General features: G+C 39.9%; 2 protein-coding genes across 4 annotated transcripts; one reads left to right on the forward strand and one right to left on the reverse strand.

Moving 5' to 3' along the window:
• Positions 1-19881: 19881 nt before the first annotated feature.
• Positions 19882-23619, reverse strand: LOC124610629 (nucleoside diphosphate kinase A). Its single transcript, XM_047140174.1, has 4 exons — positions 23369-23619; positions 23190-23291; positions 20187-20299; positions 19882-20083 (listed from the first exon to the last, which is right to left on the reverse strand). Exons 1-4 carry the CDS (start codon positions 23543-23545, stop codon positions 19963-19965), a joined length of 513 nt encoding a protein of 170 aa, XP_046996130.1. The 5' UTR covers positions 23546-23619; the 3' UTR covers positions 19882-19962.
• A 93-nt stretch (positions 23620-23712) lies between these two features.
• Positions 23713-119610, forward strand: LOC124610593 (U3 small nucleolar RNA-associated protein 18 homolog). 3 transcript variants are annotated; one of them, XM_047140171.1, is made up of 11 exons: positions 23713-23743; positions 23830-23908; positions 57756-57917; positions 81212-81436; positions 81792-81975; positions 82186-82371; positions 85295-85492; positions 104617-104785; positions 112176-112474; positions 119191-119330; positions 119418-119610. In XM_047140171.1, the coding sequence occupies exons 1-11, from the start codon at positions 23728-23730 to the stop codon at positions 119440-119442; spliced, it is 1683 nt and encodes a 560-aa protein (XP_046996127.1). In that variant the 5' UTR covers positions 23713-23727; the 3' UTR covers positions 119443-119610. The 3 variants fall into 3 exon arrangements, with proteins under 3 accessions (XP_046996127.1, XP_046996129.1, XP_046996128.1); XM_047140173.1 differs by lacking the exons at positions 23713-23743; positions 23830-23908 and adding an exon at positions 24125-24147; XM_047140172.1 differs by lacking the exons at positions 23713-23743; positions 23830-23908 and adding an exon at positions 25618-25685.
• Positions 119611-144179: the final 24569 nt, after the last annotated feature.

Genomic DNA, 144179 nt, shown 5'->3' on the forward strand with positions numbered 1-144179 from the left:
GCCCATGATGTGCCAATTGTTGACCAATAAATGAAGGTAAAAAAACCACATCAAAGCTGTATTTTGGTATATTAATACTGAGATTTTGCAGCTAATGGAAATAGCTACATTATATTTTACATGATGTGTGAACTAATATTAGAACAGAAAGTGATAAAATGAAAAATTCTGTTGAAGCAGATACTGAAAAAGAAGTTTTGTCTGGTGGCGGCAGTGATAATTATAACCCAGAGTTGTTGAAGCAGAAGTATAGCAGCAATATGAGTGGTGGTGATGAAAAAATCTACTGCTGCAACACTAAAAGTGTCCAAAATTTAAAAAATCTAATAAATTAATGTTCATTTTATATTTAGAATCATGATAATATTTCAAAATGTCAGTAAATTAACAATAATTAAATCAGTTATTTATCATGTCAGGTCAGCAATATAATAAGTAAAGAAAACAGTCCATAAAAATGCAAAAAAGGAAGGAGGCACTCAGAACAGTATATAAATAAAGAAAAATGTTTGATCGGCACAATTACTCGGACATGGGAAAAGATGCATTTGAAACAGAGACCTATAGTACCCTGGAATAAAAGAATAATGAAAGCACTATGTACATGCAAACTCGCTGCTCTAAATAAGAATGATTTCAGAACAGCAGATAATTTCTGGATGGAAATGTCATGGAGCGACAGAAAAATGTTCATCAGGTGTCACATTGACTTGTCTTGTTAAACACCAAAGAAATCAGACAATTCACATCACTCACATACATTGTGTTACAATTTTGTAATTGTAAGAAAACTACTATCTGTCTATAAGGCAATATTTCTGAATACATTATGCCTAGGAGAATGGAGTATCAGGAACTTGGTTATGAAGGAAACAAATACAAAGATGTTGAAAGAAGATGACTCCTCATTGGAGGTTACAGTGGGAAGGAATTCAATGTCTCAGTTTCTAATGCGGTTACTGAGACTTGATTTGCATGATTGTCACAGTTTTTCTCAAAAAATTATATCTGGAACATATTTGGCAAAGCAAAGCAGAATTATAAGGAATATAAAAATTTTTGCAATTACAAAGGGCTTACTGATGCTCTTATAAACAGTTTTGTTTCATAAGAGGCAGGCAGTCTTCCCTAGAATGAATATTCTTTGCATATGGGCAATAAAAATGAGGTAAGAGAAGCCAAGTGCCTTAGTAAAACAGAGTCAGTCTGGGTGATTAGTATGGACCTCCAGATTACAAGCACCTGTGTTATACTAAAAAAGTAAATTAAAGGTCCACTACTTTACTGCCTAAGACTTTTTTTTTTTAAAGTGTATTTTATTGAACCAATATCCAAGATAATTAAGAAACTGTATTCCAGTTCTATAGCAATGGATGCATGTATGAGAATTGCAACTCAGTCATGAGTAATCCACTAGGCTGGCCGATGGTGGCCGAGCGGTTCTAGGCGCTTCAGTCTGGAACCACGCGACTGCTACGGTCGCAGGTTCAAATCCTGCCTCGGGCATGGATGTGTGTGATGTCCTTAGGTTAGTTAGGTTTAAGTAATCCTAAGTTCTAGGGGACTGATGACCTAAGATGTTAAGTCCCATAGTGCTCAGAGCCATTTGAACCATTTAATCCACTAGTTCATTTAGCAAAACAGGAGGACATAATTATAACTCAGAAGGTTTAAGAGAAAGGACACACTCAAACAGAATGTGACTCCACATATGCCATAATAAAGAAGCAATTGTTAAAGAGACAAATATACAGTCCTCCCGGATACGTTGAAGACGTTTGTGCTACTGCCTTTTGTGTGTGTGTGTGTGTGTGTGTGTGTGTATACACTTGTTTGTTCCGTATCTCCTCCTAAACCACTGGACTAGTTTCACCAAACTTGGTGCACATATACCTTATTGGCAGGTGACAATTGCTGTGGGGTAAGGACCATCTACCTATCAAAGGGGTGGCAATTGGGGTGAAAAAGAAGCGTTGCCCAAGATATGTGAATTCCCAGACTTTATATTCATCCAGGTATTTTAGAATGAGAGCATTTAGCGACTTGCAACAAACTTGACACATAATTTAAACCTTTATGAAATTTTTCTTCATTGACAACTCCTGCAAAATGATGAAAGGAGACTTTTTCTCTGTTCATGCAATAAAAGCTCCGCACAGGGCATGGCATTATAATTTATTACTTCTTTACCACTAACTATAAAGTGACACATTTTACAGATACGCAAATATACCACTGAATGCAAGTGCAGAATTATATCATTGTATCACGATAACCCATAGTTCAGGATATATGATGTCATAAACAGTGAAATGCCTGAAAAACTACCACATCATGCATGACATTTAACTTTATTATTTCGTTGCTACTAACATCATTCACAACACATTATGCAGACAGTATCCACATATGTTGCTGAATGTTCCTATAAAATTGCATGATCATACAACAACTAATTCAGGAGCTATGAAATCATAAACATTAAGTGCAAGGCCAAACACTGTGTGATGTGGTCATGGACACACAGCTATAAATAAATACCTGAGCAGTACTGAACTTCCACTAGGAATTCTAATAAAGGAGATGATACCTGCAGTTTATTGTATACTGTGCAAACCATTTTGTATGGCAGAGGGTATTTTCCATCTTCTTCTTGTCCAAGAAATTCCTTACCTCTAGCTTGGACTCGCCATCCTTCTCCAGGACCCTTCACAAGATCATAAACCTTTCAACAGAAAAGAGAACATCCATCCGCAAGTTTAAGATGGAACTCTGATTTAATCATCCTCATCGCAGACAAGGGCTGTTGTGATGAATGAGTGACCACCTGACAGATGGGATCCACTAACTGTCTGAGTCCTCTTCCTACAAGCTCTGCCACGTTGATTCCTTCCCAGGAGTCCAGCAATTCTCCAATCTCTACTCAAATTCTTTGCCCCATCCCAGAATCAATCCATTTCCTTCCTCACTCCCCCCGTCACCCGCTCACCCACCTTCTAACATGCTATCCAAAATCCATAAACTCACCAGTCTTGGATGCCCCTTTATAGCTGGTTATTGTGCTCATATTGCAAGAATCTTCCCTCTTGTTGACCAACACTTCCAACTAACTGCACTTCACCATCTCTCGACCATCCCCATCCCGTACCACCTAGATCCCTACTCATCACTGTTGATTCCACTTCCCTGTACACCAATGCCCCCAATACCCATGGCCTTGCTAGTATCAAGTACTACTTCTCCCAACATCCTTCTGACTCCAAGACCACTACCTCGTTTTTTATACAAATAACCAGGTACATTCTCACACATAAGTACTTTTCCTGTGATACATAAACGAATTCGTAGAATGGCCATGGGCACTTAGGTGGCACCCTCTTATGCCAGTCTGTTTATGGGCTATCTAGATGAAATCTTCCTAGCCTCCCAAAACCCTAAACCCATTGTATAGTTCAGCTGATATCTCAACCCAGGGCCAGGACACTTTATTTATCCTCGTTTCTCCACTGCCTCAATACCCAGTTTCCAATTCACTTCACCTGGTCCTCCTCAGCCCAGCATTGCACCTTTCTGATGGCTCCATCTGCATCTACATCCTCTACAAGCCACCATATCATGCATGGTGGAGGGTACCTTGTACCATTAGTAGTCATTTCCTTTCCTGTTCCACCTGCAAATACAGTGAGGGAAAACTGACTATCTATATGCCTCCATACAATCTCTAATTTCTTTCATCTTACCTTGATTTTCCTTACAAAAATGTCTGCTGCAGTCAAATTCAAATGCCAGTTCCGTAAATTTTATCAATAGTGTTTCAAGGATAGAATGTTTTCTTCCTTCCAGGAATTTCGATTTGAGTTCATGAAACATATCTGTAATACATGTTGATCAGACCTGCTGGTAACAAATCTGGTAGTCCACCTCTGAACTGCTTCAATTTCTTCCTTTAATACAATCTGATGGGGTTCCAAACACTTAAGCAGTAGTCAAGAATGGGTTGCACTAGTGTTCTGCACATGATCTCCTATGAACCACTCTTTCCTAAAATTCTCCCAATAACAAAGTTGACCATCCACCTTTCCTGCCACATTTTTTGTGTGTTTGTTCCATTTCATATCATTGTGCAATGTTATACCTGACTATTTAATTGACGTGACTGTGTCAGGAAGTACACTACTAATGCTGTATTTGAACATTTTAGAGATTGCTTTTCCCTACTCATCTGTGTTAACTTACAATTTTCCACTTTTAGAGCAAGCAGCCATTTATCACATCGACTAGAAATTTTGTCTAAGTCATCCTGTACCCTCCTACTGTAATTCAACAACATCAGCTTCCTATATACCACAGTGCCATCAGCAAACAGCTACACAATGCTGCTTACCCTGTCCATCAGATAATTTATGTATGTAGAGAATAAGAGTGGTCCTATGACACTTTCCTGGGCACTCCTCATGATACCCCATCTCTGATGACCACTTGCCATCAAGGACAACATATTGGGTTCTACTACTTAAAAAGTCTTTGAGCCAGTCACATATCTGGGAACCTATTATGTTTGATTATACCTTTGTTAACAGTCTGCAGTGGATCCCATGTAAACTTTTTCCAGAAATCTGGGAGTTGATGCTAAAGCATGTCTTGCTTTCGTGATGACTCAAGGATTTCCAGCTGTCCACACATCATTATTGTTGCAATTTACTATTCCATTCTGTGTGCATCCTACCTCAGATATAGATAAAGTACAAGCTGTGAATTGTAGATCATCAGCATCCATTGGCAGAACTGTAATGTGGTATGTTGATTTTGTGGTCTCCATCATCTCCGATTCTTCATACACTTGTCCCATAATCATCTTGTATTCATCAGAACATTCATTTCTGCAAATCTGGGGTGCAAACTGTGCAAGGTTTACTGCAATTCCTTACCCTTGCTACAAATGTTCTCATGTCTGCAAGTCACTCGAACAACCTGCTGAACATGTTTTCAGGTGAAATGTGGCATTTAGGATGTTGTCCGACATACATTACAAATGCTTGTTGATTAACAATGTTGGCTGAAGCATAGGAGAACATCTTGTCAGTCCTCTCCCGCATGGGATGATTAGGACTCCATTTCACTGGTTAGACTGCCCATACTTCATAGAATCACTATCCTGTTTTGATGCCAGCACAGCCTCAAAATGATGTAAACTGAATGGGTGATGTGGGAGGCAGTAGACAGTTATAAGAGCTATATCTGACAATAGCATCACAGTCAGAGGACTAACTACAGAGACAAATGCAACCCATAAGAAATGAGCAATGAACATAAACTGGAAGGTAATCTACACCACTGGCTATTATCAACCTAAGTAAAATGGCCCATATACCAACAAATATTTGTTTACAGACATACATTTATAGGGTTTTTCCCAGTTTTGACTGGTGGCATCTCCTATGGAACGTGAGTTACTTTTTTAAAACGTCCTTATGATGATAAATACCACTCCAGAGAAATGATGTGTATACCTGTGTTTCATACTAGTGATACGACAAAAGTTGTTTACATAGTTAGAAAACAAGTACATGAAATAATATGTCTTGTATAAATGTGGAGGTATTGTGTGTCCATTTATGCCTCTGTCCATATGAAGACTACTAACCATCAGCTGTACCCTTATTTTGGTTGCCTGTGTCCCTCCCACACAAACGAAAACCACTTCCATATAGCCTGGCCATGAGTGGGTGGCATATCTACAGCAATGAGAATTCCCTTGATCAGCATGCAGAATGTCTCACAAAGGCCTTCACATACAGGCACTGTTCCCCAAACCCATGGCTCAACACTTCTACTATTGATAACTGACTGATGAATCATTGTTTATGTACTTCATTTTCTTTCCAATGTTGTAGTGGAGGAATGTTGCGGTTTCCACCCTCTGATCTGTAGATGATATGTCACATGTGTTATATTGTACTGTAGGGATGAAAGTCTTGAATACTTTTGAAATTTAAAGAAAGGAAGGGAAAGGGCAAAGTATAGGCCAACTGCTGGAATGTAATTGCAGAATTAATGGAACAGCGTATACCCAAAATTGAACTTTCATCCCACAAATAATTACCACTATTGTCTTATGGTCTGATTTCATCTCCTGGTTCTGAATCAGGTAGAAAGCTTGAACCAGAGACTTTGAAGGTTCTGTGACAAGCTAGGCTGCAACTTCCAGGACTTAAGCCATAGGACTGAGAACTGTATGGTCCCCCTACATGGGTGAGGTGTGCACTACATATCAGGTAGCTGACCCTTCAAAACCTGATAATGATAGCTGTGGGAGGTTACAAAGTATTGGTGTAAGACCCAAAGAAATGTCTCTGACAAGTGGGAGTACTGCAATCCTAGCAGTATACTGCTGAAGCAACAGAGTTTCAGAGTTTGAAGCAGTGGTTCTCACATGATGCTAGGTAAAGAAAGCTGATTAAAACCTGCAATTGATTGCAGTGAGATTTTTGGGGAAAGGGCAAGCTAATGGGGAATGGAGGCTGTGCTGTTGTCACAGCAGACAAGAAATTCAGATTCACTAAGATTGAAATTGAAGCAGCATGCTAGAATGTTTGTGCAAGACAAAGTATCCAGCCACACACACCCCTAGATGTAACCTAAAACTTTAGAGAAAAAACCTCAGTTCACAGTACATATGTTCCCCAATCACAGTGTCATCATCAAAGGAGACTTTAATCATCCAAAAATCAATTGGGATACTTACAGTTTTGTAAGTGGTGGGCAAGACAAGACAAAACATTCCTCGACGCAATACTAAATCTTTTCTCTGAAAATCACTAGAACAGATAATTTGGAATCCCATTCATGATGGAAATGTATTGGGTGTAATAGCTCACAACTAGACCTAACTTATATGAGGATGTGCTTGTTGAAATTGGTATTTGTGACCATGAGGTAGTAATAGCAGCATTGGTTACTAAAGTACAAAGATTAGCTAAAACAAGTGGAAAGATTTACATGTTCAGCAAATTAGAAAAAGGGCAGTAATGTTGTACCTCAGCGAAGAACTTGAAACATTTAGCTCTGGACTGGGACACATGGAACTGTGGCTCAAGTTCAAATGGATAGATGCCTATGCACTGGATAGACATGTTCCTTGAAGAACAGTTCATGGTTATAGGGACCCTTCATGGTATACGGCAATTGTACAGAAAAAAAGCTACTGCATAAAAGGTGTAAAACACAGCATAAGGCTGTAGATAGACAGATGCTTAATGAAACATATTTGGTTGTCAAGAAAACTATGCATGGAGTCTTCAGCGAGTACTGTGGCAGAATATTATAAAAAAAATCTCTCACAAAAAGCCAAACAAATTATGCTCATATGTGAAAAGGCTGTTTGTGGTACCAAAGCTAGTGTCAAGACACTTGCAGCTGAAACAGGAATGACAGTTGAGAGCATAAAAGTAAAAACAGAAATTTTAAACCCAGTGTTCAAGTGTTTCTTTACAAATAAAAATGCAGCAGTGTAATTCTCATGTCGGGGGGGGGGGGGTGTTTATGGGCGCTCAAGTAATTCTCATGTCACTGTAAAGTTGAGTGGTATTAGTGTCAGTGGCATTGAGAAACAGCTGACAATACTGAAATTTAATAAAGTGAGTATGAGGTTCTGTACAGAATTTGTGACTGAGTTAGCCCCTCTTTTAACCATAATATATCAAAGAGCCCTCAAACAAAAATACTGTGCCCAGTAATAAGAAAAAAGAAGTCACAAATGTCAGCAATAAGGGTAGCAGAAGTGATCCACTAACCTACTGTCCAATATCCTTGACATCCACTTGTTGTAGAACCTTAGAACATCAAACACAATGAGGTACCTCGAACAGAATGACCTCCTCCAAAAATTTCAGTCTTGCGAAATTGAGCTCACAGTTTTCTCACATGACATCCTGCAAGTCATGGATGAAGGCAGTCATGTAGATGCAACTGACTTCTGAAAAGTATTTTACTCAGTACCATACCTATAATTATTATTGAATGTATGATCATATGGGATATCAAGGGAAATTTGTGACTGGTTTGAAGGTTTCTTGGTAGGGAGGATACAGCATGCTATCTAGGATGGAGAGTCATCGACAGAAGGAAAAGTAAATTAGGCATGTCCCACAGAAGTGTGTTTGGATCCTTACTGTTCAGGTTGTAATTAATGACCTTGCAGACAATATTAATAGTAGCCTCTCACATTCTGAAAGTATGCAGTTATCAATAACGAATATTCGGTCAGATCATGATAAGATTTCAAAGCAGTGCAAAGATTGACAACTTGCTTTAAATGTTCAGAAATATAAAATTGTGTACTTCCAACAAACCAGTAGTGTCCTATGACTACAATATCAGTGATCCACAACTGGAAATGTCGTGTGGCTAGGGCCTCCCGTCGGGTAGACCGTTCGCCTGGTGCAGGTCTTTCGATTTGACGCCACTTCGGCGACCTGCGCGTCGATGGGGATGAAATGATGATGATTAGGACAACACAACACCCAGTCCCTGAGCGGAGAAAATTTCCGACCCAGCCGGGAATCGAACCCGGGCCCTTAGGATTGACAGTCTGTCACGCTGACCACTCAGCTACCGGGGCGGACAATCCACAACTGGAATCAGTCAACTCATATGAATACCATTGTGTACCCATTTACAGGGATATGTAAAAGAATGATCACATAGGCTCAGTTGTATTAAAGCAAGTGGTAGATTTTGGTTCGTTGGTGGAATACTATGAAAATGCAGTCAATCTAAAATGAAGTTTGCTTACAAAACTTCCATGTGACCCATCCTAGAATACTGGGAGCTGTACCAAATAGGACTAACAGGGGTTATAGACTGTATACAAAGAGACCAATGTGAGAGTGTCACAGAGATGCTGAAAAATCTGAACTGACAGACAGTTTTAGATACATGATAATTTTCCCATGAAAACCTACTTACAACCTTTTGGCAACCAGCTTGAGTGAAGACTCTATGAACATACAACAACCCCTTACTTCGCACTCCCATAGGGATTATGAAGAAAAGTTTACACTGATTACAGCCTGGACATTTCCATTTACACAATCATTCTTCGCATGCTCCATATTTGAAAGGAAGAAGGCCTAGTAAATAGTACAAAGGGAAATACTCTTCTCTCATACACTTCACAGTGGGAGTAAAGATGTATATGTACAGGGATTACGGCATAATAGATGTAAAACAAAACGTAGGGTGATAGAAAGAAGCTGAATGAAATGCATTTGGCTGTCAAGAGAGCAATATATGACGCCTTCAATGACTACCATAGCAGAATACTGTCAAATGATGTTTCACAAAACCCAAAGAAATTCTGGCGATATCTAAAAGCTGTTTGTGGCACCAAAGCTAATGTCCAGCCCCTAGCGAATGAGACAGGAAATGGAATTCAGGTTAGCAAAGTAAAAGCTAAAATGCTAAGCTCAGTTTTCAAATGCTCCTTTACAAAGGAAAATCCAGGAGACTTGTCCCAATTTAATACTCATAGCACTGAAAAGAAGAATGAAATAAGTATTCGTGTCAGTGGTGTTGATAAACAGTCAGCGCTTGCTTGTCTCGTTAAAACTCAACAAAGCTCCAGGGCCCGATTGAATCCCTTTCAGATTCTATATTGAATTTTCAGCTGAGTGAGCCCCTCTTCTAACAGTAATCTATCGTAGATCCCTCAGACAAAAAACTGTGCCCAGTTATTGAAAAAAAAAAGCACGGGTCACACCCTTCTATAAAAAGGATAGTAGAAATGATCTGCAAAACTGCCATCCAATATCTTTGACATCAATTTGTTATAGAATATTAGACCACATTCTCAGTTCAAACATAACGAGCTAGATTGCCACAGGTTCTAGAAATCAGGGAATTTCAAACATATCAGGGAAATAGCAGGGAAACTAGAAGAAAACACTGGAAAAATTGTGTTTTTGTCTCAGTAGATGAAATGGTTTGTTTATTGAGGTGTCATACATCATTGCTGGCCGGGTGCAGCTGAGCACATGTGCCGCTTCCCTTCTCCCTCATTACTACTACTTCTCCCCTTCCTACCACTCCCCTCAGCTTGCAGTCAGTGCTGCTGCCACGTCTTGCTGCTAGCCTAGCAGCTGATGACGAGAGGCAGGGAGACACGAGGAGTGGTTTGTTTGGATCTGTTTCTCATAGACTGTAGATGCAGTGACCGGAGACAGCAGCCATGTGTGCATGAGTTGTCTCTGAGTGACTGTGTGAGTGCTTTCATTTTCTAACAAAGCCTATAGCAGAAAATTTAGTTGTGAGAGTGTGATTGTCTTTACTGTGTGCCTGTCTGTGGCTCAGTGATCATCTTTATGGTGAGTTACTACCTATCCTCATTATTATTGATTCTCAGAGTATTCACACAAGTTATCTGTTGCATGGATTGATCATCGTGGCCTTCTTTCATCAATGCTGTCTGTGACTCGTGAATAGCTGGCCACACAAGTGGATTTCCGCAATGAGCCAAAACTGCAAGCTGTTTCTGCGGTTATCACTAATGTATCAGCCCTGCCAATTTGAAGCCCTTTGGTTCCCACTAATGTGCAGGCCCTGCCCGTCAGATCTAGTCTCACCGATGTGCCCGCAGGCCGGGTCTGTTTGTTTGTGGCGTAATGCAGTGGATTTTCATGGTTTATCCATGGACCCAGGACTGGTGCTCCTCAGCAGGACAGAGGCCATGAGCAATGGATTTCAGGAATTCTGACTGTCTCACCACAAGTACATTGACCAGTGTGGTGTTTTATAAACATTTTATTTGCTCTAGTACATTTTGGCACTTCAAAGTAATTTATATATTGGAAAGCATGGACAATAAGAAGAAGTCGGTGGCAGCTTGTGCGCTGTGCACTCATATATTTCTCGAAAGAAAAATCACACAATAACTGTATAATAATAGATATAACACAGTGGGTAACAACAAAAAATAAAGATCATAGCAGAACAAGGATTTTATTGGTAGTCACCTACATTGCTGGTTTACGCAATTCTTCCCCGCCTTATACACTTCTTTCAAGAGGTCTACTTTTTTCTGAGGTTATTTCTGAAACCGGTGAAGGTATTTTAAATCTGTCTTGTGTCTCCATGGAAATGCGTATTTTTGTCACCAAATGCGTTTCATTTTATTCAAATAAAATAATATCAGTGGTCTTAATGAAACACAATACCATTTGACTTGCTTTCTCCATCAAAAAACAGTTCATTACAAAAGATGTGATGTTAGTACTTAAGATTTTTGGTCACATCAGAAAACACCATCTGCATGCAAGTTTTCTTTAGATATTTCCTTGTTTACTCTATTGTTTCTTGTACTCTAGCTGCAAATACAGATTTTCAACTTACTTCTTAACTTACCCTTCAGATCTCAATTTGTCAGGGAAAAATGGTAAAACTTGTCTGGAAATCAAGGAACCTCATATGGGGAAACTTGTGGCAACCCTGATGAGGTGTCTGGAACAGTGAGACCTCCTCAATGCCAACCAACGTGGACTGTGAAAACATCGATGATGTGAAACCGAACTCGTACTTTTCTCACATGATGTACTGAAAGCTTCGGTTCAAGGCAGTCAGGTAGGTGCAGTATTTCTTGATTTATGAAAAGCATTTGAGTCAGTACCACACCTACACTTATTGTGAAAAGTATGATCGTATGGAGTATAAAGTGAAATTTGTAACAGGATTGAGGACTTTTTAGTAGGGAGGATGCAGCATGTTATGTTAGATGGAGGGTCATCATCAGATGTAGAAGTAATTTCAAGTGACCCCAGAGAATTGTGTTGAGACCCTTGCTGCTCATGCTGTACATCAACGACCTTGCAGACAATATCAACAGTAAGCTGCATAAATATTCGGTCAGACCTTGATAAGATTTCAAAGAGGTCCAAAGATTAGCAACTTGCTTTAAATGTCCAGAAATGTAAAATAGTGTGCTTCACAAAATGAAAAAAATGTTGTATCCTATGGCTACAATAACAGTGACTCACTGTTTGAATTGGCCAACTTGTACAAATACTTGGGTGTAACACTTTGTAGGAAAATGAAATGGAATGATCATATAGGCTCAGTTTTGGGTAAACCAGGTAACAGACTTTGTTTTATTGGTAGCATACTGGGGAAGTGCAATCCATTGACAAAGATATTGCTCTTACAAAGCACTTGTGCAATTTGTTCCAGAATATTGCTGAAGTGTGTAGAACCCATACCATATAGGTCTAACAGGGGATACTGAACATATACAGAGAAGGGCAGCACGAATGGCCACAGGTTTTTTTATTCGCGGGAGGGTGTCAGAAAGATACTGAAAGAACTGAATTGGAAGACTCGTGAAGGTAGATGTAAACTGTCCCCAGAAAGTCTATTAACAAAGTTTCAAGAACTGGCTTTAAATGATTACTCTAGGAAAGTACTGTAACTCCCAGCGTATCACTCACATAGTGATGTGAGGATAAGATTAGAATAATTACTGCATGCACAGAGGCATTCAATCAATTATTCTTCCCGCACTCCATATGGGGATGGAATGGGAAGAAACCTTAATAAATGGTACAATGGGAAGTACCCTCTGCCGTGCACCTCATGGCGGTTCTCAGGGTATAGATGTAGATGAATTCTGGGATGGGTGCTGTTCACACACCACATTGTGATCTTCAGATAACTCATATGACCCATACTGGACTATGTGTCAATAGTATTTGGCTGCTTACTCTTATGTAGGAAGGATACAGAAAATCCAGAACTGGACCCTAGATTGGCCTTACACTTCCATCTCAGCGTACTGGCTGATGCCCTCTATGAGTCTACAGTACCAAGAAGCAGTGTGCTTGTTTTATCAATGAAAAGTGCTCTCCAGTAGTGAAAACATCAAGGATCGGGGCCATGAGCAGTCCTGATGGATAGAACTCTGTTTGTCAGACTAAAGGCAAGAGTAATAACACAGCAGTAAAGCTGAGGGAAAAAAAACTTTTACTTTGGCAGCAGAAAAGAAGCAGTAGAAAGAAACAAAAGCTTCAGCCACACAACAGCCACACAGAGGGTGCTTCAGAAGATGGAAGTGTAGACTGAAGGAACACCACAACAGGAAATTTCACCTTAACCTGGATTTGCCACAATGGCAGTAAAGAAGCTCATAGTGTGCATTTAACCAGTTTAAATCTAGATTAAGTACAAGCAATTCACATAAATGGTCAACATACATCAAAATATTCATTGAGAAACTATTTATTGTGAATCGGTTCAAATGTTTCAGTCTGTGAGAAATTGCGAACATGTTCCATGAGACATGAAAAGAAGCAACTACATGGCAATTATTTTTGTTAGCATTTAACTTTTACTATATCTTCTGTTGTCCTCTGACAACAGTACCTTGTCAATTGCAATTCAAGTTAGTGCATGTCACTTGCACTAGAGAAAACTTAACTGTGAGTATACAAGCACACATGACCTATCATTGTTTACACGAGAGGACAAATATATTTGGGACAACAGTTTTCAAAATAGATCAGAGTTATAAATTCATTTGCTACTAAGAAGTGGATGGTATATTGCAAATCTTACTTTCCCAGCCATCTTTATTTTACCCTTGAGTACATAACTACACAGAAACAATTATTAAGGCTCAAATTTGACAAACAAGTTTAATTGTTTTTCACATTTTCTTTCTCCTCCTGTTCCCAAGGTAGATCATTAGTATTGTGGGTGTCATAGTTCTTAAGTTGATCTCTCCCTTTCCACCACCATATGAGATTATTTCTTCTTCAACTAAGACATTAATGCTTATCACGGCCATAACAATTTTGTTGTAAAAGAACATTTTGATTATGATAAATACAGTAGAAACTGAAGCAGTTCAGCAGGTTTCTCTATAAAGTGGGATGTCAACCCATATGCAGGAAAGTGTTTCAAAACTGAACTTCCAATATCATTGCACTGCCTGGTACAGAAATTACAAATGTGTGAGGATAACTACACACAAAGATTTTCATTGAGAACTAATTTAAATTATTTTTTCTTTCATGGTTTTTGGCATATTTATTTCGTGAGTGAATACTGCTTTTCACATAAATGAATTAAACCTTTGTACTTAGCCATTTGTGTGAAAGACAGTGTAAGAAGAGAGAGAGTGGGCTATTGCTTGCAGGTTGTACATCCTCCTGTCACAAATTCATGATGAGGAACAGAGTATGTACAGTTTAATGGAGATCCAGTGTGGCATTTTTAAGTGTAGCATACTATGGTAACAATAAATGTTCTGTTAACAGTTTTGTTACATATATTGTTTCTCTCACTTGTAATCATATGGCAGCCTGAAAGTTATGTTGTTCAAAGTAATCTTAAATTCCACTAGGTTAAAGGTCAGTTTAATAGCAGTTGGTGATCTGTAAGATCTTCTGAAGTTAGATTGATTCATATCTTACAGTCCAAAACTGCAGCTGATAGTTAATTAGCTACCTTTTCTTTATTAATGTCATGAAACTGATCTACTACATTTCATTTTGACAGTATTCTATGAAAAATGTGATTGCTATATGCTCTGCATTTGATTTGCTTTAGATTTTATGTTGGTGGTACACTAATGTATAATTTTTTTTTCCAAGCTGGAAGAAAAGCCTTTTATTACTCTAGCCTGGAATGAATATACTAGGTGTATTCTGAGAGTCACCAGGCACATTTTCTCTGGTATTTCGGCAGATGTTTGAAATTCTGTTTTTGCACTGCGTAGCTGCAGTCAGCCCAAACAATTAATGCTTGTCACATTTTTCATGCAATGCCCAGTGTGAACAGAATGTGTCTGTTTCCCTTATAAAAAAATTTGAATTTTACATGCCTTTTTGGGGTGCTTCCACATTAGTCTAAACTGATATTTGTTTTTTAGTTTCTATTAACAGGGACAGTAAAATACTATGTCAGTAGTGCGTGCTTGGCATTAGCGGTCAGTGCGGCCAGCAGCACTGCTGGAGTACTGGTTATTATTCAGGTTTTGCAGTTCCTGTTAAATACATGTTGAGGAGACGAACATCGAACTAGACTAATCTGAAACCACTCTTGAAGAGGCATGCAAATTACCACATTAAAAATAATTTTATTTGTAACAGGAAACAAACTGTCATTTTCTGTTGGCACTGATCGTTGCATGAAATATGTGACTAACACTATTTGTTTCGGCTGACTTCAAGTACACAATGCGAAAATGAAAGCAAGAATCTGCTGAAACACAGATAAAATGCACTTTATGACTCTTGGGAGAGAGACTCTGTATATCAGAGCAGTACATTGCATGGCAAATTCATTGATATTTTTCATTTCTATTTCACACAAGATTAATCAAATCAGTCACTGAACTCTACATTGGACTGTTAGTCTTTTCAGTTTGTTTAGTAGTAGTGTGATACTTGCCGATTCAGATGCTTGTTTATCTATTGCACAAGTTACCCAATTCTTAATATTCTTAGCATTTTGTATTCAGTTTGAGACATCAAAATAAGGTAGTTAACAACACTGTAGGAAGAGATAAATTGCTGCTTACCATAAAGATGACATTAAGTTGCAGACAGGCACAATTAAAAGACACTTACACAAAGCTGTGGGCCACAACCTTTGTCAGAAAAAGAGAAACACACATCATTCAGTCAGAGAAGCACACGTCACAAACACAAACGTCAACTGTGGAACTCGGACCAGAATGTTACGCAAAGTAGGTCTTCAGGCTTTCCCAGTGAGGTGTTATCTTGGAAAATTAGTTTTTCTGCTGGTAATCAGCGTTGTACTTAAAAAGTAAATTTGAGCCATTAGTAGAGTAATTCTGCTGCATTCTGAATCTTCTTAATAATGTTCTTCACAATATTTCTTGTATGGGGGTAAACACTCATCTTATGGGTGTTACTCACCACTAAGTGTGTAGTTACAATACTGAGGCACACGTTGCAGTGACTACTAGGCATAAAAAATTTATCTTGATGGATAGTCTCAAGAAAATGAGGCTAATTCTCAAGAAGCTCAATAAGTGTTGTGCCACCTTGCAAATCAACATAGCATTAAGAACTTAACTACAGGAACAATGCAATTACGTTAAGTTGCATATTAACTTGCCACATTTGTCGTGGTTGCTAAATACACAAAACAAAGTTGCATAGCAGTTGGGCAGCCTTAAACAGCTGAGTGCTACACCCTTCAGCACAGTTCAGTTGCACCAGGGTACATAATGAGGGGTGTTAGTATCAGTTATTCATCTGTCATTGTCGTTGGCGTCAGGAGGCATGTCTGTTTAGAGTCTGCAGGCAGTCATTTTGCAGAGTTTAGAGATGAACACTAATAATCTTGTTAAACAGCATCAGCCATTTGGGTCACATTGTGAACCTTGAATGGTCTGGATGGATATACTGCCGAATTGCTGCATGTGTTGGGCACAATGTATCAGTGGTGTGTTGTTGCTTTTAGCAGTTATCTTTGGAACATTCCCATGCCTGTAGATCAGGTTCTGAATGTCCACTTACTACAGAAGTCTCATCAAGATTGACACATTGTGCAGGCAGTGGCAGCCAACTGATCATCTTCCTGGGACAAAATCCTAGCACTTGTCGCATCTGCTCTGTCATCAGGGACCATTGGGAATTGACTGCTTGCAGCAGGATTAAGATCATGTGTGCCTCTGGCCAGGTTCCCAGTGGCACAACAACACCACAAAACATGGCTTTTCTATCGTGAGAGTTGACTGCAGAGTGGAATGGTACAGTTTTCAGTGATGGAAGTAAGTTCTGTCTATATGCAAATGATAGACGTACTATGGTGTAGACTTTGTGAGCAGCTTACTCCAGAGTGCATTTCTCCTCAACAAAAAGGTCACCCAATTTCTTAGGCAGGAAGGCAATTTGTTTTTCAGCAAGATAATGCACACCCACATACAGCTGCTGCAATGCAACATGCTCTTGAGGGGGGTGTACAATTGTCCCGGCCAGCGAGAGCATCATATCTCTTGCCAGTTGAACATTTAAGGAACACGAATAAGTGGGAACGGAACAGCTCACCAGTGCCTCCAAGAACCATGCTGAACTGTAACAAAAGACAAGATGCTCGGGACAGTCTATTGCAGAATGCTATTCGGCACCATTATGATCATTTGCATGCTAGAATACATCCCTGCCTTGCCGCTAGAGTGGGGTACACTGGGCACCCTTTACCATAGCGTATATAATTTGGTCATTGTCACCATACACTCTTACAGTGATGAAGTACCCGTCACCTCTCTCGTCAGTGAAATGACCTTGTCCTTTAGGTTACTGCATTTTTTTATTTTTTTTTTCGTGGCATGTACGAATGCTTAGTTGAGGATGGGGCTTACAAAAATGAACCAAACAGTTTTTGCTGTATGGTCATTGACAGCAAATAAAACAATCAATCTTAAGGAAAACAGCTTTTGCCTGTATCAAATCTACTTTGCTCATTTATTTCCCTTATACTTTCACTTTGCATCTAGCACCTACATCAGCAGTCATCAAACTGCAGCATGCATTCATGTGGTCCCCACTAATTAATAGAAACAGTGAACAGTCCAAGGAGAAGAAGCACCACAAACAGCAAAAGCATCATGGGTAAGTGGTCATGGTGTTGGACTGCCAAGCCGAGTTCAACATGCTTTAATACTATTATTCCCCCTCCCGCTATAATATTATGAACTGTCCATCCAGTCCTTGAAATGTGTATTCTCTTCCTATAGTCTTGGCAGTTATGTTATACACTGGTTACAGAATGAGCCATGTGGTAAGAATACACTACAGTCATAAGTAAATGTGATGAATAGACAGCAAACAAGGTACCACAGGCTTCTCACATAAATGAAAACAACACATGTGAACTATGTTACAAGAGTTCAAGAGTTAATACTTTCAAAACAACTTAAAAAGTTAGAAACACATTTTGACAGAGCACAGAAACTGTGTGATTGTGAAACTGTGGCATTAATTTGTTGCAGCTTATGTGACAAACATTAGGTTTTCATCATTTCCTTCGGAGTGATCACATTCACATGAACACTTATACTGGGCGAGGAGGCATATCCCACCCACTCACCAGTTTAGGTGTGTCAATAAGAGGTTACTATCTCATTGACACACGTGCTGTCGATGTCATGTATGACACCAGACATGTTTTCCAGTGGAGGATTCGGGGCATGTGTCGCCTTTGCATCAAACATTTGCATTTCCCATACAAAAGCCATTTCCTTTCGGCTCCTAATCGAGTAGTTGTGCAGAGTCAACTTTCATTATAGGTCTGCCTTACACCTCATTGTTGAAGCATGTTACAACACAACAGACACAAATTTGAATAAGGCGAAAAGAAAATTTGAACGATAGAGATTTGAACCCTGCACACCCGTGTGCTAACCCAACACTAACCACTTACCCACATCACCATTTCTGTTCCCAGCTGCTCTATATCTCACTTTGTTCTTTTGACTTCACTGTTTCTATTCTGCCTTTTTTTTCACAGTCCAGTAAATAATCTTCCTGTATTAATGCTTCACCTGTGTTCGGTTTTTGATGAGCTGTCTACTGGGCCCTCACCACTAAATCTGGGAATGGAGGAGTGTGTGTGTGGGGGGGGGGGGGGGGGGGGGGGGGAGAGGGTGCAATGGGGAGTTTCCCATGACAACATGTTTGGCTATTCCACACAAATGAGCCCAGAGCACATTATCAGACACTCAGTCCTTTGAATCATGGGGAACAAGTATGTACATTCATGAGAATCAAAGGACACAGAAATTCATTGACAAATAACAATGTCACCAAACACTCGTTTCTCCACCTATAATCCATCCGTTCCCTCCATGTCCTAGTGACAGATGGTATGAACTATCTGCCATGACGCATTAAATAAAAATGTTATTTCCGTTCACATTTAACTTTTTCCCAACCTATCAAGTTTTCAGTGCTTGGAACAAGTGCAACATTCTTGTTTATTTGTAGATACAAATGAATGTACTTGGCAATGTTTGTGAAGGCAGATACTGTTACATCCAGAGATGTTTCTTTGGTTCTTGTGAAGATACCTTTATCCGGGTCGACAGAAGCGTCCGATCCCACGCGTCGGCTTTGACCCGTGACATAAGGGTGTTGTCGTGTGTGACGTCATGATGGCACGGAGTTTGGTTGGAGTGTGGCTGTCTCCAGTTCTGTTTTATCTTATTTTATTTACTTTTCTGATCTGTTCATTCTATCTCTTGAGATTTTTTTTATTTAGAAACACTTATTACTTATTTTAATTATCTGTTTCCTCGAATTTCTGTTTTAGTTTATTATATTTATCTTTCCGATCTGTTCATTCTATCCCGTGAGATTTTTTTTTTAAAAAAGACAAAAAACACTAGTCAGCTACTGAAGCATCTTTATCTTCTGTGGGTTGCAGGGGTTACGACCCCTGGGGAGGTGGGTGGGTATTCACGCATGGCTGTCTTCACTTACACGTTGTAGCTACGCAAGGCGTCTAAATTTGTTTATATTTAGTTTGCCCCCCACCCAAAACACCTCATTTCCCGCACTTGTCCCGTTAGTGTCATTAGGCTTCTTCTGGAAAGTGTGTGTGTGTTTTTGTTTCTGCCATATTTGTGACGTCATGGGTCAAAGCAGACGGGCGGGATCGGACGCTTCCGTATTTCCCTTTTATCCTCTACACCAATACTCTTACAGATTTCCCTATCCATTTGTTTTCCATATCACCTTTCAGCAACTAGTAATTGCAGACTAATTGTGAGCCTGTATTTATAGATTCTTAAGTTAAAATAATTTACTAGGGCAATTTGAAGCAGATTTAGGGGGGGTAATCTACACTATTATAAATGCATTATTACACTTTTTTTGAAAAATTTATTATCACATAAATGGCGCATTTTGTGTAACTGGAATGTACACAGTATATAAGATTCAATTAGTCTTCATAGATCCATGCCTGAGTTGCTGGCTGCCAAGCAACCAATTCCTTTGACTCAAACCAGAGGCCTATTTCCTTCTGTGCTGACTCCACTGAATCTGAACCGTGTATGATGTTCCTGCAGAAAGAACAAAATCAGATACAAGTTCAGCATGGTATAATCAACACTACATAGTTTAATTAGGTGTTATGTACCACATTGTTCTGTGTGTATAATTTACCTTCCCACTTGAATGCAGAAGTCACCCCTAATGGTACCTGGTGCTGAATCAGCCGGATTAGTTGTACCCATCATGAAACGCCCCGTCTTGACAACATTCAGTCCTTCCCAGACCTGTGAAACATTTAAAAGTACTTTTAGTTTAAAGATTATGCTTGAACAGTCAATACATGTAACAGAATTACAATTCTTCATTTACATACAAGCTAATGGTGTGTACGTGTACAAAGGCAGTGTGCAAGTGTGACCCTACAACCTAACCTAGACCTTGTACAATGCAACATTGCTCATCACAATTTCCACAATTGTTATTTTCAACACACCCTATCCTGTTAATCTTGCAATTGTTGTCTGAGCACACCAATAAAAACTATTAACTCTACCTACAATCTTTACACCATCAAATCACAGTTGAAGATTAAGACACGAAAGCATTAACTCTGCTACCATAACCCACCCAAGTGAGCATCAAGAGACTAAGTTACCTTCAAACATTCAGAAACATATCAATGTGAATATCACCATTTAAAAATAGTGTGGGACATGCTGAAAATATCAATGAAATGGAAAATATACAAGCCACAGTACAGTTCTTTGTTGCAATTATCCCTCCCTTTACTCCCACACGTTTTTCTAGTAGTAGTTTAATTATACTACTTCAGAACTTATTTGTTGTTTCACAGTAAAAAGAATGAAAATCCTTGCTAAACGAGTTTAAAAAAAGCTGATTCAAGCTAGTCTATTGCATGCCTGAGAATTCAAGTTACAATACCCACAACATTGTCCCTGCTTGTAGAGTGAACAAGAATTTAAAATTTCTGTTTCAGAAAAGTTTTTACCATTTAAGTCAATATCAGCTCACAGAAATACTGATCAATTGTGAAATTATCAAGTTTTTATCCAATGGCAGGGGAACTGTCTTTGCTGTGTAACTTTACACAAAAATGTATCAGCTATAGTTTTTAGTTTCCTCTGTTGCAGATAGTTTCTTTTGTACTAACATGTCAAGATGAATCAGAGTAATGAAGTGGTGTCAGGGCTTCACATGTTTTGTGCATAAATGTGACTTAGCATTCCTGTTCCATTAAACTTCATAGTTCTAGCGTATGGTTTGAGGGTGTGTGGGGGGGGGGGGGGAAAAAAAAAAAAAAAAAAAAAAAAAAAAAAACAAACTATTTCTAGACCCCATCCTTTAAATGTCATACCATTATGTTAAGAGGTCAAACAGCAAATTAATATGGTAATTCGGACAGCCTAATATTTGTAAGTAGTAAAGATGTTGCTATGTTAGATTTCCCTGTACACTGAGGATGTTTTGCACTACTGCTCTTGCCTGAAAGATTCACCTTCATTTCCATTTACCAGAATATTAGCTAATGTGAAATAAGAGCTACCCTTCTGTATTTTAGTTCTCCCTCACTTTATACTGCTTCAAATTTTAAAAACACAGGGAAGTGCGGAAAAAGCAAATTAGGCACAACATAAAATTTATAGTGGGATGTAACTTCAATTTACTCAAGCTTTAGCAACAGACATTTTTATATTCACAAGTTTGTTTTCTCTCCACACCAAGGCTACATGTTGCATAGCATGCGAAGAGCATGTTTGATTTTAGCATTGCAGATTTTTAGTAATTCCAGTTCTTTATGTTCCTTAATCTGATGTCTAATTGTTCTTTTTGCCATATCATCCATTCAACAATTTCATGGTGGTGTGATTTGAGCAGATTTATATGTCAATGTGGCTTGAAGAAAGTTAATTTGTGTCATTTACAGCGCTTCTTCCAAGCACGGGTGTCATTTACAGCGCTTCTTCCAAGCACGGCACATATCTGAGGTTTGACCACAATGAAAGCACTAAAATGTCCTAATACTTTTATCAATTAAAGTATACTTTCGATGCACAGCTACACTAACATGTATTCTATGTGTATTTTAAGGTCCAGAATAGCTACAGTATACAAATCCACATGCTACATTCGAGGAGTAAGTGATAACCAGTTGATTTTTATATGTCTTACCAGTCATTTAGCTGTGCTTACAGCTGAATAAAATTTATAAAATAAGGTAATGATTTATATATAGTGAGTGCATCTCGTTACAACAGTGTGCATTCCAACTGCACAGCAGAGAGTGTCCAGTGCGTTTTTTGAAGACAGGTATTTTAGAGAAGGATGTGTATTTAAGGAGTGAATGATGAGTTTTCCAATAAGTAACGGTAGACTGCAACAACGGTAGAAGAGTACCATATTGCATTTTTTCTTAACTTGTGATAATATCCATCAAAACTCATTACCTAATGTTTTTTTTTTTTTTTTTTTTTTTTTTTTTTTTTTTTTTAAATTTACATTGCAATTTTAGTTGTTAAAAACAAGTTAGGCCCTAAATCTGCTGTGAATGAAGACATCAGGTACTATAGATCAATCCGGTACCAGAATCAACATTTCACGGGGAAAGGGGGGAGGTATACTACACTGTAAAACCATTCCACAACAGAGAAAAAGGAATACTCTGTGTCTTGTCCATATGAGAAGCATTTCAAATGATGAAACTTGCCCTTTCGGCTGAAGGGAAACGACTGCGGCAGTCCCTGAATGGAGGAAAATGCCAGAGATGGTTTATGGGGAATCAACGGAAAACTACGGTTGAGAGACCCCACTGTTTCTGAATTGTTCCATAGAATGGCAGAATGCATCCCAGACTACAACTGGTAACCAGTCAATATCTGTCAAATGTGTGTTGCAATGGTACGTACACTGATCTAGAGCTGGCCATCAAAGGGAAAAAAACCTATTATTTATTCAGAGAGTCTGCACTGGTTCAGTATTCACAAACTGTTGAAGTGCTGACGATAGCACAAGTGAAACCCGAAACGTTCTTGACAGAAGTCGCAAATAATTAACGCCACGTGGTATTTTCTAATACACCACATATTTAACACATCGCTATTTAAAATTCCATATACTTTTATTCTTGGGATCCATTAGATTAACGTTTTTACTTACCATTGCTACAACTGGGCCAGAAGACATGTATTTTACCAGTCCAGCGAAGAAAGGTCTCCCAATGTGTTCAGCATAATGTTTCTTTAGCAGGTCTTCCGACGGCTACGAATGGAAATTTGATCAATGTAACATACGTATACGAGGAAAATATGTTTTTAGTAACTATCATAGTAACTTACCAATACAAACTTCATCGCTACTAGTTTAAAACCTTTAGCTTCAAATCGTTTTATTATTTCACCAACAAGATTTCGTTGAACACCATCTGGTTTCACCATAATAAATGTACGTTCCTTGTTTGCTGCCATTGCTTTGGAAAATAGGGAGAAGATATACAGAACAGTACAAATAACCATACGACGTCCACGAGGAACTCAGGAGACAGAGAAGGAAGCCGGTAAAATGTACTGGGTTTTATGAGGTTCCGGTGGGAACTACTGTGCGGTCACAGATATTAGAAAATTTGGACTCGGGTGAATGGAGACATATCCAGTGCAATTTAGAAAGAAGGTCTTGAGTTGGTCACAAATCTTAGCGTATGAGTGACAACTGTAGTAAGTTTGCCTTTATTTTCCTTTTCATACATAATCTCAAAATATTTTTGAAGTTGATGTCACTTTTTCCAACATTGGTATTGCAGTTTCGATAGTACAATCATCTTTGGATTCGTGTACATTTTTTGATATCAACTCTGGTACGGAGGTTGTCAGAGTTGTCGGGTGAGTGTAAAATGTTTGTTGTGAATTATCATTAGTTGCGTATGTTCTGATTTAAGAGTGTTTATTTACATAAGAACAAATTAATATAATAATCGCTGACCATTAAATATGAATCGTTTTCGCTTGGCAGGAATATGAGTACTATTGGAATTATTCAGACTAGTGTTCCTAAAATTCATGATAAAATATTCAGGTTTTGTACCGACTGTTTGTAGGCGTTTTGGATAAAGAGCGTTTAGGTGTGTAACACTACTCGACACCGCCACTTAAAGCAATATTTTGTGCGTGTATCTTTTGAGTGGAAGTGATTTCTTATCTGCATAAGTAAAAGTGTCCAGCCACATATCCTGAACGTTAGTATTCGAACCCAGTTTGTACCACGAATTTTCTGGTAATGTGGCGAACTGACGGTTAGACTGTGCACATATTGGATGGAAGCAAAAGCAGTAGGGCATCGTGGTTTTCAAACCAAACTTTTGTTAGAGGGTTGTTTCATTACGATGAGAATGTAATATAAAAGTGAGTGTTTGGAACTAAAGCCTCTGTCAGGCGTGTCGTGTAGTAAGGAAGTGAAAAGTGGGTGATAGACAATTCAGACAAGAAAAAAATGGAAGCTGTTGAAATGTCGCATAACTGCAGAAACTGAATTGATTTATTTGCTTCCAAACAGTTGTGGTGTGCCGGCTAAGGCATCATTAGTACATACATAACTATACATTGCTAATCTTGTACTCATCCTGCACTATCACAGCCTTATCCTATCCAATTTTGTCAATGTTTTTTTGTGTGTGCATGTGCTCTCTCATGTCCGATGCTGTTGTACCAAATGGTCTATGGCAAATAAATAATAAATCGCATAATACGTTTTGTTGCGCATATTACACAGACTGCAAATGGAGTTGTATGCCATAAGTTACAATTTTATCTGTTCAGTCACATTTGTAATAAAAGATTTTTTTTTATTATTTATAAATGCAGTTCTGTTTAGGATGTTTTACCCTTACTATATCATGCAATATACTGTTGAAAAATACTGTGACAGCTTGTAATATGTATGGCAGTAAATCATATTGTCCACACAAACTAAGTTAACGCTTGACTCTGTGGCATATGGGACCAACTGTAGAGGCATTTGCCATTTATGGTTGCCTCAATCAGCCACCATTCCAAGTGTCAACTTTGTTTACATGGACCATCCAAGTTTCGGTTTCCCTTGGTGTTTCTAAATGGCTTAAGATGTATTTTAGTGGTTACTTAAAAAAAAAAAAAAGCTACAGCTGATGTCATACCTACACCTTTCTGCATCATCCTTGATAATCTTAATCTACCCACTGCCTCTTCTTTCATTATCTTGCAATTGGAAACAATGTTCAGTGAGTAGACTTGTTGGGCGCATGATTGTACCCACTGCTGTTTGTTATTTTTATACATGTAAATAAATTTTGTGTGGCTCAGTAATACGATGGATAAGCGTCAGACTACAAATCTATAGGTCCTGGGACATTTTCGGTCACTTATTGCTTTTTTCACCTTTGATACTGAATTGCGTATGTGCCCAGTGCTGAGTGGCACCTTGGTTCCAGAACTGTTACCTAGTGAAGCACTTTGGCATCCAAAATTAAGTTTTTTCATGAAGACAGGCTTATCTTTTTTAGATGTTCCACCGTATTTTGTGAAAACAATGACTTTGCAGTTTTAGTGCTTAGAGGAAAAATGTATTTAATATGGAAAAGTGTGTTAAATTTGGTGTGAATGTAAACATTAGGTTACTTCACAGGTCAGTCTATTACCACAACCTTCATTTGACATTTAAATTCATTGACTCTGACTCACAACCAATTATTGCCTTCTAACCTATCCTAGACCTCAGGCTACACAACAGATCAGTCGGATTCCAAAACCAAGTTTTCAGGGGGTGCAACATCACACTTGAGCCCAGATATATTTTTTATGCTTGTATAATAGTTCCATCTACTATATATAACCTTTAAATTGGGTAGTAAATTATATTTTGAGGGCGTAAAATAATTTTAATTTTGTGTATATTAATTCATGTTTTAAGAAATTCAGATTCAAACAAGACAATTCAAGGATAATTTTTTCTTTTATTAGCACCAAAGCTGCAATGTCAGTAGTCCGTAAACTCATACCAATAATTGTATTCATTAGTTAGTGTTTCTTGAAAAACACTGTGCATTAGTAGCCTTCCCTTAGATGATTTTATATTATAAAGAAACTGTTGATTATTTCAGGTGACGTCTTTGTTCACTGATTCTACATACGTACATACATACATAAATACTCGGTGTGTGGCAGAGGGTACCATGTACACCACAGTCACACATGTCATTAATGTTCCACTTCACATACAATGCTGATAAAAATGCATGCAAATGGAACAAAGGAAAGGACTGTCTGTATGCCTCCTTACAAGCCCTAATTTCTGTAATCTATTCTTTGCAGTTGTTATGTGAGATGTTAGTTGGAGCCAGTAGAATCATTCTGCAGTCAACTGCAAATTTCTGTTTAAACTTTCTCAACATTGTGTTGCAAAAACAATGCAATCTTCCCTCCAGGGATTCTCGTTTGAGTTCACAAAACATCTCCATAACACTCATGTGTTGATCAGACCTGTCAGTAACAAATATAGCAGCAAGCTTCTGAATTGCTTCAGTGCCTTCCTTTAACTGACACCTGATGGGGATCCCAAACATTCAAGACTTGGTCATTCCCAAAACTTTCCTACTAAGCCGAAGTTAACCATTCACCTTTCCTGCTACTGTCCTTATATTCTCATTACTTTTCATATAACTTTGCAATGTTAAGCATAGATATTTAATCGGCATGACTGTGCACCCCACTGACACTGTATTCAAACATAGCAGGATTGTTTATGCTGTCCGTCTGCACTACCTTAACTTTTTCTACATTTATAGCAAGCACCCATAAAAAATCTTGACCAACTCATCCTGTAACCTTCTACGATCTTTACCTGCATACTATGGTGTTATCAGCAAACACACACCAAGTGCTGCTGATTCTATCCATCAGTATCAAGTATCACTTTGAATTTCATGTAATGTAATGATCTGTGCATCTGTTCAGTTAATGAATAATCAAACTTAACTTTTCTGAATTATTGGAACAGGGAGAGAGACATCAGAAAACCTACATGATTGGGGCTACTCAAACATTGATCACACAGCAAATAATATGACTATTTTGAAGTTTATATTCTAGGACAATTGGGAGATCTGTATTTACAATTTCACTGGACATTAAACAACCATTGTGATACCGACTACTTATTGCATTTCTATATATACCTTAATGACGATCCACTCACTGTAGTGGAGTCATATCAGTTCCTAGGACTGGTTTTCGACGCTCGATTGACTTGGCTCCCTCATCTTCGTCAGCTTAAGCAGAAGTGCTGGCAGCACCTCAATGCCCTCAGTTGCCTGAGCTACACCAATAGGGGTGCAGATAGCTGTACGCTGCTGTAGCTCTACAAAGCCCTTGTCCAATCCCGAATTGACTATGGGAGTGTGGTTTATGATTCAGCAGCACCTTCAACATTGCATTTACTCGACCCTGTGCACCACTGTGGGGTTCGATTAGTGACAGGAGCTTTTAGGATGAGTCCGGTGACCAGTGTACTGGAGGAGGCTGGTGTCCCTCCACTGCAGATCAGACGTGCGCAACTGCTCACCAGTTACACAGCACGCGTTCATAGTTCCCCTGAGCATCCGAATTACCGTCTCCTTTTCCCGCCCGCGGCAGTCCATCTCACACGTCGGCAGCACAGATTGGGGCTAACGATTGCTGTTCGCATGCGGTCCCTTCTCTCTGAGCTGGAGTCCTTCCCTTTACCATCTCTACTTGCGGTCCATTCATGTATGCCTCCATGGTGTACGCCTCGGCCGCAGCTTTGTCTGGACCTTTTGCATGGCGCCAAGGACTCCGTTAACCCCGCCACTCTCTGAAGTGGTTTACACCAAGGGCTCAATGGCTGATGGTCTCGTAGGCTTCGCATATGCTCATGGAAGACTTGAGCAGCACTCCTTGCCAGTTGACTGCAGAGTTTTCACTGCAGAGCTGGTGGCCATATCACGTGCTCCCACAGGGTTTTCCGGTTTTGGGAGACAGAATGACATAACAGCACGCACAACAAACTGCATGTTATTAAGGAGATTATGAATGTGTGGAAGTCTTCCATGCACACATCCTGCATTGGACATTCGTGGCTAATTCATGGTTACCTACTTTGTCTCGAGGACCCACCTCAGTGTCACTGTGGCTCCCAAATGACAGTCATCCACCTTTTGCCGGACTGGCCGCTTTTAGCCGCTCTTCCTTTCTTTCCATTTTATGTTATATGTTTCATCCTTTTTATTCTCACACTTGTGGCATTGTTTTATTATGTGTAGATAACCTTTTCATTGTTTTGGTTTATTTGACTTGTTAATGTGTGTAACATTTGTGAATAGCAAGTTAAAATTACCTGGTTTTGGGACACTGGAAGGTACGCTGATGCCAGATCAAATCAGTGTTGCAGACTAACAATTGGACCAGTTTGCCAGCCAACCTGGCCATCATATCTAAGTAGTTTTCCGCATTCACTTCACTAATGATGTCACTTTTGACCTTGTGATATGCGCTAGATGTAGGCAGGTAAGGTACACGGATTCCTCCCCAGTGGTGAGCTTGGCAGCAGCTTTAAAATGCCTATGAGGGTGGTAACTCCATCAACACGGACTTGGAGAAGTACTATACCATTCCCAACCTAGAATTTGCTGGATAATGAGCACCGTAATGGGTAGCTGGAGTTGCAGAGGTTCGTGTGTTTTGTTTATTTTCTTTGGGTCGTGTCTTGCTCTCCATATGTATTGTGAAGATGCTGAGTATATTGAAGATCACAATCTTGTACAGATAGTTGTTCTTATGGGGCAGCCGAAACTATGCAGGTCCATTTTGAAAAATCAAGAAACTGCAGAACTGTTGCTTAATCTACAGGTTTTTCTTGTGTACAAGACCAGTTTTGGAACACTTAAGTTTCATCATCTGGTGTAAAAAGATAGTCACTTAATCATCTAAGGTTATCTCACTCCAATGTTGTAATAGAACCAAATGTTCCGTATCAAAAGGCTGAAAGGGACAAAAATTCCATAACAGTTATTGGCCCATGCTGTGTAATGGGGAACACAAACAGAAAAACTCATTTCCCTTTGCTGCATGACCTGGAACACAAACTGAAAACTATGTTTGTGTTCTTGGTCATGCAGAACAGGGAAACGGTTGTCGTGGAATTTTTTGTGCCTTTTTTCCCTTTTGACACGGAACCTTTGATTCCATGACAACATTGGGTTGGTGATAACCTCAGGTGATCAAGTGATTTTGTTTTATTTATTTGTTGTTGTTGTGGTCTTCAGTCCTGAGACTGGTTTGATGCAGCTCTCCATGCTACTCTATCCTGTGCAAGCTTCTTCATCTCCCAGTACGTACTGCAGCCTACATCCTTATGAATCTGCTTAGTGTATTCATCTCTTGGTCTCCCTCTACGATTTTTACCCTCCACTCTGCCCTCCAATACTAAATTGGTGATCCCTTGATGCCTCAGAACATGTCCTACCAACCGATCCCCTCTTCTAGTCAAGTTGTGCCACAAACTCCTCTTCTCCCCCATTCTGTTCAATACCTCCTCATTAGTTATGTGATCTATCCATCTAATCTTCTTTATTTATTTATTTTACTATAAATAATGGAACTTCAAGTGTTCAAAAACCGGTCATGTACAAAATAAAAGATTGTGGATTAAGCAACTGTTATACAGTTCCTTCATTTTTCAAAATCACCATATTGTCATTCTGCTTTGGCCAGACACATCACTCTTGGCACTGTTTGCATTAAATGGAAGTTGTGACAGACTGAACTGTTTTGTAGGTTAGGTTGTATGTGAAAGTTTGGCTTTAAATTGTTGAAATCAAAGAAATGAAGTGACAGTCTTTGTTGTAGGAAAGTTATTGTAGAATGTAATGGTTTCGGATTCACATGCTCTCTCTCTCTCTCTCTCTCTCTCTCTCTCTCTCTCTCTCTCTCTCTCTCTCTCTCTCTCTGGTGTCCTTACATGGTGCCAACTGGACATCCAGCCAGCATCATGTAAGGGCACAGGCAAGTATGTTTTCTGTGTGTATTTTTTACTCTCTTGCTTGTCAAAGGGTTATAAATTTTTTTTTTGTGTGTGTGTGTGTGTGTGTGTGTGTGTGTGTGTGTGTGTGTGTGTGTGTCCGACAACTCAGCACTTATACTTTACTCAGAGTGGTCCCTTTTTAATCAAACATAGTGACAATCTTTTTTTTATTATTATTATGATATCGATAATATTACTTTAGAACTATCTAATCACAACTGAATAAAAAATTTTTCTTGTCATACATGTTTTACCTGTTATTATTTCTAAGGCATCCTTGGTGTTTAAATTACTGTGCTTTACATTTTGGACATTTTATATTGAGGTTATTTATGCTTCTGCCACTTTTTGCTGGTGTGTGCTGTAGTGATAGTATAATTTCTACTTACAAATTTCATAGACGCTGGTCTGCTTGTGTTGTTTTTCTTCTTCTGCTTTCGGCCGTAAGAGATTTCTTTTTCACGGCACCAGGGAATGACCGTTTGTTTACTTGATATGTTTTGGATGGTGTTGCTAACTGTTGAATGTGTCTTAGTGACACCAGTGATCTGCGTGCCCTTTTTTTTTTTATATATTGGTGATCTATCCCTCTGTGTGTGTGTGTGTGTGTGTGTGTGTGTGTGTGTGTGTGTGTGTGTGTGTTTCCATTTATCACATGGGATTTTTGTGCTGTGGCTTTCTGGATGTGATACTTTTTATAACATCAATATACAATGGCCAAAAGTAAAGCAAAATTGTTTAAACACACATATGTTCTGTACATAGATATAAATGTAGATATATGTCAGGCCACTGAAGATACCTTGCAATTAATAAAGACAAAATGTGTATGGCAAGAGAAAAATGTTTTGTCCAGTTGTGATTAGATGGTTGTAAAATAGTAATTATCAACATAATATTACATGCATTTGCGAATGACAGGACAAGAAATAATTAACGATGTTTGTTTTATTATTATTGCTTATATTGGGCATTAGACCAATGGCCTTGTCGCAGTGGTAACACCAGCTCCCGTCAGATCACCCACCACTGTTCGGCTTGGCTAGTACTTGGACGGGTCACTGTCTGGGTCTGTCGAGTGCTGTTGGCCAGCGGGGTGCACTCAGCCCTTGTGAGGCCAATTGAAGAGCTACTTGATTGAGAAGTGGTGGCACCGGTCATGAAAACTGACAACAGTCAGGAGAGTGGTGTGTTGACCACATGCCCATTCACATCTGGTGGTGCCTAAGGGCATAGAATGACTTGGCATCCAGTCAGTACTGTTGGGCCTTCAAGGCCTGTTCGGACAGTGTTTGTTTGTATCAGTAAACTCTTCCGGGCTAAGTTGCCGTGGTCGATCTGTAGAACTTCTTCTCCCTGACGTTTCGTTCTCAACTACGGAGAACATCTTCCGAGGTGAGTCGACGACTGGCTGCTAGGAGCTGGGGCCGCCGCTTATATAGAGATCGTAGGGGGCGCCACCACACGTCACATGGCGTCGATGTGCAGCTATCTCTGGCTATCGTCTGTTCTCTCGATTGCAGGCAATCGATTGTCACGTGATTGATGCAACGTCGACCGCCATATCTTATCCAATTTTAATCCTTCTTCTTTACGATTAAAATTGTATTGATGTTTGTGGATTTCAGTTGCCTCTCTATACATACGTGTATAATAGTGCGACGTCCTCGCTAGCACGCTTGTTTCACCAAATTTTATGTCGTGATCTCCATCCTTAAAAACATGTTCCGCTACTGCCGATTTGTCGATATGTCCCAAGCGACAGTTTCTTTTGTGCTCCGTCAACCGTGTATTGATGCTTCTTTTGGTAGTTCCTATGTAAACCCTGCCGCAACTACAGGGAATTTTATATACCCCTGGGGTGGCTAGGGGGTGACGAGCATCTTTTGTTGATCTTAGGCATTCACTAATTTTCTTAGTAGGTCTAAAAATGGTCTCTACCTGAAACTTGGCTAGTACTTTTCCAATGCGATCCGTGATATTATGGATGAACGGAAGAAATACTTTTCCAGCTGATGGTTGTTGCTGTCTCCTATTTTTAGGCATTTTTCTATTTGGGTGAAGTGCTCGATTAATCTCGTTTTTTGTATAACCATTTTTCGCAAAGGCCATTCGTAAATGATTTAATTCTTCTTGTAAGTAGCCTGGTTCACAAATATTATTGGCCCTATCCACTAGTGTTTTTATGACCCCCCTCTTTTGCCTAGGGTGGTGGTTTGAGTTCTTATGGAGGTAGCGATCGGTATGTGTACCTTTCCTGTAGACCTTATGGCCTAAGGTCCCATCCGCCCGTTTGATAACTGATACATCCAAGAAGTTAAGTTGTCCATTCTTCTCCTTCTCCATAGTAAATTTAATCTTTGGGTTGATGCTATTTAAGTGTACCAGAAAATCATTCAAGTCTTCTTCCTCATGATTCCATATTACAAAGGTATCATCCACATACCGATACCACTTCGAGGGGCTTTTTTTGGCCGACTGCAATGCTTGATGTTCAAAATATTCCATGAATAAATTCGCAATTGCGGGACTTAGGGGACTTCCCATGGCTACCCCATCGATCTGTTCATAAAATTCACCATTATACTGAAAATAGGTTGAGGATAGACAGTGTTGGAACAAGGCTACTATATCAGTAGGGAACATATTGGCTATATGGGAGAGAGCTTCATCAACTGGAACCATCGTGAACAAAGACACTATATCAAAACTGACAAGTATGTCATTAGGACCGACAGTAATTTCTCTCAATTTCTCAATGAAGTGTAGAGAGTTTTTAATATGACTCTCAGTTTTGCCTATGTGAGGTTGTAACAAAGAGGCAAGGTGTCTGGCTAGTCCTTGGGTAGGAGCTCCAATTGCGCTGACTATTGGTCTCAAAGGAACATCAGGTTTATGTATCTTTGGTAATCCATATAATCTCGGAGGATAAGCCTCCGTTTCACAAAGATACTTTTTAACTTCTGTAGGAATTGAAGACTGTTTTATCAGACGCTTGGTGGCATTCAGCACATTCGTTGTGGGATCCTTTTTCAACTTCTTGTATGTGCTGGGTCCCAGGAGATCACTGATCTTCTTGTGATAATCCTCAGTATTCATTAAAACAGTAACATTTCCCTTGTCAGCGGCAACTATAATAACATTCTTGTCTGCATTGATCTCCCGCAATGCCTTCCTTTCCCCTTGAGACAGATTGCTGCTGGGTGGCTTAGCTTTGCGTAATATCCTGGAGGTTTCCATTCTAATTTCATCAGCAGAATATGATGGTAACTGACGAATTCCTGCCTCTATATTAGCAATAATGTCCTCCACAGGAATCTTGGATGGAGTTATTGCAAAATTCCCTCCTTTAGACAGAACAGAAAGTTCTTCCTTAGACAATTCTTTTTCCGATAAATTAATAACCGTTTGGGAATTGTTTGGAATCGCTGTTTCCTGTCGACTGGAGAACCTACGCAAGAAGAAAGGTCAACAACTTTGCTCACTCACTTTTCTGCTACGCTGTCGTGATACCGGTATAGTTCCCAAGTTTTTAAAAGTGAGAAGAATGTTTCATTCGCCACAAGCTAACCGTATTTATTCTCGTATGGAACTGGCATTACTACGTGAGCGGATACATCAGACACGACGAGGACTGGCGGTATGTGATGGCCAACTGCTAAATCTTCATTTACTTATTAGCAATACTATGCAGTTTTGTCATTGGAACAAAGTGGACAGTTTAACATTTAGATCTATGGAGATTAGTGCAGAAGTGTCTTCCAATAGGCAGAAGGACAAGTTTGATCGTCTACAAGAGGGTCGACAGGAAACAGCGATTCCAAACAATTCCCAAACGGTTATTAATTTATCGGAAAAAGAATTGTCTAAGGAAGAACTTTCTGTTCTGTCTAAAGGAGGGAATTTTGCAATAACTCCATCCAAGATTCCTGTGGAGGACATTATTGCTAATATAGAGGCAGGAATTCGTCAGTTACCATCATATTCTGCTGATGAAATTAGAATGGAAACCTCCAGGATATTACGCAAAGCTAAGCCACCCAGCAGCAATCTGTCTCAAGGGGAAAGGAAGGCATTGCGGGAGATCAATGCAGACAAGAATGTTATTATAGTTGCCGCTGACAAGGGAAATGTTACTGTTTTAATGAATACTGAGGATTATCACAAGAAGATCAGTGATCTCCTGGGACCCAGCACATACAAGAAGTTGAAAAAGGATCCCACAACGAATGTGCTGAATGCCACCAAGCGTCTGATAAAACAGTCTTCAATTCCTACAGAAGTTAAAAAGTATCTTTGTGAAACGGAGGCTTATCCTCCGAGATTATATGGATTACCAAAGATACATAAACCTGATGTTCCTTTGAGACCAATAGTCAGCGCAATTGGAGCTCCTACCCAAGGACTAGCCAGACACCTTGCCTCTTTGTTACAACCTCACATAGGCAAAACTGAGAGTCATATTAAAAACTCTCTACACTTCATTGAGAAATTGAGAGAAATTACTGTCGGTCCTAATGACATACTTGTCAGTTTTGATATAGTGTCTTTGTTCACGATGGTTCCAGTTGATGAAGCTCTCTCCCATATAGCCAATATGTTCCCTACTGATATAGTAGCCTTGTTCCAACACTGTCTATCCTCAACCTATTTTCAGTATAATGGTGAATTTTATGAACAGATCGATGGGGTAGCCATGGGAAGTCCCCTAAGTCCCGCAATTGCGAATTTATTCATGGAATATTTTGAACATCAAGCATTGCAGTCGGCCAAAAAAAGCCCCTCGAAGTGGTATCGGTATGTGGATGATACCTTTGTAATATGGAATCATGAGGAAGAAGACTTGAATGATTTTCTGGTACACTTAAATAGCATCAACCCAAAGATTAAATTTACTATGGAGAAGGAGAAGAATGGACAACTTAACTTCTTGGATGTATCAGTTATCAAACGGGCGGATGGGACCTTAGGCCATAAGGTCTACAGGAAAGGTACACATACCGATCGCTACCTCCATAAGAACTCAAACCACCACCCTAGGCAAAAGAGGGGGGTCATAAAAACACTAGTGGATAGGGCCAATAATATTTGTGAACCAGGCTACTTACAAGAAGAATTAAATCATTTACGAATGGCCTTTGCGAAAAATGGTTATACAAAAAACGAGATTAATCGAGCACTTCACCCAAATAGAAAAATGCCTAAAAATAGGAGACAGCAACAACCATCAGCTGGAAAAGTATTTCTTCCGTTCATCCATAATATCACGGATCGCATTGGAAAAGTACTAGCCAAGTTTCAGGTAGAGACCATTTTTAGACCTACTAAGAAAATTAGTGAATGCCTAAGATCAACAAAAGATGCTCGTCACCCCCTAGCCACCCCAGGGGTATATAAAATTCCCTGTAGTTGCGGCAGGGTTTACATAGGAACTACCAAAAGAATCATCAATACACGGTTGACGGAGCACAAAAGAAACTGTCGCTTGGGACATATCGACAAATCGGCAGTAGCGGAACATGTTTTTAAGGATGGAGATCACGACATAAAATTTGGTGAAACAAGCGTGCTAGCGAGGACGTCGCACTATTATACACGTATGTATAGAGAGGCAATTGAAATCCACAAACATCAATACAATTTTAATCGTAAAGAAGAAGGATTAAAATTGGATAAGATATGGCGGTCGACGTTGCATCAATCACGTGACAATCGATTGCCTGCAATCGAGAGAACAGACGATAGCCAGAGATAGCTGCACATCGACGCCATGTGACGTGTGGTGGCGCCCCCTACGATCTCTATATAAGCGGCGGCCCCAGCTCCTAGCAGCCAGTCGTCGACTCACCTCGGAAGATGTTCTCCGTAGTTGAGAACGAAACGTCAGGGAGAAGAAGTTCTACAGATCGACCACGGCAACTTAGCCCGGAAGAGTTTACTGATAAAGACGCCGGCCGTGAAAGCCTACATGGAATGAGTGTTTGTTTGTTTTTATATTGGACATTAGTTATGGTATATTCATCCCTTTTATGAAAACTCCTGTCATCCTACTGTGGTCTGGTATTTCAAGTTTTTAATATTTTTGGAGGTATTGATGAAAAGGACATCTATGCCCAGAACCCCGTACTCACATGAAGGTACCATTAGTTCGTTGATTTTGGTTTAGCTAACTTTTTGTGTTGTCCATTGTTCGTTTCTTGAGGCTTGAATTTAAAACATGTTAATGACATCATAAGATTAATGGTGCAGTACCGAATTTTTTCACTAATGCCACTTTTCTTGAGTCTTGCTTCCCTATCTATTCCACTTCCAACATGGCAAAAATCACACACCTCTAAAAATATCTCCTGTCTGTGTTTAAACTTTAAACGCCTCTGCAGTCCTCACCATTATTAAATTTCGTTTTTGTTCGTGTTCATATTATCGTCATTAGCTATCATACTTTCCATTCGATTAAGCACCTGTCTCAATTTTTGTTCACTTTCGAAGACTAATCCTGTTGTCAGCAGAACATATTATACAGTTCTTCTGTACTCCCTTCTCAAATGCCCCTCCTTTTTGTAAAAGCAAACTGATCCTTCCTATTCTACTTCAATTTCGTCTTCCATTCTCTTGATAATGTACTCTTGAGTGTTTTTGGCACATGCAGTACAAGTCTTTGCCTGATGCCCATCAGAGTTTTGCTGTATTTCATAAATACTTGGGCATTTGTTCCCTTCAAATTTGTACCCAAACATTTTGAAACACAGAAATTTCTGTTGTATCTCCTTATTTTTGGTTAGCCTAATTTCTTCTGTGAGCAGCTGTAAAGTTTGTCCAAGTACTGTATCCATCTTCCCACTTTATTTTTTTTTTTCCTCTAATACCTAGTACTCTTTTTCATCTCTGAGCATTGTGTTCCTTGTTCTACACTCCCTCTTAGGGATTATTTTTTCGACTGCATGCAGCATGTATGATACCACATTTCAATTTTTTAAAATCTACAACCCAGTCATTCTTTCTAGGTTTTTCTACGTCCATGGACAATTTTGTTCTGAGTGGATGATGATGTAGTGTTTCACTTCCAACATTTTTGCCTTTTCTTTATTACCACCGAGCAAGGTGCTGCAGTGGTTAGCACACTGGACTCGCATACAGAACGACAATGGTTCAAACCCATGATCAGCCATCCTGATTTCGATTTTCCATGATCTCCCTAAATCACTTCAGGTAAATATGAGGACGGTTCCTTTGAAAGGGCACAGCCGTCTCTTGACCTGGTTGACACAGGCATTTACTATAAAAATCTCAATAACACTGCTTTTCATTGCTATATCCCACAAAATGAATTGTGGTAACCTCACAATACTATTATGCACAGTTACAGAAGTGGAAAAATTTTATAATTTACAACAATCTTAAGAGAACATTTAATGAGCGGAGGAGCATTCAGATGATCGAGGCCAACAGGGAAGCTGCTTAAAATGTGAGAAGAATAGTGACACTAAAACTGCCAAACTGGTTTCTCATGGAAAAGCTTACAATAGTATCAGCCTCTGACATGTGTACCAAGTTACAACACTACATGTAGGATGGGAAGTCTTTGAGCATGTTAGAAACAGTTTGAATTTCTCTCAGTAAAAGTTAAAGAGCAATACTGAATCAATTGCAATAATTTATATGTGAACTGGTATAACAAATAATGAGTCTTGGAGTGATTAAGATGCCTTGAAAAACTAGTAGCAAGTGTGTAGATGGCAATCTGTGGAACAAATACTGATGCAGGCTAGCTGTGTGGTGAGGTGTTCATAGCCACCTTCCTGATCTACATCTTTGTTCAGATAATTGTAAATTCATCTTTGCTGATGACACTACACTACTTGTTGACAATTCAGTAGAAAAACTTGAGGTTTCAGCTAGTAAAGTTGTAGGGGTATTGTGAACTGGTTTAACATAAATGCTCTTTCTATTAATTACAGTAATAGCAAAATATACCCATTTTCACATAACCTTGGAAGATAAAGAAATGCGAGAAAAACTAGGTGATCTGCAGGTAACTTGGATGGGTAGTTCAAAAAGCCTGGGTATACATACTGATAGCAAACTAAACTGATCAAACCACATCTTGGATTTGTGTAAAAGACTGAATCCTGCAACTTAAATACATTGTCTGCTGTTATAGGAATATGACACCATTATGGCATATGGAATCATATTTTGAGAAAATCAGCCACTTTTTTGGAAAGTGCTATGCACACAGGAAAAAGCCATGGGAATCATGAGTGGAATCTACCCGAGCCACATGCAAAAATCTTTTTAAGAAACTCAAAATCTTCATGTCCACTCAACAGTGTATGTTCTCTCTGATGTGTTTCATAAAGGGAGATGTTTAGCAAACTCAAGTGGCAGACTCTGCAAGAGAGGCAGTCTGCATCGCGATGTAGCTTGCTGTCCAGGTTACAAGATGGTGCATTTCTGGATGAGGCATCGAATATATTGCTTCCTCCTACTCATATCTCCCGAAGAGATCACAAATGTAAAATTAGAGAGATTGGAGCACGCACGGAGGCTTTCCGGCAGTCGTTCTTCCCGTGAACCATACGTGACTGGAACAAGAAAGGGAGGTAATGACAGTGGCACGTAAAGTGCCCTCCGCCGCACACCGTTGGGTGGCTTGCGGAGTATAAATGTAGATGTAGATGTAGGTGGCAATACAGAAACATAAGAAAGAAACAGACAAATCACTAATCTAAGAACCGTTAATAATTGCAAACAAACATCACTAATATAACAAAGTTTAAGGATTACAAACAAACATTAAGTCTATTAATATAATCTATCGACACTGGAGTTGCGAGCAGGAAGTCGTTGGGGCTCCCATTATAGGCTCTTCTGGAGCACTCCTCAACAATGTGGCTGATGGTCTGATTTTCTCTGCAGTCACACTGAGGGGATGGTATTTTACCCCATTTATACAGGGAGTAAGCACATCTGCCATGACGAGTTCGAATCCTATTTAGAGTGGACCACATTTTGCATGGTAGGTCAAAACCAGGTGGCTTTTGTGTGATGTAAGGCATGTTATGATTTTGCCATGCATTACATTTTTCAGACCATGCGTTTGTGATACTGAAACCTTCTTGTACACAGGTCCTTGCTGTTCTTGTTGGCGGTTCCTAGATCGAAGCCTATTAGTGTTTGCAGCCTCAGTGTCTTGGTGGATTGTTAGGCTTCGATTTCCCATGATGTTTTTGTATTCACGTACAAGGGCGTCAATATGTCGCAGGTGTGGCGGCAGGATGTGGCTTAATATTGGGAGCCATTTCGTTGGAGTGGATTTGATTATTCCAGAAATCATCCTTAGAGTTTTATGCAACTGGACATCCACCTTTTTTACATGTGGGCTGTTTAGCCGAATCGGAGCACAGTATTCGGCAGCCGAGAATACAATTGCTAAAGCAGAGGTGCGGAGAGTGGAGTCCGTTGCTCCTCAGGTAGTACCACAGACCTTTTGAATAATGTTGTTTCTTGTCTAATTTTTCAGCAGTCTTTGTTAGGTGATCTTTAAAAGATAGTATTCTGTCCAGGTCATGCCCAAGTACTTCGGAGTTTTATTGTGCCTGAGAATGGTGTTTTCAAATCAAATGTTGAGTTCCTTTTCAGTGAATTTGTTGTTGAGATGGAAGCAACTAACCTCTGTTTTGGAAGCATTTGGTTGAAGTCTCCACTTACGGAAATATTCGGGCATTGTCTTCAGGTCTTTCGTTAGGCTGTCCTCAGATGCTTCAGTTGTGCTACATCTTGTAGCGAGGGCCCAATCATCAGCATACCCGAACTTTCTTGGTTGTGTTTCCGGCAGGTCTGCAATATAGAGGCTGAATAGCAATGGTGCGAACATTGATTCTTGTGGTAAGCCATTCTTTAGTTTTTTGATGGAGCTGTAGTCAGTGCTCATACTTATTTGGAACACCCTATCATTGAGCGTGCTGTCTATTGATCATGCTATAGATTTGCAAGGAATTACTCGGAGAATTTTGTACATGATGCCTTCTCTCCACAGAGTGTCGTAAGCTGCTGAGAGGTCAATGAAGGCCACTGATGTTATCAATTTTCTCTGGAATCCGCCTCATTGTAAGTAGTAAGTGACAACACCTGGTCAGTACAACTTCTTCCTGGCCGAAAGCCTGCCTGTTCAACTCAGATCACCCTGAGCAATTCTGGGCTAATTCTGTTATATACAAGCCTCTCTAGTAATTTGTAAATTACAGACAGCAGGGCAATTGGTCTGTAGCTTTTTGGGTTGTCAGCTGGCTTCCCAGGCTTTAGAATAGCTATTACCTTACAGCGTTTGAGTTCTTGTTTGGATATTGCCAGTTGGCGTGATGTTTGTGAAAAATCAAGCCAGTCATACTTTTGTATACTTGCCACAGTTTACTATGAATTCAGGGTGAACGTTGTCGAAACCTGGTGCCTTTGTTGGTTTGACAACTTTCAGAGCTTTTTCTATTGTCTTCGCTAGAGAAAGGGTGAGAGTGTTCAGTTTCTGTGGCTTCATTTTTTAAGATTTTGAGTTCTCGCTTCACTTGGATTGCATGTATTTTATCCTTTCGTGTCCTAGACGTGTTAACTAGATGTGCAGCTATGGCATTTGGTCTTACAGCTGCTTTTTGTCATTGTGCTGGTGAGCTGCTCCCTAGTTTTCTCAGCAGTAACCATGCTTGCCTGCTAGATGTTTGGAAATTGAGGCTTTCTACTGTTTCCATCCATTTTTGTCTTCTGGCAACATCCAAGCTGTGAAGCAGTTCATCCGCTATTTCCTGATCTCTGGATTCAAGGGAACTCTGGTATAGTTCTTCGCTGGTTTGGGACCATCCAGGGCTGTATTCTTTGCGGTACCCTCGTGGTATGTGCGTCTTGGCCATGCTTATCATGGCACCAACAAATCTTTGGTAATTTTTCCTAGTAGATGGTATCCATCCCAAACATTTGTCCAGACCTGTGGAGAACCCAGTCGAATTGGCTTTTTTAAAATTTCATCGTGGGTGAGGAATAGAGGTAATTAGGGGAATTTGAGTTCTTAGCTCTATTATGATTGGACGGTGTTGACTGTGTGGAAAGTCAGGCAGGACTCCACGCGAGGCCATGAGAGGTTGGTCTCTGTTGTTGGACGAGACGAAACACAGGTCAGGGTTGTATTCTTGTCTCTGGGCAGCTGATATAAATGTAAATCGATCCTTAGCATCAAATACATGGTATAAGTATTTGTCTTCTGTCCATATTGCTAATGCTTCTCTATTTGCATCATTGTCTTTATACTTCCATTGTTCATGGTTATTGAAATCCCAATGTATACAGCAGGATGTGATTGAGTTTGAAGAACGCGGACTGGCCAAGGTGTAGCAGGTGGCTTATAAATATTGGAGACAGTAATGATTCCGATTTTTGTGACAACATTATGAATGTCTTTGTTGGTGGCTGTAGAAATTAGGAAAGCGTTTTCAATATCTTGTTTGACATATGTGGCTACTCCATATTGACATATGTAGCTACTCCATAAGACCTGTGATAGGTCGCTCCCAACAGCTCATAGCCGGGTATTTTTCCCCTTTTATTTAGTTTTTGCACTGTATCACAATGGGTTTCCTGTACAGCAACCAAGTCAGTGTTGTCATTTTTTTAATAGTTTTGATAGAAACTGTCACTTAGCATAGCTTATGCCTTCCATGTGTATGTGACAAATTTGAACTGCAGGTCCGAGTTTCCTGGTCAGGAGGACCTGAGAAGGGCCATTTGGTCTGTCTGGTGACATAAATTTTTCTGAAAGTGTCTTATAGTCAGGATATCCTCAGATTATCTGACTGCCAGTATGTGCTAGTTCATTTAGCATTACCCAAGCTGCATGTGTAGTGTTATACTACAGACGCGAACTAACTTTACACCCCTTCATAAAGTGAAAAAGCCTCTTTTTCAAACCTAATAATATGTATCAGTGTCATGATACTAGAAGAAAAAAACAATATTCAGTATGAGCATGAAAATTTGCATATGGTACGGAAGGGGGTCCACTTAGTGGTTGTAAAATTTTTAGTGCACTCCTTTCACAGATCAAGAGTTTAGTAGATGACAAATTTTTAAGAAACGTCTTATCAAAGTTCCTATTGCAAGCACCATTTTACGCTACAGGAGAGTTCTGATCCACCATGAGTAGTACCGATGTACCTGTAACTCTCAGATACATTCCCAGACCTTCATGTGTGATCGTGTCTATTTACTATTGTAAATGTGTTTCTGTGTGATATATTTTCTGTAAAATTTATTTTTATGTAATAGAACCTAAGTTGAATTCTTAACTATGAAAATAGTACTACTTGCATAATACCGTAACAGATTTGTAGAACTGATATGTTCCATATCCAATGATATGTTCACAACAAGGATCACCAGGACATGAAACTAAGAAATAAAATAAATAAATGCGCAACAGTCGGAAATATGTTCTCTGTGACTTAGAGCCTATGATAATGCCTGTTAATTTGGTACTTGATGTTCTGCATTGCATAAGGGGTAGTGACTTAAGAAAGAAGGAAAGAAATCCCCGCTACTCATGCCACATTAATTTTATTCTGCCTGTTGCACATGAATAGTATTGTTAGTTTTTGCATCGCCTGTTGGTATGCTAAAACTGTGCCAGTAGTTCAAAACAGCTAGCAGATACTCACATTTTATAAAAATGAAAACAGCTATTTATGAGATAGTTCTAATAATAACAAAGAAAATATCACTGCATAAAATGCAGAGCTCTTTATGGAATAGGAGTACTATTAGTGAATCTATATAATGTATGCATTAGAGAATATTTGTGTTGTAAAATACATTAACGTTTCTTACTGCATGTTCAGGAGTGGAGACCTTCTTTTTTTTTGCCTGCTTTCAAACTTTTAATCATCAGATTTTATCTTTGTTGTCTACGTGAGGGATGTGTGGGGGTTCTCAAGAATATTCATGAACAGAACAGTATAGTTCTGCAATAGTTCTGTGGATATTCATTGTGTTACATCTTTTTGAAGCTGAGTAAGACCTCTTACCTTTTCTAATCACTGGAAACTGATATCTTCTCAGATAACGTGGGAAATGCACTTTGCCAGACTGCTGGGCTTTTCAGTACTATGGCTTTTGATATCTGTTTTACCATTTTTTGTAGTGGTTCAGCAATTGAGTGGTGAGAATGTACCTCAGTTAAGCTCTGTGAAGGAACTTTCAAATACAAAAATAAAAATGTGACCATTTGTCTTGCTAGTGTCTACTTGGTACTTGGTCCATGCGATTCTGATTAAGATTTTTTATTAGTCATTCAGCATTGGCACACACAGACTTTGGCAGTACACATATTAATTTTACAGAATTATATTTTTACATTGTTATGCTCAACTTGGGCATTCCTAAAAATTATTTTAATGAATAAAGTGAATTAGCTAACAAGAACTGTGCAACTTTTTCTTAAATGATTTGATTGGCACATGTGCTTAGGCAGTTTGTTACACTGTATATTTGATTGCCATGTACACATAGTTTTATTAGTTTTTGCTAATCTGGTTAATGATAACTACGAGGGTCAGTCAAAAAGTAATGCCTCCTATTTTTTTTTCTACGTTTAATTGTCAGGAAATTTAAATGCAATTACATAGGTTGAAAACCACAACATTGAGGATCATTTTGTCATTTTTCAATGTAATCTCCGCCCATCTCTACAGTTTTGGTCCATCTTTGAACAAGGGCATGTATCCCAGCACGGTAAAAATCACAGCTCTGCTTCCTAAGCCATTGACGCACGGATGTTTTGACAGCCTCCTCATCTTCAAAATGAATCCCACGATGAGCTTCTTTTAGTGACCCGAACAGATGGAAGTCTGATGGTGCCAGGTCAGGGCTGTATGGGGGATGAGGCAAAACTTCCCATCCAATTTTGACAATCTCGTCAGAGGTGTGACGACTGGTGTGTGGTCTTGCATTGTCATGCAAAAGAAGAACATCTGCCATTGATTTTGTTGGGCGAACTCGCTGAAGACGTGCTTTAAGTTTGTTGAGGGTTGTGACGTATTGAACAGAATTTATTGTGCATCCCTGCTCCAAAAAATCAACCAGAATCACACCCTCTGTATCCCAGAAAACTGTTGCCATAACTTTCCCTGCCGATCGCACAGTTTTGAATTTTTTCTTCCTCGGCGAGCTTGTGTGACGCCACTCCATTGACTGCCTCTTTGATTCGGGTTCAAAAAAATGCACCCATGTTTCGTCCCCGGTCACAATTTTTTTCAGAAACTCATCTCCCTCCAAACGGAAGCGCTGCAAGTGTTGGGAGGCTATTGTTTTCCTTGCCTCTTTATTCTGATCGGTTAACATTCTTGGAACCCACCGTGCACAAACTTTTGAGTACCCCAATTGTTTAATAATCGTGATCACACTGCCTTTACTAAGAGAAATAATGCGACACACTTCATCTGCAGTCACCCGACGGTCACCACGAATGATGTCATCAACTTGCTGAATGTTGTGTGGACTCACTGCACTCACCGGCCTGCCGCTCCGCTTTTCGTCAGTCAACGGTGTTTGCCCTTCAGCTTCCTTACAACGACGAACCCATCGTCTAACAGTGCTGACATCCACTGTCACAACACCATACACCTTCTTCAGTCTTTCATGAATGCGTATGGGCGTTTCACCTTCTGCATTCAAGAATTCAATCACACAACGCTGTCTCAAACGAACATCGATGTCGGCCATCTTACAAACTTCTGCTGTGCTGCCACCTGTTGACACAGAAAGTTACTACTGCAGTGGATTGCAGAAGAAGGTTTGAGGAATGGCGCCAAATTCAAATTTTTCACTTAACTTAATTTCTTTAAGTAGAAAAAAAATGGGAGGCATTACTTTTTGACCGACCCTCGTATTATAACTATCAAGAATATAAAAATTGATTACTGTCAAAATCTTATACTTTATGAACAGAGATTTCCAATGAGTTTTACGATTACTCTTGCCATTACTTTGATTGCCATCTTCTGAATCGCAAGAACTTTCCCCCCCCCCATACTTGTCCATAGTCTTCCTTAAAATAGGTTGAGAAAAAAAAAAGCAAAATAAGCTGTCACCACATATGCAGAAGTGACACAGGACATCAACCTCTGTAGCAAATATATTTCTCTTTTCAACCATTTGCATTAAACCATGATGATGCAGTTTCTTTCACCAAATTTGTACTGTTGACAGCATCTTCAAATACATGGTTTACAGTCAGAAAAGTGTCATCTGCATAGACAAACATCTTTACATCGTTATTTAGCAGTATATCGTTTACTTGTGCAAGGAATAGAAGAGGTCTTAGTTTAGATCTGCCTGGCACTCTGTGTTGAACCTCTAGTGTGTTTGATAGCTGACTTCCTGAACTCACCACCTGCTTTCTTTTATCGAGGTGTGATTTCATTGGTTTTAAATCTTTTCCAAAAATTCCATAGTACTCAAGTTTAGAGTGCAAAACAGTGGTCATCACAGTCGAACACTTTACTCAGATCACAGAAGGTTACTGTATGTGAAAAATGGTCCTCGAATGTTAATGAAATGTCTCTCACTACGAGTTCAATGGGATACATGATCTTTCCTTTCCTTTCTGTAACCAAACTCTGATATGCTATTGAATTGAATTGGATTTATTTGCCTGTAGACAACTATTGTGTTGTATAAGGCATTGCCATTTGCTAGATAATTATACAGTTGATTAAACAAATTATACAAAAGATAGATACATATTTCTACAGATGGTTATACAAATGATTATACAAAAGGTTAACATAGATACTGTTAAATAAACATTGCATATCTTGTACTCATCCATAATTAGTTACACCGTTTACACACACAAATTTTGTTGTATGTCATACGTTATAACTTTGTTGGATCACACTCACAATTTTGTTAGTTCACAATAATGTTCATTTTTCGTTATACAAAAGAACATAATATTTTTCATTATACAAAAGAGTATCATATTTTTCATTGTATATAAGAGCATCAAATTTTGTTGTTATGTCTGAATTCACTTGAACTATAGAATGCTTTCTCTTTCAGCCGTGTGTCTGCCACCATTTTAAATTTATTTTCATGCAACTCCCTGGTGCCATGTGATATAGTGTTAAAAAAATGTTTTGCCAGCATGTACAAAATTACTTTGGGCTTTACTCAAATGCCTCCAAAGAATGTCATAATTTCCTGTTTCTGATTTCATGTGAGTGCACATCTGACCTGCTTTGATACATATGGGCATTCTGTTTGCCTTGCATAAGTGCTTTGAGTATGTATAAACCGGGGATTGTAAGTTTCTGTGCTCAATAAAGCACTGTCTGCAAGAAGTTAATTTGCTCAAACCAAACATACATCTAATGGCTTTCTTCTATCAGAGGAATACATCTTTTTACCCAGCAGAGTTTCCCCAAAGAATTCCATAATGCTTACCGACCAAGGTGGCATGGTAGTTGGCACACTGGACTTCCATACCGGGGGATTTAAGTTTTCTGCGAGTCCCCAAAACTGTTCCATGCAGAGGGCACTGCGAGCTACCTTCCCCATCCTTTTGTAATGCAAGCTTGTGCTACAGTTCTAATGACCTCGACGTCAGAGGTTCATTAAACTGTAACCTTCCTTCATTTTTTGTGAGAAACTTAATGTCTTATTGAATAGTAGGTTTTCATACATTTGATGATGCATGATGCTTTCAAAGACTTTGGCTAATCCTGGGACTAGTGAAATTGATCCATAGTTTACAGAGCCAGATTTGTTACCTTTCTTAAATATTGGTCTCACATCCGAGTGTTTGAGGGGATTATGGCAAACACTTTCTGTGAGACATGAGTTTATAGAATATGTCTGCAAGATTCTAGCCAACTAATATTTAATCCATTGATAATATCAAAATTATGTTCTTAGGATTTTCAGAGTGGCTTTGTGAAACAAGGATTTTCAGAGGTGTTCTGCAATACAATTTTGCTACTGAAGGCTTCATACATTGAATGTTTTAAAAAAGTCTACTTATCTGTGGATTTGTACTTTTACCGATTTTGTAGGTGGTGTAATTCCTTAACTTTTTTGTATAGTCCCATCTTTGATTGTATTTTTTGGACCTTGCTTAACTATTCTGGTGAAATTAAGCCACATTTGCTTGTTTTTGTAGCATTTTGTACTGTGGTGGTCATTGTTGTTACAGTTACGTGAATGTCACTGACCTCCGTGTGTATATTGGCATCCTTGAAGAGCTTGGATATAGGTTTTGCTGACAAATATATATTTTTATCATGGGTAGTTTTCTGAATTATCGGTTGTAGATAATTTTGAGAGAGCTTTTAGAACAGGTTGAGGTGGAGTTTCGTCTAATCCCAGATTTATAAAAATGAAATTATTCACTTTTTAGGAGATGCGGAAAAGATTCTCCTACTATTATGGCTTTACTAAGGGTCATAAATATGAGTGAAATGCAGTGTCCTCTAAATTTTTCAGTTACTTCTGCAACTTATGCTAGTGGTGAGTAAGCAGATTAAGCTATAACTTTCTACCTATCCTTGATAATGACCTTGTCTAAACAATTTTTCATCAAAACTCAGCGTGTAGTACAATTTATGAAGGATTCTTCTTTAGTATTATAAATATGCCTCGTTCTGGCCCCATGCAGCATGTCTTCTCAGTAACACTGCGATTTTCCCCAAAAATCTCATCACTATCGATTTTTGTTTTGAGTCAACATTTAGTACTAAGTATTGTGTGAACCCAGTTACACTGTGAAGAGCTTCAAACTTTTGTGAATGCTTCTACATTTGATAACTACTTCATTAACAGTTGCATACCAATGCTGTATGTTGTACTGGCCAACGCCAATGGAAGGGGTCAGTGACTGACTCCACAACCATCACACATTCTCTATCTAGGATAAATCACATTACTTATGTATTTCCATAATTTTGGCAGATTAGAAATGTTGATTATTATTACAGGGAAAGGGTTTCTGGGACATTTTTAGTAAAAAATAAATAGTTTTTTTTACATTTATTTGTATTAATTTCACAATACTTTACAATATGAACTACTTCTTCTTTCTTGGTGTGTGCAGAGCAGATATACTTCCTACAAGAAGTGCAAGCCTTCCTGTACTTATGGTCTTTGATTCTGGCGCACAAGTAACAGCGTCATTCTTTTGGCAGATTATGCACAGGTGCACGTGTTACTTTCCGTCGCGGCTCTGTAACGTTGTTTCCTCTGCTCACAGTACCTTGATTTTGATTACACTCATACCCAAACGTTGATAATGCTGTAGTGTATTTTGAGTGTAGGCCTACAGCATTTTGAGCGCGTCTTTTCGTGTTGAGGTCACAAAGTTCATGAACAAAATCTTTCAAGTACTTCTTTCTTCCAGAACTCTTTGTCGGGTAATTCTTTGTCCATTCCTTGTGTGTATCTTGAAATACAACATATGAATTGTATGCTGCAATGTCACAACATATGAATTGTATGCTGCAATGTCAATCAAGTTGAAAAACATCGCCATTGGCCATCAACGCGTTGCTCGACGGCAGCTGTACGTTCTTACACACTTATCGAATGTATCCGCTCCTGACTTTGTACAATTGTAGAGTAGGATTATGTCTGGCTTCTCTTACGTCACATTCATATCATGGTGTTGGGTTAACAATACTGTAACAACCTTTCCTTTCTGAGGCACGTAACTGACTAAAGTCCGCCCCCGGTAGCTGTGTGGTCAGCGCGACAGATTGTCAATCCAAAGGACGCGGGTTCGATTCCCGGCTGGGTCGGAGATTTTCTCTGCTCAGGGACTGGGTGTTGTGTTGTCCTAATCATCATCATTTCATTCCCATCGATGCGCAAGTCGCCGAAGTGGCGTCAAATCGAAAGACTTACACTAGGCGAGCAGTCTACCCGACGGGAGGCCCTCATCACACGACATTTCATTTCATTTCAACTGACTAAAGTGGCATCATCACTAAAGGCAAATCGGATTGTTCCCAGTGTAGCTTTTTTTAGAGAAACGTCACTTTGAATAGTACCAACTGTAGTTATTTTCTCTTTAAAAAGATCAGAAGCGAGTGGAACGGTAGTGAACTTTCTGTCCATGGTAACATTTCATCCAGATTGTTTCAAGTTATACATTTCAGTCAATCTTCTAACTATTTTAGGGCCACTGTTGTGGTTCATCTTATTAGCGTGCTTTCCAGCGTAGGGATCCGCAACAAAGCAGTATTTCGTATCTGAATCACATAACAGGTTCACTTCTATTCCATATTTTCCTGGTTTTGTTGGAATATATAGCTTGAATGGGCATCGCCCATGGAAGGCCACAAGTTGTTCATCCACTGTGACTGACTCACTAGGATTATAAAACTCAGGAAATTTACTATCATGTTTCATATATCCCTGATAGGAGCAAATTTGTCGGTTTGTTTTCTAGCTACTCGAGTTAGAGCATCATCAAAACGCAAGCACTTCAGTAAGAGCCTCAGTCTATACTCCGAAAATGAAGCTCGGTGCATCAGAAAGTTTTGTTTACTAAATATACGAGGGCTATCCACAAAGTACATTACGTTTTCGTTTGTGTCCGTTAGGGGCGGGGCTAGCGTGACCATCTTGGTGTCATGGAATTCCGCTGCTCAGTCGGCATCCTGCCGTGCTAGTGAGAGGTTCGTGCTGTACTCCGTTGAGTTACTGTGAAAGTTTGAAATGTCAGCATTAATTGAAAATGCCGCGAAGTGTGAAGTGCCTGCTGTAATAAGGTTTCTGATTCCAAAAAACTGTACACCAATAGAAATCTATTGGCAGCTTTGTGAAGTGTATGGGGACAACATAATCACTGAAGGTGGAGTGCGTCAATGGGTCATAAAATTTAAAAATGGCCGAACTAACGTTCACGACGAAGAGCGAAGTGGAAGACCCAGCATAGTGACTGCCGAACTTGTCGAAAAAGTTGATGCCGCAGTCCGTGAAAACCATAATTTCACAATAACGGAACTCTCTGTGTGTTTTCCACAAATTTCACGAAGTTTGTTGCACAAAGTCATTACCGAAAAGCTTGGTTACCACAAGTTTTGTGCAAGATGGATACCAAAAATCTTGACAGAGATTCACAAAAATCAGCGAATGGCTGCAGCGTTAACGTTTGTGGACGCTTACGAGAAAGATGGCGACTCATTACTCGATCGCATCGTTACTGGTGACGAAACGTGGGTTAAGCATGTGAACTGCGAGACAAAATTGCAGTCAATGCAGTGGGGGCACACAAATTCCCCCTAAAAATCCAAGAAATGCATGCAGACAATGTCGGCAAGGAAGGTGATGGTGACTGTCTTTTGGGACAGAAAAGGTGTGATTTTTGTGGATTTCCTGGAAAGAGGCACTACAATAAACTCTCAAAAGTATTGCCAAACTCTGCACAACCTCAGAAGAGCAATACAAAACAAGTGCAGGGGAAAGTTGGGCTCAAAGATCTTACTGATTCACGACAATGCCCGGGCCCACACAGCAAATGCCACTCGTGAAGTTCTCGAATCTTTTAAGTGGGAGTTGTTTCCTCACCCACCGTACAGTCCCGACCTGGCACCGAGCGACTTCCACTTATTCCCAGCAATGAAGAAGTGGTTGGCTATGCAGCGTTTTGATGACGACGCACAGCTTCAAGAAGAGGTAACCACGTGGTTGGCGGCGCAGGCGGCCGAATTTTACGATGAAGGGATTTTCAAGCTCGTCCATCGCTATGATAAGTGCCTTAATTTAAATGGCAACTATGTAGAAAAGTAGTATTTAAGTGTGGCTTTCATCTGTGTATAATAAAAAAAATTCCAATACTTTATTTATTTTTAATTCCAAAACGTAATGTATGAGGGCAGTTCAATAAGTAATGCAACACTTTTTTTTCTGAAACAGGGGTTGTTTTATTCAGCATTGAAATACACCAGGTTATTCCCCAATCTTTTAGCTACACAACACTATTTTTCAACGTAATCTACATTCAATGCTACGGCCTTACGCCACCTTGAAATGAGGGCCTGTATGCCTGCACGGTACCATTCCACTGGTCGATGTCGGAGCCAACATCGTACTGCATCAATAACTTCTTCATCATCCGCGTAGTGCCTCCCACGGATTGCGTCCTTCATTGGGCCAAACATATGGATATCCGACGGTGCGAGATCGGGGCTGTAGGTCGCATGAGGAAGAACAGTCCACTGAAGTTTTGTGAGCTCCTCTCGGGTGCGAAGACTTGTGTGAGGTCTTGCGTTGTCATGAAGAAGGAGAAGTTCGTTCAGATTTTTGTGCCTACGAACACGCTGAAGTCGTTTCTTCAATTTCTGAAGAGTAGCACAATACACTTCAGAGTTGATCGTTTGACCATGGGGAAGGACATCAAACAGAATAACCCCTTCAGCGTGCCAGAAGACTGTAACCATGACTTTTCCGGCTGAGGGTATGGCTTTAAACTTTTTCTTGGTAGGGGAGTGGGTGTGGCGTCAGGTTCGAAGTGATGAACCCATGTTTCATTGCCTGTAACAATCTATGACAAGAAATTGTCACCCTCAGCCACATGACGAGCAAGCAATTCCGCACAGATGGTTCTCCTTTGCTCTTTATGGTGTTCGGTTAGACAACGAGGGACCCAGCGGGAACAAACCTTTGAATATCCCAACTGGTGAACAATTGTGACAGCACTACCAACAGAGATGTCAAGTTGAGCACTGAGTTGTTTGATGGTGATCCGTCGATCATCTCGAACGAGTGTGTTCGCACGCTCCGTCATTGCAGGAGTCACAGCTGTGCACGGCTGGCCCGCACGCGGGAGATCAGACAGTCTTGCTTGACCTTGCGGCGATGATGACACATGCTTTGCCCAACGACTCACCGTACTTTTGTCCATTGCCAGATCACCGTAGACATTCTGCAAGCGCCTATGAATATCTGAGATGCACTGGTTTTCCGCCAAAAGAAACTCGATCACTGCCCGTTGTTTGCAACGCACATCCGTTACAGACGCCATTTTAACGGCTCCGTACAGCGCTGCCACCTGTCGGAAGTCAATGAAACTATATGAGACGAAGCGGGAATGTTTGAAAATATTCCACAAGAAATTTCCGGTTTTTTTCAACCAAGATTGGCCGAGAAAAAAAAAGTGTTGCATTACTTATTGAACTGCCCTCGTACTTTGTGGATAGCCCTCGTATCACCTAAACTGTCCTTGTTCTGTCTATGGACTCCACAGTTCAATAGAATTCCAATTGCTGACACCATTTCTTCCCTTTCAAATGCTTTCGAATTTTTTATTAAAATATCTTCAGATGATTCCCTAAGATTTCCAAGCTTTTGATTGGTACACATCAAAATGTTATCCAGGATGTTATCATCGAAGTACATGAGAAAAGCTTTACCTGGTGTATCAGCTTTTATCTCTGGCTTAGTTCCCTTTGGGGTTCTCATTACGTTAGCAATTGCATTACCGGCCACCAGGTTCCACCATGACAGTTCTAGAATCATTCAAAGGGAATTTACACTCTGTATCGCAGAAGTACCCGGATCATGCTATATTAGTCGGAGGCGACTTCAACGTACCACCTAGTATAGACAGGGATGTCTATGGATTCATTACAGGTGGTACAGACAAGCTGTCGTCTGAATTACTTTTGAACACATTATCCGAAAACTGTCTTGAGCAGCTAAATCGACAGTCAACACGGAATGGAAATATTTTAGATCTGGTAGCCTCGAACAGAACAGACCTCATCGACAGTGTCAATGCTGAGACAGGGATTAATGATCATGATGTTGTCATTACTACTATGGTTACGAAAGTTAAAAAGTCGGGTCAAGAAGGCTAGGAGAGTATTCTTACTAGGAAGAGCAGATAAGCAGTTGTTAGCATCTCACTTAGTAAATGAACCGACTTCATTTGCTTCTGGTACGATGGACGTGGAAGAATTATGGGCAAATTTTAAACACATTGTAAATCACGCATTGGAGAAGTATGTGCCAAAAAGGGGGTTACAGATGGAAAAGACCCAGCGTGGTTTAACAGCGCAATTCGGAGAATGCTCAGGAAGCAAAGACAATTGCACTTGTGGTACAAGAAAGATCGGGAGAATGAGGACAGGCAAAAGTTAGTAGAGATTCATGCTGGTGTAAAAAGAGCAATGCGTGAAGCATACAACCACTACCACCGTCATACCTTAGCAAGAGATCTTGCTGAAAACCCAAGGAAACTTGGTCTCACGTAAAATCGGTAAGCGGGTCGAAGGCTTCCATCCAGTCACTCACTGATCAGTCTGGCCTGGCAACGGAATACAGCAAAACGAAAGCTGAAATTTTAAATTTAGCATTTGAGAAATCTTTCATGCAGGAGGATCGTACAAACATACCGCCATTTGAGTCTCGTACAGATTCCCGTATGGAGGCCATAGTGATAGACATCCCTGGGGTTGTGAAGCAGCTGAATGGGTTGAAAATAAATAAATCGCCAGGTCCTGATTGGATTCCAATTAGGTTTTACAGAGAGTACTCTACTGCATTGGCTCCTTACTTAGCTTACATTTATTGCAAATCTCTTGCCCAATGTAAAATCCCGAGCGAATGGAAAAAAGCGCAGGTGACGCCTGTATATAAGAGGGATAGAAGGACAGATCCTCAAAATTACAGACCAATATCCTTAACATCGGTTCGTTGCAGGATTCTCGAACATATTCTCAGTTCGAATATAATGAATTTCCTTGAGACAGAGAAGTCGCTGTCATTGAATCAGCACGGCTTTAGAAAGCATCGCTCCTGTGAAACGCAACTCGCCCTTTTTTCACATGATATCTTGCGAACCATGGGTGAAGGGTATCAGACAGATGCTATATTCCTTGACTTCCGGAAAGCGTTTGACTCGGTGCCCCCCTGCAGACTCTTAACTAAGGTACGAGCATATGGGATTGGTTCCCAAATACGTGAGTGGCTCGAAGACTTCTTAAGTAATAGAACCCAGTACATTGTCCTCGATGGTAAGTGTTCATCGGAGGTGAGGGTATCATCTGGAGTGCCCCAGGGAAGTGTGGTAGGTCGGCTGTTGTTTTCTATCTACATAAATGATCTTTTGGATAGGGTGGATAGCAATGTGTGGCTGTTTGCTGGTGATGCTGTGGTGTACGGGAAGGTGTCATCATTGAGTGACTGTAGGAGGATACAAGATGACTTGGAAAGGATTTTTGGTTGGTGTAAAGAATGGCAGCTAACTCTAAATGTAGATAAATATAAATTAATGCAGATGAATATTTGAACACTCCATTAGTAGTGTAGCGCTTGACACAGTCACGTCGATTAAATATTTGGGCGTAACATTGCAGAGCGATATGAAGTGGGACAAGCATGTAATGGCAGTTATGGGGAAGGCGGATAGTCGTCTTCGGTTCATTGGTAGAATTTTGGGAAGATGTGGTTCATCTGTAAAGGAGACCGCTTATAAAACACTAATACGAGCTATTCTTGAGTACTGCTTGAGCGTTTGGGATCCCCTATCAGGTCGGATTGAGGGAGGACATAGAAGCAATTCAGAGGCAGGCTGCTAGATTTGTTACTTGTAGGTTTGATCATCACACGAGTGTTATGGAACTGCTTCAGGAACTCGGGTGGGAGTCTCTGGAGGGAAGGAGGCATTCTTTTCGTGAATCGCTACTGAGGAAATTTAGAGAACCAGCATTTGAGCCTGACTGCAGTACAATTTTACTGCCGCCAAATTATATTCGTGGAAAGTCCACAAAGATAAGATAAGAGAGATTAGGGCTCATACAGAGGCATATAGGCAGTCATTTTTCCCTCGTTCTGTTTGGGAGTTGAACAGAGAGAGAAGATGCTAGTTGTGGTACGAGGTACCCTCCGCCACGCACCATATCGTGGATTGCGGAGTATGTATGTAGATGTAAATGTAGACCTCCTCCTTTGATTTACGTAAGGGCTTCTCTTCCATATCATACTTGACGGAGCCACCATGTCTTCTTCAGGTTGATCAATTTGTGCTTTCGGCCTGGGTCGTCTTCTTGTTGGTTGAATATCTCTAAAAATTTGAAAATAGACCCGAACACTAACAAATTAAGCACTCTACTGAGACACACATCCTAATACACTCCAAAATATCTGTAAAAAGTAATCAAAATGAATACTTACCCTGTTCACTTTCATCCAACTCACTGCTGTCAGAAAATACTTGATCTGGAATTTCCATGACTACATCTTCAGTTTGACTGCTTGAGCTTTCGGATAGTTCACCACTAAATTCATTGTCTGAACTCTCAAGCAAATTTCTAGTTTTGTCATCTGTCAGTTTCATCTTCTTGTACATTCTGTCAAATGCCACAAAGGTATTACCTTCCACTCACCACACTGTTTACCGGTTGACTATGAGTGGTGATTGTTGACCTGCTACACCTTCAGTTATAACAATCACTATAACTCAACAATGAGTGTAAACCAAAAGCTGTTCTTATTGTCGATTGTAGCAATTATAATTACGATAAATGTCATGTATTTATTAAATAAACTGCTGAACACAACAAGAGTTTTAGCCTAAAAACTTCGTTGGGGTCAGTTACTGCCCCCCCCCCCCCCTCCCCCAATTGATATGCAACTGTTAATATTATCATCTGAAAGGTGGAATTTTTGTATTTGATTACATTTGCAAAATTGATTTTTTAATAATTATATGTAAAAGAATTGTAAACAAATAAAATATATCAATAAGTGTGTCAGATGATCATGATCCTAAAAACTGGCTATTTGGATATAATTTGCTATCATTTGTTGTATACTCTGAAACTCATTCTTCCTTTTTAATTCCTTCGTTAACTCATGTGTAGACAATTTCCAATGTATAGATGTGGTCAGGAAATATACAATTTCAATTATAATACCCAGTACCAATCCAAGATTTTCTTAACATAAGCTGGATAAATTAAAAACATGTTTATATACATTTGACATTGTGTCATCTGTTGGGGGAAGTATAAATTACATATTATTCTGGGAAACGAGGTTCACCAGGATAACTTGTAAATCTTACTATTGACCAATTATTACAGATCTGTGCTGTCATCATCAGATCTTGTAACGTCTTTTTATAAAAAGATTTACCGACGATCTTGGCGAACATGGTTTTTAAAAATAATTGAACTATTCAGATTGCCCCCAACAGTTGATGCAATGACCAACTTACACAACATTACACCTAGTCAGGCCATTGCTGATTTCCACATGCTGTTGTTAAAAATGTTACAAGATTCAATGACAAATGCACTGATCTGCAAAATCTGGTCAATAAAAAGATTTACAAGCAATCTTGCCAAACCTGGTCTTTAAGAATAATATTAAACCTTGCTTACTCACACATTGATATCTGTATGAATTCACAAACTCAACTTCACATTTTCACAATTATTCACTCTCACCATTTCACTTTCACAATGTTACCACATACTAACTAATATTTGCTGTCTTACACTCTGACAGCCTTACTTTGTAGTATCATGCCTGTCAAAGGTATCAGGATAAACAAAAAAAGAACAAGCAGCAGTATCATCCTTGTATAATGATAAGGTACATACATTGTATATTTATGATTACTGGTTTATAGTTATGTAACTGTCTTATTAATTTCATTTTTGAAGGGGGTCCTCTCAACTGTTTAGCTTCTAGTTATTCTTTTAGGCTATATAGAGAGGAAGAGACGAAATACCCTCAGAATTTATTTATAAATACAGATGTGTTTTCAATGCATTTGATTCTGAGGGGCAATTTGTTGTATAAAATGTGCCTGACACGGGATCTTTAAGGGTTAATTTATGCCACTTCTTGTGTAGATAATAATTGTCTGTTTTGCACATTGTAATCCTGTATGTCACTAGTTTACTGAGCAGCTCTATTTGCTTTCAAATGTGTAATTGTTGCAAATATACATAGTAAGGGACAATCTTCAACAGGCTGATATATCTATTCAGAGGAAAAAGAATGTTCAAATATGCTTTATTATAATTTTAGATGGTAGGGTGGTCACAGTGTTGAGTACAGTACAATTGTGGTGTAAATCATAATGTTACAGATAGTTTGGGCCTTTGAGCAACTATTGAAGTGTTGTACTCAGTATCTCTCCCATCTTGTTCTTGGCTGGACATCAAGACAAATTCCTGCATTCTGTTGGATTAGTGAAAGGGAGCTTCTGCACAATAGTATCTATTCTGTGGTTTTATTCCTGACACTATTCAGTAAATGAATGAAAATTTTGATCCAAGTGGGATAAAGAATCACCATATGAACAGTGTACTTTCTGTGGAATGTATGTAGTTAGAACCCTCAGTGATACTGCAATTTGTAATGGAAATGACTTTGTAACTTCAGAAAGGAAACCTTCCACAGGTGATTTACTTATGTTTTGATAATATTTTTGAGTTTGACGTATAGATGTAAGACACTGAACAAACCTTGACTTTTCACTGTTTGTTTTATGAGACAGGAAGGAAAACCAACACCTCCTGACACAATTTATGCTTGTCGTGTAGTGTAAATGTGCATGTCTGTTTCATTGTACATAATTAAGACAGCACCATCTTTTGTTTTTAGGGGAATAACAATGTTGCGAAATTCTCCAAGAATTAGAACACATCCAAAAAAGCGGAAGCATGAGGATGATGGTGAGAACAGGCGTGAAAGGAAAGTGAGAAGAGAAAAGAAACATTCAGAAAATGTGATACCCTTACAGTCACTGAAAGAAGAAGAACGAAGGTTGGTTATTTTATCAAATTAAGTAAAAGTGAAATAATCATTGTTACTCTTTTTCCTGTGTAAAGTGCTTTCATTGTCTCCAGAAATGTAATTAAATATATTTATTTTTCACTTGAGTTTACTGGAGTTTCTTCTGTTGAGAGAAAATCATTTATTTTGACAATGTGGAGGAGGGGGGGGGGGGGGGTGCCATCTGACCTATAATCTAACAGTAAAATAATTTTGAATGCCAATATCTACATTCAAAATAAGTTGGTTTTTGTGTTAACATAGTGTCTAGTAGGCTTGCAGCAATATCTGTTATGCATAGATGTACATTTCTTGGAACAGAGCGTGACTAACATTTAAACTCACGAGCATTTGAGTTAAAGGTATCTCTGGTGGACAGAAACCTTCTTGCTATTTGCATATTGTGATCAAGTTAGCATGGTGCCCAATATCTACACATTTCATTGTGGCCAAATCCCAGATGCCAAATGTGTGGGAAACTTCATCTCCGAAGTTGTGCAGGCACTTTTAGAATCCAGCATGTCAAGGCTTTGAATACATGCCACCGCCATAGTCACCTGCTTTGGGCTATTATTTGTTGGTAACAGGATCACAATCAACTTTTGTCTGTTGTATCAGTGATAGACCAGCCACATTGCAGCAAATCCAATTCAGTATAGTAATAACCAATGAGGACCTATACCTTCCGAACCACCTCATAGATATTGAGTACAGAAACCACCATTTCCTGAAGTTGGTATTCTCCCATCGTGTTTCAGGGCACGGAGATAGAACAGATGCAGAAATATTGCCCCACCTTTGGATCTTAAAAGTTATTGCCTAGACTGGTGAGACAAGCTGTGTGGTTGTACGTACAGTCTGTGGCGCAAAGTGCCTGTCCTGCGGCCATAGAGACTAAGTCTGAATTGACATGTTGAATAATTGGGTCTTCTGCGCTGGTTGTTCGTGTCATTTTCGCACGATATTTCGATGCCATGACTTGCTGTCTTCTTCACGTGCCCCTGAGTCAAGTCCGAATTGTTCAACAAAGCTGTCTTCCCCTCAGAATCCTGAGACCAGCCATCTGCATGAACTGGCAACACAGTAGGAAGCTAAAGTCTGTACAGAATCTGTTGACTTCTATTCGAGCTGTTTTGGTGCTGAATTTGCTTGTTGTCTAATGATTAACAGCACACTCTGTAAACAAGAGGCTGAGAGTTTGAACCCCTCTTTCCTTAATTTTTTAACCGCATTTCATCTTTTTGCTACAAGTATTAGTCAGATAGAAGCTCAGAGATAATTTACATCATTGTCTAACTTGCCAATTACTGCAAAACGTCCAGAAATATTTCCACAAAAGAGCTTATGGCTGTCTGTCCAGATGAGAACAATTTTTGTGCAAGAGTTTCCTCTGGAGGGAGCAGACGCTAGCTGGCAGCCATCAGCTACCTGACACTACTCAGCATCCATCCAGGCGATAAAGACATTTTATACCTTTTGCCTACAATCTACAGTGCAACGTTACTGTACCCAATTATTGGCAAATGCAATGACTATGACCATTTAACTTTCATGCAAAATTTGCATTCAGTGGACAAGGTTTGCAAGTTGAACGTAGAGGTATTCCATAACCTAATTCACAGCAACAGAAATGAAAAGTGTGGCCAGATCTACGTTTTTACTTGAAAATCACTAGCTAAATAAACTATGTTCTGTGATACGAAAATCATTGTGCTGAAGGATGTGAATGGGAAATATGCCCACCTGACTGGTTGTGATGGGACAACCGACTGTTTTCGACAACCAACTATTAAGAGTACTGTTTTTTCCTTCAGTTGGTTTTTTTCCATTGAATGAAACAACCAAATGAAACTGGTCTCTGCAGCCGTGTCAGCTATATGAATGTTTTCGCTCACTCACTGGGTTTAAGTGGCTTCACTCAATGTGAGACAACTGATTAAAACAACTTTCCTTCGGCTGTGGCTGTTATATGAAAGTTTTCACTCACCATGTTTGAGTGGTTTCATTCAATGCAAGACAACCGACTGAGACAATTATGTTTCGGTTATATAAATGTTTGCACTCAGTCTTTGGGTTTGAGTGATTTCACTTCCATACTTTTTTGCCATTTTCCATGGGGGTCATTGGGGGCAGGCACAAGGTGGTGCTGCCACTTATAGCCTTCTCCTGTTACTGGTAGGGCCAAGGGTGCAGCCAGCGGTGGCTGGTGCGAGTACAGGTCCAACGAGTGCAGCACTACTAGGACCTGCACTAGTGGTGGCTGGCCAGCTCCTCGCTCCGGCTGCTACCCTGGCCCTGATAGCAGCAGGACAGTGACGTGGAGTCTGTGGGACACTCAGATACAACTAAAAAGACTGGTTGGTTTCACTTGAAAAGAAAGAAAGAAAGAAAGGAGGAATGAATAACTCAGTCAGAACACTACACACCACAGGATTGTGTCAACTATTTTCATTCAGTTGCTTCCAGTTACTGGTTTGACTCAAAAGAAATGAATGTATAATAATACAACTGGTACACTTAAAGCTACAACTGCCTGATTTGTTTGTTTCCATTTGGTTGCTCCTGTAGACTGATTTCACTGAAAAGAACGAATGAATAATTCAAGCAATATATAAATTTACAACCAAATGAGTTGATTGTTATCCGTCAACTGATTGAATCGATTGTTTTCATTTGATTATTCCCTGCACTATTACAGGAACACACATTGCTAAAATAACTAACAATGACAGGACAGAACATAGCCCTTTGAATTTGTCGTGTTAGCAGAATGTATCCATAATGCTATTTTTAGATGGAACTTCATGCAGGTGTCACAAGCAGTCATAGACTGGAAGATCAGGGCACCAGATTAGAAAGCTGATTTTAACTAGCACACACAACAAAAATCGCCCTGGGCAGTAGTTTACTGCTGCATATGTTGCTGTCCTCTGATCACGAATGAGAAGAGACCCAATAGTCAGTGTAGATGTTCAGCTAAATAGTGATGCTTTTCTCGACTGCAAAAAGCTACTCGGACTTTCAAATGAAATATATGAACCAGTAGTGATTGTAAGCATTGCAGGTGGTCAAGGGCAACTTTGAATTACTTGTCATTACAAGTTTACACAACTTGTCTCTAAACGAATGGGTACAGGAACTATCGAACCAGTCCAAAAAAGACAGCTTAGTGCCGTTGCCGCTGACTTGTTTTTTGTTACGTTAAAGGAAATGCATTGGAAAAAGTTACTATTGAACTGCCCATAGGATCTGGCCTGACTGAGGAACAACATCTATGAGCATTAGCTGTTCTGTGCTAATTTTTATTGCTTTCAAATTCAGAGTGGAGAGAAGACAGATCAAACAGCTCATGGTAAGACACCATATCAGCACTGGGGACCATCCACCAATCAGCCAGCTCTCATATAGGGTGTTGCCAACTGGACTGCAGGTAATTGGAGAGGAAGTGGAGAAGATGCTGAAAGATAATATCATTGAACCTCCACAGAGTTCTTGGTCCTCTCCTGTGGTCCTTGTCAAGGAGGAGGATGACACGGGCATTCTAGGGACAAACTGATTTGAACTTTAAATGGACGGCGTATCTTTCCTATCCAGATGATGGCGTTGTTATTTTGAAGACAAGTTCAGAACAATTAGACCTCCTGACAAATGTGTTTAAGGTTGTTCAAGGCTGAAAGTCTCTGCATGAATCCAAAATAGTGGGTCTTCGCCACTCAGGAAATATAAATCATGGGGATCTAGTGAATTTTGATGGAGATCTCTATCCAGAGGTAAAAAAGAAATCACAGATTTTCAACCCCTCAGCACAGTCATGATGTGAGAAGATTTTTCAGAATGTACTCATAATTTTGGTGATTCATGAAGTACTTCTGTGCCAGGGCACATCCCATATAAGAACTGCAGGGAGCTGCCAATTTCCTTGGAACAATGTGCAAGAAAGATCTTTTCTTGTCCTTAAGGAAGTACCAAAATCTCAGCTTCAAGCCTTGTATGATAAGAATGCTGAGAGAGAACTTCGCACCAATGTTATTGAATATGGGATATGTGCAGTTCTAGTAGAAATTCATGCAGGTGCTGAAAAAGTGATAGCTTAAGCTTTCAGAGTACTCTCCAAGTTAGCGATGAACTGCACTACAACCAAGAATTTGTGCCTTGCAGTTGCTTGGACCATCCATAAGTTCTAAGTTCTAGCTGTATTTGTACAACCATACTCTATGCTAGGTGACAAGCCTGAAGGATCCATCAGGTTGACTGTTGAGCTGAGCACTGAGCCTTCATGAGTAGAATGTCACCGCAGTATACAAAAGTGAATGCAAACACAAGAACACAGGCTACCTTTCAAGGACTAGTTTGGCAAAACACAGCATTGTGGATGAAATCTCAGCCCTTACTGCATTGACTGATATTGCTGCTGAACAGAGGGAAAATACAGCATTGCTGAAAACCATAGAAGCCTTGAAGGAGGAGGAATTGCCAAAAGAAGCATTTCAATTAATAAGCTAGACATTGTATGAGGTTGGTAAAAAAAGTAATGAAGCTGATAGCATAATGTTTGTTCTGGCAATGCTGCTGAAGCTGGACTTGTAGGGGAGTCAGGTGGACATGTGAGATGCCATCAGTGTGTAGTGGCATACTGATTGTGTGTAGCAAATTTTTGGTGAAGAAGGCTTTGCTTGTGTGTTCCGACAATGAGTGATGTGAATTTCAAGCAACAGTGTTCAATTATATTTTGCTTTGGATTTGAACGCAGTGCAACAAAAATGGTCACAAAATTTCAGTGGGCCTACAGAGATAGTGTTTTGTCAAGGACCTAGGTATTTCGGTGGTTTAAGGCATTTGCAGATGAAGATGAACCCCACAGTGGAAGGCTTTCAGTCTCGGTAGTGATGCAAATATCAACCAAGTCCGGGATCATGTTCATGCAGATCTTCATTTGACAGTCGGAAGGCTGGTGCAGAGTTGAATTTGTGTCCTGCTTCTCTTCATTAGAAACCAGTCGTCAAAAAGAAGTGGATGTAGTATCACTATGATGCTCCTTGTCACACAGTGATATCAGTAAACCATTTTTTGGCCAGTAAAAGCATTCCTATGGCTCCTCAGGCTTCGTATTCTGTCCTTGTGACGTTTTTCTCTTTCTGAGATTGAACATGCACTTCTGAGATGTTGCTTTGGGGCTCTAGACAACATTCAAATGGCTGTAACTGACCAGCTCGAGGTTATTTCAGGATCGGAGTTCCAGAATTGTTATGAGTAGTGGAAGAAAAGTCTCCAGTGCCATGTGACTTCTCAAGCAAAGTACTTTGAAGGGGGAAATGTTGAATTATAATGTTATTGGTATCATACGGGTGGGGAAAAAAATCACTCTCATTACATTATTTACACATACCATATGAGGCTAACTATGATCAAGTGTGGTGGAAATGGAGCTAGACAGAATAACACAAAGGCATCATTGGCCAGATCTCTATTGATCAGTTAGACAGTATGTGAGCCACTGTAAGGAATACCAGCATAGGAAGCATTTGTCATAATTACCTATGTGGCATCTAGTACCATATCCACCTTGTGTCATTCCACCAAATTGCAATCGACGTCTTGGGAAGGTTCTCAAAGTTGACAAACTACTTTACTTGCTTTGGCGGCACCAAAGCTGTGCCAACTACCAAAGCTCTGGAAATTGCAAGGTTACTTGTAGAAGACATTGTTTTTAAGCAAGAGCAGGCTGTGTAGTGATTTCAGATCTTGGAAGTCTTACCCTCTCGAAACTAGTATCACATAAGACATTGGGAGATACGCCCCCTTCGGTGTGCGCTGATGTTGAACAAAGGGATTGAGACACAGTACTGCCCATCTGACATTTGCATACAACAAAGCGAAGCAAGATACTGCAAGCTTCGCCCTGTTTTTTCTGCTCCATACTGAAATGTTATTCGGAAGTCTTGACTAGAATCTGTAAGCGCAATCATGTTACGTGAATTTAGCATAATAAAATCCGTAACTGGTAGAAATGCCAGAAGTTTCAAGAACTGCTTCAATTGAGTTATGCCAATCTTCTCAATACTGAATCTGCGTTGTTGAGTGTCTGATGATCATTTTTATTTCCATTCCGTTCTGTATAATAGGACTAAGTCTATTTGAAATAAAAACTGTGGCGATATAGTTCATTTTATAAGCTCATTTAGTCCACTAGTCCCTTGAGATTACGTTAGTTAATGTGATGCATTTCACATGAGGCGCCATAATTGCACGATACTTGAGCATCAACGAGTACTTCAAAAGCATGTCTGCCCAATATAGTGTCATAAAACTGAGTGCAAGTTGGTGTCTTGGCTTCCAATATGGCTGGCTGACAGTACCAATTGATAATTACATTTTAGCCTATTTACGCAGATTATAAATAGAGAATAATATTTATGATAAAAACAGATCAGATGTTGATTATTTTCATGAACAAATTCTGTACTTATGTAGTGAGCATTATTTACGGAAATAGCATTTCTTGGTATCTGCGTTTACCAGTATGGGTAATTGGAACCTGATATTTGTTTTGAAACTTGGTCGACAAATATACATTTTAAAGCTCTAGTTTTCCTCAGAACATGACTTTTTAATTATTGTGTATTGAATTAAGAGTAAAAATCTGAACAGAATTCTGATTATGATTACAGATCAGGTGTGCTCTGAATTTCCGAATTACATCACAATTTAAATATTTCACATTCTGATAACAACAAGCTTGGCAAGAAATAAAATGCATTCTGGATACTCCTCCTCCTCCTCCTCCTCCTCCTCCTCCTCCTCCTAAGTTTCTTGATGAGCTATAAATTCCTAAAAAAGTAGTTAGGACACTCCAAACCAAGTGGTCTAATCTCGGACAAGATCCCAGTGACCATCGCGGGTTTTGATGAAATTTTATGTGAATGTTGACACATGTTTGCAATGAACATTGATAAAGTTCTACTTTCATCAGTTTAATACTTGCAGAGATACAGTCATTTGTTTGGCCTCATAGTGCAGCTTTGGGACATAATATCTCTAGGAACATTTTCTTGAAAGAAACAGAACTAGGCCATTTTGTAGAATGTTTTGCTCTCTCTTCCATAAACAATGAAAAAGGTTTCATGAGCAATTTTCATACCAATAATTTGAAACAGTCAACCAAAAACTGGTATCGTAAAGAAAAAAAAGTGAAATTAAGCTTTTTATATCTCCAGAAATAATTTTGGGGTAAACCTGAAACTTTAACTGCAATAACATACCAACATAAGCTCTTAGAATATAAAGTTTCATTCTCATACTGCTTTCCATAGTTTATGTTGAGAGCCTATTATTATTATTGTCTTCACTTTCTCAGACGTTAAGTCCGGTTAAAAATGGAGTGACGCGGACCTTGATCAAGCGTCACTTCCTTTTAACTGTACGGTATGTGTTATATTGCATTTAGGAACTTTCAGGTAATTGAACATGTATCAATAATTACGGATTTCTGTAGCTGTATATATATGTTTGGATGTAGCTGTATTGCATTGATGTACTGGTGGATATTGTGTGGTATGACTCCTGTAGTTGATAGTATAATTGGTATGATGTCAACTTTATCCTGATGCCACATGTCTTTGACTTCCTCAGCCAGTTGGATGTATTTTTCAATAAACAGAAAATGAGCTTGAATCAGAAAAACTCGAAAAATTGCAAAAAACTAGTCTTTTGTTTCTCTTTAACATCCCGTGAATTCCACATATCTTAAAAAATACTTTTCAGAAAAAATTAATGGGCAGTAATAAGGATAGTTTTTGTTCGTCTAATAATGTGAAGTAATCACTTAAGCTTCTCAGTACGGCAGTTTGCAGTGTGAAATTTCAAGAATATGTGCCACATCACTGTGAAAAGTGTCCTAGCCCAGAAGCTATAGCATCACAACATGATCCAAAGGAAATTATTGATATAAGCAATGGATCCATACCATTTAGAACATTCTGGACACGAAACAAATGACAGTGGGGGTATTTTTTGAAGAAATAGGAACAAAAGTTGAGTTATATAATAAAATGGGACACCTACAGCCATCCTTATGTCATCATTTACTATGTGGCTACCAGTTTCAGTGCTTGTGTGCACCATCTTCGGGCCTTAGCTCAAACCGAGCGAGGTGGCGCAGTGGTTAGACACTGGACTCGCATTCGGAAGGATGACGGTTCAATCCTGCGTCCGGCCATCCTGATTTAGGTTTTCCGTGATTTCCCTAAATCGCTCCAGGCAAATGCCGGGATGGTTCCTTTAAAAGGGCACGGCCGACTTCCCCGTCCTTCCCTAATCCGATGAGACCGATGACCTCGCTGTCTGGTCTCCTTCACCAAAGCAGCCAACCTTAGCTCAAGCTGAGTGGGTTAACACCATCCGTTTGCTCAGTGTATCAGTGGCCAACATCTATAACTGGTTTTCACAGATTATCTGTGACAATGATGTCTCTCCAACCATCAGCTATCAACTACTGATAGTTGATAGTTGATGGTTGGAGAGACATCGCTGTTACAGCTAGTCTCTGAAAACCGGTTATAGATGTTGGCCACTGATAGATTGTGCATATGGATCCTCTCAGCATCTATTAAGGCCTGAAGGTGGTGCACTGAAGCACCAAAAATGGTAGCCAATACAATAAATGACATAATAGAATGGCTGTAGGTGTTACATTGTATTATATAAGTGAATGGCTGAAGTACCTCCAAACACAAGAATGGATGTACAAAAATTGAGTTGGTCAAGCCATCACTACATCACCAGACATCTAAGTTTGTATCTTAATGTTGTTAAATTAGATCCAGAGAAAGATGAGCTTACTATCCTAATGCATTTTACTGAGAATTATTCATTTATTATTCAGGATGCAGTGCGAGGTTTCCTTTGGGAAAATAGTTAGCCAACAATCCATCCATTTGTCATCTATTTTACTCAAAAACAGAAGATGGAATCTCTTGAGTTCTTGCGTTAACTGCAGCAAGACACGATTTTCTGCTCAACATTTTCATCAAGGAACTGAGCAAATCTGTAAAAAGGAAGTTTGCTCAGATTTCCATATCCGTTTTTCAGAGATGGCTCTGATATCCAGTACAAAACTTTCAAAAACTGTCTCAATTTGTGTACGGCCAGTTAATAGACAGATTCTAATACCAGTAGATGTGTTTTGCTTCTGTACTGAGAACATTAACAATATTAAATTGTCTTTCAGCAGCTAAGAATAAATTGAAAAAAATAAAGGGCCACAAGAAGACGGGTTTCGATATGGGCATACTTTAGCAGCAGATAGAGAAAAATCTCAACTTTTACCAGCCGATGAAACAGTTCAGGTCATCAGAATTTAGAATGATGCATCATCTTTTGTGACAAAATTAAGTTAGAGTAGTGAACGAGAGTAACAGTATTATGAAAAGGATAGTTGCTACTCACCATACAGCAGAGATGCTGAATCCAGATAGGTACAACAAAAACACTTTTTTGTTGTTGTTGTGACTTCCTGTGTGTCAGCATCTCCGCTTTATGGTGAGTAGCAACTATCCTTTTCATAATATTGTTACATTCTATCCTGGATGTTCCATTGGTAGTGAAGGAGATATAAACATCAGATCTCCAAGCAGGACAATATACTAAATGCATTTATGAAAAAGAGTGGTGGATTGGAATCCTTTGTTAGACTTCCTCAGCAGAAGGATGCTTTATGCATCCACGTGGCCCAGCAAATTCATTGTATTCGCCACAAGGAAGTGGCATGTGCTGAGTTCTAAAACAACCCAATATTGCAGTTATTCCAGCTCCATCAGTGATATCATCTTGCTTTCAGTATAGTTTTCCTTGTGATATTCAACAGCAGATTAATTAAATCTTTAAAGGATTCAAGCAGCTCGTAGTAAACATAAGCTTAAGATCGGAAAAGAAATATTTTTTAGCTTTTGCCTGGGGCACTGAAAGAACTGGCTCATCGGATTTGGGACCCTGTGGAAACAAACCCAATCAGGCATCATATTTTTTGGTATTGAAACCCACCCAAGGTACCTGTTGCATAGCTTAGGGCATGGATTGTATGGAGATGGGGGTGCTGTTTTTCTCTCTTTAAAAGAATTCAGTAGTGGTTAAGCCATGATCGACTATACCAACACATTTATACAAAAAAGTTTACAACAGTGTACTTATGTTCCACATAAACAGCAAACACAAAATATGCTATTTTGTAGACTGGAATTAAATTTGCACATCAGTGGCATCCCAAAAGAAAAACTCCCATTGAAAATTTTCATTAACGTGAATCCTATATATAAAAAAAGGAAAAGAAGAGAAAAGAGGGAGAGTCAGACTGCTGTGAAGTTCTCCAAACTTTACACAATGCTACAAGGATGTAAAAATTGAAGGCAGTTTGTAGAACGCGTGTTGCAGCTGTTCGGCAACAATTTTATTACTGTGATCCCTAGTGCCTCAGTGATGCATGGTTAAATTTTGAAGTTTATAACTACTTATGACAGCAGAAAAACTGGCTGAAATATGTCATTACGAATCTTGACAAGGTGCCCCTCTTTTTTGTCTTTTTTCAAGTTCTTCTGGCTCAAGCTCACTTTCTGTTCATCAGGATTTTTGATATTACATTCCCCTGAGAGTATTAAACAACCGTAAAACAAAATAAAAATGTTAGATTTAATTTAAGCATCAGCAGAATATGGGCACAAACCTACTTGTTTAGATGGTTTGGAACATGATTTTTTAAATGAAAATTGTTTAAAAGAGTTGGCAGAATTTTTTTGTTAAACTGGATTGAAAATACCCATTTTTTGTAAGTCATAACATGCAAAGTTTCAGATTTATCATTCACTTACTTTCAGAGCTAAAGACAACTAAACTTAGCATATTTTTTCAAACAGCCATTTTTCTGACCAACTTTGCTTCAAATTATCCACATGAAAATCCCTTGTGAAATCTTGTTTTGTTTCTTCGGAGACAATAATGCCTGAGATAGTGTCTCAAGGTTTCTGAAAGTTATTGAAAGCTGCTTTACAGTGTCAGTTAAACGACTGTATCTCCACAAGTATTTTACTGGTATTTGTGAAACTTGTCCAGTGTTTATTGGGAAAGTGTGTGTATTCACACAGAATTTTGTTAAAATACATAATGGTCATGACCACTTGGCATGGAATTACCCAAGTAGTTTTTGTAATAGGCAAATTTGCAAGTCATGTATTTCATTAATTTATATGTCATTAATATCCTGTAATAATTCAGGTCGATTTTTTAGTCTCTTATAACCACAATAGCGGCCAGTCACACACAACTAAGTGCTGTTTTTATTTAAATTGTTTTGCAATTTATAGTTTTCGACATTTGTTTGTTTAAAATGTGGCTGTAATTATGGCTTGTCAACAAACTTTGTTCTACTTACTAAATGCAAGAATATGGGTTGATTATTATGGTATTGTATAGGTATCACAGATGTTAATCGTATTTACCTGATTATAAGACAAATTTTTTTCCAAAATTCACTATTCAGAAAATACAGGGTTACCTTATATTCCCAGATTAAACTATTGCCGATGTTAACATTTTTACGTTATTTATATAGATTATATAGGGGTTGTCTTACATTTACAGATGAATCTTTGGCTATTGAGGTCACATGCAGATTTATTTTGAAGAATATGGAAGGGCAGGGATGGTCATACAATACTTGCATTCGAACTGGCTCGAGATTTCCCGAAACACCGGAATGCTTGATACAGTATTGATGTTCAAACAATTGTGTGAAATTTGAATCATGCGGCACTAGTGCAAGGGATGCATGAAAAACGATGAACTAGCCACTGGAACATTCTCTTTCTCTGCTTAAAATTTGACAGTTTTGTGAAACACAGCAGAAAATAGCACAAAATCCTATCATCTTACAAACACTTGTTGCATTTGAACAGGTTTACAATGAAAGTTACATACATGTATTGATACTGTGTGCAGACATTAATGCTGTTTCATTTTTTTAAGTAAAGGTAACATTTAAAAGCAGAAATGTTGACTTTCAAGAAATGTTATTAGTTTCTGAACCCAGATCAACACTTTACTTGATTATGAAAGGCCGGCCGGGATGGCCGAGTGGTTCTAGGCACTACATTGTGGAACCGCGCGACCGCTACGGTCGCAGGTTCGAATCCTGCCTCGGGCATGGATGTGTGTGATGTCCTTAGTTAGGTTTAAGTAGTTCTAAGTCTAGGGGACTGATGACCTCAGATGTTAAGTCCCACAGTGCTCAGACCCATTTGAACCATTTTGTTTGATTATGAGGGACTGTAATGATTTACTAAGTGGGTTGCAAAGGAGAATTTTGGTCACTGTTCACATATTAGAATACTGAGTAAAAGCGTTACCAGATTTTAATCAGCCCTAAAACATGGTGGTGACATTATGAAGATGCAAGAAGGAAAATTAATTCATAATGAAATAAATCATATTAAACTGAGTATCATCGTTGTCACAAGAATAAATTACAGTTGCAAGACCTGTCGTGCCGATAGTATAAACAGACATCAGAAGATCATGGGACGCGTGAAAGTTTGAAAATGGTCTGAATCGTGATTGCAATCTTTAATTTATGTATTAGTTGCTGTTGTTATATGTGACTTGCACTCTAAAAGATATTGCAGTCCATGTTTCAGATTTGCTCAAATACAGAACTACAGAAGGGTTGAAGGGGAACATAGATACCAGCTTGACCAAGACCTAGATGAGTACGGGGAGGGGGGTAGTGAGCCGAAAGCAAATTATGTCATGTTGCCAACCATGGGAATCCATCCTGTGTACTTTGGCTTTTTAGGAACAACTACCATGTTTAAACTGCACTTTGCCAGAATCAGTTTGTAGTCGAATTGAATTAACTTTAAAAATTGGACAAGTAATCAACAGCAGCATTAATTTCTGCAGGAGGTGGTAAAACTCTAGACAGGGGCCAGTGGCATGTATAAGTGTTTCATGCTGCAAAGTTGTCGACACTCACAGCGACATATGATGGTAACGAAAGGCTCCTGGGCCTGTGCGGCCAATGAGAAGAGTGGCAGGTTTGAAAACAAGGGACACACTAACATCCCCACGTCAGCACAGAAGGGAAATCCAATGTGTAATCAATAAGAACGGCTGTGTTCTCAGGTCCCTCGGTAACCACAACCTCAGAACTCGCAACATATTTGGAAGAACGGCCAAATATTTGCCAAAATAAATTTGACAGCTACGCTCTTAGCATCATGATGATTAAAAATAGTGATAAAACAGATGTCAGGGTAGGTAAGTGAAAAATGTAGAAAAGAAAACGGTCCTCAAATTAATGTTAATCACTTCTTTTCATTTAGTTTATTTCTCCTTGTTTTATCAAAATTTAGGCAATCAATAAATTGCAGAAATTTATATAGGTATTATGTTAACCTTTTTGGCTGATATTTTATGGCAATAAAATGGGTTTAATTTCATTAATCAGAAGATATTGAAAATAAATTTTTCTCTAGGAGCATCATGAAAATAAGGGGGTCGTCTTGTAATTAGGGTCTTCTCATACTTGGGCAAATACAGTATGTTAAAGTTTTTTATTTTGACCATTATTTGCATGTGGAAGCCTTCAACGAACTTGATACCCTGCAAAGTTTAATGCAGTGTTCGTTATATGACTGGATTCGTTATTGAATTGACCAGTACCCTGTCTGAAATGTTATACCCATACCCTTCGTCAACAAGACAAAACCACAGAGGTGTAGTCCATGTCTTCCGTATAATGGCCTACTACCATCCTGAGGTGTAATTGGCATATGAGGGCTCCTCATTCAAGGAACCAGAAGACATATCAACAATTGCAAGCCTGTGACAGAAGCGGCTACCCTCGGTGTTCATCATAAGCAAGAGGATGTGACCACATGACCTCGACACAGGGACCTACCAGCACTGCCATAAAGAAGATTAGTGACACAATCTAGATTCAGTGTGCAGTATTTGGCTCCAGTGAGAGCTTCTGAATCAGCGGGTCAATATGTCTCCGGGAGATTGCATGCTGTGGATCACCAGTTCAAACCCAACCACCAGCAATTATTTGTTATATAATATTTATCATTTCTGGAAAGTTATCAGAATTTCTTATATGTGTAATATTTGTGTGTTGTGGAATTGTAATTTCAGTGCATAGAGGCATATGTTTGTAGTGAATGCGTTTCCCTGATTTCGTCATTTAAAAAAGCTTCTTTGGTACTTTTTTGCTATTTTTATATCATTTTGTCAGTAATTTTGCTAAATTTTATTTTCACTTTTCAGCACTAAAGGCTAAAGCAAAAATCATTGATATAGGCATTCAAACATCTTTTATTGTTACATAAATTAAAAAAGCATGAAAATGATACATCTGATGAAAACACACAAATCAAGGCATGAATGCCGGGAAAACCTTTATCTTGCCACTTTAATAAGTAGGGCCTAGCCTATGCCCATAATCCAGGGTACCATGACTTCCATATTACTGAGAGTCAGAGCTGTTCTGCTGTCATCAATTATATTACAATATATTGAAAATTACCTCTCATTGTCAACGTTACTGATGGATCCACAAAGCCTTTATTGCAGCAAAATGCCCATATCCTGATTTCAGCGAAAGAACAAGAACAATCAACAATCACATCAACATTTTTTACCTTCTCTATAAGAACTAGCAACTAAATCCCAGAACATTATTTGTGGTGCAAGACATTCTGATGCTGAAAGTTCTTGTAGAATGGAAATTTGCTTCATTAACCGAGAGATTTCGTCACTGGCTAAATCACCTTTTGTTATGTTTCTCGGATCAAACAGTTTACTGAAGCCTTTCCTGTGTCTCACTCCATTAAGTGGTTCAGTTTTATCAGTCTTGCTCTATCTACAGATTGGAACAGGGATGTTAAATAAACTTGCATTTGCTTTGGCAATTTATGAAGTTAACCCAAGGTAGTCTCGGGAGGGGAAAAAAAGCAGTCTTTAGTAATGTAAAGCTCTTTGAAAGGTCACTAAACTTAGCTCATAGAACATGAATATGGTATCTTGGAGGAGTATTTTTAATGTCAACAGCCAGTTGCAACAGTTTTGAACAACGCTCAATAAGAAAAATAGCTAGGCATTCAATTTTTTACTTCACTAGAGGTCAAGGCTTTAAAATAGTTTACAGCAACACTCTCATCTTCCAACAGTTTCAATGAATTCTACTGTATTATTGAGATATTCCCCAATGTACTCAACACTTCTAAACCATGAGATCCACCCGGTGATGACAGGAATAGGGAAAATTTTAGCTTTTGTGGGTTCAGCTTCATATTTTTGAATTAAGAATTGACTGTATGCATGCACTCTCTTTCGGATGTTAAGGAAGATATGTTTTGCATGCACAACACAATGATTCAAACCATTGAGTACCACAACCAACACACACTGCCCACCAGATTTAAATTATACGTGTTGCGCTGTTTGTAGTAATCCTTCTGAAACTGAAACCGTAGTTGCATTTATATGCTTACCCATGTAACAGGTTGAATCCAGAGTTATGAAAACTACATTTCTTTCCAAATTTTTGAAGTACACTCACCATTGCTTGCGAACATTTTGTAGCTTTTGCATTTGCAATTACTTTCACTACCCTAACAAACAGCTTCTGAACTATACCATTGGCACTACTAAGTACTTTGTTCAGAACCATGAACACACACAGTCATCTTCTGTCTGTCATTTTATTACAAAGAAATGAAACACACTCATCTTTCACAGTTTCCTTTAATCTTTCCTCCTCCTATTCCTCTTTAAAGATTCAAGGTACAGATCTGCTCCGCAGTCTTCCAGATGAGAACAAGTCTCCAGCATCTTAAAAATGTCAGTAGACCTGATATTAGAGTACTATTTAAAACCATGTAAGGAATTCAATTCATTTCAATTTATTAGCGTCCTTGTAGTACATCATCGGAATGACATAGGACTTGTCAATAAACATTACAATTTAAAATACATGTACATGAAAATTTATAATTGAATTTACTTGTCACTTAGACATTACAATTTTAATAGAACTATAAGAACATTAACATAAAAATATACGAGTAGGATAACAAAAAAAAAAAAAAAGCTAGTGATTATCACATCAAAGATTACTTCCATTCTTACATTAACACTGTTTCACGCTTTCATAGAAACAGCAAGTATTTAAATGTGGGCAATTACACATATTTATTATGCCAGGGAAATATTAACTGTGCTTTTATTGTCAATTATTCATAAACTCTTCAATACTGTAAAAGCTATTGCTCAATAACATGTTTTGTAATTCTCTTTTAAATATGTGCAGTTTTGGTATTATTTTTAGTTCTTTGGGGGAGAGCACTGTAGAAGATTTTGGGTTGGTATAGTACACTTTTGTGATAAATAGCTGTTTTATGAATTTCTCTGTGGAAATCATTCCTATTCCTTGTTTCGTAGTTGTGAAATTCTCTGTTAAAATTAAATTATTAGTCTTCTTGTATTTGAAATGAATTAGGGATCCAGCATTCATTACCAATATCTAAGTATCATGGAATGAGAAAAAGAGCATAACAACACAATTATTAAATGTTCATGGGTACTGATATCAATTTAGAAAAGCTCCTGTTGGTATTTGATCTTAATTTGTATTTTGTGTATTGCACCAGTGGTTGCATTAATTGTTTTCAGTTCACTAATATTCATTTTGCTTTGCCTAGTATCAGAATAATAACTAACTTACTGAATACGGAAAGTGTATTCAATTCGATTCTAGTTCCCATGTAAATGGAGTAATCAATATTGTGAGAAAATTTGGTTAGATTGCAGGACTTCTAATTGCCAACATAGTGGTCGCGTGTTGTTGCCGCTGACGCGCGCACATGTAAATAGAGGGTTGACAACTTTAATACATCATTCCTAAACCTGATGCTGTAAACATTAGACAATCTGACACACAACAATTTGGTTAGTTTGAGTAGGCCTCTCTCTTTCTACATTTTAAGAGTCTTATTGCATGACAGTTGGCAGCACAGAAAAGTCCAAGCTTTCCTGATTCACAAGAACTGTCTCATTCTTGCTATAAAAGTAAGAATAGTTTTTGGAGTGGGAGGGTGGGTTCAAGGCAATTCTCTTTCCTCCCAGCTACATTTCGTTACACGAAACCGCGTCTGTCAATTTTAATACCACTAAGAAAATTGCTAAACCCCCGAACTGGCACGAATATAAATTAAACTCATATTTATTCCCCCTAAATAATGTGTAATATTACACAATGTTCATCCTCTCTCTCAGCTTTGATCGGCCTTTTCCAGTGGAATATTAGCCTTGATAAAAGCTTGAGTTGTTGATAAAATGAATTCTTATTCGTCAGTTTTCACTTCTTTTGCTGCTGCATGGATGTGTGTGAGAGTAAGTTGTGTTTCAACACATGCTGTCATTAGCACATTCTCCTTGTCCACTTAAGGGAAGAACTGTTTGTTAATATGTTTTAGGCATAAGTCCTTTCTCTGGCACTAATTTTGCTGAAAGTTTTCTTCTTGAGCAAAAACTGTCACTTTTCAGTTAAAACTTCTGGGCCCCTCCGCCCCAAAGTTTTAACTGAAGAAGATGTTGGCCTTGAAAGCGTGCATGGTATGAAAAAACTGTCACTACCATACTAATAAAATGTAGCACAAAAACAAATCACAAAATGTAAGATTGAATGCACTGGTGATCAGCAACTATTTTCAACACATAATACACCTCCTGATAAAAGAATCAGCTGGATATTGTTGAATCTCTCACTTCCCTGTGTAAGAAAAGAAATTAACAATTTTCTATGTGATATGTCAGTATACATCAGAGTGGTGTAGAATTGATTGTCATCAGTGTTCGGATTTCATTGCCATAACTGAAATCAAATTTCTGCTGTTAACTTAAAATGATGTGATTCCATACAAGTTTGTTGAGCAAAATTTCATAAAAATTTCATGATTTCCACCACTCTACATCCAGGAGTTCAGTTCTGTGTGACCGTAAAGGCATTTCCCATTTGCTGTCGCTCCCATGAGCTACCATGCCAAGTGTCAACTTAGTTTGTGTGAATGTTAATTAACACTAGTATCGCCTGTGGTCGAAACTCGACCAGTTGTGGCAGTGAATCTGATCTGTGATAGTAAACGTCGTGTATCTTAAAGTATCCTGAAATTTTAGCTGCAGAACTGATCCATGGCAAAGATTGCATTGTAGGTACGTGTATTCTGAAATAATTCTGTGATTTCTCATTAATTGTTTGATCATATCAAAGGCCTCATTGAAACATTGCGTTGAAAAATAAATTTTGTTAATGACGGCAAACTAACTTTTCCCTTATGACAACACAATGTGAATGGCATTGCATCACATAAAGCCACCTCAGACGTGAAATAATTTGCATTACAAAATTTGCACTGTAAATTCATCAAACCACAGTTGCAGTTCTCAAAATTATTTGAAATTATGTTCAGTGCACATTTAAATGTATCTTTCAGAATGACAATAGAATTATCGTTATCAACATCTGCACTATTCCTATTACTTTCTCGACATAAACATTCTCTCTCTCTCTAACCTTTTCTCTTTCAGTCTGACGTGTTAATGTTTTTCTTTGAGGCACAGCATAAAACAAGTGTAGTTTCCTTGTAATAAGGCGCGTTGTAGCTACTAAAAATGATGATACTGAAAATTAGGAGCACACTAAATTTTTTTGGTGGCGGCAGCAAACAATCACAGAGTTGGTTCTGTTTACTCTTAGGCCAAAGTAAGTGAAAAAACGACACTAACAAACTATTTGTTGTCCACGACGGCCTCGTTACCATCTTTCATTTCCCACTGTTGACAACAGTGTTAATTTCATGTGTCCTTTTCTGCCACAGCATTTAATGGTTACATGTGATGGTAGAAATTTCAGAGACAAAGGAAAACATTTCTCGTGTGTGGGTGGGTGCATGGGTGGGTACACACACACACACACACACACACACACACACACACACACACACACACGCACACGCACGAAATGTTTTCCTTTGTCTCTGACATTGCTACCATCTTCCTTTTCTCTCTCGTTATGGCTATTTATACATATGATTCTTTCTTTTGTGCACATTTATGGCAATGTTCCTTTCACCATTGGCCCCCATATATAATTAATTTTAAAAATCAGTACTTCTATTTTTGATGCTCACATATTAATATTATGATAATTAAAAGAAACGGATGTATTATCATTATGAATGTCAATATTGCTATTACTTTCTCTATGCAAAAATTGTGTCTGTCTAGCTGTGTGTCTTTCACTCCAACCTGTTAACATTCTCCTTCTAGGAGTACCCTAAAACAAATAGTTTCTGCTTAGTAAGGGAAGATAGAAGTTGTAGTTATTCAAAATGAAAAAAATTAAAAATTAGCAACTTACTTCAAATTTATGGTAATAGCAGGAAGTGACCACACAGTTATTTTTACAGAAAAGTAAGCAAAATAACAACACCAATATATGTTGTTCACAGACTTTGTTACTGTGATATGTTGACTGTCACTGTTGACAATCTCATTGACTTAATGTTGTCACATTGTAGCTTCCCAGTATAAATATTTTAACTGCAAATGAAGCATGTAAACATGAAAACCCCTAGAATGCAATTTCACAAAATGTTGTTACTTTTGTGTGTAGTTTCTACCGTAGCACCTGATTGGTGCACAAGGCAGAGGCTGGTAGCTCTTAAATGTTTGATGTTCTGGTATTGGAGACTTGTGTTCAGATATTAATATTATGAGCTTTCAGTGCTGAGTGTTGTACTTCATTCATGACCCTGCTGTTGGATTTGGACTTAATTATGATTGACAAGGACTTAATTATGATTGACAATATTTATATACTTGCTGTGGAAAATGGCTGTACCAGCAATCTTGAATATTTGTAGTTTTTCTTTGTGACAGTGGCCTGAGAACTTATAATAAGATGAAACCTCGTCACATTTCACCATTTATCAGCAGGACACAGTTTAGCGATGATAACAAGTGCAGTTAGTCTACATATTTTTCAAGTATGTTATCCAGTTTGTTTATTATCTATGTATGGTTGGGCATTTTTTGAAAAAATAAAAAAAGAAACATGAAGTATTCTGTTAAAATTATAACGAATATTTTCATTGAGCATACACTGAGTATTATGCATGGAACTCGTGTTTTACCTCCAGAAGATGATGCAACTCCCAGTCCCATTGTGGGAAATTTGTGAAGTATTTTAATTGTTGTTTCCAATTATATCTTGATGTACATTCTGTGATCTACCCTTGCAAAATATTTGTGACTCACTTAAAGCCAAGAGGAAAATAAAAGAAAAGAAAAAAAAGAAATTAGGTTTCTTCTGGGATAGAAAAAAAAGAAATTAGGTTTTTTCTGGGATAGTTTTCTTCAGCATTCTTGCTCTACGCTGATAATAAATGAAAGCATATTGTTAAACAGTGCCATAAAGAATGCATTGTTGGGTGTATTTTTTAGTTACCAACAGATCTTAGTAATACTGCAGCTTCTGTGAATATAACTTGACAGTAAGTGTTATCCTGTATCACATTCCTTGTTGTCACTGAACCTACAGACAGTATCCACATGCTAGGAAGATGACAAAGCTATAGAAATGTTAGAAAAGGGTGAATCTTCAGTAAAACTTTTTTAAGTTTGTGAGATGGGCATACAGACAGGGATAGACTTAAAAAAAAATAAAGAAGAAAATGTTAAATTTTGCAAGCAAGGTTGATAACCAAGCCAGCATCAGCTTGCACAAAACTAAATCAGTTACTCAATCCACTTGTGGTTCTGGCAGAAGAGAGAGAAGGGGCATTCCTGTTCCCCGTCAGATGTTAATAAAGAAACGACGAGAGTTCGGTGAAACTCATGAGATTGAAAGAAAATATGATAGTTCATCAGGATGGCTGAGGTGATTTAAATGTTGTTACGGGATTCAAGAAAGTGCTGTTCAGGGTGAGAAACTTAATGTCAACAAAGACAACAGCTGGTGCTTTTTGTAATGAATTTTTCAGTAACATCAAACATAGCCATTTTTACCCGGAACCTAAAGGACAAGCCTACACTAGTTTCAACATCTCAAACTGAAGTGCATACTATTATTGGAGCATCCACGTTTTTTTTTAGTTATCCGTTTTGGGTCCACATTAACCCAGGTAGTTAGGGGCTTCATGTATCTCTAATGGAGACTTAGTGAAGAGACTATGCAGCATCTTTAAGACACAAATGTATCACCATTTTTGAAGGCACTTTTCAATCTTACAACATGTCTTAAGAATAGAATTTATTGTATCTATTTGACTCTACGTGATATTCGTCGTCATCTTTTCCCTTCATCCAGAAATTGGCAGAGTTAGTACATTTATGGTACTTCTCCACTTCCCCTGTCTGTTCACAATTCTTCATCTATAACTATTTTGTTTCGATCCACATTCCTTCTTCTTAAACTGGTCTTTATTCTGTCAATCAAAATTTGCTCCAGGTCTCCCTCATGGTGTCAAACTTGGTCTCCGGCATTCGTTTTGGAATTCTTCCAGCTTTAATTCGGTTGACATGTCATAACCATTTTGATGTGTTCTTCTCAATTCTCTCATTCAGCTTATTAGTCCAATTTTGTTCCTTGCATGTTCATTTCCCTAATATACTTGTTAGGAATTTCATTTCACTCTCTTGAATTGTACTCTCCTCTCTTTTTGTCATTGTCATGTTCTGCAATGCGTATGTCGTTGTTGTTGTAGTCTTCAGTCCTGAGACTGGTTTTATACAGCTCTCCATGCTGCTGTATCCTGTGCAAGCTTCTTCATCTCCCAGTACTTACTGCAGCCTACATCCTTCTGAATCTGCTTAGTGTATTCATCTCTTGGTCTCCCTCTACGTTTTTTACCCTCCACATTGCTCTCCAGTACTAAATTGGTGATCCCTTGATGCCTCAGAACATGTACTATTAACCAATCCCTTCTAGTCAAGTTGTGCCACAAACTCCTCTTCTCCCCAATTCTATTCACTACCTCCTCATTGTCAGTTTACTGTATTTATCATGCTTTCAGCATGCTGGATCCACCTAGCTTCAGATGGTAGCACTCTGTATGGGCCCCTTGCCAGGGTAACAATTGAAGACAGTCAACAATTTTAAAAAGTAGAAGAGAATACAATAGGCGCAACAGTGGAAAAAGTGAAAGAACTGTCTTCATATTATATTACCAGTAGTGCCTGTACTCCAGAGGAGTGGCAACAAAAGGCATATGTTCTCCACATTAGGAACAGCCTAAACCTATGCTGGCAGTGGATCAAAAAATGCCTTTGCTAGTGGCAATGTCATTGTAATAATAGCGTATAAAATTAATGTACTTCAAAACAAGCCTTGGAAAAGTTCAGGGTGTAAGTACCTTATGTAATTGTGTGACTAATAACTGCAGGGAGGAATTCTAAGACAGCCATCCGTATCCAACTTAAAATTGTTCTCTGGGACGTCTAAAGATAACTTAAAAAAGAATCTGTTTTAAACCTGTTCATGATTCTTTAAGTCTGTGATGTATGTTATAGTCAGTGGAACAAAATCATTAAACATCAAATCTTGCTATTTTGACATATCTGAAATGAAATCTTTCATACATGTAAAATTGCAAAGATGATTAATGGCTGAACGGTACTTGCCCTCTTGAGGTGACATTCCAGAACTGCCAGTTGAAACATTTAAAAGTGAGAAAGCTATTCCTACTTTCTTAAACGGCAGTTCCCTTAACCTGTTGGAGAGTGGTCCATCTCATCGTGGGTTCTGAGTGACCAGCCTTTCCCTTGAAGCCTTTCCCAACCAATCCCTCTTTCCTTTGTGAGGAAGGAACTAATAGCTCTAAAGGCTAGGAAGAGTTTCTTCACTTTTAAATGTGTTAAATGTGTACTGGTAGTGCTGGAACTTTGCCACTAGAAGATAACTGGCCCACTATACTGTCTCTTTGTACTTTTTTTCCAAATGAATTTTCCTTTTGATACAGTTACTTTTTTTTTTCATGTATGTGAGCACCCTCTTGTCTCCCCCCTTCCTCTTCTCCCCTCAACTTCCTCTCTTTCTGTACCCACCCCTGTACCCACCCCTTCTTCCTGGCTATCTTTATCTCTCAGCATTAAGCCAAATATGACTTTCGTTTTCCTGTCTTTCTTGGGGAGTTGAACTGCACTTAATTTCACAACCTCTCTTTCAAACTTTCTTCCAGGCTGGAGAGACTTGTATTTGGAGACCCATCTGAAGTGATTGAGAATGTCAACCGATGGGAATCTGATGATGTATCTCGTGTATTAGAACAGGGTTCTGATCCTGAAGACTCTGGTGTTGATGAAGGGGATGATAGCCCAGACTCTGACAGCTCTCCAGCATCTGATACTCTCGCCTCACCTGAGAGACAACCTGCCTGGAATGATGATGAGGATAATGAGATATGGTAAGTACTACCATCAAATGACACAGAAATGTATTCTGCTAAACCAGTGACCATCAGTGCACTTTGTGCTGTTCAGTTCATGTTGTTGTTATGTAAGTGGATTTTTAGAGCATCTGTTTGGAATAATTTCATGTTTCTTGTAACAGAGAAATATTCTGAATCAAGTTAACTCTACACATTCGGTTTATTTATTGACCTTGAATCATTTCTGCTTACTTTGTATAAATTACACTGTCTTCTTACATATATTTTATTTGTTTCATTTCCATACACATTTGTATGGAAGTAGCTTTTAAGTCTTACTGAATGATGCAATGACCTTCTTTGTACATCATCGTGTGTCTTTTTCTTATAGTGTCAAAGAAGCATTGGCAAGCCAAGGACGAAGGTTGGCAATACCAAGCACATCCTCAGATGAGTACACCCATGCTCTCAAACGAAAATTTGAATCAGTTATGGGTGTTCCTAAGTGGGCAGAACTGGGGAGATCAAATAAAATAAATGATACAGATGATGAATCAGATAACGAATTACTGCAGGTATTAAAATTATTGAATCTTTTAAAAAATATTATCTTTCAGTCCATACATACAACCATCTGACCATCTGTCTCTTGTTATTTCTTATTCCTCCCATTCTCCCTTTATCCTTGTTTCTTTTTTTTTTTTTTTTTTTTTTTTTTTTTTTTTTTTTTTTTGTGGAATTTTTCCTTTTTTAATGCAAATAAATTTACTTCATTTTCATTGCAGCATTGTGGGAACTTCCTTGCCAAAAAGTCATCTATATTACACCGGGGAACAATAGAACTGAAGCGACTGAAAGACCTAAATAGAGACACTTACAGCGAGGGGCCTGTAATTAAATCTGTACAGTTCCATCCGTCGGCAACTGTAGCTTTAGTTGCTGGTCTGTCTGGCGTTGCATCCCTTTTCCAGGTATGCCCATTTGTAGGTATGCTTGAAGAGTGGTTTTAAGAGATCAAGCACACAACTTCATTATTTAAGAACATTAATAAGTCAGTTTAATGTTTATTTCCAATTGATTTACTGCCAACATTGATATTTGCCGAGTGTCTGTTAATGAAACGTGGTAGCACTGAAAATGAAATAGATGCTAGTTGATTTGAACATTACTCAAATATTCTGAATAAATACAAAACCTTACAAAAATGTCATCAGACATATGAGAATATAGTAAAATTACACTGACCTTTACATGTTAAGGAATAAACACGAATTGGAAAATAGAATGAAATAACTAATTATGGTACAACTATATGCACATATGTGAATATGCATGGGTTATATGCTGTGGTACAATGAAACAAATTTCAGTGAAAGTATTGTTTTATTAATTTTAATTCCAAAACAAAAAAAATAAAAAAGGTTGTGTAGAACCTACCAGAAGAATTTGTCCACCAAATCTATGAAATGGTAGAATTGATGTACATACATATCCTTCTTGTGATGTTTCATCATTTGCTGTGTGGGACTGCTAAATACAACCTGCAGGCTATTAGGTTGTGTAGTATCCCATTGTAGGTAATGCATGCACAAGCAGAGAGAAGTGCCAAGGTAGCCAAGAACAATAAAACTTTATTACTACACTACTGGTCATTAAAATTGCTTCACCACAAAAATGACGTGCTACAAACGTGAAATTTAACCGACTGGAAGAAGATGCTGTGATATGCAAATTATTAGCTTTTCAGAGCATTCACACAAGGTTGGCACCGGTGGCGACACCTACAACGTGCTGACATGAGGAAAGTTTCCAACCGATTTCTCATACACAAACAGCAGTTGACCGGCGTTGCCTGGTGAAACATTGTTGTGATTTCTTGTGTAAGGAGGAGAAATGCATACCATCACGTTTCTGACTTTGATAAAGGTCGGATTGTAGCCTATCGCGATTGCAGTTTATTGTATCGCGACATTGCTACTCGCGTTGGTCGAGATCCAATGACTGTTAGCAGAATATGGAATCGGTGGGTTCAGGAGGGTAATACAGAATGCCATGCTGGATCCCAATGGCCTCGTATCACTAGCAGTTGAGATGACAGGCATCTTATTCACTTGGCTGTAACAGATCGTACAGCCACGTCTCGATCCCTGAGTTGACAGATGGGGACGTTTGCAAGACAACAACCATCTGCACGAACAGTTAGATGACATTTGCAACAGCATGGACTATCAGCTCGAAGACCGTGGCTGCGGTTACCTTTGACGCTGCATCACAGACGAACCTGGGTGCACGAATGGCAAAACGTCATTTTTTCGAATGCATCCAGGTTCTGTTTACAGCATCATGATGGTCGCATCTGTGTTTGGGGACATCACGGTGAACACACATTGGAAGCGTGTATTCGTCATTGCCATACTGCCGTATCACCCGACGTGATGATATGAGGTGCCATTGGTTACATGTCTCAGTCACCTCTTGTTCGCATTGACGGTACTTTAAAAAGTGGACATTACATTTCAGATGTGTTAAGACCCGTGGCTCTACCCTTCATTCGATCCCTGCGAAACCCTACATTTCAGCATGATAATGCATGTTGCAGGTCCTGTATGGGCCTTTCTGGATACAGAAAATGTTCGACTGCTGCCCTGGCCAGTACATTCTCCAGATCTCTCACCAATTGAAAACGTCTGGTCAATGGTGGCCGAGCAACTGGCTCATCACAATATGCCAGTCACTATTCTTGACGAACTGTTGAAGCTGCATGGGCAGCTGTACCTGTACACGCCATCCAAGCTCTGTTTGACTCAATGCCCAGGCGTATCAAGGCCGTTATTACGGCCAGAGGTGGGTGTTCTGGGTACTGATTTCTCAGGATCTGTGCACGCAAATTGCGTGAAAATGTTATCACGTCAGTTCTAGTGTAATATATTTGTCCAATGAATAACTGTTTATCATCTGCATTTCTTCTTGGTTTAGCAATTTTATTGGCCAGTAGTGTATATAGAAAGCACACAATAATGGTAGCAACTGAAACACCTTCAGAGTCAAAGCAACATACAGATTTTCCCGATCTGATGAAGATTTGTCACAAACACTGCAACAGTTTTTGGATTTACAGAGGACATTGTCAGTCTTTACTGAGAAATAGTGCCATAGGAAGAGTCTTTATACACGGCACTGGTGAGGTCCCTAGTTTTACTGATGAGCACTGTGCTCTGACGAATAGATTGGCTGCACTTCCGATGTTGAGTTGAGACATTGAGGTATGACAGTTGGGCTGTTGGGCAGCTTGCTATAAAGGGCCGCCCAGGTGGAGCAATATTGGGAAGTTGTCTGGTGTCGCGTAGCTCATGGACACAAGTTGGTGCTGGCTGTACCTAGTGGATTTGGTACCCTCATAGTGCAGCGGGTGTCTCAAGCAAGATGAGCTGCATCAACTTGCAGATATCTTGACTGGGTATCAATCCACAGCGCTCTGTTGTGTAGCATGTGACTGATCATAAGGCACCAGCTCGGTGCTACATTCCTCTTTTGGAGAAAATGGCAGAGACATCTTGCTGCGTAGACAGTGGCTGTGCCATAGTCTACAGCCGCGGATATGGGAGATTGTCCCCTATCCAGCAGTTAAAAATGTTCTCATTATTCCACATTTTAAGCAGAATAAAATACTGAAATGCGAGTAATTATTTTTATGACGAGTTGAAGAAGAAAAATATTTTCAACGCTGGAAAGTACTGTGATAGTTGGGGAACTATAATGATATGAAGCTTTTGATGAAACATTTTTAAATAGCTTTTTAAGTGAATAAGAATGTTTAATGTAATTTAGTTGTCTTGAAATTGCAGATACTTAACGATTTGTTACCATTGAAACTTGCTTTTAATTTTGGTTCAGGTTGATGGCCATAACAATACAAAACTACAGTCAGTTCAGTTTGAGCGGTTTCCAATCCGCTGTTCTCATTTTACAATGGATGGAGAAAAATTTATTGTTGGTTCTCAGCATCATAGTCATTATTACAAGTATGACATGATAGCTGGAAAGAGTATGTGTGTCAACTTGTCGCAAGGAGGTGATATTACAAATATGAAGGTAAATTTTTAATTTAACTTGAGCATAGTAATTATGATTGTAGTAAAGTTATCCAAAAGGTTATTAAATATCAAAAGAAATTAATTTAATACTTATGTGAAACTCTGTTGGTATGATGTGGTAGAGCTTTCTGTAGTAAATGTTGCTTAAGAGATGAATTGGGATAAATTCTAGGATACAGGGAGACTGTAAAAAGGGTCTATGATAGTAGTACAACAATAACAGAATGTGGATCAGGGACATTTAATTTCATACAATGACTTGGGGCAATGTTTTTTTACGCTGCAGTTGATAAGAAATACTGAATGCTTCATGAGTCACTGTTATCTTTCAACCCTCTACTAATAATTTGTGGAGAATTCGTCAAATTATGAAATATTTGCCAACTTTCATGAAGTACTGTTTAATTTTCTGCTGATGTATTGTGAAATTTGATTCCTAAGAGACATCTGAAATAGACTATATTTTGGCAGCTTTGCTGTCAGTATTCTTCTGTACTTCACAATGGTTTTGCTGAATTGATGCAAAATCTATCATATCAAATTTTAGACAGTCAGTATCTTCCAAAAATTTGTCAAGTAAGTGAATTGGATTGGATGTGCTCAGCAGTGCATGAAGAGTTGTTAGGAAAATTTGTACAGTGTGTGCCTGTAACATTTTTAATCACACCAACTTTATAGCAATTTTAGTCAGGAAGATTGAGTCAAGTATGGGTGAAAGTGATATGTATTAAATTTAAATTGTTTTCTTTTTCACAAATGTCTTGGTTGACTGATACTGATCTAGTTTTTAGAAACAAAATTTTCTTGTTATCTATACATTAGTGGAAATTAAAGCACCTGACTTTTGGATTTAATCATAAGCAACATTACAGTGTATAGTACTTCATGCTAACTACCTGACTGTAGGAATGTTACAGTACTCCTACTGCAGCTGATTTAATAGTCAAGCTCTGCCCAGTAAAAATCACAAAATTATATAAAAATCACAAAATCTTATCTTATGTAACCAGCTCTATATACAAAGCTATATTTTTTATTGTTCAGCTTAAGCAACCAAATTGAATTGTCTGTGGGGTCTTTAGTGTAACAGTTAGTTGCTGGAGAAAGGTAGGATAGGTGCACAAATTCCTGCATGCTTGCCACAAATTTTCTGTGTGCAGCTCCACAATAGTGTGTTTCCAACCTATTGTTTATCTGTTGAGTTTTACGTGATTCAGTGTTGTCCAACCTGCAATGACATTGATACAAAGTTTCTTCTGCGCCCTGTGTACCCAACGATCCCACATTGATGGCCTAAATCTGTGCTACAGAAAAAGTGATCTACAATTGATAAGACGTGGGGTGCATTCATGTTGTGTAAAGTGGCCTAGAGGCAGACCGAATAAAAGACTACATGTCTGTCTGTTCGTCAGGTTATATTTCAAGAATACCACCCATTAGCTTTCTGATTATTCATTGTCTCTTTGATTTGCAGTATAGGTTTAAAACAATAAAATAAAATTATTCAGTAGCTGTGAACTTGTTCCCTCTTTGCTTCACAACACATGAGCTGCGTAGTTCTATAACTATTGAAATAAATCTGTTTTTTATGACAGTCAGAAAGTTCTTTTATGCATGTGGGAAGAAAAGGGTGGTCTTGGAACACGAAGCAGTGTGGAGTTTTACCAAAAACTGATGGAATGAAAATTTTATCACGTCGAAACCACAATCAAGTTTAAATCTGTAGGCAGTGAAATACAGTACTTAGTTCTGGAACCACATACATTATTGGCACCAATGTACAACCAGAACAGAACTGAACTCTTGGACGGAGAGTGCAGCTATTTTACAAACATAGGCTATTCCAGAATATTTGTATTTATACAGATCAAATATTTCAGAATACACAAAGAAAAGATGTACAAGAACCTTCCAGACATCATAAACTAAGTAACAAATAATCCCTGGTGGCCGGGTTTGAACTGGCAACCTGCAGCACACTAGACAGTGACTCTAATCACTATATTGCAGTGAATACATCACAGCTCACAGAAATACCAAACCACAAGAAGTGCTCCCAGTACATGTGAATATTGTTAGCAATCAACCTTAGACATATTCAGAGTTTGACACAATTGTTAAAAGCTATGTGGCTAATTATACATGCTACCAGGAGCTGGATGAAACGAGGACCAGAAAGCATTGAAATCATCAGGTCTGGTCTTACTGTTTCCTCAAAAGACAGACTGATTGGGATTCACATTGTATTGGAAGCGGCAGACATGCATCTTTAATCGATTGAATTAGGAGTTGAATCAACAAGTAAACAGTTTAGGCTAGTATAGTTACCATGGTCAGGATAAAAATTATTGTTGGGTTAGTCATAGTAGATTTATCTGGGGCCTCAGTTCATTTCTTGTAAAACTTATACTCATGACTGCCGCAGCCACCTGCCTGAACATTGCCCTAGTGACAGAAGGGATGGATTACCTTATGTACTTCCGACAATCTCATACGCTACAACACTTACGTAAAGTATGTGTGAGCTGTCAGAGTAGCTGAACTTCTCCCATGTATTGAATTCCAAACAATTATTTTCTTACATCCACTTTAATTTCTGTGCTCTGATATGCAGTGAGCTGATGTATTCCAGTGCAGTGGTTACTTTTGAATCTCATAGCAAGGTCATTGTACAGCATTGGACAAGTATTTGTTCTGTGTTAACTTAATATCCTCAAATAACACCAGATAGACTAGAGCAGTGGTCAAACTGCAGCCAGTGGATCACATGCATCTTCAATCAAGTGTTCGTGTGGCTCACAGTTCTCGGCCCTATTCTATGGTACTGTCAAACCTCGATAAAACAATGTTCGTGGGACCATAAAAATGATATTGTTATAGCAGGGTTACTGTTACAACATGGTTTTTATTTTTTTTATTTTAATAGTGACTACTACAGTACTGTACCTCAAAGGACAGTGTGTACAGTACTTTAGTGCTTTTTTTCGTGAGAAATAACTTTAAAAGACAAATAATGAACTTGTAAATATTGTCTTTATCACTTTCAGCACAATTGTTCCACTGGAATTTGGGGATTGAAGATACTGTTTGCTGAATAGTTTCCAATTATCCTATTGGCCCCATCAGAGGAGAAGGGCGTGCACATATCACATGATTGTCATTCTTACAATCTTCAACAGATAAATTACCCTTTAATTCTAAGACGGTAGATTTTTTGGTGTATTCTTCAAACACGAGTGCCTCATCTTCCACTGACACATATTCAACTACTATGGTTTCACCAGTTACTTGTGAATACATCCCAAGATCGCATTGGTCATCATCCTGCATTTTTTCATCCACCACAACATCTACACTTTCAGAAATCTTTGCTTTTCACCGGCAGCTCGCAATCACATTTGGCTCTGCTCTGTTCTCTGTTCCAGGAGCTAGCAATCATGTCACAAGCCTGCTACACATAGAGACTGTAGAAATTGTGATTTTTTTTTCGTCCCAAGTTTTCAGTCACATGTTGGATTAGTTGTGAACAGTACTTTGTCAGTAAGTTTTTAAGTATCCCTTTGTCATGCGGCTGAAAGATCAAAGTACAGTTTGGGGAGGAAGCAGCATAGTTTTGCATTCATCAGTGCTGGCATATTGTTATACTCACTGCAGTTATCCACCAGCAACACAATTTTATTTTTCCAGGCTTTGCAAATTGTATTGTAATTGGCTGCAATAAAAGAAATCATATTTAGAACAATGGAAAAAAATACAAAATTAAAGTACAGTACGGTATGTACTCTTCATGCATGCTCATAACAGTACATCTGAAGATGCTGAATCAACTTATAAAGTAAAGGAAGGTAAAATAAAATGTCTGTAATCTTACCTGGTAAGCTTCTTACCTTTTTTAAACCTCGGGGATTTGTTGATCATCTGATCACCAGTGTTTAAACTGTGCTGCAGAAAGGATCATTTTGTGTACCTCAGATTGTTTCCTGCCTTTACATTTTTGTCTCTAAAGTCCATCATCTTCTGATAAAACAGTCCCATGTAATCTGCATTGTACATGTTTTCAGGACTGTATTTTCCCACCATTTATCATGTGGGATTTTTCCGCCAACATTTTGAATCACCTTTAGATGTTTTAGAATTTAAAGAATGTAGCTAACATTGATTGTGCAAGTCCTCGACGTGTTTACCTGTTTCGTTCCATTATCTATGTCTTTTAAAACCTCCATTTTTGTCTCTAATCTTATCCTTTCCTGAGTTCAAACTATTGTCCAAATATTGTTAACTATGTCCAAAGAGTATTTGCATCAACTTAAAACCACTGACAGATTGCAAAAATAATGTAAATAAACTGTGTATGAGCCCAACAAAACACTTCTGACTACAAGCTCAACAACGTACAGGTTAAAACTGCTAACTCTGGTTCAGATACAGGAGCTCTATGACATTTTTCTATTTTCTGCTCAGCACAGCTCACCTGCAGCTATAGGCTATTTGCTACTTGCTTACCATCAGCACAGAGTATGTAGCAAATCTTCTGAAAGTACAGTGTAGAACATCAAGAGACTTAACAAACAATACGTACCATTATGATCAGATTCTTAGAAGCAAAAAATAGTAATAGCCCCAAAACGTTACCTTCATTATAACGAGGTGATGAAGTAATTTTAGCATCATTGTAATGAGGGATAATTAACACAGTACATATAGGCAATCAGTCAGGATCATCTAAAATTACCTCTGTATCTGGGTTTACATTATATGGAGGTTTTACTGTAATATGTATCTACCAACTAACAACTGAATCGAGAAATGTCATTCAGTGTTAAGAACATTTTAAGTTTGCAGTTTCACTGCTCAGAAACAAATAAAAATACTTACAGAAGCAGTAATATATTAAGATATGTTTAATTTTAATTGATGTTGGAGAACGTGGCAATAAGCAAAGTAAAGTTGGCTGTACACATCAGGGGCAGAAGGATAAGTAATGTGGCCACTGTGGAATTAGAGGATGTGAGAGCAAGAGTGTTGTATTGTCTTCATGTACTGACAACTCACGAGCATGTGCGACTTGAACCAATCAGATGCTGTGGTATAAATTTGTACACGAAAGTTACCTGATTTCATGGATGAACATCACAGAGGCTGTCATCTGTAAATGTTGTAGTTATTTGTAGCAAAGGACATTAAATTAATAAAGGCTGTGAGTAGGAAAAACTGGCATTTAAATCATTTATCAATTTTTTTTTCGTGCCTTATATTCAGTAGTGCATTTAAAGTAAGTACAAATACTATTACTAATCAAAGTCGTTCGCACTTGCTGTAAAACCAACAACATTTCACTGTGCAGCTATAGTGCCAGAACTGTTAGATCACTTGAGGAGGGGACCACAGTCAGCACACAGTGTTCCGAATGGTTCCTATCAGTATCAGGCGGCCAGTGGCCAATTTATTGCTCCCTTACTATTAACTAGACTATTGAGACCTCCTAACTCACTAATGTATGTAGGTTACTAATTAAGATAGTGGTCATAACATATACAACCTTAGGTGCTGCCCCAAAATCTCAATATTGGATCTTGAGCAAAAAAGTGTGATGACCATTGATCTAGAGCAGCTGTTGGCAAGTGATCTCAGGTAGGGTGCGAAAACTTTCGAAATTTTTTATCAATGTTAAACAAAAATAACACATTGATTTTAATTTTCACTTGCAAAATAATACAAAATACAATAGATAGGCATAATTATATTCAGTGGAAGAAATCACATTTGTGATCTTGAGCCAGTTTTTTTTATACTTATTTTCATGCGGGAAGCAGCTTTTATGAAGATTCTTCAAGGTGGGCATCTGTTAATCTTGAGCGATATTGGTTCTTCAGTAAATTAATTTTTGAAAATGAAGTTTCACAAAAATATATGGAGCCAAATGTAGTAGCCAGATAAATGACAAATTTTTAGCAATTTCCATATTTGTCTGGGACATGTGTATCGTCCGCGCAGAGTGCCATGGCCAGTAGATGAACAGACGACAGGGCACACATGGGGAGAATGGTAGTGGTGGGGGTTATGGGCAGGCATTGTAGGGGAAATGCAAAGCGCTGGAAGGGAAGTGCCATTCTAAACTGAAACCTATGCTCACATTTTCTGTAAATGTTAAGTGTAGTCCCTTCACACCCACACGTGCATGGTGACCGTTCGAAAAGATCTACCGTCACCTCTGCTTTTGTTAGTATCTAAAAATAATTCCACGGAAAATGCAGCGATTTATTTTCGCCTGGCTTGTTAGCCATTTGTACCTTTCAGAGAAGCATCAAATGACGAATTTTGAGTAAAACCTCACATTCCTCTGGATGACATGTCCAAATTTGCTTATGTTGCCAAAACACAGCAGAGTCTATACTGTCTCACCTCACTACCATGGGCACAAATGCGAGAGAATTCTGAAAAGGTGATTTATTAATTTTATTAAGTGAGGAACTGAGGAAAAGGAAAGTCGGTAGCTTATGAAATAGCAATGTTGTCACATATGTTGTTCCAAAACTCATAGCATTCCTCGTTTCACTGGCTATCGATGGCCATTAAAAATTATGCTCTTTCACCAAAAAAGTGAGTTCGCAGCTTGTAGTGTAGTGGCTAGCGTTGCTGCCTCTGGATCATGGCATCCCAGGTTCTATTCCCGGCTGGGTTGGGGATTTTCTCTGCCCGGGAACTGGGTGTTTCCGTTGTCCTCATCATTTCATCATCATCATTCGTGACAGTGGTTAGACTGGACAGCGAAAAAATAAATAAATAAATAAATAAAATTGGGCTGTATAAATATTGGGAATTTGTACGGGCACTGATGACAATGCAGTTGAGTGCCCTCCAAACCAATCATCATCATTGTCATCACCGAAAAAGTGTGTAATTACTCCAATAACGTGGTAGGTAATGAAGTTCTACGTAGTAATGATATGGTAAAATACTCTCCTCTTTGCGTGCTATCATGAACCAAAATCTCATTTCGATATCTGAAAGTGTTTATAAAATATGAGGAATATTGTTATATTTCACTATGGCTTTATTGCTGGTGCTGTGTGATCGCAAATGAGGGTGCTACATCAGATCAGTTTTCATGAGATTGGTGACAGATAGGTACCCCTACCCAAGTGTAATGAAAAATTCAATATCTTAGCCAAATTTCTTATGCAACAACATATTATGTAATATGCACCAAACGCAGAGTCATAGCAACCTCTATTTTTCACTGCACACTTTTATGAATTTCTCACATTGTGTTACTTGCACAGAAATATCACAAAACTATAACCATTAATGAAATAATGGGCACATTATCATGAACCTGATATACAAAGCTGTAAGTAAAGCAAAATGAAATTCTTTTACCAAATAGTTTCTGTAAAATCATTTGAGAAAGATTGCAGGGCGCACACCTCAATTCTGACATCTCTCACCGGCCGAAAGGTGGTAAAAATTTATCGGCCGCCTCTTTTGAACAAACAAATGAACTCACCCAGTGCATTGGATGAAAACTGGTCACTGCGCATCGCCCACTGTATTCTGTATTAGCTATACACCATAATTCTCCAGTGGACACAGTTTTAAATGTTTGTGAGGGAAAGTGTTTCTTTTGAGTCCATTATCTCCATTTGGAGTAAAGGCTTTAAAATGCAGAACTCAGTACATTATGCCACTGGAGAAACTTCAAAAGGCGATATTAAATATCACACCACCTGCTCTCTGTATGTGAAGTCTTGGAATCTTGCTGAAAATCCCTTCCAAAGATCTGACATAAAATTTGAAAATACTACAATGTCCATTTCAAAATTATTTTTATATTAAAGAATTGTTGAAAAGTGAATAAATTCTTGACTTGCAATGTGTTTTTCAAAGATGTCCAGTTTTTTTATTCCTTTTTTTCCTGAACTTTTTAATTTTCTTCTTCCATCAAACAATTGACATATTTCTTCTGCTACTCAAAGTTGTTCACATTTACCTACTTCTTGCCTATATTTGTCTGTTCCACTGATGTGATTACCCTTTTTAGGGATGTTCATTCCTACTGAACTCTGCTACCTACCATGGTTACCATTATCATAAAATCTGTAGCCTCAGAGAACTTTGAATGCAAACAATTATTCCGCAGTACTTTAAAAGCCCATTTCTTTGTACATTGACTCTTTCTGATTATTTTCTTAAATTTCAGCTTGTTTCTCATCATTGATAAATCATGATCTTAGTGTATACCTGCTCCTGGATGTGCCTTGCAAACCAGTATCTGATTGCAGAATTAGTGTCTCATGGCGATGTAACTGCAAAAAGTGATCTCTTCATTGGCACAAATTCCTTTTTAATTCTCTGTTCAGATCCCTTAGAAGAGATTGACATGAAGGAGATGAACACTAGAACAGGATTGAAAAATCAATGCAAGCGTCAAAGTGTGGGCTTTCATAAGTCTGATTGAGACAGAGATGGAAGAAAATCTGAAGAGAGAGATGACACCATCCAATGAAGCAATAATGCTGAAAGGCTTATGTGATAAGCTTTCAGGTGGAATCCAGAATGAGTTACCATGTGAAATAATACTTCATTTAAAGAAATGCATTATGGTAATGTCATCTACGACTCCATTATCTGCAAACAAGGTCTTACATTTACAATCATGATAAATAAGTGAGAAATCCTGTGGTGAAGAGAGAATGTTTTCCAGGTGCCACAGTGAAGGGAGTAGTTCAGTTTGTCATGAGACTGGAGTGTCATCAAACCTTGTACTGGCCTCATACTGGCCACTTTTATAAATGGTGTTAGTACCGCATACTTCAGGATCATGTTAAGATTTTGGGAACCCAACACTGGAGAAACTCCATCTAGATGGTTGTGCAAACACTGGATTTTCACATGATGCAGTGACATGAGTGTAAGAGGACTGTTCAAAAAGTATTCAACTTCATTTTTTGTTGTCGAGAGCAACAGTGGTTTCAGAAGGCTTGTGTTCTTTATATTTGTAAGCATATGTAGTGCGCATGCCTGACTTTTCTCACGACTGCCATTTGACGGCATGCCGTTGACATGTGAACACGTGTAAGTGGTAATCATGGGATTTTGCTTAGTGTGCAAAATGACAGCAAAAATGGAACAACATTATTGCATCAAATATTATTTTAAGCTTGGCGAATCTCAAGTTGACACAGTCAACAAGTTTTGGCAAGTGTTTGGGGATGAAGCAATAGGTACAGCACAGATAAGAAAGAGGAACAGCTACTTCAAATATGGCTACTCATCAGTGAACAGTGAAGCATGTTCAGGAAGGCCTCAGCATCTGCAAATGTAGACCAATCACAATCAGAGAACTTGCAGATGAGGTTAGAATTAGTGTTTGATACATTCATTTCATTGTACAGAACATTTCGACCTCAGGAGGATCTCAGTACAATTTGTGCCAAAGTTGCTAGCAACTGAGCAGAAGCAGCTTCATTCAGAGGTTGTAAAGGACATGCTGCATACTATGAACAGTAATCTCAACTTTAACTTGGTGATCTCTGGTGTGATGAATCCTGGGTTTATGGGTACGGCCTAGAAACAAAGTTTGAGTCATTGCAATGAAAGTGTCCGTCGTCCTCGATCAGTGTGGCAGGCCCACAACAATTTGAAAGTCATGCTGACTTCCTATTTTGACTCCAGTGGTGTAGTTCATAACAAGTATGTTACTAATTTCAATAAGAAGTACTACCACCTTTGTGAAGCAGTAAGATGCAAATGGTCAGGCTTGTGGGCTGCAGGCAGTTGTGCCTTCACCACGATAACACACACACACACACACACACACTTGTCGTTCTCAACTAATGTAGAGTTTTTTGACCGAACACAACATGGCTGTGATTTGTCAGCCTCCCTATTCCCTTGACCTAGCACCAAGTGACTTCTGTCTTTTCCCTAAACTAAAAGAGATCTGAAAGGGACCAGATTTCAGAACAGGAAGGCATTATGCAGAATTCCACAGAGCAGCTGCACACCATACCAAAAGAGGCTTTCCAGCTATGCATCCAACACCCGCTGCAGTATTGGGAGAGGTGTTTAGAAGCTGATGGGGAGTTCTTTGAAGGTGACTAGCATCAAACAACTGTGTGTGAATGAAGACTGATTTTACAAATAGAAGTCAGATACTTTTTGAACAGTTCTCTTACGACAGGGGTCACTATCAACTGTCACAAAGTTAAGAACAGATAGTATGTCTGAAATCACTAGGACAGAAAGGAATCACACCATCATTCACAAAGGGGTACAAAAGCCTCTACATGTGTGGCTATGCTAAATAATGAGAAAAGGTTGTGAACTTAGGAATTGCAGCACATGCCACTGTCAGGGTATGGCAAATGATACAGGAACCTACTGTCCCATCATGAGTATCTGCTTGCACTTGTATAGCAACATATGGGTGACCTGTACCTCCAACCAGCCAATGCACTGGTTTGTTGTTTCTGTATAGTAATACTTGACACAAATGAGGGTGCTTCTGTGGCATCTCACATATCCTGGACACTACCAAACAAAAAGTGCATGATTTGGACCAGCTCTGACCATTTTCCATTGAGTTGTGGGCTGCAGTTGAGTGATCATAGATCAGGATAGGTCTCTGAAGCTCATGTCACAACGTTTTACAATCATCAGGAAACTTTTTACTTGCAATCTCCTAGAGGCAGGGTGTCTACGACCCGGAACATCCGGGAAAAACCTGGGATTTTTTTCATCCGGGAGAAAACCGGGATATTTTTAGAATTCCAGGAATTTTTCATTGTTTTAATTTTCAGTTAAATTTTTGTAATCTTGTCTGGTAAGAACCGACACACTAACAAAGGATATTACTGTATCCCGCTACTGCAGAATAATACTTCAACAATAAAACATAAACGAGAGAAAAAAACGAAAATAACTTAAATTGCAAAGGAAATGCGCCATATACAACGACGACACAAGTGCTCATGCAAGCGTCTGCCAATTGAAAATGTGTCAAAGGCTTTAGGAAGACTATGCAGTGCTTCATAACAACAAATTGCCTCCAATGAGCGTGAAGTCGCAACTGTTTACATTTGATTTGTTTTAGCAGTTAACACGCGGGCTCATGCGCATGCGCAGTAGAGTCACGTTTGAGTAGTAGATTCTCCCGCTTCTGTCAACAGGAATGTGGCTGTTGGCTGTGCAAGCAGTCGCAGCAAGCAGCTAGATACTACCGGGAAAAGGGGGCTCCAAATTCATATTCTTGAGGGAAAAAAAAACTTGTTTCACAAAGCACCTAGCATCCAGCGCACGTTTGCCTATCAATTAGTCATATGATTTTGAAACGCTTCCCTGTTGGTTTTTGAACATTTTTGAACACATTTAAGTTGATTTCTGAATGAATCATAAGCTGACTTTTGAATGCATGCATAGTGTACGTGATGTCTCTGTCAGGAGAATCCTCGTCGCATCTAGAAATAAACTTTCCACAGACAAAAGGGGACGGGGCTATATGAGCTGAGTGGAGTAAAGCCGAATGGATGAATGGCAATCGCTGTCTGATTATGTGGTTGATTGGGTGTGCGAATGATCAGCGTTGTTATGATTACTAGCGAAATCCATAGATTCATACTATCAGAATAGAAATAAACGACTGACAGGAATAACAGGTAAGAAATATTATGTATTATCTTCTCGGTGTGTCCAAGAAAATGAAGTTTTGACAGAAAATGTTTAGCCAGATCGCTACACTAGTAAGGACCAGTAGTACAGTCCCCGGCTACCAGCCGCTTAAGTTCTATTATGGAAGTAACGCAGAAAACGTGTTGTACGAACACGTAACAACGCCTAGCCAGAGAATAATTCCGGGAGAACTAAACCTGTGATTCTGGCAGGGTTAGTGAAGTTAATCGGCGAACAAATTTTGACAGTGGCAGCAATAGCTACAGAATTGGTGATGACAGGATTGTTTGTTAGAACGAGGACGGAGAAGAAACGGGGACATCACACAAATTATGGAAGAATAAGACGATTCCAAATCTATGTAAAAATTTCGTAATACTAGTTTTCGATCTCATGCTAGAGAAGCTGGTGCATATGAATGAAACGTGAAACTATTTCCTAACATAAAGCTTTTTGCTTGTAGTAGACCTAATAGGCATTTGATATTGATACTTATTGGATTATATTCTGTCGTGTTATAAAAATGACCATTTGTGCCAAAAAAGTCTCGTTTATTTGGTGTGTTACAAAATTGCTGCCGTATTAGAAAGGCGTATTTTGTTTTATCTAGCAGACAGTGACAAAATTGACGTAATCAGATCGAGAAACCACACCAGTCTTGGGTATTATTTGTATTAACAGCTTTTTCAGTATTAGATAACTACATTTCGATTTTCCATGTAGCAAAACGTTTGACAAACTTTGATGAGGTAAAAGATTCTTTCACAGAAAGGAAAACACGCCATGTAAAGCTGTAGCAAGATTAGAGAGAAAAAAAATGCTAGGAGCTAAGGTTTGAAGAAATGTGTAATTTCTTGCTTATCTCTTGTCAGTACTGGTTTTATATAACCTATATTTAATTTTATGTCACACGAAACAGCCAAGTTATTAACTAATGGGCAATGAAGAGTTCAGATTTTTTGAAGAGTTCTTGTTCTCTCGATTACAAATAATCCCATCCACTATTAATTGCGAGATTTTTTTTTTTAAAGAGAGGCAGGCTGTCAAACCGGCCAACTGGGAGCAGGAGAGGCACCACTGGACATTTCAATTTCCACTCTCCTGAATATACACTCCTGGAAATTGAAATAAGAACACCGTGAATTCATTGTCCCAGGAAGGGGAAACTTTATTGACACATTCCTGGGGTCAGATACATCACATGATCACACTGACAGAACCACAGGCACATAGACACAGGCAACAGAGCATGCACAATGTCGGCACTAGTACAGTGTATATCCACCTTTCGCAGCAATGCAGGCTGCTATTCTCCCATGGAGACGATCGTAGAGATGCTGAATGCAGTCCTGAGGAATGGCTTGCCATGCCATTTCCACCTGGCGCCTCAGTTGGACCAGCGTTCGTGCTGGACGTGCAGACCGCGTGAGACGACGCTTCATCCAATCCCAAACATGCTCAATGGGGGACAGATCCGGAGATCTTGCTGGCCAGGGTAGTTGACGTACACCTTCTAGAGCACGTTGGGTGGCACGGGATACATGTGGACGTGCATTGTCCTGTTGGAACAGCAAGTTCCCTTGCCGGTCTAGGAATGGTAGAACGATGGGTTCGATGACGGTTTGGATGTACCGTGCACTATTCAGTGTCCCCTCGACGATCACCGGTGGTGTACGGCCAGTGTAGGAGATCGCTCCCCACACCATGATGCCGGGTGTTGGCCCTGTGTGCCTCGGTCGTATGCAGTCCTGATTGTGGCGCTCACCTGCACGGCGCCAAACACGCATACGACCATCATTGGCACCAAGGCAGAAGCGACTCTCATCGCTGAAGACGACACGTCTCCATTCGTCCCTCCATTCACGCCTGTCGCGACACCACTGGAGGCGGGCTGCACGATGTTGGGGCGTGAGCGGAAGACGGCCTAACGGTGTGCGGGACCGTAGCCCAGCTTCATGGAGACGGTTGCGAATGGTCCTCGCCGATACCCCAGGAGCAACAGTGTCCCTAATTTGCTGGGAAGTGGCGGTGCGGTCCTCTACGGCACTGCGTAGGATCCTACGGTCTTGGCGTGCATCGCTGCGGTCCGGTCCCAGGTCGACGGGCACGTGCACCTTCCGCCGACCACTGGCGACAACATCGATGTACTGTGGAGACCTCACGCCCCACGTGTTGAGCAATTCGGCGGTACGTCCACCCGGCCTCCCGCATGCCCACTATACGCCCTCGCTCAAAGTCCGTCAGCTGCACATACGGTTCATGTCCACGCTGTCGCGGCATGCTACCAGTGTTAAAGACTGCGATGGAGCTCCGTATGCCACGGCAAACTGGCTGACACTGACGGCGGCGGTGCACAAATGCTGCGCAGCTAGCGCCATTCGACGGCCAACACCGCGGTTCCTGGTGTGTCCGCTGTGCCGTGCGTGTGATCATTGCTTGTACAGCCCTCTCGCAGTGTCCGGAGCAAGTATGGTGGGTCTGACACACCGGTGTCATTGTGTTCTTTTTTCCATTTCCAGGAGTGTAGTTTGGACGTGCGATAGAAAAATGCTTTATGAAGTGGCATGGCACTGCACTTTGGCATACTTAAGCCCAAATAATATGTCTTACATTTCCTCGAATACATACGTTTTATGTTTCAGACTTTTCAGAAAGATGTGCGCTACAAGATGAACATATTTTGAAAATTCGATTTTTTTTAGTATTGACCCGGCTCGCAAATGTCGTAGATCCGGGGCTGATGCGCAGAGCAATCTGAGCTATAGTGGGTAGTCTCCACGTGACCCGTGTTTACGTTAAGTGATTTTGCTGTTTCCCCTTCGTTTACTCTCGCGCCAAATGAAAACAAAACGGATATCCGTGGCCGGGAGCTATCAAGTGAATTAAAACACATTCACATAATTACTGAAGGCTGAAATATGTAATTGGTTTCAGATTTTATTTTATTTCCATCTTTCTGACAATCAAGCATTAATCGCCTTGCGGAACAATGAAGTTATTTTTGTCTGTTTGCTAAAGAATTTGACTTTTGCTAATCTTTTCCGCAGAGGCAGTCAATGTATTTGAAACGAAATGTTTAATTCCACAGTACTGGGTAGTTTAAACTGTTCACTGCATTTCAAGTGCACGTTTTCATTTTCTAGCACGTATGGCATTATGCCATAATAATGAACCAAACATGACATATTACACTACTGGTGCTCCACGAAAATTTACATCATGAAAACCACACTTAAAAGCTTAATACCAGGTCGGGGTCACGGTACTTCATTGGGAATCTGAACATACGAGTGTGCCTTTAAGTGTGCACTTTAAATGTGCACATTTTAATATGGTTCACGAAATTCCGATGCTCTTGCAGTATCATCTTTCATTGATGATCTTTTACACATACGTACATACGGGCTTCCTACGTCATGATATCTACCCAAGCGCGGTGTCGCCTGTTACCTGAGCTCCCTGGCGACTGCTGAAACGAACCTATTTGTAACAGGTCGCGGGAAAATATTATGATTAGTGGTTTGAAAAGCGTTACTTTAAAAATTAAATATCCTTTTACGTAAGTTGAACTACGCACAAGAATGGACCATGAATTTATTAAATCAAAAAGCGTTTGACTCTCATTTAAAAATCAGCTGATGACGAGCCATTTAGAAGCATTTCGAACCCTCGAACCCTGAAGATCAGACATTTATGTCATTATTAAAAATTTTACAGGCACATTTGTATGATATCTCTTAAAGTGTAACACGCGCAAAAAAGATCAACAGTATATGCGAAAACTTAGCTTCTCTTGCAGCTTGAGACCAATATTTTATGTGAAAGCTTTTCTTTTCTTGTAACAACACTATCTATATTAATTTAAACTATTAACTTTCCCGTTTGGCGCGCGCGCTACTTAACACTGATGTTGCTATTGGCTGACTACATCACGTGTCCTATGCTCTGAATATCCGCTGTCATCGGCTGGCGAGATCACGTGACATGAGTTACGAACGGCTTACAAAAGCGCATCGAAATCTCGATTTCAATGGTTCGGAAAGTAACATGCGGTGTTTGGTGGAATTCCAATGTATGTTTTCGTAATACGAAAATACGCAGCGTACATGTTGCTGCACATCAAAGATATTTCCAAAACGTGTCTTTTTCTCTGAGTTTCGTTTTCTAAAGTGCCAGGAAATTGTACGCCCGTGTTCAAAACCATAACCATTCAAAGAAGTGATAGGGGAAAATATACTGTCACCCGGGAGAAAGTGTGTTTTTAACCGGGAAATCCGGGAAAAATCCGGGAATTTTTTTTCTTTGTCCACGTTGACACCCTGAGAGAACTACATAATATTTAAATAAGATTATATGTGCAGAATTACATAGTTCCAGTGCTACAGGAACAAACAAATCAAAGAACTTGTACATCTCTCCTACATCTGCTGGGCGAAAGGGTGACAGTAATGTACTGTACGTGTGTTAATTATATTTCTAATGCACTAACAAATGTTGCAGCAATGGCCAATGTTGTCCACATGAAATGTACAGTATTCACTTGGCATTCCACAGAATCAATCCTCTCCTACAGATAGTCTACATACTGTTCCACTAAAGCTATTGACACTGAGCCTGGTTGCAGTTATAACAATTACCACGTTCTTTCTTTCACCCAACAGACACACTGTTATGAGACATTCATTTTAAAAAGCCTGTATAGTACTGAACATGGTCTATTTCATTTGTTCTGTCATTAGAATATGCCACGTGAAGTAACGTATCTGAACTCCTTGCACTATAGCGAGCATCTCACAAATTTCACCAAATTTTCATGATCATTTGAAACATGTAATTTATGGTAGAGAATGAAGGAACTGGGTGAGCATGACACAAATTAAGTTAGATTCTGTGGGGCTACACTGTTGTGGTGTGCCGCAGCGATCCTGAGAATCATGCTGCAGCTATCTTTAGAATTAAGCCAGAGTGAACTAATAGAATGTATATGGCTCAATTGAAACAAATATCAGAAAATAAAATATAGTCAATTATTAACATTGTTGTAATCAAGCAGTTGGTCTGATTGCTTTGGTTTTAAAATATCAGCAAGCAGAGAAAAATAACTTCATAGAGGCAAAAGTTCTGGGAACAGATAAGGCAGACTTCTTCTTCTTCTTCTTCTTCTTCTTCTTCCTGTTTTTACAGTAATGATTGTAAATGGGAGTGAAGTATGCAATAAAATCAAAAGGTCACTGAAAACAAATCACCATTCAGCCATTTCATTTAGAGATTTCAAGAACTGTAAATTAAAAATCGTTGATCTTCTCAAGTTATAGAAATGGCTCCCTGTGAGGTGCACGACAGTCTTCTTGCTAGTCTTCTTCCCTCAGATTTTCAAGTCGAAATTTAGAATTTGTTTACAGATGTGTATGTGATTCAATTGAAGTTGATATTTTACATTATCATGTTTTTATTTTTTAGTTACTGCCATTTCTTAGTGTGTGTGTGTGTGTTTTTAATTTTAGAAATAACAAAAGGTCACTTTTCCTTCAACATCACACAAATTCCACAGCTCACATTACGAGCATCACTAGGAAGAAGAATGAACAACAAATTCAACCATTAATGTCCTTTAGCACAGTTGACAGCTTTAATCTAAACTTATATGAGGTTTGAGTGTCAGCTAAAGCTCCCTGGAACCTGCTAAAGAACATACTTTTAAGGGCTTCCTGGAAAATATCAGCAGCCACAGTATACCAAATGAGTAGACATAGTGCAGAAATGATTTGAAACACATTGCTGATATTAAAACAGCCTTTGGTGACAACTAGATTTGGCTTTCAGTCGATGAAACTGCTGGCAGCTATGGCAGATTTATAGCTAATGTAGTGGGGAAATTATATTCTGTGGCACCAGGGAAACCCCCACCTGCTTCAGTATAGAAGCTGAAGCCTAGTACTGTAGCCCTCACTGTCATGAATGCCCTTTGCCTCCTATGGCCAGGAGAAGATAGGGATGAGAAATTATTGCTGTTGGTGACAGACTGTGCTGCCTGTATGTTAAAGGTGGGAGCAACGGTGAAAGAATTCTATCCCAGTAGAATTCTTTCTGTATGATCAATTGGGCATGGCTAACACTCTGGATTTGCTCATTCGAGCTTGTTTGGATGAGGTGGTGCTGCAATGTGCCATTTGTAACTTTGCCGCTTTATTTCTGGGTTGGGTAACGTGCTTTCATCCTTCAACACTTGGCGAATCATTGCCGTCTCCATACCAGATTTCCCTAATCCAATACAAAATTTGGTGATGTACCGCTGTTCAATTGTTCCCTGCATTTTGCACTTGCACTGTGTCTTTCAACTGAGCTACACTAAAAACACGATCTCACCTGAAAAAATGCTAACAGGCAACTGGCAAACGTGGCATGTCTTGAAGGTCACGTCCCCCACATCGAACAAGCATGGTTCGAAGTACCGTCAGATAAGGAAAAAATTGTTCCCGATACTTGGTATACAGGCTCTGTATTGTGTCAAACACTACTAAAAAAACAAAGAGGCAGTAGACACGTTAGACTCTAGTGAATCAGCTTTTATTGAGAAAGCAAAGATAGCCCTTAAGAATAACAAGAATGTTGCATCCTTGGCATTTTTAAGAGCTCGCTTCCAACATCTCCTTGTTGCAGTTCCAACACCTAGTGGCCACACATCTACCACTGAAAAATACTGTAAATGTGAGCTCCGAGCTGCAGATATATGTTGGAGAAATGCCTGGTTCAGAGGTGTCACTAAATATTCTTCTGAGGAATCTGTGATATGAGTAAATGGAAAGTGTTCACCATTATTCAGGGGAAAAGTTCAAAGGTGGATTGTATTAGGGGCCATGAGCAATTGTTTCATTGAAATATGCACCATTAACCTCTTGTACAAAAATGCACTGAGACACAATGGAAATAAGTTCCACTTTACAAGACTGTGGTTAATGGTATACTGCAATACCAAAATGTAATACAAAATTTCATGGTAGTTGTAGCGTTAGGAAACGGGTCGTGCTGATATATGGAAAAGTTAATTTTTTTATTTTCAACAAAGAACTAGAATAACTCAGTTAAAATTACAATAAAATTTTGTATGTCAGTATCTGTTCATTTCTTTTATTTTTCATTGATGGTCTCCAGAAAGACTAAAATAGTTTGTTTAAACGTAAAAGGGGACATTCTGAAAAAATAAAGAACTAAAATCTATTTTGTAAAAAATGTAAAAATCTGGGTCCTAGTTATGAGCAAAATGGGCAGTACCTGTAAAGCTGATTTGATGCACATTTATTTCATAAAACCCTGAATAGTTTCTCTGAGTTAAGCAACAGCCAAAAAGCTTTAGTTATGTTAATATTAAGTTTGTATCAGTATTCACATTGGTTTTTGCAGTATGCCTGAATTATAAAAAATTTTGAATTGCAACATTTTTTTATTTTTCAGAACTTTGAAATGTCACCAGATGGACATCTTATAGCTGTCAGTGGGAAATTTGGCAATATCCATTTCCTTTCTGCCCACACAGATGAATATCTTTTCACATTGAAAATGAATGGAGAAGTCACGTCAATCGCATTTAGTGCAGATGGGTCACGGTTGTTTTCTCATGGCGGTATGATTCAGTTTGTGTGACATTATTGTTACTACTGTCCTGTTGTAATATTTAGTAATTATAAAAGCAAGAGCTCATGATACTTGTTTATGACTCAATTAGTAATCTTAACATTATGTTGATGAATATATTGCAAAATGTTACTAAAAATTTCACACTTTTTGAGTTATACACTGCCTTATCTTTGTTATATTGGCAGCTTTAAACTTTGTGTGATCAAATTTGTTTCTTTTTAGCTAGTAATTTTGGAGACAGTGCATGGAAACAGTGTGTGTGATGCTGAGAAGATATTACAAATGTGAGAGATGTTATGAGAAGAATCTTTTATTGACGCAGTATTCCAAAGAAATGTACTGTCCAGTAACAAAGAAGTTTGAACACAGTGTCAATTGTGAAAATAAATCTTCTATCAGTGTATTTGCATTCATAAGTCTGGTGGGGAAAGGAGGGGCCCAAAGAAATTTATCCACTAATATTTAAAAGCTGGAGAAGCATCATACACGAAGTTGTAAAATTTTATGTACAGATGCATTCCTATAAGATTCAATTGATTAAAGGATACAACTAAATAGCCTCTTGAAGTAGGTAGAATGTATCATTAAAAAATGGAAAATCCAGGTTGGATCAACAACAGTGTGGAAAGACCGATCACTGCTCATCATATAGAGTAGGCTGCTGTTGTAGAGTTCAGAAAGTAAGAAAGTACAAACCAATCACTTTAGTAGTGTTTATTTATGTGATTACAGCAACAAGGCAGCTAACAGTATTATACAAACAGGTACAAAAATAAAATACTCAGGACAACGATGTACAATGCCGCTGACTTTCCATATCATCCCCACCCTGGGCAATTTCCGCAGCAATGACCCTGGTAACATTTCCATCAAGGGTAACTGGTATGACAGTTTGAGGTAATCCATCATGACCTCTTTGTAGTGCTTTCACTCTTGCTGTCTTCTGCATGTGGCAGGGAAGTACGTCCTCTTGAAGAAGTACAATGTCTCCAACCTGGATCTTCAGTGTCGTGCCAATGTTCTTAACTTGATGGTAGGTGCAAAGGAGCAATAAGTACTCTTTGCTCCACCACTTCCAAAAGTCATCAGATATCTTCTGCAGCAGCTTAAATTGTCTTAACAATTCTGTTGTTTTTGGTGACTCAGGGTCTGTGGGGAGAAAATGAACTGGGGTAAGCATTTTGTACTCAATTTGTGTGATGGATCTTGAATTGAGGGTGGCTTATATGTCTGCAACTATAGTTTGTAGCCCGTCCTCATCCATGCTGCAGTGACCCAGTACCTTGTGAAGGCATCATTTAATTGAGCAAACCAACTACTCCCACCATCTTCCCCATCAAGGCACTCGTGGCAGTATTAACTTCCATGTGATACTCTGTTGTGCGACAAACTGGTGTGTCTTGTCAGGAGAGATAACAGCCCCACTCAGTTAGCTGCATGGAAAGTTTTGGCTTTATTAACCTAGATGTGGAATACCATGCCAACCTATAAACCTTTGGAAGGCTAATAGGAAGAGGTCCGTAGTCAAGTTGGTTATTAGTTCTAAATATAGCACTGTGCTGGACGGATTAATAGGATGTAACACTTATTCATAGTGATGCCTGATTTTGAGTATAGGGGCTCAGCAGAATCAATTAAAGAAATTGCAAATGGCTTTTGAAGTTTCACTCATGTCAGCTGATAGTGGTGTTTCTATCTGCAGGCTGGCAATCTTATGTGCAATTTTACAGGGAAGACAACTACATAGGACCATTCTGATCACACGACAAGAGTATAGTATCCAGAAGGATTCTCCTAGTTGTAAAAGAACCACTCAAACTCAAAGATGGTGTAAATTGATACGCATGTACATGATCAGAAGTTTAGTGAAGTGGTGGTTTCATTCTAGAATAATGGGATGACGATCTTCAATAGACACCTTGGCATGTCGCAGGAGACCTCCTAAACCTAATAAATCACCATCTAAATATAGGTTGAAGCATTTTGTGTTGGATATGCTAGGACATGGGAGACCTTTGCTTATAGTGATGATTTCTGAGGAGACACATTCTTGCTGCACAGTTTTAATCCAATAAAGATGAGCTACTGCTGTCTCTCCTGCAGTGAATTCTTTGCATGTGTCCATATTCTGAAAGTGTTTCCTTTTGAAATGGAGAACGTAAGTTGTGATTCGTAACAATTTCCATTAAGAGCTGGATCTGTTTACATGGAATGATTATGGAGCCTAAATGAGTAAAGTCTGAGGAAGTTTCTCCAACTTCCTAGCTCCCAATAAAATTTTAGGTGCAATAAGTACATGATGATTGCTCGGCAATAAAGAAACTAAATCTGCTGGGTTGTCTTTGCGTGGACAGTGTCTCCACTGAGATGGTGTGGATTGTGTTTGTATCTCTGTCACTTAGTTGCATACAAGTGTTTTACGAGTGGTGAGATCACCCTTCATCCATCCATGGGTTACAATGGAGTCAGTCCAAAGTATCACTCTATTAAGGTCAAAGGTTCTGACCTTGCAATAGTAGTGTAGTAGTCTGGCTCATGTCAATGCTGCTTGCAGTTAAAGCCAAGGAAATACTGCTTTTTTCACAGGCCTTAATCTACTTTCAATGCACATCAGTTTGGCAATGTTACCACTAGAAGTGATATATAAGACAATGCCATATTCTCTCAGATGCATCACAGAAAATATTAATGTAGGTACTGTCATTCTCTGACAGTTGGCTCCACCTTGGAATAGTAATGTTAGGTAGCTCTGGGAGGTTTGGCATCCAGGTGAGCCATCTAACTGATAAGTTGTGGGGCAAGTATTTGTCCCAACCTACTCCGAGCAGCCAAGTGTCTTGAAACAGAATTTTTAGTGTGATGGATATCAAAGTTATTAATCCCACAGGATCATAAAGACCTGCTGTTGCTTGTAGTAAATTTCTTTTTGTTGCAATTGTCTCTGAAAATTTTTTGGCGACTTGTTGCTGATTTGCTGCTGATTTGCTAACATTGTGCCTTATTCTGAGTTCCATGTCATCCCTAGAATTGTGACTTCTGTTTCGGTATATCTTCCTTCCACCTTCCAAATAGTGGATAATTGTAGTGAATTAGTCACCCACTTTGACCACATCTGTTGTATTTTCTTCATAAATTAACTCATGCTATAGCAAGAGGCTGCTTTCCAATTCATTTCCTGCAGCAAAGTCATCCATGAACATGTTCTAATACAGTAAAGCAGCTGTTCAGGGAACTGGGACTGACAAGTATCTGCTAATTCATGAATGGTTGCTGAAAGCAGAAATGGGCTGGATGTGAGGTCGAAAGTTAGACATGAGAATCAGTAAATTGTTCTTTGCCTTGCACTAGTGTAATCTTCAACCTTCTTATTGCTGGGCTTGGACCTGAAGAATCTAGTACGATCTCTACCATCAGGGTATAGAAACCTGCAGAAAAGCTTGAACAGTGTCGGCAGTGACTATGAGGTGTCATCTAGAATCTTAAAACTACCTCAATCACATCAGGCAACAAAGTAGGCATGATTTCTAAAGAGTCATAACCCATTAACTGCCAGATTATTTTTCCTCAACCTACATTTATTTTTGGGTTACCTGAGTGACATATAGACTTTCCCTGTCTTTCTCACTTGCCCAGTTGATGAGGCAAATAAAATGAATTAATAGATTCGTCTGAAGGAACCAACTCTGTGGTTGTTTTTAATGTATTCTCACACTAAATTGTCATAAGTGCATCTTAGGTCATCATTTCTGCATAGCCTTTTCTGTAAGGCAGCAAAACACCTCTCAACATTGTGAAAGTTATTAGGTAGTACAACAGTGGATATTCGAGGGAAGCTAACTACTCATCGTTGATCCGCAAGCACGTGTGTTGCCCAAAACTTTTTCAGTACTATTGCCTCTTTCTCCCTCATTAATTGTTCTTGATTGGTACTCATTCCAATAGAGTCTTAAGTCCCAAAAGCTGTGTGTAGTGTCATTCAGTTCTTCAACAGTTAAATTAATGAGATTAGTGGTTGTGTGTTCAGCTGAAACATCCAGGCAAAATCCACTGAGGATCCACCCAAGTTTAGAGAGAAACTGTGCTAGAGATGGAGAAATTCATATCGGCACTGCCTCCTCCACTATTTCCAGTTAGTGATCAGCTCCAATAAGTAATTCTATAGGAATATCAGCTTTCCCTTCAGTGGGATCCACCAGTTGTAAGTGTAGGAAATTTTTATTTATTGCAACATCTTTGGGCACACTTGGATGTTTCATGGTGTTATGTATACTCTCGAAATCATTGAGCCTAACATGAGCATTGCTTAACTTGAATCGCACAAATCTGCGAGGCATGGATGTCAACGAAGGTTCAAATGCATCTGCTAACAGAGGCCGAATATTGATATCTGTAGGTTTATATTATCAACTAGATTTTAGCAAATGAACATTGGTTTGCTGCCTGCTTCCAAAATACATGAGAGTAAGCTTTCCTCCTGACCCTAATACAGATACGCTTGCTGTCTGAAGATGTGTGAAACTTGTGGATCCCATTATGGCATTGCCCACTGACCTATTAACTGGGATGATGAGTGAATCAGATTGTTTGTGGGGTAGCTTTGGATAGTTTGAATCACCACAAATTGTTCGGTGATGACTCCCTTTGCAGTAAGAGCAGACAGCTCTTTCTTTCTTCGAAAAGTCTTTGACAGTGTGGCCTTGATTAAGACCAGATCTATTAATCATAGTTTTTTGAGGCACTCTGGAATGTCCTTTATTGTCTTGCAGTCTTTTTCTCAATTATCTCTATGTTTGCAATACACACAGTAAAGCTTCACGGTATGTCTTTGTGTTTCAAACAACCTTGCTTCAAATTAACATTGAGAGTGGATGTGGCAGTGTGTAGCATGTCTCCTTTGAATAGTTTCTCTCTTTTGATTTTAATTATCCAATGCCGATAAATGTCTGTAGGAAAAGTGTGCAAAGTTTTTGGCACAAGAACCTTGCCATATGCATTTACTTACTTATCTAAGTATTCCCGAGCCTGGATGTGTTTAATGCATTCTGTGAGTGTCGTATTAAGAGTTTCAGAAGATTCAGTTCGAGTGGATCACGATTCTTGTAAATATTCTGAGTGGGCCAGTTGGGTGCTGTGCCACCACCCACTTGTTAGGGCTAACCTATGGGATATCATTATTCAGGAACACACATTTCCAATAACTTGGCAGCAGCTATAAAAAGCTTAACAACCAGTGAAATTCAGTTTAAGAGAAGCCTAAAGAATTTATTGGTGGCCAGCTCCTCCTACTCCATTGATGAATTTCTCAGTAGAACTAACTGATTTTTTTTTGTGTGTGTGTGTGGGGGGGGGGGGGGGCTAACTTATGCACCATTTCAGTGCATTAATGTGTTCATTGTAAATAAGTATTTCAGTAATTCTATTATATTGTTATTATCTTATAAATAAAAAAACATTTTTTTTTTTAATTTTAGATTTAGTGCGATCTTAGTAAATGAGTGTTGTAAAATGATCCTTTCATATAGTGGGAAGAAAAAAGCTGTCAGTCATTACACTTGGGACCTGTGGAAGGTACATTAGTTTATTCATTTCAGTTGTAAATATTTGTCATGTATTATTGTTTTTCTGGCATGTTCTACATCCTGGAGGACCACCTCACTACAGATCAGTTGGAATGAAAGTAAATCTAATCTAATGTAATCTAATTTTAGGACCACGTATTTAAGAATAGTAGACATAGAAGCATTCCTTTTGATACAGCTTTTAAACAGTTCCCAAAATCTGGGCCAGGTCTCAGTGTATCCAGAGAATGGTTCAAACTTAATACATGGCAACTTAATTGGCATAGGGATCCGAACCACTAACGAGATTGCATCAGTCGCACATGATGTCACTGTAGAAGTAGACAAGTTTTTTTATAATACCTTTTTGGGCCTCGTAAATTGAATGTTTCAGCTTGTCAGAATACCCATAGCAAAGAACTAAGTCCTTGTTGTACTCCTCATCCGAGATAAGATGGTGTAAAATGTCATCAAGCTGTGAGAGAAGTAACAACTCTTATTCCAAGCATTTCTTGCGATATTTAATATCCTCTTGCAGTGTGTCATATGAACATTATTCAAGTTTGGATACTAGACACATGACAAGACCTCTCTTGATGAGATTGTGTTCTTTCCAAACCTTGTAACTCTTAAAGGGACATTGTTGTTCTTTGCACTTAAAATAAATGCTGGGCATGCTGTCAAAATATTTCACTGTTTCAAATAAGCCAAGACTGACTAAATGAAGCAATTCACTGGTCAGAGATGCTAGTGCCTACCACACACCAATTGACAAATAATTTTTAAATTAAATATGTACAACGATATGATCTTTTTTGGGTTAGACAAGACACTTCCTAGTATTTTTCTAATGGCAGCAGCGGGCTATGTGGGCCCTGGTTATTCTCTTCTCAGCCACAAGAGCAGTGGTCAGCATCAGTAATCTTCTGTGTAGTGTGCCTACTCTACAGCACACACTTGTGGAATCTTTTTAATATTGTAGCAGCTGTGTCCTCCATCAGTGGCAAGAAGGTGGCAGTGTATTGCCCAATGACATCCCTCAAGCTCCCTGTTCAAAAGTTTTAGCACCACAAAATTCCGTCAAGTTCAGAAAGTAAGGAAATACAAGCCAGTCACTTTAACAGAGTGTTTATTTACATAACTACAACAGCAAGGCAGTCAATCAATGATGTACAACATTGAAGACCTTCCACAATGGCAATTAATGATCAATGGGCACAATGGAAATGAATGCTAGATACATTCAGCTATTGGACTATGTCCTTCTTAGACAAAAGTAACCCACCCCACCTTGTCCGGAAAAGGATGTTTTGTGTCATGTCTGTCCTGTCATCTACTGTACCCCCATATACCCACTGTCCAGCCAGACTAGTATGCCTCTTGTGACTCAATACCACCCAGGATTGGAGCAGCTGAACTGCATTATCCGCCATGGCTTTGATTGCCTCTCATCATGCCTTGAAATGAGAAATATCCTTCCTGCCCCTTGCTCACTGATGTTATGCAGCCCAACAGTGTACCTAGCAGCTCTGTTCTGTCCCCACCATGTCCCTGTTCACACCTATACCTCTTCTGTATTTCCACCTGCCACACAAACAAAGATTGCTGTTTACCTCAGACTGTCACAGTAGCCTGTGTGCATGTGTGTGTGTGTGTGTGTGTGTGTGTGTGTGTGTGTGTGTGTGAGAGAGAGAGAGAGAGAGAGAGAGAGAGAGAGAGAGAGAGAGAGAGAGAGACTACCTCAGGGTTATTTGCAATAAATTCTAAATAAAAACTTTTTTATGTGTATCTGAGAGTGGTTAATTTCCTTTCTTTTAGATTGTGGTGAAGTTTATGTTTGGGATATGGGAAGCAGGACGTGTTTGCATAGATTTGTTGATGATGGCTGCATTGTTGGTTCAAGCCTTGCATTGTCTCCTAATGGACAGTACTTGGCCTGTGGGTCACGTTCGGGAGTCGTAAATATATATGAATCAGCAAGCCTTACATTAAGTTCTGCTCCTCGACCTGCCAAGATCTTACTTAATCTCACTACTGCAGTTACTTCATTGCAGTTTAACTCATCATCTGAGATTCTTGCCATGGCTTCTGATGATAAGAAGAACGCTTTAAAACTGGTAAGTTATTATGTTGCTAGATACTTACTGTGAAACAGTGTTGTATTGTCAGAAGGCAGTTGGTATCAGATCGTATACATCACAAATATGTGTATTCAAACGTGAATAATTACTTTTTATTTTAGTTTGTTTGTTAAATTATTTGTTTTATAAATTTTGATTTTGCATGCTAATAATATTGTGTGGAGTGCACATTAAACCACTTTGAATATGTTTATGCAGAATTTTAGGTATCTTACAATATATTATTTACTGAACATTGTTAACATTCCGTTATTCTACTCAAACTTATTCTTTGACTAATGTAATTCAGTTATCTTGTTTATTTGGAAGGGTTTGGAACATCAGGATATACTTCCTGAAAGCACTGCATATGGCTTCAGAAAATTGTATTTTGTTCAGGTGAAAAATGTTAATTACCTTCAGTTATTGAAGCATTATGCATATTGTAAAACACCTTCATTCCCCAGCAAGATGACAGTTTGATGAAGTTTCATAGGATTGTGTCTTTATGAGCAGTCTCTCCTTGTTTTTGTGTCATGTGTCCCTAAGTTTTGGGGTTTTGTTGACAATTGATTGGATGGTCATGATGCTTATTGTGCTCCCTTTGAATTTGTATGAATAATTTTCGCTTTTGCTCATTCACAAGTAATGTTCTCAGCTCATTTCATCCAGGAAACTGCTCAGGACAGGTTTCTCTTAACTGCTTTTCATGTATTGCAAATTTCTAACTTAAACGTCACTATTTATCCAACCTGATTTTTTACACTTGTTTCACTAGGTCGGTTAGAATAGGCCCGAGGTATTCCTGTCTGTTGTAAGAGGTGACTAAAAGGAGTCTCACACGATTCAGCCTTAATGTGATGGTCCCCTGTCAGGTTTGACCTCCATCTTTCTAAATTTTCCCGCAAAGCAAGCCAATTGGGGAAGGGCGCCCTACATGGTGCATCGTGTCCATCGTGCATTGAGATCTTTAGCCCACTTTCTCGTCGTCGCATTGCAGTCCCAATTCTCCATCTCTTGGGCGAGGACACCTTTCTTTTCCACCATGCACTATGCAGTGTCGCTTTTTGTGCCGATGATGACCATGAACTTCTTAGCCCCTCATATCCAGCATGGTAGCCAGTCTGTTGTGGTGGGGACGCTATGTACCCTGTTGGTTGTAGCCCCCTGACAACACAGGGATTCCTCTGCTGACGCCTGAGCCGTTAACTCTCCATATATGCCATGGAGTAGATGCCCATCTCCCTGGGGTATCGGGACTCCCAGCAATGGCCATCCTGCCAGGTGGCCTTTGCTGAGGCTGGGCAGTGCCCGTGGGGAGGGCCCCTGGTCGGAGTGGGTGGCATCAGGGTGGATGACACACTATGAAGCGTAGTACATCATCTCTTGCTGGTGGTGCGCCGCCTGCAGTTTCTAAATGGCAAAGTCTAACCTCAGTGGTAATAAATATGACTCCAAATCATTCCCGTCCCTGGCCAGGCCACACCATGAGAGGAACGCCAGGCTAAGGATGACAGTGAAGCTTATTCACCCTGGTACCTCGTATGTACAAGAGTTGATGGGGAATGTTTCATGTCCATGAAGCCTCAGTTTTTTGTGGAGCATTATGACGATAAGTTTGGGGAGGTGGAGGGCTTGTCCAAAATGTGCTCTGGGTCAGTCTTGATAAAAACAGTATACTCTGCCCAGTCACGGGCATTACTCACTTGTGACAAGTTGGGGGATGTTTATGTTGCCATCAAGCCCCATAAGAGCTTAAATATGGTCCAGGGTATTTTATTCTACAGGGACCTTCTTTTGCAGTCCGACGACGAGCTGCACACCAATTTAGAGCGGCAAGGTGTTCATTTCATCCAGCACGTCCATCAGGGTCTGAGGGATAATCAGGTTGCCATGTTTCCTTCATCTTGGCCTTTGAGGGTGACACATTGCCCGAGAAGGTCAATGTGATGGTCAACCGCTGTGACATCAAGCCATATATATATCTCTCCTCCCCCCCCCCCCCCCCCCCCCTCAATGCGGTGCTTTTAAAAGTGCTGTAAGTTTGGCCTTATGTCTTCCTGCTGTACTTCAAGCCTCACATGTCAAGATTGCGGATGCCCATCACATCTCAATACTCCCTGTGCCCAGCCTCCCATCTGTGTCAACTGTGGAGAGCATCATTCACCTTGCTCGCCAAACTGCAGGATTTTACAAAACACGAGGAAAATCATGGAATATGACACTCTGGACCGACTGTCCTACACTGAGGCTAAGAGGAAATTTGAGCGACTACATCCTGTGGCTAGACCACCTCTTCTGCCTCCGCTGCAAGAACAGTTCTCGCCCCATCAGTTCCTCACATTCCTGTTGCCTCTCAGAACCAGAAGACTACACCTGCTCCATTGATGGTGGGGGACACTTCCCTCCCTGTTGCTCCCTCACCACCTACTCCTGGAGCAACAAACCCCCAAACATCAGGGATATCAGTCCCCACTTCTGAGATGAAGAAGTGTAAGTCTTCTTCGGCTCCTCTCGCTAGAAAGGGGTCCCTTGGGTCACTCCCTTCCCAGGTTTCTGCTAATGGGAAAGATGACACCTGCCAGTGGCTGAAGAGCCCAAAAGCTGCTGGTTGTAGGGCTTCACTCTCATCCACGGTCCAGGAGACTGAATCAGTGAGGACCTCCCAGCCACGGAATCCCAAGGAACAGTGAGGGAAGTCCAAGAAGATCATCCCCAAGACCAAGGGAATTGTGGTGGCACCCACATCACTGCTATCTACAAGCTATGTGTGTGAGGATAAGGTCGAGGTTCTGGTGTCTGCTGAGGACCTAGATCTTGCTGGATCCTCAGACGCAATGCTAAGGCAATAAGTAGGTCAGCAGGTGACCTTGAGGTGAAACCTCCCTCATTGAATGTTCCATGCCGTCCCAGTCTCACAATGGCGTCATCCTCCAGTGGAATTGCAGCAGTTTTTTCCACTGTCTGGCTGAGCTACAGCAACTGTTAATCTTTACACTTGCTTTCTGCATTACCCTCCAGGAAACCTGGTTCCTGGCAATGCGGACCCCAGCCCTCCGCGGCTGTAAAAAATATTACAGGAACCGTAGTGACTATAATAGAGTGTCAACTGGAGTTTTCATTTATGTCCTAAACTCAGTCTGTAGTGAAACTGTGCCCCTTCAAACCCCTCTTGAAGCTGTGACTGTCAGAATAAGGACGACACAAGATATAACTGTCTGCAATGTATATCTTTCTCCAGATAGTGCAGTACCCCTGAATGTAATTGCTGCACTGATTGATCAACTCCCTAAACCTTTTCTACTTTTGGGAGATTTTGACGCCCATAACCCCTTGTGGGGTGGCACTGTGCTTACTGGCCAAGGCAGAGATGTCGAAACTTTACTGTCTCAGTTCGACCTTTGCCTTTTGCCTCTTAAATACTGGGGCCGCCACACAATTCAGTGTGGCTCATGGTAGTTACTCAGCCATTGATTTATCAATTTGCAGCCGAGGACTTCTCCCATCTATCCACTGGAGAGCACTTGACAACCTGTATGGTAGTGACCACTTCCCCATCTTCCTATCACTGCCCTGGTGTCAGGCCCACGGATGCCTGCCCAGATGGGCTTTAAACAAGGCAGACTGGGAAACTTTCACCTCTGCTGTCACTGTTGAGTCTCCCCCACATGGTAATATCAATGTGATTGCTGAGCAGGTGACTACAACAATCGTTTCTGCATCAGAAAACCCGATCCTTTGCACTCATGATGCCCCTGGCAAAAGGCAGTCCCTTGGTGGTCGCCGGAAGTTGCTGAAGCAATTAAGGCACGTCGGTGAGCTCTACAGCGGCATAAGTGGTACCCTTCCCTGGAGCATCTCATAGCCTATAAACGGCTCCATGCCCATGTTCGCCAACTTATCAAATGGTGGAAGCAGGAGTGTTGAAAGAGAGAAGTCTCAACCATTGAGTGCCATATGTCACCTTCCCAAGTCTGGGCAAAGATCAAACGTGTTTTCGGGTACCAGACAGGTGTTAACATAAATGGCGTGTTATCTACCGACACAAAATGGTGTGTTATCTACCAACACAAACACGATTGCCGAGCACTATGCTCGAGCCTCTGCGTCACAGAATTACCCCCCAGCCTTTCGCACTCTCAAACGGCTGCTGGAAGGGAAAGTCCTCTTGCTCACTACACACCACAGTGAATCCTATAACGCCCCATTTACAGAGTGAGAGCTCCTCAGTGCCCTTGCACATTGCCCCGACACAGCTCCTGGGTCAGATCAGATCCACAGTCAGATGATTAAACATCTCTCATCTGACTACAAGCGACATCTCCTCGTCACCTTCAATCGGATCTGGTGCAATGGCGTCTTTCCATCACAATGGCGGGAGAGCACCATCATTCCAGTGCTGAAACCCAGTAAAAACGCAATTGATGTTGATAGCTATCGGCTCCTCAGTCTCACCAACGTTCTTTGTAAGCTGCTGGATCATATGGTGTGACCGAGCGAGGTGGCGCAGTGGTTAGCACACTGGACTCGCATTCGGGAGGACGATGGTTCAATCCCATCTCCAGCCATCCTGATTTAGGTTTTCCGTGATTTCCCTAAATTCGTTTCAGGCAAATGCCGGGATGGTTCCTTTGAAAGGGCACGGCCGATTTCCTTCCCAATCCTTCCCTAACCCGAGCTTGCGCTCCGTCTCTAATGACCTCGTTGTCGATGGGACATTAAACACTGACCACCACCACCACCACCACCACCACCACCACCACCATATGGTGTGTCGGCGGTTGGGTTGGGTGCAGGAGTCATGTGGCCTACTGGCTGCATGTCAGGGCGGCTTCCGCCAGGCTAGCTTTACCGCAGATGATCTTGTGTCCCTCGAGTCCGCCATCCAAACAGCCTTTTCCAGATGCCAGCACCTGGTTGCCATCTTTTTTGATTTACGAAAAGCTTACGACACCACCCGGCGACATCATGTCATTGCCACATTATACGAGTGGAGTCTCAGACGCCCCCTCCTGATTTTTATCCAAAATTTCCTGTCAGTTCTTACTTTCCTAGTCCAAGTTGGTGCCTCCTGTAGTTCCCCCCATATCCAGGAGAATGGGGTCCTGGAGGGCTCTGTATTGAGTGTATATCTGTTTTTAGTGGCCATTAATGGTCGAGCAGCAACTGTAGGGCCATCCGTCTCACCTTCTCTGTATGCAGACGACTTCCGGATTTCGTACTGCTCCAACAGTACTGGTGTTGCTGAGCAGCACCTACAGGGAGCCATCCACAAGGTGCAGTCATGGGCTCTAGCCCACAGTTTCCAGTTTTCAGCTGCAAAGTCATATGTTATGCACTTCTGTTGGCATTGTACCGTTCATCTGGAACCAGAACTGTACCTTAATGATGATCCACTCACTGTAGTGGAGACATATCGATTCTTAGGACTGGTTTTCGATGCGCAATTGACTTGGCTTTCTCACCTTCGTCATCTTAAGCAGAAGTGCTGGCAGCACCTCAATGCCCTCCGCTGCCTGAGCAACACAAACTGGGGTGCAGATCACTCTATGCTGCTGCAGCTCTACAGAGCCCTTGTTCAATCCCACCTTTACTATGGGAGTCTGGTTTATGGTTTGGTGGTGCCCTCAGCATTGCATTTACTCGACCCAGTGTAACACTGTGGCATTCGTCTAGTAACAGAAGCATTTATGACGAGTCTGATGACCAGCGTCCTTATGGAGGCCGGAATCCCTGCATTGCAGGTTAAGCATGCACAACTGCTGGCCAGTTACGTTGCCCATGTACTTAGTTCTCCTGCGCATCCGAATTACCGTCTCCTTTTCCCACCCACGGTGGTTCATCTCCCGCATGATTGGGGGGGGGGGGGGGTCGGCTGGCTTGCAGATGACTGTGTTTAGGTCATCTCCTTTATGTTCATCTGTCTATATGCCCTGTCTCTTTCAGTTTGATGGTAGTCTCTATATTACAGTCATCATCTCTCTTTTTCATTTATTTGCCATCTTCCGTTGGTTTGTTACAGTCATTGCTAATCATCATTCTTAATTTGCAGCACTTCTCTCATCAAGCTTTATTTAATTCCATGCTTATTCCTGTTTAACTGCAAATTAATGATTTACAGACATCTCCTTTGAAAACAGAATACATTTTTTGTTAAATCTGGCTACCTCTCCTAACTCCATTTTCAGGTCTGAGTTGTCCACTATCTTGATGCAGTGTAATTGAAGCTCTAGCTTTGCTTTGCTCTCAGTGAATTGAACTGTGTCTCGCTTGTGGTGGCAAAATAAATTTTCTCACTTTACATTTTACAAATCTATTGGAAGTAAAATATATTTTACTCAGTTAAATGTTTCTGATTTTATTGTAGAAGTTGCTGATTACTTTCAATCCAGAAAAGTATAAGTTTAAGGTTGTAATTTGGCATAATAATAGAAACACATTTGATACAGAACTCACTGTTTTCAGGTCCCACCCCTTACAGATTAAATTAGGAAATTGAAACAGTTTGACTTAATAGCTATTTATTTAACGTGCCAATTTTCTCGCAAATGACAGCACATGCAGATTTAAACTGTTTGATATATGTTTCTCTTTTGCATCTTCTAGGGACAATGTTTGGCAATTATTTCTTGGCACGTTTTCCAGGAAAAATTATGATGATTCAATATTAAAATTTTCGACCAATCTGTGGCTTTCATGGTTGTGTGTTTCAGGTTCACTTCCCATCGATGACTGTCTTTAGCAATTTTCCAGCATTTGAGTCAAAAATTTCCAGGCCACAGTGCCTGAACTTCTCTAGAAACAGTGGTTATTTGTCTGTGGGGAATAACAAAAGTACTGCTCTTCTGTACAGGTTTGTATTTGCTTTATATATATTTTTTCTTCAGTGTTAAAATGGAAAATATTCGTATAATTGTGGGACCCATTATTCTGTTTACAGGCTGAAACACTACGGGAACTACTAAGGAAGAAAAGTGTTATTTTAATGAAGTCAACATTTATGGGATAATTGACTACAGAATTGCCATAATTACGCTTTTCCTGCATTTGTGTATATCAGTAACTCATGTTTGTCAAATGTGAAATGATCTAAGACAAAATAATAGTGAATATACTGATAATTACAGAACTTATTAGTGTTGTCACTTATGTGTAATTAGTTACAGTTTTTTTTCTATCCTTCCTTTTACCCAATACTTGATTACAGTTATTAATGTTTGTTTCAGAACAAAATTATGTTCACTCCAAGAGAAAAGTCTGTTTGCAGTGCCTACCAGCACCAGAGGACATTCTATAAGAATTAGCAGTCATTGTCAAATATTTTACTGTCCATAAATAAATTAAGCCATTGTTGACTAGTTGATGAGTCCTTTAATGACAATAGCTGTTTCTGCCAACAGCCATTTTGCTCTGTCCCATCAGCATTAATGTTGATGCCCTGAAACTGTTATGTTGGCCCTTCCTTTGCTGCTTCTCCATCTGGCACACCTCTCAGCATACAAGCATCTAATCTCAACTTGGCTTTACAGTGTTCACCGTTTCTTGTTGTCAGTGTCTTTTTCCCCTATGCAGTTTTTCTTTTGCGTACCTTCCCAGCTGTGTCTTGTTGATTTAGATCCTGTAACCTTATCCCATGTTAATGGCCTTGCTCTTGCCGCCTTTCGTTTCAGTAGAGTCTGTTGCCTTTTCATCCCTCTATTTAATTCCATTGCTGCCCCCTTCCAATAGACAAATTAATATGAAGCAATTATTTTTGTTCTTGCTCTCTTTTTGTACATAACAACTCAGTTGTAGGTGATTTAGGTCTTCTCGCTTTTTATTTGATAAAAGAGATGTTAGTTTGGAAACTAAGAGACCCTCAGCTTATTTTCGTCATTTGCAACCTTTTGCTTAAGACAGTGCTGGATCATTCTTAACATTCTGTATATAGAACATTACAGTAGTTCAAGAGATGAAGAGAACCCTTTAATAAGAGCCAACGATTTCTCGGTAATGGTTGTAATGCAGATTTATAACTTAAGTTTTCTAATGAAGATACATAATGTATTGGTAACATTACTTGTAACATCTTTTGCATCTATACACAGTGTGACAGAGGGTACTTTCTATTCTACTGTGTGTTAAGGTCATGTGTCATATCTGCCAAGAAATTTTCAGTTCATTTACAAACCTGGTTAGATAAATAACATGATTTTTTTCCCTCTCAATACAAGACATCATTGTAGTATTCTAGCAAAGCTTTTCAAATTTCTAAGAATACAAAATCAATAAGTCATTGGCAATGATTTTAATTTCTAGTTAGAAAAGGAAAAAACAAAACAAAACATCATTTGTCCATTTGTTAGTTTGTATTTAAGGATAAAGTATTTCCTCAGCTGTAAAACCATGAACCAGTAGATATTGATGTGATATATGCTTCTTGACTAAACATTCTCTGTCAAGTGTGGGACAAAAAGACACAAATATATTTAAAAATGTTTCTGTTGAAAGTAATTATGGCAGTGAAAAGCCCATTCTTCATATAGGTATTTGAAATTAAAAATTGTTTAACTTTTTTTAAGTATCATTTTTTGACTTTGACAAATGGGCTAGCATCATCTGAAAAGAAGATAACTTTCTTCTCATTCCACGTGATTATTAATACAACTGTTTGTCTAAGTCTGATCGATCAGTGCAATAACAAACATAAGCTATTTTTTTAATATTTTTACAGATATGTGAAAGTATCAACTGTAGACTCACCCATGTAACAAAGGTAAAAATAATGAGAGCAATACAGATGCAGTTATTTGTGCTAACCAATGTGTCACCATAACCAAATTATCAGAACAGTTGTTCTTTGTGTTAGAGCAATGCACAAGAAGGTTCACTATGCCCTAAGCTCCATGAACATTTCCTCAAGCTGGATCTTGCCCCATTTGATACACAGGATGTTCAGATTTTGTACTTAAACTTTAGCTTCAGTTGCACATTAATCTATTGCTATGATTGATTGTGATTGGTAACTAATTTCCTTAAAATTGAGCTACCAAGTGATCTACAGGCATGTAAACAGGATTGGAATTGTAGCTAACAAGGAAAGGTCCCCAGTAGTGGGACTGACTTTTTGAAACCACCTGTACAGTACAGTGATGTAGATTGGGTCCTGGGTATTACACCATGCAGCCATTCACCAGGTTGGGCCCTCATTTGCGAGTAAGTGACCAAAATAAAGGGAATTTTGTCTTATTCATAGATCCTTAAAAATGATAATGCTATACAGGGCAGTGGTGTAGAATAGTGGTTAAGATACAGAAGGTCATGGGTTTAATTCTTATCAGGTTCCATGTTTTTTATTTTCAAAATTTGTATTGAAATGACTTCTATCATTAAGTGTATTCTGTTAACTTGTTTAAATGCAATGTTCTAAATTTCTAATGCTTTGTCACGTCATTTCAATCACCATACTTCATGCCCATATTTTGTCTTCCAGCCATTCTTTCGTCATTTGGGATCTTTGTGCATGTGATTTTATGTATTTTCATGAATTAACTTTGATTTAATTTCTTATAGTGTATCATTTTATGTGTTTCTCCATGTTGTTGCATATTTATTACTTCTCTTCCCCTTTTTGCATGAATTTTGTTTTATTTACAAGTCCTTATTTTGCTTAAATATTCTGCTGCATAACTTTGTCCATAGTTCAAGAAGAATTTGTGTTACAAATGTTTGTATGAGAATTACCATCCAAAAACGTACATCCTGTAATAAAAAAAATGTATTTTTTGACATCATTGCACAGCCAATATAAAGAGATTACTTTGTCTCCCATTTTTAATCAATAGATCAGCATTTTTAAATATTTAATATTACAATAGATAAATAAAAGATAATTAAAATAAAATGCACAAAGTTTCCAATCTATTTATTTTCAAGAGAAATAACGGGAAATGAATAATTAGTACAATGATTAAAATGATGTGACAAAGGATTAGAAATTTTAAAAATACGTTTAAATCAATTAATTGATCAAAAATAATGATCAAAATCATTTTGATAAAGATTTGCAAATAAATTTGTAAGCACTTGACAAGATTCGAACTAACAGCTGTTCTGTGTGCTATTATTATTTTTAGGGCTCTGGGATGTCACACCTAATTAAGAACATTTTTTCATCAAATGGCTGCAGGGTAGGATACAGATCCCGTACTCAGCCTACTTTACACGCTGCCCTCCGTTTTCCCCACCTTCCTGCCTCAAAACCTGATGCTGCACCTGTTGGCATTCTAGCTCATGCACATCCCATCAGACAGCCCACTTCCCTTGCCTCACCTGTACAGAAGTTATCCCTTTCCCACCCTTTGCTGCTGCCATCCCACGTGATAGTTACAGTGGGGCCTGAGCTGCTGGATGTGGTGGCCAGATGTGCGTGAGGTGTGCTTGCTTGTGTGAATAAATGGTGTATGTTTGTCTTTTTCTGGCAAAGGCTGTGCCGAAAACGTACTTGTGTCTTTTAATTGTGCCTGTCTGCAGCTTAGCATGTTATCTTTACGGTAAGTAGCACTCTGTCTTTTTCTTTGTTGTTGTTATTCCTACCTAGAGTTTTCATTGTTTAAAGTAGGTAAAGGTGATTCTCACTAAAGGTTGAATGTATCACATATTTTCTTATATTTGACATTGCTGCTCACCATATAGCAGGGATGTAGAGTCACAGCTAGGCACAACAAAGAGACTGTCAAACAAGTAAACTTTTGGCCAAAAAGGCCTTAGTCCAAATTAGTGCGTGCGCACGCGCCCACACACACACACACACACACACACACACACACACACACACACACACACACAGAGAGAGAGAGAGAGAGAGAGAGAGAGAGAGAGAGAGAGAGAGAGAACTGTCTCTGGCTGCCGAGGCCGGTTTAGGAGACAAAAGACGATTTTCCAGCTGTCGCTTTACATTCTAGTACTGTATATTTCATAAACCCAGTTCAAATTTCTTCCTGTCTGGAAGGTACTGTATTCTTTTGATCCATGACATCATAGATTTAGCATGGGTTTAATATTACATAGTCCAGTAACGGGGAAATTTTTGCTTGCAAAACACGAGGTAGAAGATTTTATTTTTTGTCTTGTGTATATAGTTGAGAGTATGCTGAATCCAAGTTTTCAACCTCCAAAAATTGTGGAACAACTTTTTGTGACCAAAAAACAAAGAAATTTTGGCACCTTTTATAGATTTTTGCCTATTACTTGGAAACTGCATCCTACTGAAAATGTTACTGTTACCAAAATGAAAAACATTAAATTTTGTACCGAATCATCTATTTAAATGTGAAAATTGGTGCAGCTGTTCATCCGCAATCAGTTGTCGAAGTTCACTTATTTTTACTAGTTTGGCTAAAAAGTCGGCTCCAACAAATGTATCTCAAAAGTCAAGTTACGAAAGCTGTAATGCGTGAAATTTCATGTTGCAAAAGCATCTAGTTTCTCAGTTTAAAGCACTATTAAGTGTTTATACAAGCCAAAGCAATTCCATTTTGTTTTTTTCCTTTTATGTCAAAATTATTCAATGAAATGAAATTTCTATTGTGAAGAGTGCTCTCTAATGAGCACACATGTGTTATGTGTGTATATGTGTGTATATGTTTTTAATTTTCTTCATTCATGTGTATTTTTATTTATTTTTATCTTTGCCTTAATTGGTAAGAGTGGGTTGCCAAAATTAAACCCAAGTAAATAGTAATGGTCATTATTATTTACCTATGAGTAACAAAAAAATTTTAGAAAAGAAAAAAAAGAAAGGGTGTGATAATATTTTTTAAAAAAATTAAATATCAGATATTAACATTTTATCAAATTTCAATTCCATCCAGGTCATTTGGGAGACTACAGCAGCTCCAGCATCCAATCTTCAGGATCCATTGCATGCCTTCAGCAACTCCCTCATCTTGGACCATGCCTTTGATCTCTTCCTCATCCTTGTTGAGCCCAATTTCTGGAGTGTTCTCGCAAGATAAGCCACAACAGTGTTTGCATGTTGAGGAGCAGTTCAGTCCAGAATTGCAACACCCACATACTGCTGTGCATCCTGTTTTGTATGTGCAGGAAACCATCTTCAGTAGTGCGTGTTGTTAAGCATCTTTCGTCATGCTTATGGGAAACAAGGCTAAGTTTTTCTTCCAGCCCCACTGGCATGGATCAGTTTTCTTCCCCAGCCAAAATTGCATCTGATGGTAGGATTGCAATGAGTGGCACCTTGCTACATCCATTGTTTGTGCTATTAAGTCTTGAGAGACTGAGGGTTTAACAAATTCAGCAGCTTGCACCTTGAGGTGTGGCTGTTGCTCCATAAGGTATAGTAATTTCCCTTTTCCTTGATCAAAAAACAGATAACATGGTATCCTGTGAAGGCATGACTGAAAAGGGGCTCTGAATACTATGGGACTTAACATCTATGGTCATCAGTCCCCTAGAACTTAGAACTACTTAAACCTAACTAACCTAAGGACAGCACACAACACCCAGTCATCATGAGGCAGAGAAAATCCCTGACCCCGCCGGGGGCTGAAAAGGGCAAATGTAGGATCGAAATTGAAAGAATTACTGGAATACCACACTCCTGCTTATTTTCTTCTTCTTGGTTTATGGAAGTACAAGTTGTTTTTGTTGTTGTTCTTGTTGCTGCTGCTGTTTCCTCGACCTGTTATGAGAACAAGCACGCCAATGTACTTGCATAAGATTGCCACACTGCTAGACTCGGCAACTTGGGAAATAGCCAACATCACTTCATGCTTCCAGCTCATCTGACTGTTAAGCAGCTTCACACATAAATCAGGTGACAATATCCATTTTACGTATTTTAACACACATGTAACAATGGGCTGTGGACAATCTTCTTGTTTTTATGGAAAATGTGTCACACATTTTACCCCAAAATAAATGTCATGATGCTTAACTGTGAATATTTCAAATGTACATATTTGTCACTTGGTGTTAAGGCGATATTAAATTGATGGAGTATACGTACTTTGTAAATCTTCTGACTGATGGAAAGTGAACGATAGGCATCCAGTTCAGTCAGTGTCTACCCATATGTTTTAGGCCACAGTAAATGAACTGGTTTCAATTAATTTAAAATTAGCCAACTTATATTTAAATGGATCATAACAATGTCTTGCTACCATGCATAGACATAAGAAGAATTTACATATTCTGCTGATGCTACCATGATATCCCTTAGGCTATTTGACATGTATATGTTTTGTTTTTCTCCCCCCATTTGAAAATGGCTTGCAGTCAAAATTCGTTGTTGTCAATAAATGCTGTGAAGGTATTTTTCTTCCATCAGCAGACCATTTAAAAATGCCTACGTTACAAGAAATGACGAAGATTCATAAACGACAGTACTTCTCCAATGTTATGTTTAATTTTCCTGTACGATATGTCATTTTTCTTACAGTCATACCTCTCTCAGTATCTTTCTATGATCCTCTCATACATTCTGATTTAACCTGTTTGCGTTTCCTGTTAATTTCATTTCTAAATATACTATACTACTATCTTCCTATGTCAGTTTTAAAACAGTGGCATAAAGCTGCATGCAGTCCAAAAGTTGGTCTGGACACCACTTTGCTTCACTAGCCATGATCCTATTGGAGGTGATACCTATATGCCTTCCTTTGACCTTTGAACTGATTTATCCACCCACTTGAAGGGAGACGTACAATCCAATATGGACACTAAGTGACAGTTTGATGTGGCACTTTTTACATTAACAAGTTATTGCTAGAGGTGAAAATGCTGGTAACTGACAGAAAAGATCATTTCATGAATTGGAGATCAAACCTCATGCCTTTGGATCCCCATACCTCAGTTAAATATTCCACCCATAAACTCAAGTATTTCATGATTAGTCCATAGCTTCTTAACCCGTACTTTTGCTACACTCCATGTTCGTTCCTACCTTAATTTTTTCCTTCTACTCATCTTCTATTGAACTACTCTTTATACTTTTACCTAGGCCATTGGTCACTGTGTAAGAGAATTTCCACTTTGCCTCATTCTGACCTAAATTTTTGGTAGTCCCTCGTGCTTAACCATACTGTTTTTCACAAATGCCTTGGATGAATTGAATAAAAAATCTGCGTCAGGTGCCGATGTCATTGAAAACAAACTTTGGTAGTAGTGGGTAACGTGAATGCCACTTACCATTTACCATGCATTTAAAAAATCTGTCTTATTTCTCAGTTTGACAGATAATTTCATTTGTTTGCCATTGTGATTAACTACAGTTAACAATAACACACAGAGTACCATTATCAGTATTCTACTGTTGCTTCCCATTTGATGTTATCAGGGAATCCAAGAATTAAAATCAAAGACACATCATCAGGTTTAATATTTAACTGTTGCATATGTCAATATAGTAGAAGTAAAGAGCTATATAAAGTAAAGCAACTTAAAATTATGGAAAGGGAAAAGTGAGTGGGTAAAGATCAGATCGGGGTTGCAATAGTGAAAGAAGAATTTGACAGACCACTGAAAGAAATAAGTTAAAACAAGGCACCTGGAGTAGACAACATACCTTCATAATTATTAAGGCCCTTCAGAGACCCAACCACAATAAAATTGTTCCATCTGAAATGTGCGATATATGTGATGGAAAAAATACCCCCAGCTTTCAAGAATGTGATAATCCTTGTACAAAAATAAAGGTAGGTGCTGATAGACGTGTTACCAAACCATCAGTTTAGTAAGTCACTAACATTAAGAATGAAAATACTGGTGAAATCAACTTGGGGGAAGATCATCTTGGATTCCAGAGACAGGTAGGAACATACAAAACAGTACTGTCCCTATGTATTATCTTAGAAGGTGGGTTTAAGAAAGGCATTTGTAGGTATAGAAAACATGTTTAACTGGTATAAACTCTTTGAAATTATGAAGTTACCATGTAAAAAAGAATCTGCAGTAATAAAAGTCAGAGGGAATAAAAATAAGGCACTAATTGAGAAGATTGTATAACAGACTAACCACCCTATTGTCCAATATTTTCATTTAGCTTACAGTAAAAGAAACCAAAGAGCAGTTTGCAAAGAGAATTGAAATTCAGGAAGAAGAAACAAATATTCTGAGGATTGCTGATGATGTAATCCCGCCCAAGATGGCCAAGAACTTGGAAAATCCATTGAGTGGGATGGTTAGTATCTTGAAAAGAAGTTTTAACCAACTACAGATTACCTCTGTCCAATAAAGACATTCACGGAAGTAGTCAGACGATGACATTTTATTTTTAAGCTCAAACACCATGCTAAAAAAATTGAAGTACATGCAGAGAATAGTAATAAAAATCAAAGAGTAAAGAAGATTGTCTGTGCGCTCATTGCCACAGAATACTGCTGAGTTTCATTGTGCATTCACAGGTGTTCTGGCAACTCCTACACAGCGCACCCCTCCCCCTGTAATGGGACATCCTCCTCTAGCATTACTTTCCATCAACAGTAGCTGTCAACATCAGTATTATTTTTCTAATTTTGGACAGGTCAGTATTATCTTTTTGCTTTTCTGAAAACTTCCATATCATTTTATACACAGTATGTATATTTCAAGCTAAAATTTATGAAAACGAATTACTTTATAAAATATTTTTGTTATAATCGATAAGTACTAGTTCTGAATGTACAGTTAAAATTATTTTTTTCGAAACATTTGAAATTATGAATTATTTGCACACTTAAAATTCTATTATTAATTACACAGACCTGCACTGTTTACTTTGTTTATTTCTGGATTGATTTATGAAATAATAATGTAATGAAAAGAAGTAGGAATTCATGCGTGCAGAAAAATTGTAAGCCCTTTGCAGTATTATGATTTCCACAGAGTGTGGAGTCATAAGCTCATCTCTGATTTTATTGGACGTATTTTTGTATAATGAGTGCGAACAATGTAATTTCGGCTTTAGTTATGTGAAAAATCACCCCCTCCCTCCCCCCTGCGGGTTCCGGTTTAAGAATAGGCCCGCGGGTTTCCTGCCTGTCATAAGAGGCGACTAAAAGGAGTCCTGCATGTTTTAGCTTTAATGTGATGGTCCCCTGTAGGGTTTGACATCCATATTTCAAAATTCTTCTGAAGAGCAAGCCAATTGGGGAAGGGCGTGGTACATAGTGCATTGTGTCCATCATGCATTGAGACCTTTAGCCATCTTTCTCGTTGTCGCATTGCAGTCCCGCTCATCCTCCATCTCTTGGGCGAGGATACATTCCTGGGTGGGATTTCCACCATTCACTGTGCAGTGTTGCGTTCTGCGAAGACAATGACCATGAACTTCCTTGCACCTAATATCCAGCACGGTATCCAGTCTGTTGTGGTAGGGCCGCCATGTACCCTGTTGGTTGTAGCCCCCTGACAACACAGGGATTGCTCTGCTGATGCCTGTGCCGTTAACTCCCCACATATGTCAAGGAGTAGATGCCCATCTCCCTCAGGCATCGGGACTCCCCAGCAATGGCCATCCTGCCAGGTGGCCCTTGCTGAGGCTGGGTGGCGCCTGTGGGGAGGCCCCTTAGTCGGAATGGGTGGCATCATGGCGGATGACCCGTAATGAAGAGTGGTAAATCATCTCTAGCTGGTGGCCAGCTGCCAGCAGTCTCTACGCGTTCGAGGGCTCAATTTCATGCAAACGTGTATGACCCAAATCGTTGCCCTCCCTGGCCACACCATGGGAGGAACGAAAGTCTAAGGATGGCAGTGTAGCTTATTCGCCCCGCTACCTATTATGTACGAGAGCTGATGGGGAATCCTTTGCGCCCATGTAGCCTTAGTTCTTTGTAGAGCATTTAGAGAACAAGTTTGGGGAGGTGAAGGGCTTGTCCAAAATGAGCTCTGGTTCAGTTCTGATAAAAACAGCATCATCTGCCCAGTCATGAAGGTTACTCGCTTGTGACAAGTTGGGGGATGTTTCAGTTACCATCATGCCCCATGGCTAGAGGACAAATGTAAAGATGTAGAGGCTTATCTCACTAGGGGTAAGATAGATACTGCCTACAGGAAAATTAAAGAGACCTTTGGAGAAAAGAGAGCCACTTGTATGAATATCAAGAGTTCAGATGGAAACCCAGTTCTAAGCAAAGAAGGGAAAGCAGAAAGGTGGAAGGAGTATATAGAGGGTCTATACAAGGACGATGTACTTCAGGACAATATTATGGAAATGGAAGAGGATGTAGATGAAGATGAAATGAGAGATACGATACTGCATGAAGAGTTTGACAGAGCACTGAAAGACCTGAGTCGAAACGGCCCCGGGAGTAGGCAAAATTCCATTAGAACTACTGACGGCCTTGGGAGAGCCAGTCCTGACAAAACCCTACCATCTGGTGAGCAAGATGTATGAGACAGGTGAAATACCCTCAGACTTCAAGAAGAATATAATAATTCCAATCCCAAAGAAAGCAGGTGTTGACAGATGTGAAAATTACCGAACTATCAGTTTAATAAGTCACAGCTGCAAAATACTAACGCGAATTATTTGCAGACGAATGGAAAAACTGGTAGAAGCCGACCTCAGGGAAGATCAGTTTGGATTCCGTGGAAATGTTGGAACACGTGAGGCAATACTGACCTTACGACTTATCTTAGAAGATAGATTAAGGAAAGGCAAACCTACGTTTCTAGCATTTGTAGACTTAGAGAAAGCTTTTGACAATGTTGACTGGAGTACTCTCTTTCAAATTCTAAAGGTGGCAGGGGTAAAATACAGGGAGCGAAAGGCTATTTACAATTTGTACAGAAACCAGATGGCAGTTATGAGTCGAGGGACATGAAAGTGGTTGCGAAGGGAGTGAGACAGGGTTGTAGTCTAGGCCTGATGTTATTCAATCTGTATATTGAGAAAGCAGTCAAGGAAACAAAAGAAAAATTCGGAGTAGGTATTAAAATCCATGGAGAAGAAATAAAAACTTTGAGGTTCGACGATGACATTGTAATTCTGTCAGAGACAGTAAAGGACTTGGAAGAGCAGTTGAATGGAATGGACAGTGTCTTGAAAGAAGGATATAAGATGGACATCAACAAAAGCAAAACGAGGATAATGGAATGTAGTCGAATTAAGTCAGGTGATGCTGAGGGAATTAGATTAGGAAATGAGGCACTTAAGGTTGTAAAGGAGTTTTGCTATTTGGGGAGCAAAATAACTGATGATGGTCGAAGTAGAGAGGATATAAAATGTAGACTGGCAATGGCAAGGAAAGCGTTTCTGAAGAAGAGAAATTTGTTAACATCGAGTATTGATTTAAGTGTTAGGAAGTCGTTTCTGAAAGTATTTGTATGGAGTGTAGCCATGTATGGAAGTGAAACATGGATGATAAATAGTTTGGACAAGAACAGAATAGGAGCTTTCGAAATGTGGTGCTACAGAAGAATGTTGAAGATTAGGTGGGTAGATCACGTAACTAATGAGGAGGTATTGAATAGTTTTTGGGAGAAGAGAAGTTTGTGGCACAACTTGACTAGAAGAAAGGATCGGTTGGTAGGACATGTCCTGAGGCATCAAGGGATCACAAATTTAGCATTGGAGGGCAGCGTGGGGGGTAAAAATCGTAGAGGGAGACCAAGAGATGAATACACTAAGCAGATTCAGAAGGATGTAGGTTGCAGTAGGTACTGAGAGATGAAGGAGGTCGCACAGGATAGATTAGTATGGAGAGCTGCGTCAAACCAGTCTCAGGACTGAAGACCACAACAACATGCCCCGTAAGAGTTTAAATATGGTCTTGGGTATTATATTCCATAGGGACCTTCTTTTGCAGTCTGATGACGAGCTGCGTGCAAATTTAGAGCAGTGAGGCGTACATTTTGTATGGCGTGTTCGTTAGGGTCCGAGAGATAATCAGGTTGCCATCAGTGCCTTGATCTTGGCCTTCGAGGGTGATACATTACCTGAGAAGGTCAAGGTGATGGTGTACCGCTGTGGTGTCAATCCCTATATCCCTCCCCTGATTTGGTGGTTTAAGTGCTGGAATTCGGCTATATGTCTTCTCGCTGTACTTCCATTCACATGTCGAGATTGTGGATGCCCATCAAATCTCAATACTCCATGTGCCCAGCTTCCCATCTGTGTCAACTGTGGAGAACATCATTCACGTTGCTCACCAGACTGCAGGATCTTACAGAAAGAGTGGAAAATCATGGAATGTAAGACACTGGACCGACTGACTTACACTTAGGCTAAGTGGAAGTTTGAATGCCTCCATCCTGTTCACATGACTACCTGTTACGTCGCTGCTACCACTGTTCTAGCCCCATCAGCTCCACCTCGAACAATCACGTCTCAGAGCCGGAAGACTACACCTGCCCCCTTGATGGTGTCCCCTGTTGCTCCTGCAAACACCCCCCCCCCCCCCTCACACACACACACACACACACACACACACACACACTCTTCCAGGGAGGTCCATCCCCACTATTAAGCCGGAGAACCATCCAACTTCTTCAGCTCCTCTCGCTCGGGGGGAGACCTTTGGGTTCCCTCCCTTCTCAGGTTTCTACCAGTGGGAAGGGTGACGCCCACCAGTGGCGTTAGTGCCCACAAGCAGCTGGTCCTGGTCGTAGGGCTTTACGATCCTCCTCAGTCCCGGAGACTCAATAGATGAAGCCCTCCCAGCCAGTGAAACCCAAGGAGCAGTGAGAAAAGTCAAAGAAGAAGACCTCAAATAACAAGGAACTTGCAGTGGCACCCATCCAACAACAACCTACAAGCTCTGCATCTGAAGATGAGGTGGAGATTCTGGCGTCCGCTGAGGACCTAGATCTCGCCGGAACCTCAGACATGATGGATGTCAAACACACACACACACACACACACACATACACACACACACACACACACACATACTCAATCAGTGGCAGCAGGTGACCCAGCAGTGTAATCTGCCTCCTCGGTCCCTTCATGCCATTTTTGGCCATGGGCAATTTCATACTTCAGTGGAATTGCAGCAGTTTTTTCCACCACCTTGCTGAGCTCTGCCAACTTCTCAGCTTTCACCCTTTCCTCTGCACTGCCCTTCAGGAAACTTGGTTTCCGGCGATGCAAAACCTCGCCCTTTGTGGCTATTGGGGTTGTTATAAGAACCGGCCAGCATATGGGAGGGTATCTGGTGGTGTCTGCATCCACATCCTTCACTCTCTTTACAGCAAGTGTGTTCCTCTTCAAACCCCTTTAGAGGCTGTCGCTGTTCGGGTGTGGATGCCTCAGGCTGTTACTGTCTGCAGTCTCTATCTTCCACCACATGGTGATGTCCCACAGCATGTCCTGGTTGCACTGATAACTCAATTGCCACCACCTTTTCTGTTACTGGATGACTTCAACACCCATAACCCTCTGTGGGGTGGATCAGTGGCAACAGGTCAAGGCAGTGCCATTGAGCAAGTGTTGGCACAGCTCAACCTTTCTCTTTTAAATAATGGTGCCTTCACACATTCCAGTGTGGCGCATGGCACGTACACGGCCATTGACCTTTCGATCTGCAGCCCTAGCCTATTACCATCTGTCTAGTGGAGTGTGAATGATGACTTGTGTGGTAGTGACCACTTTCTGTCACTGCCACAGTGTCACTCTTCTTGGTGCCCCTGCAGATGGGCTATGAATAAGGCTGACAGGGACTTGTTCATCTCCATTGCCACTATGGAGCCTCTTTCCAATGACGTCATTGATGCTGTGGTTCACTCTATCATCACCGGCATCATTATTGCCACAGAATCTGCAATTCCCTGTTCTTCTGGGTCCCCTTGGCAGAGGACTGTGCCTTAGTGATCACCCGAGATTGCAGGCGGGCCCTCCAGCATCATAAGCGGCATCCATCATTGGAATACCTCATCGCCCTTAAACGGCTCCATGCACAAGCCTGCCGCCTCATTCGCCGATGCAAGCAGGTGTGCTGAGAAAGGTATGTCTCCACCATTGGCCTCCATACATCTCCATCGCAGGTTTGGGCCAAGATTAGGCAACTATGGCTATCGGACCCCCGTCAGTGTAGCTGCGCTTTCACGGAATGGAGCAGTTTGTACTGAGTCCGACACGATTGCAAACTGCGTAGTGGAGCATTTTGCTCAGAGTTCCGCTTCTGCGAATTACCCGCTGGCCTTCCACTCCCTGAAAGAGTGGTTGGAACGTCGTAGCCTTTCATTCCACACACACCACCCTGAATCGTACAGTGCTCTGTTCAGTGAGTGGGAATTCCAAAGTGCCCTAGCCACTCGCCCTGATACGGCTCCAGGGCCAGATCACATCCAGTCAGATGCTCAAACACCTCTCAGTGGACTGCCGGTGACGCCTCCTAGACCTTTTCAACCAAATCTGGGTGGAGGGTGAGTTCCCGTCGATTTGGTGGGAAAGCATCGTAATCCCCGTATTGAAACATGGAAAGAACCCACTCGAGTTGGACAGCTACCACCCCATTAGCCTCACCAACGTTCTTTGCAAGTTGCTTAGATGCATGGTGAGCCAGAGGTTTAGTTGGCTACTTGAGTCTCGGGGCCTTCTGGCTATGCCTCAGGGTGGGTTCCATAAGGGCCGCTCTACCACTGATAATCTGGTCTGTCTGGAGTGTGCCATCCGTATGGCCTTTGCCGGCTGTCAGCATCTGGTTGCTGTCTTTTTTGACATGCGGAAGGCATATGATATGACATGGCGACATCACATCCTCTCCACGCTTCATGGGTGGGGTCTTTGGGGCCCACTCCTGATTTTCATACAGGATTTTCTGTCTCTTCATTCTTTCCGTGTGCAAGTTGTGGCCTCCCATAGTTCCTCCCGAGTTCAGGAGACTGGGTTCCTGCAAGGATCTGTCTTGAGCATCGGCCTCTTTTTATTTGCAATTAATGGGCTCACTGCAGTGCTGGGAACGTCTGTCTCAGCTTCCTTCTATGCTGATTACTTCTGCCCATACTATAGCTCCACTGTCCATAGCTCCACTGGCATTGCAGCTGCAGGGCGCTATCCACAAGGCGCAATGTTGGGCTGTAGCGCATGGCTTCCAATTTTCAGCTGGCAAGACCTATGTTATGCATTTCTGCCGGTGTCACACTGTTCACCCTGAGCCACGGCTTTATTTTGACGATGAACGTCTTGCTGTGGTGGAGATGCATCGGTTTTTGGGATTGGTTTTTGATACCCGGTTGATTTAGCTTCCTCATATTCAGCAGCTTAAACAAACGTGCTGGCAGCATCTTAACGCTCTTCGTTGCTTGAGTCACACCAGCTGGGGTGCCAATCTGTCTACCCTTCTATGACTGTACCAGGTGTTAATTCAGTCCTGTCTAGATTTTGGGAGCCTGGCTTACTGTTCGGCATCCCCTTGTGCATTGTGGTTGCTAGACCCCATCCTTCACAGCGGGATACAACTCGCCACTGGAGCTTTCTGCACAAGCCCTATCACCAACATACTTGTGGAGGCTGGTGTCCCACCATTACGGACCAGCACCACCAGCTACTGGCCACTTATGCTGCACATGTTTGTAGCTTGCCTGGGCATCTCAATTACCGTCTGCTGTTCCCCAACTCGGTCATCCATCTGCCAGAATGGCAGCCCCGGCCAGGGTGTACAATCGCGGTTCACGTCCGGGCACTTCTCTCTGGACTTTAGGATTTCCCTCTTCCGCCTCTTTTCTGGGCCCCTCTACATATACTCCCGTTGTGTGTGCCCCGCCCGTGCCTTCGGCTCGATTTGGCACGGGGCCTGAAGGACTCAGTCCCTCCTGGGGCTCTCCGCTGCCGCTTTTTTTCAAACCTTGCTGTGTTTCAAGGCTCTGACATGGTCTATACTTACGGTTCAGTGGTTGTTGGTCAAGTCAGTTTTGTTCTCTTACACTAGGGGATCATTATGAACAACACTTATTGCCGACTGGCTTCAGTGTCTTCACTGCAGAGCTGGTCGCCATTCTCACACCCTAGAGTATAGCCGCTCCTTCTCAGGTGAGTCCTTCATTATCTGTAGTGACTCCCTGGGTGGTTTATGAGCTATCGACCATTGTTTTCCTCGCTCTCGTCTGGTGATGGCTATCCAGGAGTCCATCCATACTCTTGCCTGTTGTGGCCGCTCCGTCATTTTTCTGTAGACCCCGGATCATGTCGGCATCCCGGGTAATGAATGAGTTGACACGCTGGCCAAACAGGCTGTCAGTGCACCGGCCTTGGAGATTGGCCTTTTGGAGTGTGATATCAGGTCAGTTTTGTGGCAGAAGGTACTTGGTACCTGGGGTGATGAAGGCGCACCCTGCCTTTACCCAACATACTTTTGGTCAAGGAGACTACCGGTGCGTGGCACTCCTCATTGCGGGTCTCTTGCAAGGACTCTGTTGTCCTCTGCCAGTTGCACATTGTCCACACCTAGATGACGCACAGTTATTTATTGCGCCATGAGAACCCACCTTTATGTCGCTATGGGTCAGCTTTGACAGTGGTCCACATTTTGTTGGCCTGTCCACCTTTAATTGTGCTCAGGCAGATGTTTGCACTGCCTGATATGCTCCCTGCACTTTTATCGGATGACGCTGCAATGGCAGACTTAGTTTTGAGTTTGTTTTTTTTCATGCAGGGGGCTTTTATCGCTCGATCTAAGGGTTTATGTCCTTTTTTGTGTCGAGTCTGGCCTTTGGCCTACGGTTTTAGATCATGGTTTTTAGTGTTTCTTGGTGGTTGGCTTTTCCTTTTTTGTTTTCATGGTTGGCCAACAACCACTGCACACTCTGTGTGCTTTTAATCCCTTTTGTCTGGTCTTTGTGGTTCTGTGTTGTCCCTTGCCCCCCCCCCCCCCCCCCTTGTAGGATTTTATGGCTGTGGAACAAGGGACCCTTGGCCTTTGCAGTCTGGTCCCTTCAACCCCCACAAACCAACCAAAAATCAAAACTAAAATGTTAGAAAATTAGTAGAAAATATATTTACATTAAAAATTCTGCAAAAACAACCTTCCAATTTATTTAGTTTAAACCAATTGTGAGGAGCTGATGTTAGATTTTCAGCTTCAAGAATCAGACCCCTAGACAAGAAGAACTGGAGCCATCTCAGCATGGCAAGCTAAGTAAACTTGAAAGTTTATTGCAATCTTTGCTTCTCTCAAATCTTCATAAAGGCTTTGCATATTAATTACTTGGACTGGGCATTGTTTAATGTGGACAATAGAAGGAAGGAGGGGGGGGGAGAGTACATCCCCCAGGAGATTGGAGCTCCAGGAATGTGTAGGGGCATTTATATTTCACCCAACACCCAGCTCTCATGTGTACTGAAGGCGTTGGTTGAACTTCTTCAGCCTCCGGTGCTGGCAGTGATGGTACCACTTTCTTTTGTGGAGCTGAGACAGTGTTGTCCATGTCCAGTAGTGTGGAAGGTGACACTTGGTGTTCACCATGTACATTCTCTTTGGTCATTAATGTATGTGCAGGTTTGGCCCATTCCAATAGTACCAGTTGGCTCTTCACATTTTGATCTGTATGGATGGTATGTTCATCCCAGGAGAACACTCTAGGACCCAGAATATGGGGGCTGCAGCAGCGACTTGACAGAGTTCGTCTGTAGTGTCACATATGTATATGACCGTAGATCTTTGTGCTCAAACGTAGTTATTGCCCCATGTCTCGAGACAGCGGATAAGCAAAGTCTGGCCATATGCTCAATGTGATCAGTGAAGAATTCTGTAGGCAGTCACAAAGGTTCACCATAAACCAGTTCTGCAGTGGATGCTCCTAAATCGGCTTTTAATGCTATACGAAGGCCGAACAAAACCAGTGACAAAGCTGATGACCAAGACCATGTGGCGCATAAACGGGGCTTTTAATGTCCTATGCTAGCGTTCCACCATTCCACCGCTTGTTGGGTGGTACCCCATGGTACAATGATGATGAAACCACAGAGGCTGGCCAATTTTGAGAACAGCATCGATCCAAATTGATGCCCCTGGTCTATGATGACATTTAAGGGTCAGCCGAAACATGCGATCCACCATGAAAGAAATATTCATGCCACAGTTTCCGTCGAAATGTCTGATTGTGGAATTGCATCTGCCCACCTGGTGAAGCGGTCCACTGCAGTGAGGAGGTAACAGTATCCTTCCAATGGCAACAGAGGTCCTATGATGCCCAGATGCATCTGTGTGAAATATTGCTTTTTTAGTGGGAAGTTTCCTATTGCTTTGTGTGTGTGTGTGTCATCCAGCCTTGCCCCTCTGACAATCAAAGCTCATTCTTGCCCAGCCACGGCAGTCCTTATTAACATTGGCAGGGTTGCCTCAGGTTCTGGAAATCAGGGAATTTCAAACACGCCAGGGAAATGTCAGAGAAGTTTGGGTGCAGCTAAGTACATGGGCTGCTTCCCTGCACCCTCATTACTACTGCTTCTCTCCTTCCTACCACCCCCACCCAACTTGCAGTCAGTGCTGCCAACACTTCTTGCCACTAGCCTAGCAGCTGTCAACGGAGGCAGGGAGTCATGAGGAGTGGTTTGTTTGGATCTGGTTCTCAGAGACTATAGACACAGCGGCCAGGGATGGCGGTCATGCGTGCATGAGGTGTGAATGTGTGTGTGTGTGTGTGTGTGTGTGTGTGTGTGTGTGTGTGTGGTTTTCTGACAAAAGCTAAGGCTGAAACTTTGAGAGTGTAATTGTCTTTTTTGCTTGCATGTCTGCGGCTCAGCAATCATCCATATGGTGAGTTGTCCTCATTATTATTGATTCTCAGAGTATTTGAACAAGTTATCTGTTGCATGGAGTGATCATCACGGTGTCATTTCATCAACATGCTGTCTGTTGCTCCTGAATAGCTGGCCACACAACTGGATTTCTGTGATGGGACAAAACCACAGTCTGTATCTGTGGGTATCTGAATTTGGTTCGAGGCTGCCGATGTGAAGCCATTCATTTCCCACTAATGTGCAGGTCCTTCCCGTCAAATCTAGTCTTAGCAATATGCCTGCAGGCCGGGTCTGTTTGTGTGGCATAATGCAGCAGACTTAAGTTGTTGATCCATGGACCCAAGACTGCAGTACTCCTCAGCAGGCCAGAGGTCTTAGGTGATGGAATTGCGACTCCCTCACCGCAAGTACATTGTACAATGTGGCATTTTATACACATTTTATTTGTCCTAGTATATTTTAGCACTTCAGAAGTAGTTTATATGTTAGAAAGTATGGACGGCAAGGTGAAGAAAATTGTGGCAGTCACTGATAAATTATACATTATATATTCATATTGCTCGAAAGAAAAATCACAAGATAACTGTAAAATAATAGGTATAACACATGGATAATAACCAACAATAACAAACGTAGTACACCCAACATTTTATTGGTGGTCACCTACAGTGTTGGTTTCCACAATTCTTCCCCACCTTATACATTTTTTTCAAGAGGCCTACCTTTTTCTTAGGTTACTTCTGAAATCAGTGAAGGTATTTTAAATCTGTCTTATGACTCAATGTGTTTCGTTTTATTGAACTAAAATAGCATCCATCGTCCGAATGAAAAACATATCCATCAATTTGACACGCGTTTATTCCAGGTTGAGCCAGCCCATGGATTCTGTCAAATAATTGCCATCACACTTTCTCAAGGACAAAAGATCTCGGTTTTCCCTGTGATACGTCACACCAAACTCAGAAACGTTCACCGGCAGGTTGTATTTGCTACAGACATAACCAGGTTTGTAATATGTCAACATAATTTGTTGAGCTGTTGGTCTGTTTCTTGTGCAGCAGCTAACTCATTGTAGTCAATAGCGTGAGAGATCGATTCCAACCAAGATAGGAAATTGCTATGACATTCTCAGCTCCTTTTTATATGCTGCAGGTCCATCATGAATTGAGCAATGAATTCAAGTTGTCTAAATTGTCGCAGTGAGCAGCCATCCATGATTTTACTGAAGGTCAAAGTAGGTGGCTTGTGGTCTGTGAAAACCGTGAACGGTCTGGCTTCCACTTGTGGCCAGAAGTGTCTGGCAGCTTTGTTAATTGCCAGTAGTTCCCCGTCGTAAGTGCTCATTTAACTTGTGATGGAGAAGCACAACCCAGGGGCTGCCAGTGGCCTTAGATGCGCTGGTGTAGAGCTGTGCCAGTGGCTTGCTGGGTAGCATCCACAAGAATTGCCAGTTGCGTCTGAGGAACCAGGTGTGCCAACATAATTGACTGTCATAGGCATGCCTTGATCTATCAAATGCCATCAGCATCTCTGGTCTCAACTGCAAAGGTCGTTTGCCCACTGTGTCCTTCCTGGCTAATGTTGATGTCAAAGGTCCCTGGATGGCTGCCGCATTAGACAGATGATGTCTATAGAAATTAACTGTTCCAAAGAACCAGCATAGCTGGTGATGATCAATGGGGCGAGCCATCTCTTCGATAATGGCAAGTTTATCTTGCAGTGGGCTAATACCAGCTGCCACCAATGAGTATCCCAAGAATGGCATCTCACATCATCAAAGTAAACACTTCAATTCATTGACCGAAATCCTGTATGAATCAGTGCCTTGGTAAACAGTCTTCAGTTGCAGTTCATGCAATTTCTTGGATACTGAAAAGACCAGTATGTTGTCGAGGTATGCAAAGCAGTACGGTAAACCTCTCAGTACTTCATCGACTAACCACTGCCAAGTTTATGCCACATTTATCAAACTAAATGGCATATGGTGGTATTTGAATAAGCCAAATAGTGTCTTGACAGCCATCTTCAGTATAACAGCAGCTGCAGCTGGTATCTGGTGGTATGCTTTCCGGCAATCGGTGACACTAAAAATTGTCACACCTGACAGCATATGCTTAAAATGCCTAATATGTGGTATTGGATAATGATCGGGAATAGTATGGGTGTTGAATGCTCGGTAGTCTCCACAAAGTCTCCAGGTCCTGTCTTTCTTATTTACTAGATGAAGTAGTGATGACCATGGGCTACTGTATCTGTGGATGAATCCCGAGCACAGTAGTTCTTCAAATTCTGCCTTCGCTGTGGCAAAATAATCAGGAGCTAACCGGCACAGGTGCTGAGACACTGGTTGACTGGGTGTAGTCCTGATGTGATGATGCACCGTTTTGTGCGTAACTGTCTGCGCACACAGCATGGATTCACAGTTTGCTATATGTGGCTCCATCCCATCTATCATCGAATGTAGGCAGAGAACCTTGACCTACGGTGCCTTCAATGCACTGCGTACCCCAGTGGATGCTTGACAAGCCAATAGCTACTTCAACTGCATAATGAAGCAAAACATCTGCACCCAGTATTGCATCTGACACATCGGCAATCACAGAAATCCATGGTAAACATTCTTAGAAGCAAAGGTCTACATCTGTATAGCATTTTCCTTAAGTCATTATTGAAGTTTGGTTTTCTGCTGTGAGCTTTGATTGAGATGGAGGAAGCTTCACATTGGAACTACTGACAGGCAATGCACTCATGTCCAAACATAGATGTGGCGGGATTTAATGTCTGTGACAAAGTGTCGATGGGACAGCAAGGGTAAAGAAGAAAGGTTACTTACCAGCAGTTGCCTCTCATTGCTCTCACCTCACAGTGGAAGGCGCTGGTGCTCCAACTCGTGACTGGCGGCACCTATTGCCAGCCACTTTCGCCATTTGGGTGAGTGCAGGGAGATGTGCACCGCATCACCTCATTTCTGAAGCGACAGTGATACCAGCAGATAAGCTCATTAGACACATTGATGCCATCTTCGTTGTTCTTCGTGTATATGCCTGCCTTGCCTCCAAGCAAGTCGATATCTGTCACTGCAAGCAGTCAATGTAATTTTGTAGCTTGTGCAGTTGTTGAGTAATGTTCGATAGTTGATGTAGTCGTATCGCTATAGCCTCCTGAAGGTCCATACTGCTGCATTCGAACGTCACGGATGATGTATGCCCTGCGTCTAATGAGGTATAACCTGGTCAGCTAGTGAGAGCAATGATGAAATATTGCTTATATCAGAAAGAGCCACAGACATTCTAACTGCCTCTGGCAACTGTACATCCCATATATGTTGCAGTGTCATATCTGGCAACTTGATTTTGTGAACTAAGCTTTGCAAGTGCTGCCAAAATTCTGAAAGTGACTTATTTCCTCTCTTTTCACCATGTAATGCTTGTTGGATATGTTGTTCCACCGTTGCTGTTTTATTGTTGAGCGCACTAATGGCGATCATAAATTTTTTTATTTTTGTTTAAAATGCCGTGGTGCTGAAAAGTCAGATCGAGCATGCAAGTCCTAATGCAGGTTTATCAGGAGTGAATTGTGTTGGGTGTATTTTTGTCTTGCCACTGTTATCTGCCAAATGGCATTCCTTGATGCGATAGAAAAGGTCAATGTAGCGTTTTCCGTGTTTTCAATGTCATGTCGTAAATCTTTGATGTGCTTCAACAAAGCGTTGCACCGATCTGTAGTGCTCTGTGTGTCGCAGGGACATGCTGACTCTGTGGTAGACGATACTGAACAGTGCTGTTTTTATTTGTCATAAAAATCAAAGGAAAAGAACATTGTCTGTGTGCTCATCACCACAGAATAATGCTGCGTTTCACTGTGCATTCACAGATATCCTTCTGGTGACTCCCACAAAGTTATAAGATGATTATGAAACTAAGTAAAACAACAGTAGTGAAGTTTAGCCAATGAAATCGGGCAGTGCTGAGGGGACTGGATTTGGATATGAAACACTAAAAGTTTTGCTATTTAAGCAGCAAAATAGCTGACAACTTCCAAATTAAAGAGCGTATAAAATGCAGACTTGCAATAGCAAAAAAAGTGCTTTTAACATCAGATAAAAATTTAAATGTTAGAAACTCTTCTGAAAATATGTCTGGAGTTCAGTTTTATATGGAAATGAAATGAAGCTTCTGACATGTGGTGTTATAGAAGAGTGCTGAGTATAAAATGGGTAGATTGAGTATCCAATGAAGACGTACTACGCTAGTTTGGTGAGAAGAGTTTCATGACGCAATATGGCCAAAGCAGGAATAATTAATTAGACAAATTAAAAAAAAAAAAAAGAGAGAGAGAGAGAGACAGACCAGCATGGAGACTTACATCAAACCAGTCTGGACTCATGACCATAACAACAATGTGTAAGTATACCTTTTTGATTTTGGCTGTGTGACTCTCATCATCATTGGCTTGAGTTACATTGAAAGTAAAGATATTCTCAAACCAAAGGTTTGCATGAAGATTACAATACTTTGACTCATGTAAAAATCAAAAAAGTTCTTATTGAACAGCACGAATAGCTTGCTTCAGGTTTTGTTCAAAACTTCTATTTAATTTCACCTAAATACCTTCAGCTGTTTCATATGCATCTAACAGGGCCATTACATTAGCTTCTAGTTTTAACAACATGCAGATTTGCTGGACAGTCAGCATTATTCTGCTCTGTTTCATCCAGCAGCTTGTTATGTACCACAAAACATGTCCTTTCACACACACTGCCACAACATTAATTATTGTTGATACTTCATGCAACACACATACTTTAATTAGCCTCAGAAAGAATGTAAGTGCCAGTGCAAACTTAACTGAAACAACTAACAAGCTGTGGATTTCTCCACAATACCCTTTTTTTTCTCCCCCCATTAACCATGGACCTTGCCGTTAGTGGGGAGGCTTGCGTGCCTCAGCGATACAGATGGCCGTACCGTAGGTGCAACCACAACGGAGGGGTATCTGTTGAGAGGCCAGACAAATGTGTGGTTCCTGAAGAGGGGCAGCAGCCTTTTCAGTAGTTGCAGGGGCAACAGTCTGGATGATTGACTAACCAAACCGGCCTTGCTGTGCCGGTACTGCGAATGGCTGAAAGCAAGGGGAAATTACAGCTGTAATTTTTCCCGAGGGCATGCAGCGTTACTGTATGGTTAAATGATGATGGCGTCCTCTTGGATAAAATATTCCGGAAGTAAAATAGTCCTCCATTCGGATCTCCGGGCGGGGACTACTCAAGAGGACGTCGTTATCAGGAGAAAGAAAACTGGCATTCTGCAGATCGGAGCGTGGAATGTCAAATCCCTTAATCGGGCAGGTAGGTTAGAAAATTTAAAAAGGGAAATGGATAGGTTAAAGTTAGATATAGTGGGAATTAGTAAAGTTCGGTGGCAGGAGGAACAAGACTTTTGGTCAGGTGAATACAGGGTTATAAATACAAAATCAAATAGGGGTAGTGCAGGAGTAGATTTAATAATGAATTAAAAAATAGGAGTGCGGGTAAGCTACTACAAACAGCATAGTGAACGCATTATTGTGGCCAAGATAGACAAGAATCCAACACCTACTACAGTAGTACAAGTTTATATGCCAACTAGCTCTGCAGATGATGAAGAAATTGATGAAATGTATGACGAGATAAAAGAAATTATTCAGGTAGTGAAGGGAGACGAAAATTTAATAGTCATGGGTGACTGGAATTCGAGAGTAGGAAAAGGGAGAGAAGGAAACATAGTAGGTGAATATGGATTGGTGGAAAGAAATGAAAGAGGAAGCTGTCTGGTAGAATTTTGCACAGAGCATAACTTAATCATAGCTAACACTTGGGTCAAGAATCATAAAGAAGGTTGTACACATGGAAGAATCCTGGAAATACTAGAAGGTATCAGATAGATTATATAATGGTAAGACAGAGATTTAGGAACCAGGTATTAAATTGTAAGACATTTCCAGGGGCAGATGTGGACTCTGACCACAATCTATTGGTTATGAACTGTAGATTAAAACTGCAGAAAC

This window comes from Schistocerca americana, chromosome 1 (genome assembly GCF_021461395.2).
Source record: "Schistocerca americana isolate TAMUIC-IGC-003095 chromosome 1, iqSchAmer2.1, whole genome shotgun sequence".
NCBI classification, from domain to species: Eukaryota; Metazoa; Arthropoda; class Insecta; order Orthoptera; family Acrididae; genus Schistocerca; species Schistocerca americana.

Coding starts and splice junctions, on each gene's coding strand:
- LOC124610629 (XM_047140174.1), bottom strand. CDS start 23,545: ATGGTTATTTGTACTGTTCTGTATATCTTCTCCCTATTTTCCAAAGCA. Junction 20,300..23,189: donor CTGGCCCAGTTGTAGCAATG/GTAAGTAAAAAC, acceptor AATGTTTCACAG/GTCTGGGAAGGACTGAATGT. Junction 20,084..20,186: donor TTCTGCATTCAAGTGGGAAG/GTAAATTATACA, acceptor TTCTTTCTGCAG/GAACATCATACACGGTTCAG.
- LOC124610593 (XM_047140171.1), top strand. Junction 23,909..57,755: donor GAGGTTGTCAGAGTTGTCGG/GTGAGTGTAAAA, acceptor TTTTGTTTTTAG/GGGAATAACAATGTTGCGAA. Junction 81,976..82,185: donor CAGATAACGAATTACTGCAG/GTATTAAAATTA, acceptor TTTTCATTGCAG/CATTGTGGGAACTTCCTTGC.